This window comes from Rhodamnia argentea, chromosome 1 (assembly GCF_020921035.1).
Source record: "Rhodamnia argentea isolate NSW1041297 chromosome 1, ASM2092103v1, whole genome shotgun sequence".
NCBI lineage: Eukaryota > Viridiplantae > Streptophyta > Magnoliopsida > Myrtales > Myrtaceae > Rhodamnia > Rhodamnia argentea.
Window position 1 is genome coordinate 1 of NC_063150.1, and position 125,020 is coordinate 125,020.

The 125,020-nt window shown below is 40.0% G+C and overlaps 10 protein-coding genes, 3 long non-coding RNA genes and 1 pseudogene across 25 annotated transcripts; 7 read left to right on the forward strand and 7 right to left on the reverse strand.

Moving 5' to 3' along the window:
- Positions 1-8,190: 8,190 nt before the first annotated feature.
- LOC115745299 (methionine aminopeptidase 2B-like) lies at positions 8,191-15,577 on the reverse strand. Its single transcript, XM_030680777.2, has 12 exons — positions 15,447-15,577; positions 15,065-15,190; positions 14,839-14,878; positions 14,651-14,758; positions 11,230-11,329; positions 10,940-11,085; positions 10,771-10,862; positions 10,550-10,644; positions 10,137-10,233; positions 8,932-9,075; positions 8,632-8,849; positions 8,191-8,492 (listed from the first exon to the last, which is right to left on the reverse strand). The coding sequence occupies exons 2-12, from the start codon at positions 15,177-15,179 to the stop codon at positions 8,382-8,384; spliced, it is 1,266 nt and encodes a 421-aa protein (XP_030536637.1). The 5' UTR covers positions 15,180-15,190; positions 15,447-15,577; the 3' UTR covers positions 8,191-8,381.
- On the forward strand, positions 9,067-9,416 carry LOC115745301. Its single transcript, XR_004015907.1, has 2 exons — positions 9,067-9,187; positions 9,223-9,416. It is a non-coding gene; the product is annotated as an uncharacterized LOC115745301 (long non-coding RNA).
- A 242-nt stretch (positions 15,578-15,819) lies between the features above and the next one.
- LOC115745292 lies at positions 15,820-42,351 on the forward strand. 3 transcript variants are annotated; one of them, XM_030680762.2, is made up of 17 exons: positions 15,820-15,966; positions 16,072-16,206; positions 16,296-16,382; positions 17,800-17,871; positions 18,611-18,812; positions 20,765-20,883; positions 21,598-21,978; positions 22,072-22,206; positions 22,785-22,922; positions 23,067-23,222; positions 23,394-23,633; positions 23,784-23,950; positions 24,240-24,354; positions 24,488-24,568; positions 25,002-25,038; positions 25,070-25,122; positions 26,890-27,017. In XM_030680762.2, the coding sequence occupies exons 1-16, from the start codon at positions 15,832-15,834 to the stop codon at positions 25,099-25,101; spliced, it is 2,232 nt and encodes a 743-aa protein (XP_030536622.1). In that variant the 5' UTR covers positions 15,820-15,831; the 3' UTR covers positions 25,102-25,122; positions 26,890-27,017. The 3 variants fall into 3 exon arrangements, 2 of the variants coding, with proteins under 2 accessions (XP_030536622.1, XP_048134963.1); XM_048279006.1 differs by lacking the exons at positions 25,002-25,038; positions 25,070-25,122 and adding an exon at positions 42,339-42,351 and having other exon boundaries at positions 26,889-27,151; XR_007198445.1 differs by lacking the exons at positions 25,002-25,038; positions 25,070-25,122; positions 26,890-27,017 and having other exon boundaries at positions 23,784-23,921.
- Positions 42,352-46,342: 3,991 nt separating this feature from the next.
- Positions 46,343-60,368, reverse strand: LOC115745298 (serine/threonine-protein kinase rio2). Of its 6 annotated transcripts, none has more exons than XR_004015906.2 (15): positions 60,212-60,368; positions 59,250-59,342; positions 59,090-59,136; positions 58,936-59,006; positions 58,706-58,819; positions 58,386-58,561; positions 58,206-58,294; positions 56,260-56,377; positions 55,944-56,017; positions 55,806-55,853; positions 54,773-54,941; positions 53,014-53,124; positions 52,541-52,642; positions 51,734-51,993; positions 46,343-46,393 (listed from the first exon to the last, which is right to left on the reverse strand). XR_004015906.2 is itself a non-coding variant. In XM_030680772.2 (15 exons), the coding sequence occupies exons 3-15, from the start codon at positions 59,331-59,333 to the stop codon at positions 51,811-51,813; spliced, it is 1,386 nt and encodes a 461-aa protein (XP_030536632.1). In that variant the 5' UTR covers positions 59,334-59,342; positions 59,538-59,687; positions 60,212-60,345; the 3' UTR covers positions 51,523-51,810. The 6 variants fall into 6 exon arrangements, 5 of the variants coding, with proteins under 5 accessions (XP_030536632.1, XP_030536633.1, XP_048127256.1 ...); XM_030680772.2 differs by lacking the exon at positions 46,343-46,393 and adding an exon at positions 59,538-59,687 and having other exon boundaries at positions 51,523-51,993; positions 60,212-60,345; XM_030680773.2 differs by lacking the exon at positions 46,343-46,393 and adding an exon at positions 59,538-59,611 and having other exon boundaries at positions 51,523-51,993; positions 60,212-60,249.
- Positions 47,177-51,216, forward strand: LOC115745296 (MLO-like protein 1). The gene is made up of 14 exons (XM_030680768.2): positions 47,177-47,436; positions 47,533-47,590; positions 47,675-47,895; positions 48,358-48,474; positions 48,586-48,646; positions 48,764-48,858; positions 49,249-49,323; positions 49,428-49,516; positions 49,652-49,701; positions 50,081-50,121; positions 50,233-50,442; positions 50,521-50,588; positions 50,678-50,738; positions 50,848-51,216. Exons 1-14 carry the CDS (start codon positions 47,308-47,310, stop codon positions 51,085-51,087), a joined length of 1,515 nt encoding a protein of 504 aa, XP_030536628.1. The 5' UTR covers positions 47,177-47,307; the 3' UTR covers positions 51,088-51,216.
- LOC125312668 lies at positions 53,186-54,168 on the forward strand. The gene is made up of 2 exons (XR_007196755.1): positions 53,186-53,423; positions 53,943-54,168. It is a non-coding gene; the product is annotated as an uncharacterized LOC125312668 (long non-coding RNA).
- A 2,232-nt stretch (positions 60,369-62,600) lies between the features above and the next one.
- On the forward strand, positions 62,601-69,618 carry LOC115745290 (chaperone protein ClpD, chloroplastic). 2 transcript variants are annotated; one of them, XM_030680756.2, is made up of 12 exons: positions 62,601-63,648; positions 63,871-64,046; positions 64,143-64,372; positions 64,480-64,588; positions 64,672-64,802; positions 65,538-65,639; positions 65,722-66,003; positions 66,077-66,168; positions 66,272-66,566; positions 68,355-68,588; positions 68,754-68,984; positions 69,161-69,618. In XM_030680756.2, the coding sequence occupies exons 1-12, from the start codon at positions 62,933-62,935 to the stop codon at positions 69,470-69,472; spliced, it is 2,910 nt and encodes a 969-aa protein (XP_030536616.2). In that variant the 5' UTR covers positions 62,601-62,932; the 3' UTR covers positions 69,473-69,618. The 2 variants fall into 2 exon arrangements, with proteins under 2 accessions (XP_030536616.2, XP_030536618.2); XM_030680758.2 differs by having other exon boundaries at positions 66,080-66,168.
- Positions 69,619-71,307: 1,689 nt separating this feature from the next.
- On the forward strand, positions 71,308-77,460 carry LOC115745294 (protein FRIGIDA). Its single transcript, XM_030680766.2, has 3 exons — positions 71,308-72,217; positions 76,109-76,281; positions 76,385-77,460. The coding sequence occupies exons 1-3, from the start codon at positions 71,389-71,391 to the stop codon at positions 77,213-77,215; spliced, it is 1,833 nt and encodes a 610-aa protein (XP_030536626.1). The 5' UTR covers positions 71,308-71,388; the 3' UTR covers positions 77,216-77,460.
- On the reverse strand, positions 76,326-90,744 carry LOC115745293 (RAP domain-containing protein, chloroplastic). 3 transcript variants are annotated; one of them, XM_048270961.1, is made up of 4 exons: positions 88,687-90,744; positions 88,519-88,601; positions 88,088-88,193; positions 76,326-76,336 (listed from the first exon to the last, which is right to left on the reverse strand). In XM_048270961.1, exons 1-3 carry the CDS (start codon positions 90,512-90,514, stop codon positions 88,122-88,124), a joined length of 1,983 nt encoding a protein of 660 aa, XP_048126918.1. In that variant the 5' UTR covers positions 90,515-90,744; the 3' UTR covers positions 76,326-76,336; positions 88,088-88,121. The 3 variants fall into 3 exon arrangements, with proteins under 3 accessions (XP_048126918.1, XP_030536624.1, XP_030536623.1); XM_030680764.2 differs by lacking the exon at positions 76,326-76,336 and adding an exon at positions 87,160-87,746 and having other exon boundaries at positions 88,687-90,719; XM_030680763.2 differs by lacking the exon at positions 76,326-76,336 and adding an exon at positions 87,160-87,760 and having other exon boundaries at positions 88,687-90,719.
- On the reverse strand, positions 82,998-86,077 carry LOC115745300. Of its 3 annotated transcripts, none has more exons than XM_030680779.2 (3): positions 85,851-86,077; positions 83,838-84,782; positions 82,998-83,377 (listed from the first exon to the last, which is right to left on the reverse strand). In XM_030680779.2, exons 2-3 carry the CDS (start codon positions 84,774-84,776, stop codon positions 83,372-83,374), a joined length of 945 nt encoding a protein of 314 aa, XP_030536639.1. In that variant the 5' UTR covers positions 84,777-84,782; positions 85,851-86,077; the 3' UTR covers positions 82,998-83,371. The 3 variants fall into 3 exon arrangements, with proteins under 3 accessions (XP_030536639.1, XP_030536638.1, XP_030536641.1); XM_030680778.2 differs by having other exon boundaries at positions 83,838-84,778; positions 85,851-86,076; XM_030680781.2 differs by lacking the exon at positions 85,851-86,077 and having other exon boundaries at positions 83,838-84,794.
- LOC125312667 lies at positions 87,160-95,003 on the reverse strand. Its single transcript, XR_007196745.1, has 3 exons — positions 94,993-95,003; positions 88,070-88,072; positions 87,160-87,505 (listed from the first exon to the last, which is right to left on the reverse strand). It is a non-coding gene; the product is annotated as an uncharacterized LOC125312667 (long non-coding RNA).
- Positions 95,004-96,921: 1,918 nt separating this feature from the next.
- Positions 96,922-102,662, forward strand: LOC115745297 (la-related protein 6B). The gene is made up of 11 exons (XM_030680769.2): positions 96,922-97,187; positions 97,218-97,565; positions 98,627-98,708; positions 98,935-99,029; positions 99,143-99,214; positions 99,543-99,622; positions 99,728-99,827; positions 100,400-100,447; positions 100,532-100,600; positions 101,354-101,503; positions 102,056-102,662. Exons 1-11 carry the CDS (start codon positions 96,990-96,992, stop codon positions 102,305-102,307), a joined length of 1,494 nt encoding a protein of 497 aa, XP_030536629.1. The 5' UTR covers positions 96,922-96,989; the 3' UTR covers positions 102,308-102,662.
- Positions 102,663-103,377: 715 nt separating this feature from the next.
- On the reverse strand, positions 103,378-107,740 carry LOC115745295 (ankyrin repeat-containing protein At5g02620). Its single transcript, XM_030680767.2, has 3 exons — positions 107,004-107,740; positions 105,653-106,062; positions 103,378-104,491 (listed from the first exon to the last, which is right to left on the reverse strand). Exons 1-3 carry the CDS (start codon positions 107,455-107,457, stop codon positions 103,637-103,639), a joined length of 1,719 nt encoding a protein of 572 aa, XP_030536627.1. The 5' UTR covers positions 107,458-107,740; the 3' UTR covers positions 103,378-103,636.
- Positions 107,741-113,355: 5,615 nt separating this feature from the next.
- LOC115745257 lies at positions 113,356-115,073 on the reverse strand (annotated as a pseudogene).
- Positions 115,074-125,020: the final 9,947 nt, after the last annotated feature.

Sequence of the window (125,020 nt, forward strand, 5' to 3'; positions counted from 1 at the left end):
TTAGGAAACAAGGTATAAAATGGAAGATCACATCGCAAAACAGAAGAAGGCCTACGACTAATGAGATAGCATGCAGGACAACAATAGACTAAATAGTTTTGGGGATCTTCATCTCAAACAACATGGACCTGGTAACTTCCAATGAATGCCTATTCTTCCTTTTAGCTACATCAATGGCTTGCAACTCAATTATTCCGAAATTGCGGTTTGATTTTCAAAGAAATAAAAAAAAAGTGTTGGGATAGCAGATTTTTGTCAAAAAATAAATAAAAATATTTTTGAAGTGTTTTCGACGGGAAGAGAATAGTTTTATGTATATAATTATCCATGCGGTTAGAGTAAGTGCTTCTTCAATAGCAGGCCTTGGTTGCCTTTCCATAGCGCGCCTTGTTAGCCTCTTGTTTACTCGCGTGTTTCCATCCTATTATGTCTCTTTGTTTCTGCTGAAACAAGCAAGAAATGTACTTAGTTTTCGCAAGAAAAATAAATTCTTCAACTAAAAAATAAGTAAGTTAAAGTATAATAATAATAATAATAATAACTAATTTGTATGATAGCCGTAATGAATAGACAAACCTCATATGACATATTATCAATATCTAATCTCATGTCTCTGTGTTGATCATAGAAGTTCATCTTGTTAAGAAATAAATTGGTTTCCAGACCAATTAATTGCTGCAAGAGGCCAAAGAAAGAGAGTATATCACAGCCGTGAAACAACTAGAATCCGACAAAATATCATAATAACAAAAACGAAAAATGGTAGTTTGCAATTTTTGATCGAATTTTGACCAGATATAACTTTTTTGGACAACATCTCGTTGACCCGATTTTTGTATTAATGGAAAGCTCACGACTCGATTATTCCAAAAATGCAGTTCGATTTTTTTAAAAAAAAGTGTTGGGATCGCAGATTTTCGTTAAAAATGAAGTAAAATTCCTTTTGAAGTGTTTTGGGCAGGAAGAGAGTAATTTCATGTATGCAATTATCCGTGCGCTAGAGTAAAAGCTTCCTTAATAGCGAGCCTTCGTAGATTTTCAATAGTGAGTCTTGTTAGCCTTTTCATTTACTCTTGTCTTTTCATCTTATTATCTCTTCTTTGTTTCTGCTGCAATAAGCAATAAATGTACTTAGTTTCTGCAAGAGAAAAAATCCCTCATATATATAACAATAAGAAAGTTGAACAACAACAACAAATTATTATTATTATTATTATTAAGGATTAATACCACGAAAAATCTCAAATTGATACACTAGTGACAAATTTATCCCAAATTATTTTTTTAATCACGAAAAATCTCAAACTAGTACATCTTTAACAAATTTACCCCGAAATATTTTTTGGACCATCAAAAACTCTAAATTGGTACATCCGTGATAAATTTACCCTAAATTAAATTTTTTCACCCCGTAAATTCTCAAATCGATATACCTATGATAAATTTACCCTTCATTAAATTGAGTTAATATCATGAAAAATTCAAATTGATACACTTGTGACAAACAGAACGTAAAAACCTCAAACCGTTACACCCGTGAACCTGTCATGTGCCACCACCTCAACAATTTGACGGTTAGATTTAAAGAAAACTAACGGATAGTAAATTTATTATAGATATACTAGTTTGGGGTAAATTTATCACAAGTGTATGAGTTTGAAATTTTTTATGGTCAAAAAAATTGTTTAGGGTAAATTTGTCACGTGTGTACCAGTTTTTGGATTTTTCATGGTATTAGCCCTAATAATAATAAACTGATTTGTAACATAACCGTAATGCATAGACAAACCACATATGACATAATATCAGTATCCAATCTCATATCTCTGTGTTGATCATAAAAGTTCATCCTGTTAAGAAATAAATTGGTTTCTAGAGCAATTAATTGCTGCAAGAGGGCAAAGAAAGAAAGCGAGCATATCATAGTCGCGAAACAACTAGAATTCATCAAAACATCATAATAACGAAAAAAAAATGGTAGGATAATGCGAGTCTTAGGTAGACAGCTACCTTTACTTTAATTTCCTGCAAATTAAAGTGAAATTTTTTTAAATATGATATTCATGTACGTTTCTACACATATTCGATTATTCCAAAAATTCAGTTTGATTTTCAAACAAAAAAGTGTCGGGATCGCATATTTTCGTTAAAAATGAAGTAAAAGTCTTTTTGAAGTGTTTTGGGCAGGAAGGGAGTGTTTCTCCAATAGCAAGCCTTGGTAGCCCTTCAATAGCGAGCCTTGTTAGCCTTTTATTTACTCGTGTGTTTTCATCTTATTATCTCTTCTTTGTTTATGCTACAATAACCAAGAAATGTACTTAGTTTTCACAAGAAAAAAGTAAATTCTTTAAATAAAATAATAAGGAAGTTAAAGTATGTGATAATACTAATAATAACAATAATGATGATGACGATGATGATGCGCTCTAGCTAGTAGGCCACGTCACTCTCCTCTCTCTCTCTCTCGGTGGTTTTTGCGATAGGCGGGAGAACCTTTCTATTTCCTATACAACACCCATTTCTACTTCTTCAACACCTTCTCTCCCTTCTTCTTCCCAACACCACATCCCATTTCGCTCTCCCTCTGTCTCTTTTCCCCCAAGCGACGTCCCATCTCTCTCTCTCTCTCTCTCTCTCTCTCTCTCTCTCTCTCTCTTCGCATCATCATAGTGAGATTCTCTCTGTTGCTCTACTCCACTCGGCTTGCATGCCTCTTTTCGCCAGGTCAATTGAGTTTGATCATTCATGACTCGATGGAGGAAGAAAATATTAAATGTCAATTTCTGTCTTTTGTTTGACAAGCTTGTTTTCCTTTTGTTGCAGCAATTTCAAGGGAGGATCGGCCAGAAGCAGAAGTCACTGAAGAGAAGGAAGTAGAAGTCGCTAAAGAGGATTGTTGACACCTAAATTTTGACTAACATTTTAGTCATTATTTGCATAGAAAGTTAGAACTAATTTTAGTTCTTGCTAAAAATAATCAAATCATTTTTCATATTTATTTTTAGCATTCATACATTGCCTTGAAATTCATTTGGACCAGAAGTGCAAGAATGAGCTTAAATGAACAGGCAATTTTGACCGGAACCCATCACAATTTTGGCTACGGAGGAGGGGTGGGCCGAAATTCTCAAGGCTATTTTAGCTTATTTTGAGTTTAATTCAGCCCATTTTAATATTTAATTTGAGAAAAAGATTAATTTAAATGCATATTTAATTAGAAAAAGCCTAATCGGTCCTACCCAGGCCACAACGGAGAAGATTCTTTTTTTAGAGAGTGCACTTGTTCTCTAGGATCATAAGGCAAGAAGCTTTGCTGATCCACGTTCGTCAGATTCTTCACCACGTCTTAGCCAAAGGATGTACTCTCCAAGATGGTCTCTCTGAGTCCATCAATCGGGTGGAGACCTTATCCTATTATTCAGACATTTTTAGAGTTTAGTTCTACCATGGCAGATCGCGTCCCACCTTTAGACCTTCAAACAAATAGGAATCCTTTCGGATAAACCAGCACCCCTTCCCTCCCGCGAAATTCCCTGAATGGTTGTTGTCTATATTCCCCCATGGCTGGGGAAGAAAGGCTTGTTAAATGCTCACTTGGCTCAGAGTTGTCGAAATCAAAATTTGACTAACCGATTGAAGAGTTTGTTCTTCCTTACCTCCTTTAGCCCGGAGCAAAGCATAAATCAAACTCTCCAAATGGCCAGGTGTTGTGGACAATCCATCGAATTATGGGTAATCAATCCCTCGGGGTGGCAAGCACTCAAGATCCACTTGTCAATATATTAATCATCCGGTCTTTCATCATCCGTCGGCAGGTAATAAGATGTTAATAAATTACGGTCGGCAATTCCTCTTCCTCTTCTACTTGGATTGGTAAAGACAACAACCTCTTCTTTTCTTACGTAGACTAGACTTCGTCTATTCCTATCCCTAAATAGGTTCTCCTTTGCATGATTAGGCAGATTCGATCACAGCAGATGTAGGTAGTACTATATCTTCGGGATCTTCGGGCATTGTTACATCTAACGATGCCCTTGGTTGATATGGAAGACTTGATCACAACTTTTATGTATTTGATACAAACAACCCTCTAGGGTCACAGGTCGCTATGTAATTTCTCAATATCTTTCCGGGATCGAGACTCTGTTGATCGGATAGGAGAAGAACTAGGTTCTATAGTAGATTAGAGAGATGGAAATGAGGGTTTACCTAATATGGCATCCGGGAGATCGGATTGTGTAACGGGGTCTCAAATCAAGTAGATGTTTAAGCAGCGGCGGTTTATACTCTTTCAAATGGGAAAGGATATGTTGTTTAACCGAAAGCAGCCTGGGTAACCTACCCCTCTATCGCGACCTAAAAATTAATTTAAGTTAATGTATTATTAGATTAATTAAATGAATTAACTAACCTAATACGGATTCTCCCAAGCCCTACCAATTTGCAACTTAGGTTTGATTTTTAATTTAAGAGTCACCACTAATCTTTTTTGGTACGTAGATTAGATACGTAAATAAAGTACGGGAGAATACTTTATTTTCTGCTAACCGGAGATTTAGGGTTCAGGGATTTGATTATGTTAATTTTTCATTAACACCCTTTCGGTACCAAATTTCATGAAAACGCCTTTTCCCGATTGATGATTTGTGATTTTTTATTTCTTTTTTTTTTAATTTTCGAATTTTCCATTTTTTCGAATTTTTTAATTGAAACAAATGAATTTGAACAAAATTAAACAAAAATGCCCATAATATACCTTTAAATCCGATTTTTCGATAAATTTTCTCATTCTCAAACATCCGGGCCGTAGCGAGATTTTGTCCACTACATCCTCGAAAATTCGAGTCGGTATGCGGATAAATATATAGAAATACAACGTCCCTTCTTGCCAAATGGCAGAATACGAATTTGTATATTTAAATCACCATCCCATCCCATAAGATCATGGGCGTGGTGTGTGATTTAATTTTTCGACGGGACTAGGCGCCGGGGATCATACATTATAGGCAATTTTGTTTAAAGATGTGCAAATATTTATTGAATTTTCAAAAATCCTTAGGGGATTACGGAATTTTCAAGGAGAAAGCCTCTTATTCACAAAGGATTTCATATCTTTTAAAATAGAAAAGATTATCTCTTGAGATTTTAGAGGAATTTTCAGATAATTTCCCTAGATTTTTAAAGATATATTTGAAATTTTCAATCGAGATGCAATCTTATCCAAAATATTCAGATTTTCGAAAAAATTTCAGATTCGACCTTCCTTGAGATAATTAGAATATTTCGAACAATATGCATAATATCTTCAAGATAAGACTAAATCATCAAATATATCAAAATGCATCAAAGATGTGCCCATTACTCTCAAGGTAGATCGAGATTCCAACCATTTGAAGATTATCCATAAGATACGCCGAATATTTTTTCCCTAAAGAATCCAAAAATATGCTCAAGATTTACGCAAATCTTAAAGAAATTCTTGCTCAAAATATGCGCAATTCCGAAAATCATGAGACAATATCAGATATTTCCTTTAAAACATTATCTTGCCTTATCTGTCAAATCTCAATGTACTTTTTTGGATGAACAGCATTATCTCATGGAAATTTCAAAAGAGTAGGATCAATTCCAATTTAATCTGTGAACATATCAGATTTGATCGAGATCGCTCCAAATAGGCAACTCACTCACGAATTTCAAAAAAATACGCATAACATCTCATCGATTATCTTGCCCAAGTATAAAGTTATCTAGTCAATTTGGCCAAAGCAACTTCAAATGAGTAAATTCATGATAATCTGAGCATCAATCCAAGACCCACGAAAATTCACGTGACCACCAACAAATATGTGTGTTTATCTCAAAAATCACAAAGGAAACATGAAGAAAGTTTAAACATGCTTGGTTTCTAATGGGGAATTAGACAAAAGCTAAATTTCTCAGCAAAAAGATTTTTTTTAGCACCAAAACCTAACACCAAGCTGAGCAAACAACATTGATAACAATAACATGATAGTATTCAAAATTAGAACCATCGTTACCTGATTCGTCAAATTGTGCGTCTCCGAAGCAAAGATCAACTCACGGATAGGGAGTTCGATGACGAACAGGGGCTGAATTCGCAATTAATCAACCCTGAACAGTGAGTGTTTTGCACGAGAAGGTGTGGTTGATGGCTCCAAACAACAAGCCAAAAAACTGCACTAATTAGTTAGCAAAAGATGTCCAAAACAGGTTGTTTTGGACTGAGAACACCTCTAGACAGCAGCACGAGCTTTGCACGAGTAACCCTTCAAGAGTACCCTCAAACAGTGACCAAATTCGCTTAAATAGCCACTCGACGTACGGGTGGCCAGTGGCTTTGAACAAGCTGGATAGTGAGGATGTCAGAAACTCTTATTAGATATCGATCATCGGATTGAAAATTCTAACTTTTGAGAAGTCCTATTTCTTAAAAATAGCTAGAATTTTCGTCCAAATGAGGACTCCCACAAGTTGGACCAAAATCCTAGGCTTTTGTGGGCTCATTTTATCATTCCGGACCCAATTAGACATTAACTAATCAAATGGATAATTAATTTATGCCTTTTTGCAATTTTAAGAGCTCAAACGGGCTGTTTTAAGTCCAAAATTATGATGAAAAATTCTGCGTCCCCTCCGGGCCTCATTCGAAATTTTCAAACTAGTCTGGTCCAACCGCCTATCAAATTAAGCTCAATTGACTCGACATCCGACCCTAAATGCCATAACATGCTTTTGATTGACAGAAAATAAATGTGCTATGCATGATAAAATTATTTTTGTGAGAACCATTACTAATTCTCATTTTTATGAAATGATATATGAAAATTAAAATTTAGGTGTCAACGCCCTCTCAAGCGGGGAATAATGGCTACATTTTCGAGCCGGACAATAGGGCTTAAGCAGATGTGCTCGCCGGACCATGGCGGGGCTCGACCTCGCCGTCCCCGCCTCGCCCAAAGACAGCGAGGTCGGCCCTTGCCATGGCCGGGCAAGGCTCGGCCTCTCCGACTATGCCTCGGGCCGATTGCTGGATAATGGCAACCGTTTGGAGGTGGGGGCAAAAAAAAAAATAACATAAAAATTATTTAAAAAATATTAAAATATTCAATCGCCGGCCGGCCGGCGTCCACGTCAGCCCGAGCAAGCCAAAACTCGTCGGATGGACTGAAATAGCACAATTGTAAAAAGTTTAGAGTTGAATCAGCAAAAAAAAAGGTTTAGGACTGAATTGTCGGACTAATGCTCATGAGCTTAGAGAAGTAAGAAGATAAGTCGCTCCCTTTCATATATAAATGCATGACATGGATTTCAATAATGAGCTGGACTTTCGCATTCATACAAAATAACCGTCCCTTTCGTTTAAGAAAATCTTCGCCAAGCAAGCAAGAATTGCCAATTAAGTTTCAAGTGAGGACATGTACATATGATGTAATGAAATTCAAGAGCGAAGCAATAGTTGCAACTAACCTGTCGAAGTTAGTTGTGGTTTATTGCATTCTTGTACAATAGTCCCATTTGTGATGTTATTATAGTGTCGTTGGCGTTCACAATAAGGTCAAGGTTTAACTAATGCAACTTAGGATCCATTTATTTGAAAGAAAACTATTCCCAGCAATTGTTTTCTGACTTTCTTATGTTTGAATGATGAAAATCATTTTCCATAGATTAAAAAAAAAAAATTCCCTTATGTGAAGAAGAAATCACTTTCCCTAACTTTCATGGAAAATATTTTTCTTCATTTTGAAATTTTCAATAAAATAAATGCTCCCCATTCATATGGATATCTATCTGACTTTGTTTAGAGGCTTATTTATTCATTAAGTTCATTAGATTTTGCGTTTGCAAGTATACCAAAACCGGAGAATTTTAGCGAGTAAATTGCAGCCCCAGTTCTGAAGGCTTCCACCTCAAGTTTCAGAAAATGCTAAGAACAAGGTCGAACATGTTTATCCCCCGTAACAAGCCAAGGATGTCAAATAAAAGTATTATATTATCTACGTAAAGAGACGTCAGCTCAGTTATTCGAATGGTATAAAATTATAGGCAAACACTTTTCACCCCCATTGTAAATTATTAAAGCAAGTTGGGGTCTGCGCAACGTGCTTCTAAGCAAAATTTCCACCACTCCTACCTCGCGAAATGTCTCAAAAGTTCAGCAGAACCGACTCTGAAGCAACTCCAAAAGCAAAATCGTCATTTATGTCTTGAACCATTTCGCATCTTTTTCAGACGAGATATGCAGGAAACAAACATAAATTCCAACACCCAAAAGTCAAAAGAAAATGCCCACCGGTATCTTGCTAACATGTAATTCTTTTTATCTTCTTGGTATTCACTGACATGTTACATACAGAAAATCAATAGTCATCGCCTCTGGATATGACCTCCTTGCAAGTTGGCCGGAGGAGAATGGTATGCTCAAACTGAGAAACATAGCTTCCCTTCGCGTCACAAAGAGGTGGATAAGGCTGCATGTGAACAAAATACCAAATTCATATACCAGAGCATCACCTTGTATAGCCAAAGCGCATGTAAGAAGTTGGCCCAATGGCATGTCATGTAAAACTAGAAAAAAAAAAAAAAAAAAAGGAAATAAATCAATTTCACCTGCACAATTCCAGCATCACATAAGTTCTTCAATGCCATGAGATATTTGGTCTCACCCAACCGCTCTAGATAACGTCTACAAAATGCTAAGGTGGAGAAGTTCTTATTAATTGTTGCTAACAGTTGCTTTGCTCTGGGCAACCTCAACGGTATGTGGCCAACATCAAAATTTTTCATGTAGTGGCTGCACTCTAAGTCTTCTCTTACATATCCCTTTCCTGCAAAAAAGAACAAAGTTACCTCCAACAGGACATCGACACTACGTCATAATAATCCAACATGAGACGCAAATGCAATTACCTGTGGAACCAAAAGTTTCAATTGCAAAAAATTCGCCCTCTTCCATCTTTGTCTGCTCACCTCCCTTCACAATGGGTACAGATTTTCCAGCATGGATTTGATAGGGCCCGATGCTATGTCCGTTTAAGTTTCGGATGCTCTTAACTGCAACAAGGCGTACAATAATCCAAACATTAGGAAAGTATTTGTAGCCAAGTATATAACACAAGCCTAGCCAAGTATACAACTCAAGTCTTCAAATAAAATAAAATAAAAAGTTGAAAAAAAAAAAAGAGAGAGAGAGAGAGAGAGAACAACTAGGAAAGTACTTGTGCAAATGCCAAGGCAAGAAGTTAGATCAAAATAAAAAAAATACAGAGCATGCAAAAGCCTCGACAAAAATACTCTTAGTGATGAGACGTCATGGTAACTATGAAGACTGACTTATTAAGAACGTCTAGAAAGTCTATAAAAGTGACTTGAAAATGAACAAACATAGTACAGAATAAAAAGAAAGGTAGAATGAAGCATCAACGATATAACAAATCGTATAGATGATCAAGAAAGTCTACACTTCAGTCAGTTTTGGGAATTGAAGGTCCATTGAGATTTCATCCATGGCATTAAGAGAATTCAATGAAGTGCAGACTTCAACAATTGGAAATGCATTTAGCAGTGTCATTCGACTAGTTTAATATTTTCAGTGTCATAGCAAGCAACTTGGCAATGATCCCACTATATTCAACTTTAACCTTGATTGCAATCGTTTGAGTATTCCCAACACACATGAGTACAAGTTAATCAATTAACTGTGTAAATTAATGCCTAAGAATCCCTTAAGGGACATGACACCAGTAATGCTAAGAAAAGTGTAGCTGTAATTAACCTAGCAAAGTAAACCACTTTTTCACTTTTAAGTTCTCCTAATTAATGTCTGCCATCACATTCATATATAATGCAACAGCCAAAGCAATAGGAGCATTAGAGCTTTAGGGATTCTCGATATATCAAAAGAAACACACACTGCTAAACCTAAATGAACCAAAAAAGAAGAGTTAAGAGGATAAACCATCATAAGCACCATAGAAGATCAACGAATAATCGAGTTAACATTACAAACTTCAACTCCTCCTTATATACTAATGAGCCAACCAAATTAATACAAATCATTAGTGGGAATAGAAGAACTGCATTTAACAAGGCAACTACCTGAATAAAAGAGGTACCTTGGAAAGTCTTTCCATTTATTTCAACTTCGTATGACTCCATGACCTCTTGGATTGCAGCACCAACGTCACACAGGCGAACGTCTATTCCAGATTCCTACAAAACCTTAGGTTATGATTGACATGTCTAGATCTCAAAGAGAGATGATGAATCCATCTCATGCAATGAAATTCTACCAGATGCTCCCCATGGATTAGGTAGCAAAAATGCTACAATAAATATAATCCTTTGAACACAGCCAGGTACAAACAATGATCCCCATCACACTCTCACACTCCTTTCAAGAGCTGAGCAAAGCGAGTCTATAAGAAAATAGATCTATGGTGAATCAACAAAAGCTAGATGGAACCATGAAATAAATCATGAATTCAATTCATTTCAATGAGATTTTGGTCCAGGAAGTATGAAGTACCTTAATACCAGCATTCGTTGCTTCCCGTGAGGCTTCAAGCAGAGGATCAAACATGGGATTAAAGGCCACCGTAAATGCACAGTCAACTATAAGCCCTGAAAATGGAGTAGAATTTTGAGATAAGATCACTAGGCAAAGTACTGAGACAAATCATGCAAAGATAATTAAAATCCAAGCTGCAAGCAAAAGAGTTTTTCACTAAAGAAACTCAGTAATATTACCATCTATATGAGTCCCAAAGTCCAACTTCATCACATCATCATACTGAAGCACAGTCTTATCTCCTGTATTTGGAGTCCAGTGGGCAGCCACCCTAGAAAAGAGAAGGGTGAAAAAGCAGATCCATCCAAGCAAATCAAGTAAAGTTGAACACCAAAGCCAACACTTTACCAATTCAAAGAGCATCCTGTAGGGAAAGCAATCCCTGCTTGCAAGCCATTTTCGGATATTAGCTTACGAACCGTGTTCTCTAAGGTCTCACATAAGTCAGTCATCAGCATTCCGGGTTTCAAAATTTCCCTGATGTACTTCCTAACCTGCTTAGAAAGAAATCAAGCCAAAGTCAAGAATTAATAAGAAAGCTCATAGTGAAAAGTGGTGGATGTGTTTTGCCCTTTAACCATACAGTCTCGTATGCATTTTGTGCAGCAATATGAGGATAAGTAGATGCAGACTGCAACCTGTCGATGAACCTCTGCTGCTCGTCGAACTGAATTATACATTGGTTTCTGAAGGCGCTCCAATTCCCTCTTCTCTTCAGATGTCACCCTCCATAAATTACTAGAAATGGATTGAAATTTCATAACATAAGATCTTAGAAGTTAGCGATACCTAGAAAAGATACATGATTAAGCTAGAGGAAAGACTAGCATGATTTTTTTCTTTATGTGTGTGTGTCTGTCCATTTGTGTTTTTCCACACAACCAAAAATTAGAAATGTAAAAAGAGCTTCCAATGGTGACTTGTAGCTCTTGTGTTAGGATTATATGAATAAGTAAAATGGCTTTATACATGCTATATCTTGTCCATACTTGACTTCCTCATGAAAATAACCAAGAAAGAAATTTAGATCACATCAAAAGATAAAGCTAAAAGCCCAACCACAGTGAAAACTTGAGGGCAAAAAGAAATAATGTTGCACAGTGAAAATATAGAAAGATCAGAAACGATGGCATAGGTTGTTCTCTATATTATATGATGAGTTAAACTTGAGGGCCAAAAGAAGTACTGTTGCACAGTGAAAATATAGAAAATATAGAAAGATTAGACCACAATATATATATGTAAAGACCAGAAACGATAGCATAGATTACTCTCTACATTGTCTCCCATCAACACATCATCATAGAATAGTGTAGTAAGTTTATAAGCGTGAATGCTATAGATTAAGCTATGCAATAATTATAGACTTCAGGCCCATAGGGAATAGTTCCAGAAGCTAGCAATTCATGTTCCCATGTCATCACCATTGTTTGAGCCCACCACGACACATTAACCGTATCACATTTTTAGAACCCCCTTTCGCCACATTTATCAACGAGCAAGGAGCGACACAACATGCTCTGCATAACAAGTTTGACAAATGATTTTTAATTTAAAGTATTAAAGCATGCGTAATAGTAACACCTAATAATAATTTCTATTTGATTAAAAATGTTCCATTAAGCATGTTTTATTAGGTTAAAGGGTCAACCCAACACGACACACTCACCTTTGCAATTAAAAAGTTGACTATGATAGAGATACAATTAAGTTCACTATGCATAGGACCATGTACATAAGTTGTCTCAAGAATTGGCAACCCTAATTTTTCCTACTTGAAATGCTCTCCAACATATTTGTTTGATGCTGTTGTGCAACAGGGTCCTCAATCAGCCAAAGATGATGTGAACTGACAAACAACCACGGAAGGGAAAGGTAAACCCAAAACTCCGCAAACGCTTGTGGGCTCTACACTAGAATGCTCTCCACAAAGACAAGTTAAAATTTAAACTATGGTTTTGAGGTCAAAGAATTGAACAATCAAGAAGTCCTTCATCAGGAAAAGGAAAAGGGTAACAAAGGCAAACTCAGTTGCCTGATGGTCGAGGTTTTGAAAAAAAACAAAAGGCAGGCTTTAGTAGACTAAAAATGACAAACTAAGAATCTCTAAAACTCAAATCCTTTACTTGATATATTGAGCGGAACTGTGTAACAGTATACAGAATGTTACTTGATGATGATGGTCTAAAAATACCCATCCATATTCAAAGACTACAAAAGCTGAGAGGGTTGTGTAGCCACAGGGGTCTAACTATGAGAAATAACCCTGCATAGGAGATGAATGCATCCAAAAGACACCTTTGAGCATCTATAATAGAGAAGGAGCTTAAAAGGCTATCTTGATTAAGAAAAAAAAAGTTTTACATTAGCTCCTGAATAACGCCATGTTATCCCTTCGAATATAGGAAAGAAGAACAAACATAAAATCATCATTTTAGCGAGCCCTAAAACTACATAAAAAAAAATGTCCCTTTCCCCGTGCAAAGATATAAGAAATGGACCAAAAAATATTATGTAGGAGGACAAGTCCCACAACAAAGAATAAATATTTAGGCTTCACACTCAAAGCTTCCTAAGCATCACACCTAGGGTTTCTTAAGCATCGCCTGAGAGAAGAATGGCATCACACAATCCCAAAGCAAATACTTGCAAATTTCACATAATCATCAACTCTGCTTATAGAAAGAAAACGACATTATTTACAAACTCTCTAAAGTTTCACTCCTAGTTGAAATAGGAAACCTCTAAGCGAGAAACATAATGTCCTACTTAGACTAAAGGGGAATCCTGATAAAAATCAAACGTAAAAGACATAATACTGATCTATGAGAAACCTAAACCGTTAGGATTCTTATTTCATCTGTGAAGTCCATCGTCATCGAAGCTCAGTATATATGTTAATTTTTAAACAAACATCATCTTGTATGATGTATTGGCCACATCATTCTCCTCCGGTTGAAGAAAACTCGTCCTCGAGTTTTGAAGTATTGAACGATTCAACTCACCAGCCTCATCTACATCACGATAAGTCTTGTCCCTCGAGCTCAAATTTGTTTAATTAGGGCATGTTCTGAGAAAAGCTCCAGATCAAACTGCTTTGTGATAATAAAACTAGGACGATATCACGAAATCAACATGTTCAATTATGTTTGTTTGATCTTCAGAACCACCTTGAACTGAATCTTGCTTGTTTGACCAACATGCACCCTCACTGAACAATGACAAGCAACATGACTGAAATTTCCACACCGCAAGCCCTAATTATCAAGCCATCCAACTTGCTTGATCCGTTTATATTTCTGATATCCGTTGCCCAATCAACAACGTGATGTCATTCAAGATTTTCCTTCTTAAGTTTGAACTCTTCTAACCTCTAGTACTTTCATCTTGTGGAGGGACTCGATCGAAAGTTTCCCCCACTGGTTGCACTGCTAGGGCAACAAACAACTCCTCCAGCTCCGATGTCGACTCACCAACCTCGGAATTCAACTGAAATTAGTCACTATTCTGGGAGGAAAGTGTAAAAACATACCCTTTGATACCAAAATTGATGTAGGACAACAAGTTCCACATCAAAGAATAAATCTTTCAGCTTCACAGCCAAAGCTTCCTACGCATCACATCTATAGTTTCTGAAGCATCACACCTAAGAGGAGAATCGCATAGCACAATCCCAAAGTATAGTTGTGGTCCAGGTATCAGTTTGAGCAGCACGCCCCAGACTTTGCTATTGGGTCACCTCCACCAACCTACTTCAGTTGGAAGTTCCATTTTGAGACTCTAGTTTCTAATGATAGAAAAATCTCCTCCAACAATAGAAGGGAGAGAACAAAGTAAAGAAAGATTTCCGATTGACAATACAAAGTTCTTGTGGAACCTCACCTAGTATCGATTGTAAGTTTAAGGAATCTCCTAGACATGCCTAATGCTGTTACAACAAGTAATTAACAGAAAGATTCTTGCCACAAGAAGGGCAGGAGGGAAACATTATAATAGTCCCTCCTACCAATAGACTCCACTACAATTACAGATAAAAGACACGATAATTCAAGTACTTACTCATCCTTGAACTGCTGAATTTCACCCTCTGGAAACTCCCCAGATGGAAAAAGTTCAGCAACAGGAATTGAGGGTGGATTAGTCTGCTCGGGCAATTCTTTCTTTTTCCTAAGAGCCAAACAGCACATGTTAAATTTTTCGAACTGCACTCATTGAGAGGGGATTGGAGAAGATGGAAAGAGTATTACTTGCTTTTGTTCTTTCTCTTTTTCTTCTTGGCGACCTCTCCTGAGTAAAAATCGAACCAAATTAAGTAACGATCAATACAGACCCCAAGAAAAAAAAAAAAAAAACTAATCCAGATGCAGCAGGCGGGCAAAGCCCACCAATCCAATCAGTACAAATAGAGAAAAGCAGCCAAAGTGGTGTCCGGAGAGTAGGGTTTTGGAAGGGCAAGAAAAGAGAGTGGAGGACCATTATCCTTTCCATTGTGGGCATCAGTGTGCAGCGCGGCAAGGCGGTCAGTAGCCTCCACTACGCCATTTTCTTCGGCAGGAACCGCTTCCACGGGCACGTTCGCTTCCTCCATGGACAAATGGCCTGGAAATCGCAGAGACCGGAAGGACCCATAAGTACTTAAAAATGGTCTCAGCAATGTCGATCACATTGAAGGCCAGGGGTTCAACAGTAAACAATGAGGATTAGCAAATCCCCTTGCTATCTTCTCTCAAAAAAGCACGATCGAAGTTCGTCTGCCACATTAGAAAGTTCGCCAAAACCCTAGATAGATAGATAGATAGATAGATAGATAGATAGGAAGCGATTTGGACAAGAGCGTATGGGAGAAGATGATGACCTTCGAATCCGTTTCTGAATTCCGGTGTTTGAATCTCTCTCTCTCTCTCTCGTGTTGTACCCGCAACTGCTCGCCTTCAGCGCCGACCTCCTCAACCCAAATATATATAAATGAAATACCAGGCGAGGCGAGGCAAGGCAAGCCTTTTTCCTCCGCTCCGACAAACTTTTACTTCTTTCGTTATGTAAATAGTGATAATATCTTTTTCCTTTTTCATCATTTTTAAAATCGAACACAAAATAAATAAATAAGAAGAGTATTGATTTAAAAAGGGACAAAAGAAAAAAGGAAAAAAAACTAAGATCGGTTCCGTCAATTTCATTTCCATTCCGCACAGGTTGTGGGGCTCCTGACAGTGCGGAGGCCGAAGAGGCGGAGTGTGGTGATGGAGAAGCTGAAGTCGATGGTGCCCGACACTCTCAAGGCGGTGGTGGCTGCACGTTCAAGCAGCGCTGATGACATCCTCTCCTCCTCCTCTTCTCTTCTCCACTTCTTTCTTGCCCTGCCCGACTTTCACCTGGTTCTTTCCTTTTCCCTCTCAATCAAAAGTAGCTGGGATGAGATGACATGATTCCATATGCTTTGGCCCATTCTTTTAGCCGAGTATGATTGGGGTTGTTGTCAGATGATGAGAGACTTGGTGGATCCTGAGAGGTGTGTCTGTAGTAAGAACAAGGATGCTGCATTGGATGCAAAGCAAAAGGGCTATCACTGCTTTTCCAGTGCAGACTTCTCCGGGGCCTTAACCTTCTATTCCCAAGTAACGTTAAGCTCGATGTTACTTTGGCGTGTCTTTGTGCTTTCCTTGCTATGCCACTTCACTTTCGCTTCCCTCCTCCTTATCAATAGGCGCTCATCGTTGCTCCCTTTGATGCTCGCGACAAGGACAAAAATCTGGTCTCCGTTTTATACTTGAATCGCGCAGTCGTGTTATATGTAAGTTTTTTTTTTTTTTTTTGTCCTGCACACCCTCATTTTATGCTTCTTCTAAATATTATATTGCTTCTGGCAGTTTCTTTGTTCTGAAACCCACATCATTTACTTTTGCGGCTTCTCGTGAGTTTCGTGTGTTGTATTTGCCCCCTGACATTATGTGTTTCCGTAACAATGACAAAAATCTGCTAATACATCGGACTGTTGTCTTTCTAGCTGAATTGGCCAATGATTTAAATGTACTTGCTTGGGAATTCAAAATTCAAAGGGAGGAATAGAATTGAAGTAAAAGAAGAAAAGTGAAGGGGTGGGATCAGGAACCCAAATTTCAATTTTTGGCAAATTTACCACTTGGGTCTTGGACAAGGCTCTCTTAGAGAAATAAATAAGCAAGCAAGTTGACAGAGCATACATGTCTACTAACAGCAGATATATCCACACCCATAAGAAGTTGTTCATCAAGTTCTCCTGTCTAGTTTCAGCCTTTCTCCTATGCCTGATTTTCTCTTGAAGGGAGAATGATTTAGTAGCATGTAGTTAGGCGAACGGTTTCGATTACCTAGTGAAGAAAAGGGGGAGTAGCCTTTGTTGTGATGGGCCTATTTAGCTTTTCCACTTACTACAAAAATTTAAAGGATTGAGACATCAATAGAACAAATGGAAAGCAAATAGTTACTTGTTGGAAAAAAAAAAGGATGATAGCGAACAAATACGCCCGCCGGACGCCATAATTTGTGAGGCCTCATGAGAACGAAAGATGAGAAGGATTTATATGATAGCATTTGATAGGAGAAGTTTTATGGAGGATGCTGTCATGCTGATTTGGACTGATGGGCTTGATTATGTGGACACTGTTGTTGGTTAAAATGGATTGGAGTATATCATCCTATCTCATCCAGTTACTTAATGTGTTTGTTAATAACTGAATTTGTGATTTGATCAATTCAATATTTTTTAAATTTGTCTTCGAGAAGATTGTGATAAATTATCGTTCAGGTTATATTGGTATTGTATCAGATCAATTATAGTCCTGCTTGACCAAGCTAGTTTTGAAAATGGTTATTATTTGTTTTATTAAATTATTATTCTGCTCAACCAGTTGGAAAAGAGATTTGGTTCATCCAAACGCAAGTTTTCAAGCCATGTACATTTTTTTCCCAACCAGGTTACACCAAAGAAAATCTCTTGATTTTGTATGGATCTTGGTCATTGTCTTTTGGATTTGTGGTGAGACAATGTGGCTGATGTTGGACTTTGTTCTTGGCCCTTAAAGCTCAATTCCAAACTTCTTTCTTCTTGTCTATGTTGCAAGTGTCAATTCTGATGAAAAAGCATGGAACTTTTGCCGTAACCTTGTTTTGATTGGTTCTTTGTTGCTCTTTGGTAGATCTTATCTCATTGCTACATCCTCTTTTCACAGAAACTTGGTTTTATAACAGAGTGTCTTCGAGACTGTAACAGGGCACTTCAAATTTCCCCAGGATATGCGAAGGTATGAAGCTATGACTCCAATTGCAATGTCTCTCTATTGTTAAAACGGTGATTGGAATTTGCTTCATAGCTTATGCACGTGGCATATTTTTCGTATTGCACTTCTGATGTCATCTATGGCGAGTGCCGTCTTTGCCAGAACCAAGCTGGTGACAACACCTCTCCTTATCCCAAGTGGGGCTGAGGTTCATGCAGCCATTGCTGGTGGTTGCTTGGATGGCGACATCCCTACACAAGCACACACTCTCAGCATAGTCAATTGTGTTACTGCAAAGGCACTTCTTTGTAAAATCATATAAAGTGGAATAGTTGATTGCACCAAACGCAGTTTGAAGACCAAGCTGCACAAATGGCACAAGTTAGAGGAAAAAAACGAACTGTCCCTTCATGGTAAATGAAGTTCTCTTTCTTTTGGTCAGAAAATAGCAGCAGTTTCACTTAAACAAACTATGGCTTGATTTGACTTTTGAACTTTGTTTGATTTTACATGAGCTGGAGATGAGTCGAGCTCAAGTACGTGGATTTTCTCTTGATTGAAGCTCTAATTCAAAAAGACGCCGGTTTGAGATCAAACCTTGCTTTAAGCATTGACTTATTTAATTCAACTTAATTTCAGTTGCTGAACTTGCCAACAAAAATTTTCAGGGGACGCAGACCATTGTTGCACTTTCTTCTTTCTTTCTATGGTCTGATTAGCTTGCCATACTTGGTTCTCTGCAAAAGCTTAATGTCTGCTGCAGGCATGGTATTGGAGAGGTAAGACCAATGCTTCTTCAGAAAATTACAAAGATGCAACTGCAGACTTTCATGTAGCCCATTTGATGGAGACATCATTGGGTGGCAAGAGACAGATTGAATGTGAGATGAAGATACTTCAGGTCCAGTTCACCAGGACATCTGGTTCATCAACTCAACATGATGAGAACACCTTCAGGATTTCAGGTGTTAGATTCTTCTTCGTTGTCTATGCATAATATAATCTGGTGGTGAACATTCTTGTTGCTGCCTTTCTCATGGGATTTGTTTTTGCAGCTGCTTGAATGATGTCAGAGTCCCTTGTTTATCTTCTGCTGTTTCTTAAAGATGTTTTAACATTTACGTTAATATAGCAAAACTACTGCTATATGTGCTAACGATTTACCACCTGAAAACTTTGTCTGATGGAGATTTAAAGAGAAATGTGACAATCTATATTAGGATGGAAAAAAAGAAGGAAAGAGAGGGAGGATTTGGTCATACTGTGTTTTGAGTGTTAATCAGAGCAAGGAAATGGTCTCACGACCATAATGCTCTTCTATGTTTTCAGAACAGGGAAAAAAAAAGGGAGAAGGTTACACTTTGGGAAATAATGAAATATGTATTACCAGCACCCCCTTCCCTAGAAATCCATCCTATTCATATGGATTAGGAGGGATTTAAAGAACCACATATTTGCTACTAAGGCAAAAGACATTTACCTCTTCTCCCTTAGTCCTTCTAAACAAGATACTACGTTGAAGCTTTCTCGTTCTTCCTGATCTTTTGAACCAAACAAGCTGAATTATGGGATCCAGCTGATGATGTTGGGAAGTTTTTTTTTTTAATGAGTTCATTTTCATCTCTTGCCACATATATCACATCTCTGGAAGGCTTCTACAGTTTTTAACAGCTTTCATCTTTTATGCAATCAGCATGTTTATTCCTTTATTTGGTATTAAGGCCGCAGCAAAATCCGAAGCCTATCAAAGAGAGAAATTCTAGAATTTCATCAGCCGACTGTGCACAGAGGTGGCATAAGTTGGCCCAACTGGTGAAGTCTGTCTGACTAGGAATGAAGTCAATTCATACTTGTTTTGGCCTTTTTTTTTTTTTTTTTTTTTTTAATAGCTGATATTTCAAATTCTCAAAACCCTAAGTGATTGATCCATATTGTATGGACTTGAGGCCAACCTTGGTCAATGCAAACTCAAGGTGCCCTTACCAAAACTTAAGTGCTGAACCTACAAACTGACGAAATCCTAGAAAACCAAAGCTGAAGGAAACCATTATACTATGCATATTCAAATTTTGTGATTGGTTATACAAAATCTTCTTTAAACAAGGACACATAATAGTCCATAGTTCTTTAAGACTTCCATCAAGTGTTACGTTAAATATGTTCAGGAAATGTGAATAAAAAATCTAGAAATTTCATATATTCATGAATGGAATTATAGGAAAATGTGGGACCACCACCAATTGGTCTAAAAGTTTAAGCTATTGAATGAAGGCAAAGGAATGCTCTAATATTATTTATGCTGGGATTTGACCTAGGCTTAAAGCTTGACCTATTAGTTAGAAATTGGGTGGCAATAAGGAGTTTGGCGAGGATAGACCCAATTGCTCTTCCTCTCATGCCATGTAGATAAATTGTTTTGCAAATTAATCTAGAAGAAGAAGCCATGAGATGAAGACGTGATTCAATATTTAAATGCCTACCGGAAGCAAATTCTTCCATTTGATTACATTAATCATCTCTTCACTTAGGATACATAAAGTTGATCTTACCGGTCTTTGTCTCCAAATGACTTAAATTTGGCCAGACTACTCGTATCTGTTCTACAGTTCCTTCATTACATATGAGGGAGGATGAGTGAAAAGTCCAATGAGAAATTTTGGTGGACGTTTGTCCTTATTTTGGGATATAAAGTTTTAGTTGGGGTTTTGGAGGGGAATGTTTTCCTCAGGGAATATGTGAAGTACGTTTCTGACCGCTAGATTACTTGATGATGGGATACTTTATTTGGTTTGCATGATCATCTACAATGTTTGCTACTATCCATTCTTTTCCTGGATGCTGAGAACCTTGTTTGCTGGTGATGTGTAAGTAATGCCTATTTCTCAAATCATTCTCCTTGTACTTGTTCCTTTGATAGATGATCCACTCGAGGTTAAAGTGAAGTCCATTGTGATGCCTCATAAAGGTAGGGGGATGGCTTCAGTTGGTGAAATTCCTCCATCTTATTTGGTTCACAATGAGGAACCTTATGCTGCGGTACGGATTTTTATCCTAGTTTGTCTCTGGTCCATCTCTACTTTCACACGTTGAGTCCTAACATGCCAAGTGCGACAGAAATTTTTTAATTCTCTGTTGACTCATGGAATGGAATATGCACATCCGTGTTAGGCATAAATTTACTTGTGAAATATCAGCAACTGACTAGCCTTTCAGACTGCCGAGTACTGGTAAAGATGACATGCCACGTACCTTTAGCTTGTGGCACACCATGACAAATTGCATTCCATGTACCATCATTGAAAGCAGCTCTGCATTAGCTTACGACATCAATTCTTTATTTTATGAGCTGGACTACTTAAAGCCCTTGTAGTGAACTACCTAGTAAGCCAGCTAGAATCCTTCCATGTTAAATGCTGTTGGCATGACTTAGCTGCCTTCCTCATTAAGAATTATCTTGTGGTGAAAAGTATTAACTTGCTGATTTCCTTTAGTCTTATGAGGATGTGTTAAGGTTGTGACAGAACCACACGTAAAAGGTTTATGGCTTCTAAAATTTGAATTGTGTGATTACCAAAAAAATTTATCGCACCTGTCTAATCTGAGTGATTCCCTACAGGGACTCTTGACCAGATTATATCAGTAATTATCTGAGGCAGGTCAATGTTTTTTTTTTTTTGGTAAGTTGAGGCAGGTCAATGTTAATCATCTGCTAAACACATTTTATTATGAGGGTGCTCCCCTGCTATGCAGGTCATATTGAAGAATTGTCGAGACAGGTACTGTCACTATTGCTTCAATGAATTACCATTGGATGTGGTACCCTGCTCTTTCTGTGCAATACCACGGTACTGCTCTGAGCATTGCCAGCTAAAAGCAGGAGGACATCGATCAAGACACAACATAGAAGATGTTGGCCTTCATGTAGAAGTTCCTACAGAGATTGAAAATCATATCAGAGAGGTTACTTCTGAAACTGGGGAGGAGAAAATTCTCGAGCACTTTCCAGAACACAGACATGAATGCCAGGATGCAAACTGGCCAGCTGTATTGCCGCATGAGGTAGTTTTAGCTGGTCGAATGGTAGTGAAGTCCCTGGTGCAAAGAAGAGACCTGGCGGAGATAAAAGCTTTGGTAATTTATGACAGTGATTAAATTATATAGTTCCTGAACCTTTTTAAATTTTCACAAGCTACGTGAGCATCTCATGGATCTTTTTAATTGCAGGATCTTTCTTATAGATACACTGAATTGGCGGTGGAGGTTAAACTGGAACTGTGTATATACGCAATTGTATTACTTGTTTGTCTTCAACACTCTCTCAGCCTTGACCTTCCAGTAAATCCTTATTTTGTGTATCAGGTCTCTCTCTCTCTCTCTCTCTCTCTCTCGATTGATCGAGAGGTGAACACAGGCATTTGTATCCATGCAATCATAAGTGCACATAGACATTGGGATGCATGGGCTCATGTTGGGACGCACTCTCACATGAGAAAGATGAATATTCCTGCTGTTTTCCCTTCGTCACTCCTGCAACTATGTCCTTCAAGCTGCAGTTGAGGATTTTACTTCCATACATATAGTTCCTATAGTTGTTTCTCATTATTGGTCAGGAAACAATGATCTTATAGTTGCTATCATTTTGGTTGGTAGCCACATATCATATTTTTGGGTGTCTTTCCAACTTGTTCAGGCACTTGAGAAGGATTTGCTGTTGCAAATTTAAGAAGTGCATTTTTCTGCCATAAAATGCTTCTTCTTTTTTAACTTATTACTTCAAATGGCAAGAATTTGTTATTCTTATCACCATTTTTCTTAATCTTCTGATAGCTATTATTATGAGTTTTGTTATCCTTTATGGACAAGATAAAGATCATGAGGTTGTTCAAATTTACCTTTATCTGGTGTCTAATGCTTCGCACCCATTCTTGTCGATGCAGATTATCATCATTATGTGTCAAATAAGGCTTAATTCTATGGCTATCATCCGGATGAAATCCAGCGATCCCAATGCTCCACAAGATCCTAATAGAAAATTCTCATCCGATGAAGGTGCTTCAGCTACTACAATAGAACAGGTCCTTCTACTGTTCTTTTTTTGGCTATTTAGAAATATATCTACCCTTATCATATATATCCAAGCAGAATTGTCACTTTTCCTCTAACAAAGGAAAATAAGTCTTTCTAGTCTCATTTGATCCGCTTTGGTAATTATTATGTAGGTCAGCGTTGGTCAAGCTATTTACGCCGTTGGCAGTTTGTTCAACCATTCTTGTCGTCCAAACATTCATGCATATTTTCTTGCTCGTACTCTCTACATCCGAACAACGGAACTGGTGGAAGCAGGTTGTTCCCTGGAGTTGTCTTATGGTCCACAGGTAATATGATCCTTGATCACCAGGTTCTTTCTTTTAATTAATCAATCATGCTGAGTTGCTAAACTTCAGTGCAGAAATCTATGGGGAAGACCTATGATAATAACAATGTATGTAACTTGCTGTTCACAATTGTCCAGTTTATTAATTGTATTGATGATTCACTGTTTGCAGGTTGGGCAACAGAACTGTCGAGACCGCCTTAAATTTCTGGAAGAGAAGTATTATTTTCAATGTCAGTGCAGAAGCTGTTCTGTTGTGAATCTCTCTGATCTTGTTCTGAGTGCTTTTCATTGTGTTCATCCTCATTGCTCTGGCATAGTTTTGGATACATTTGACATAAAATCTGAATATGAAAAACTTAAGCAGTCAAGACATGCTGGGGACTTTTATAGCTTGGAGCCTTATGTACAGGTATCAAAAATAATTCTCAGCTAGGACACATGCTAATCTCTTTTATAGGCTTTTCTGTTTGAAAAAACAGCATCAAAAAACTACTCATGAAGAAATTGCTGGCTGAGGAATCTTTTCTTGTTCCCATGGTGGCTACCTAAATTTTAATAGGTAGAGAAGCTTGGTGGTCTCTATGTTGGTGAAATGGATCACAATGCCCTGGCGAAAATTTATAGCTCCCTTCGTGCAAGTGGAGGATATTGCTTGAAGTGTGGGTCCCGGTGTGACCTCGAATCTTCTCGCCTGTTGGTGAGTGAAGCTTTGGGAAATATTGAAAGGTAATTTTGTGTATTTCCAAGAAGGTTTTGCCTTGTTATGGACAAGGGCTTAGTGTGGAGTGGTTACTGCAAGGTAGGAGGTTATCTCCTGATGAATTTGAGTAAAATTTGAGGTGAAGATTTTGCATTGTTGGGTGCATAGAAAAGAGCATTAAAAGTCAATCTGCAAATTTAATTTTTTTGTTTTGTTAAAGTTCTTTTCTACCTAGTATTAGGGTTTCAAATCGTGGTCTTCTCCATGCATGCACCGCCTATTATTTCATCTGTAAGAGCTTTCACTTCTTGACAGGTTGCAGCATGGAATAGTTAGAAAAGAACTGTCTAGTTCTTTACTTTCTGATGCTTCAGAATCTCTTGACCAGCTGAGAAGAATGTTGCATGCATATAACAAAAGCATTGCAGAAGTAAGTTCCTCCACTTCACCATTTCCCTATCATGTTTTTCTTGAGCGATTGTCTGATCTTATTTTGTGAACAGAAAGCATTAACATGTCGTGTTTTGAAGGGTAAAAAGTTTCATGTAAATCTACATTCGCAGGCAGAGGATAGTGTTGCACAAGCATTTTGCTTCATTGGAGAGCTGCAGTGTGCGATTGAGCACTGCAAATCATCAATTCAGGTAAAAATATGTGGGTGTGGGCGCTTAGATTCTTTACTTCAACTATCGTATTTCTTGTTTGAGTTTGCATAAATAGCCTTAACTTGAGACTTGGTGCTGAGAGTCGACGAGAGGCAGGATGAGAAGCTTGATGATCTTAAACAAATGTGTTGGATGTTATTGCATCCAATTTGTGAACCATATGCACTTGAATCTTGGGCTTTTAATGTCCTAGTTAAAAGGCATTACTAACATTTTGACAGCAGAAATACTAGTGATACCCCTGATTTCTAAGATCTACAATGATTTTCCATCAGTGCTGTATTGGCTTATCACCTGCAGTTTGTTTCACCTGCCTACTCATGCTTGATACTAAACACTGGTCAAATGTGAAGTGTAGATGATTCAAACAAAATCCATTATTTGCCGTTAGTGGATTTTCCTATTCATACAGGAGGATGTTCTAGGTCGAGAGATTTATCAGTTCACTTTGTACAGTGTCAACATCTGCATATGTTTGCCATAGCCATGTTTGCACAAGTCTTAACAATTAGGAGACTATTCTTTTCGTGAGGGGATAGTCAAGTTTGAGAGATCATGACCTGACTTGCCACAATATTAGACTGTTCTTGTGAGCTTTTAAGAATCAATTCTATAGTTGGTTTTTCATCTTCTTAATTTTCCCTTTTCCAGCTTTCCTTATGACGTTTGCTTTTCTGGCCTAGTAAAGATATTGATGACAAAAGGTGGTAGGGACATATAGTCCTTTCTGCGACTAAGATACCTGAATATTAAGTGAATATGCCGTGTGGAAAAGGCAATGTTTGGCACCATCATATTTAGCATGTAAGAGAGTATGAATTCCTGTACTGGGGATTTTATTTCCCAGGAATGTGAGAACTACAATTGGAATGAATAATGATAAGTATTACTTTTTGTTTCCTCTGCTTGTATGGAGGTTGCCCATTCTCTTGATAAGCATTGTTATAGTGGGCTGAGAGGAATCTAGGTTAACTAGATCACGGATCGCTTAGGTACGTAGAACGCATCGTGACGCTGGAGGTCACTCATCAAATATGTGATACGGTAGATATAGGCTTCTTTAGGTTGCTTTTAAAATCAGGCATGACTATTTACTTATTGCATTGAACTTCAGTCTAAAAATTATATTTCATGATTGGTTTCAACTTGCGGTTATCTTTTTCTGCTTAGATGACCTTGTTGGACATGTTTCTCTGTCAGTCGATCCCAACAAGTAAAAACAAGTTCTCTTCTGTTTTATACAAAACACAAAATTTCCTTGACATTCCTTACCAAAAAAAAAAAATTCCTTGACATTGCTCATGGAACGGCTTGGCATCCGCTTCTGCATTTTTGGTATGCATAACCTTTTTGCCAGAATCAGTGTTGGATCTTAATGGTGGAACTGTACTTCATAATACAAGCAGATAATAAGATTCAGAAATGAATTATCTGGGCCTAGTTTACTCATTCACGTTTCCCTGCCATTCATGAGGATCTAAAACTTGCATGATAAACAGCCTAACCTTTAATTTATGAAATTTTGTGAGATGGATTAGATTCTGTAGAGTAATTCATCTTATCAGTCAAAGCCAAGCAAGGTGTGAGAGGTTTCTTGCATAAATGTTTATTGTAGATAAAGCAGGTTATGAGGAGTTAGGTGTTTTGTGTTAATGAGGCTTTGTATCAACTGCCAGAGAGTTGTTTTTGGCATTTGGATTTGGAAATGAAGAGAAATACTAGTTTTTGCCAGACTGTTAGACAATGACAGTTAAATGGTGTTTCTCTGTGATCAAGGTCCTGTACAGCTCCAAATTGGGTGAAAACGTGTCATAGAAAATGAGCATCATAATATACATTTTAGAAAGTTATTGATTCTCATTGTCAACTTTTTCTAAATCGAAGTTGGCATGGCACCTAGGTATGTAGTTTGATATGTTTGTATGGATATTTATGGATATGCCTATGTCATGGATATTTGACCATGAGGATGTGAGATTTAATAGTCACTGAAGCATAGAGACATTTGCAAACTTTGTCATGAGCATTTTGAGAAATCTCAGAACTTGGAAGGCATGCGGCGCTGCTAGGGGAAAAATGGATTGGCATCAACACTCCTCTATCTGTCCTTCTACATGAATGTTTTTTCAGTCTCAGCTAACGTTACATTATTAAGAAACTTCATGATTCTAATGTGATGTTGAGTTATTTCAGGATGATTGATATGTCTCTAAATGTGGCTTGCTTTTGATGTGGAGACAGTGAAAGCCTCTAAAAATTTCGTAAAGATTTTTACTCACAGTGGTGTATTTATATGTAGATTCTGGAAAAGCTTTATAGTCCTGATCATGCTGTCATTGGATATGAGCTGGTGAAGCTCTTCTCCATTCAGCTATCATTGGGTGATGTTGCTGCTGGAGAGACCTTGAATCGACTGGGTGTAATCTTTGAGCATCACTATGGTTCGCATGCAGAGGTTGTATTTCCATATCTTAAATCATTCAAGAGGGAAGCAAGAAAATTGTGTGAGGTGGAAGACTCTTGAAGGTGCCAAGTATGGCAGTTCTCAACTCGATTTGAAGGGTTTTCTTTGCTCTCTCTAGAAAAGTGATATTCCTATGTTTTTCACATTTGTTAATGAGATTTAGTGCATTGGTGGCATTGGTGGATGGTGTGCATATTTTTGTAGGACTGCTGGCAATGACCAATTTCCAAGGACCAGCCTACAAGAGATTAGAGTAGAAGCTCGCTTTGTTTGCAAAAATGACAAACATGTACCCTTCTGTCCTGTTGCGGTTGAAAGGCCCGACTTTTGGGGACCAGTTCAAGCCACTTGAGGAGAGTAAGGGCCTGCATGGTAACCATTCTCATTCTATGATTCTCATTCTGATCCGGAAAAACCGATTCTGGTTCAAATGAATTTTTTGATTCTATTCTTGAATGAGTTTTAGAGAATCAGAACGTGTTTGATAACTGCACAAAATTTATGTTTCAAAAAAATGATTCTTTCCTCTAATTTTCATTTAAGTCAAATAACTATGCAGTTAATTTATAAAATTTTATCCTAAATTAAAGACTAATTTTCAATGCACACTCAAATAATTTAAAATACATTATTTTTTAGTATGTCATGAATGAAATACAAATTTTAATGCATGATGTTTGAAGTTCTTTAAATGTTGTGCTTTCTAAATACATAAAAATATCTTGTGACGCACGACTACCAGTATGCATGTTGGATGCCCTCATCCTCTGCAATATTCTTTGTAGAAGAGTGAAATCTATGAAATTTATGAAATTTAGGCCCAACTTTATGAAAATAAGGTCAAACTAGCATAATCTAAGCTTTTTCTATTTTTTAGGATTTTCTATTTTTTTTTTTTTTTTTTTAATTTTTATTTTATTTTATTTTATTTTATTTTATTTTATTTTTATTAGGTAGGGGGAAAAATGACGAGAAAATTATAAGGAAAAAATGAGAGATATGAGACTTTATTCTGTTTGCTATTTTCAAAAGTCATTCTTTTTCCGGAAGCAACTTTTTTTTGCTTCTGGATTTTACTTTAAAACCGATTCTGATTCTCCAAATCGATTTCGGAAAAACGAATCGAATCGAATTATTTACGTTACCAAACAGCATTCTCATTTTTTACTGTTGCGGGATGAGAATCGGAGAATGAGAATGGTTACCATGCAGACCCTAAGGGTGCGTTTTTGGCGATGATTTCGATCCTCTCATTTTCGTTCCCGAAACAAAAAGGATCAGAAACATGTTTGGTAATGAAAAAAAAAATGATTTTGATTCTGGTCCCGGGAACACTTTTGGACCACTTTTCAGAAGCAAAAAAAAAATGATTACGGTGTTTTGGAATACTTTTGGGGATCACTTTTTTGCACGATATACTTATGACTTATCCCTCGTACTTATAATTAAATTTTTAATATAAAATGGTATTATTTATAAAAAAAAAAAGTCCACGTGGATTTTCAACTTTACATAAATTAAAATAAATTAAAATTCAATTTTAAAAATTGCTAAAAACTAATTTCTTTAAATTAAAAATTTAATAAATGGGGGAAATAAAAAATATTTAGATTTTTAATTTAATAATTTAAAAATAATTTTAAAAAAATAAAAGATTGAAAAAAGCTAAAATTTTGAAAAAAAAAATCTCGTCACCAGATTCTTCCCCTCCCCTTCTTTTTTTTAAAATTAGTTTTTTTTTGTAAAATTTTAAGCCTATTTTTAAATTCAATTTATATTTATATTGATATTTAAAAAATTAGTTTTATAAAATTTTTAAATCTAATTTTTTTTATATATTATGGGACCTCTAATACGCATGTTTTTTTTTTGAATTTTTATATTTTTTATTCTAATTAAGTTTGTATTTTTTTATTTCCTATTATGTTTTTTCAACTTTTATCTTTTTTTTTATTAAAGACTGGACCCAACCCTCCTCATCGCAAACTAAATATCCATTTTTTCTCCATTTTTCAAGCCGCACAAAAAATTTGTCGAGTCGAGTGAAAAAAAAAATCAATGTAGTTGAGTTGCGGGTCTTGTAAGCTTGTACGATGTGTAATTACAAGAGTGCAAAACTATAGGCGGTTGCACAATGAGGAACTTTTCTTTCATTTTTTTTTTTTTGTAATCAATCTAAAAGTCACAAGAAATAATAGCAAACAAATGATTTAGACAAATTCTATAAATGTAATACAAATTACTTTTCAAACAATATAAACGATTGCATACTCATGACAAATCGACAAACGAATTGGGAACGGAAATTTTGTTGCTGTTTTTTTTTTTTTTTTTGCTCCATAATCACTATTTGATTATTTTCCCTATTCTTTGCCATCAAATGTGATTATATAATTATTTGATTTAAATGATAAATTGGGAACGGAAATTTTGTGCAGCTACCAAACGCGTTTCTATTTCGGGAACAAAAATTTTAAACGATTACCAAACGCATTCTAATTCTCAAAAAATCATCCAGGGAACGGATCAAAAAAAGTGATTTTGATCGGAATCATTTTTTGAGAACAGAATCATCGCCAAATGCACCTCTGCAACGGCGGTACTCGAAGTTATGGGAACTCATTTGGAGAAGAGTTGCTAGTTCTGATCCTTTTTCTTCCTGGTAGACAAGATAGGAGGCGACTCGAAATCTAGAACCTTGATATTCAAATAGAGAGGTCCAAATTCTTTAGATACATAATATGCTAAGTTGCCTACTTTTGCATGTGTTGTGTGGGTTACATTCTTGCAGATGAGCTGCTTTATCAAAGGAGCTGTCAATCATTTATTTTTCCACAGGGTTGCTTACCAATTACTTGAACAAAAGCCGAAAACATGATGAGCTTGATTAGTCCGAGAAGCCAAGGGATATGGTCCTTGTTTGGCCATAATTGGTTGTTTAAAGCATGTTTGTGCCATATTTTAAAATGTTGGATATGAAACCTAGTCTCGGATGCACATCTAAATGGTTAGACCGAATGCCTTATGTCAAAAGTGATTGATCTTCATGCTGCCATCGGTTGACATGTTAAGCATGCTTGTGTATGGTAAGCTAAAATGGAATCCTTAAGTTTTCCGGTCCGGATTTGAGTTACAGGATAATTTGTTACCATATCCGGGTTTTTGGGGACGTCCTTTGGACCTAACAAAGTCATATACATCCGGATAAAACGCTGGATAAAACGCTGGATAAAAAAATCCGGGGTTGGGTTGGGATAAACCTGGATTGGGTAAGAATTTTTTTTTTTAAAACAAAAACTTAACAAAGGTGGAATAGATCGTAAGCATCTATAGCAAACAGATCCAACCGGACCGAAGTTTTGCATCACTCGGGTCTTTGAGATGCCCTCGATGATTCCAAAGAAAGTTCTCTTGCTCATCTTCTTTTGTTGAACTAATGGAAGCAATGCTTCCACCACCTCAAACATTGGTGGCTAGAACCGTGGCTCCGCTTGTAGCACGTCATTGACAGCATTGCGCGGAACAAGCGATCGAACAATAAATAGACAGAACAAGAAAATAAATCGGACACCGGATGTACGTGGTTCGGTCGTAGAGACCTACGTCCACGGGGAGAGCAGCAACGAATTCCACTATAGAACGAGCGATACACGGAGATTACGGAACCACATTCGAGTAACTCAAACACTCTCGGTGTTTTCCAGCCCCAATTACATTCAAGAACACACACAGTGTTTAGCCCCCAATTCCTAATGAAATAATCTCTCAATCTCGCAAAGGAATTAACACAAATCTAACCTCAAGATTTAATCGGCTTCGACACTTAAATTCTTGATGTAATTTCGCAGAATAAACCCCACGAGCAAGCACTCGACAAACGGCGCTTCAAGAAGTCCCTCTTCATTGAATCGACAATCGGCGCTAATTGCAAAACTCATGCAAGAAAGCCACGCCCCAAAAAGTATCTTGCCACAAATATATATCCAATATATTCAACTTGACCGGTCCAAGAAGAAAAGCTCAACACTTTTTTTCTTTTAATTTCCTTTCCTTAATTAACAATGCAGGAAATCTTCGACTACCGAACATGGAATATATCTCCATGAGTTGACTTAATCTGGACGAAGCCAAGTCCATGTTGGACTCTCCAATTTTGTCGTTTTCTTGCCAACTTCACACGGAACCGATTTCCATAAATTTCAAATAAGGAGATCACGTCTTCAAGATATGCTCAAATATCCTTCTCCTTCGGTTGACCGAGTCCAATTGGGATTTTCTATTTCTTGAGCAAAGACACCAACGCAAATCAACTTTAATTCGTAAGTTGATTACGTATATATTTTCCTTTGCTCGATTTCGGATGTCCGCAAATATTCAATTCGGAATATTTACAATCTCGCTTCGGGCTCAAAACTCGAGACATATTTTAACAATCTCCACCTTGGCTCGATGTTTAAGCCAAGTCACAATCGTTTCGCTAGTATCCGAACATCATCTACTACTCTCCCAACAGCCCCAATGGGCTCAACCGCCACAGACATCATCCAAGTCCAAGTCGCGCTTGAACTTTGCCATAACCGTGGACCTCATCGGAATACCAACTCCATATTCACCTTTAACTGCTCCACAAGGACTTTTCGATACAAGCTCCTTGACCACAGATAAAGCAAAACCTTTATTGCATCCATATCCGTCGGGAGATCGAATACGTACCTTGTCAATATCAGCAGTTACAGCAACCATTGGCTCTACGGGCTCCACCTCACTACAAGCACCATCTGTGTCGATTACTACGCTAGTTTCCGCTACCTCAAGAGTTTCTGGTTGCAACTCCACCTCAAGCCGAACACCGTTCGGATCCATATTTATCTTGCCACAAACACTTCTAGCCCGAAGTACTGGAGACTCTTCAAAGGTAACTTTTCTACTGCGAACAGGTGAATTTATATTTAAGCACCACAATCGATAACCCTGCTCACCTCGTGCATAGCCATGGAATATGCACATTGCCCTCACATCGAGCTTACCATCACTCACTCGATAATAACATGGGCAACCAAACATTCTAAAAGTAAAATAATCAGCAACGTTATCTGACCACACTTCTTCGGGAGTCCGATATCCGATCGCGATCGATGGAGATCTGTTCACCGGATAGCTCGCCACACCAAGCACATTCGCTAGAATTTTCCTAGCCATACCAGCACTAGAGATCATTTTATGGGTCATCCCCGGTAATGTTCTGCTCATCAATTCCGCAAACTGTTGTGGTCTACCGGCACTAGTGCGGTGTTTCACTATGCCCTTCATCATGCAGAATTTATTTACCAGCTTCAAGCAAGACTCCATGCTACTGTCGGTTCGCACATGCTTGATCGACTTAGCAGTCTCCATCTCGATCAAAGCTCTCGACCGCGTGTTCCCGATAACAAGATCAAACTTGTGCACCGGCACAGACACCCGTGTCTTCCTTGAGCGGTCGTTAGACTCTCGAACAAATGTCGACGTCTCCGGAGCGAAACCCGTCAATGTCTCACCTTGAAGTTCATACAGGCCACCATGCTTGATTCCTTTCATTATCACCAGAGCACCTCGAACAATCTTCAGAACTCCACCTTGTGAAGAATACCTGCATCCAATTGAATCTAGGGCATCCAAGGAAATTAAGTTCTTTTTCAATTCTGGAACGTGTCTTACTCCGGTCAACGTCCTCACAATACCATCATGCATCCCGATTTTAACCTCACCAACACCCACAATATCGCATTCAGCATTGTTCCACAACCGCACTTTACTACTATCCGTGCACCGATAAGTAGCAAACCAGTTTCTGTTTGGTGTAGCATGAAAAGAACAACCAGAATCCATAATCCATCCGTCAAATGACGAATTCTCGATGAGAGACAAGACCCTATCGACACCATTAGAATCATCAGTTATAGCTGCAACATCATCTGTAGATTCAACTCTAATTCCCTTACCCATTTCGTTTTTCAGCTTAAAACAATTCCTTCTAAGATGCTCTCTCTTGCCACGGTTCCAACAAACAAGATCGCCGGTCCTAGATTGATTGCGTCTATTTGAGTTCATACTACTTCTACTACCATGAGTATCGGTTCTTCCTATATTTTCACCTACTAAAGCAGTAGATATATATTCGCGGGACTCTCTTCTACGGATGTCCTCACTTAAAATCAAATCTCAAATACCATCAAACGTCAAACTCATTGACCCGGAGGAATTACTAACAGCAGTAAAAGTAGTATTCCGGCTATCGGGCAATGAGGATAATAGAATCAAAGCACATACCTCATCTTCAAAGTCAATATCAACCGAACTCAATTGACTAACGATCACATTGAATTCATTGATATGATTAGCAACAGACGCACATTCGCTCATCTTCAAATTAAACAAACGTCACATCAAATAGACCTTATTGATCGCAGAGGGCTTCTCGTACATATCCGATAGGGCTTTCATCAAACCCGCAGTTGTCTTCTCTTTGACGATGTTAAACGCGACGTTACGAGCCAACGTCGGCCGAATAACACCCGGCGCTCGTCTATCCAGCAATTCCCAATCAGCCTGCTTCATCGTCTCTGGTTTCTCCTCGGATAGAGACAAGTGCAGCTTCATCTGATATAGATAGTCTTCAATCTACATCTTCCAGAAACCAAAGTCATTCCCCTCAAATCTGTCGATTTTCACTTTTACTTCTTCCGTCGCCATCGATTCGCTTCAACTCGACAAGCCTGGCTCTGATATCAATTGTCACGCGGAACAAGCGATCGAACAATAAAATAGACAGAACAAGAAAATAAATCGGACACCGGATGTACGTGGTTCGGTCGTAGAGACCTACGTGCACGGGGAGAGCATAAACGAATTCCACTATAGAACGAGCGATCCATGGAGATTACGGACCAAACTCGAGTAACTCAAACACTCACAGTGTTTCCCAAGCCCCAATTACAATCAAGAACGCATACAGTGTTTAGCCTCAAATTCCTAACGTAATAATCTCGCAATCTCGCAAAGGAATTTAAACAAATCTTAGACTCACAAGATTTAATTGGCTTGACACTCCAATACTTGATGTAATTCCATGGAATAACCCCCACGAGCAAGCACTCGACAAACGGTGCTTCAAGAAGTCCTTTCATTAACAACAACGCCTCACCTTTTGAGCACTCTCGGCAGACTTCTCCCTTCGTCAACGATGTTGCTTCCTTTTTATTTATATAAAAGTGAGTCCCACGGAAACAAAGCAAATAATAGCTTGCAGATGCCGACTCCAAGGTGAAAAAGGTATCATTCAAGATTTGAATCTCTTGGTCAATGGTCATACTTATCCTTTTAGATATTCCTTGGCAGAATTCGATTAGGATACGTTTCTTGCTTTCCTAACCAATATTCGGTCTTCTCCATGTCAATGATCCAAAGTCCATATATTGACTTTCCTAATTGACACACATTCGGAAACCGAAACCAATACAATCTGCAGCATTGTTTTGTATCGGGTTTCGTTCACGGGCTAAAACTCGAGACATATTATAACAGACACAATGATCCAAATCGTCGTGAACAAAAACAGGACTCCACCATGGGGTTGTAATCCTCACGGAGGCACCGAACGTCTCAACGGAAGAGGGAAAGATGGTGATGAAGAGCCTGTAAATCTTCGATATCACGAACAATCCGGATCTCGATCAATCTAAGGCAACGCAAGGACAATTTTGGTGGCCGCTTGAAATTTCCCACCCATTCTCTCTATCACGGTCTCGGATTTACCAATCTGTGTCACCACCGCACAACAATGTTGGTCGTAACCGTTTTAGATCGTTGCCATTGTGAAGGCGGTGGCCACAAATTCCTACACCTAGGGTCTTTCCTTAGCATTCATTTAATTGAATTTTTTAAGTTGTAATTGTATGATTTAATTGAATAATTTTTCATTGATAATCTTATCTTGAAGTGTATCAAACACTTGATAGGATTAAATATGTCCACCTTTAATATCCAAAGGATTTGGTATCCCACTTTATCTCATCCTATCCCAATTAAAGTCAACGACCAAACCTAACTCAAGAGTAAGCTATAAGGATCCCTTTATAGCCCCTACATCAACCCTCAACAAAGTGTAACATATTCTTTGACCAAACAACCAAAAAAAAAAAAAAAGTGTCACATATTCTAAATTGCAAAAAAAACAAAGATGTTCAATCCTAAAAATCCAAACAACCTCTAACGAAACTAATAAGCCTTCCCCAACATAACCCATAAGCCATTATTTTCCGTAAAACAAACGAAACTCAAAAAAATTTGTAAGTCCATCATATACGCATACTCAATCACTAATCACGCAAATGTTGCAGAGGGAGAGGGAGAGAGAAATCCAATCACGGGAAAAAGTGATGAGAACTTTGAGGGGGAAAAGGCGAAATCGAAATGAAGTGAAAAGGTCGTCAGAATGGAGAAGCTATTTTTATAGAGGGAGGGAGGGAGGGAGGGAGGGAGTAGTGGATTCCGGGGTTAAAATAAGACATTCCGTTCAAGAGAGAGCAAACTTGATCATATATATCATGTCAACACAATGAATTACATTACGGGAGCTCATCACATAATGTCTTGTTGAACCAATCCCGCTTGTTTGATGGTAAGTAAAGCAGTAGCTGAGTTCCATTTTCACCATGCAATATAATTAATCACATCAAATCAGGCTGTCACGCAAGAAATAGAAGAGCTTGTCAATGGCTGATCATTACCATATGAAGAACAATATATCATCAAAAAGGCTGTCTCGAACCAAATTTTACCTTCCATAAATTCTTACATTTCATGTGGACTGGATGGCTTCCCCTACACAAATCGTAATTCCACACACCAAAAAAAAAAAAAAAAAAAACCAAATGAATGTGTGTGTATGTGTGTCTCTAATTTCAAAGTCCACACACAAACAAGTTGCTTGATAGAATAAAAAAGAAACAAAATGCTGATAAATAATCAACCTAATCGTTCATGTCATAAAAATCAACTGGACTGGTCAGTTTGGTAGATCAAACAAGATCTCCTTAGATTTTCTTGATGGATCTTGATAAAGTACATCCACACACTCAATTCCGTGGTGGACACAAACATCAAACGATTCATCCGACTTTTTTTTTTTAATTGCTCCTACCTATTGTAAATTTCACTCCCGCTGCGAGATCAAGTACTATCCTGACGCATTGTGTTCATTTGATGATATGTGATTGTGCTAATCCGATGCTTGTCCTTTCACGATTGGCCACCCAAAAAAAAAAAAACTGTTAATAACCAGTAAAAACGAGTTCGTAAGGTCAATTTGGACTCAATAAGCTGGTGCCCAGGCCCTAGTCCCAAAGGCCGGGCCCCGGTCCATCGAGCTTGCTCAGAACCTAGTGCCCACGCTTGGATCTCCCAAGCCTAAAACCGAGTCCATCAAGGCCGAGGCCCAGGACACCGCTGCCCATGCCATGGTCAATTGAGATCGGGCTCAGGCGGTGCATATGCCTGGGCCAAGCTCGAGTTAATTTGGACACAATAAGCTAGCGCCCAAGCCCTCGTCCACAATGGCCGAGCCCAGGTTCATTGAAGCTTGGCCGGGAACTTAGTGCCCATGCTTGGATCTCTCGAGCCTAGGCCCGAGTCCATCAAGGCTGAGGTTCTGGACATCGCTGCGCATGCCCCGGTCAATCAAGGCCAAGCCTAGGAGCCCAATACCCATGCCCGGGTCCCTAGGCTCGAGACCCTAGTGCTAGTGCCCGAATCTTCTATGCCCGAGCCCGAGTCCATCAACGCCGAACGCGGGACTTCGATGCCAATGCCCAAGTCCCAAGCCCAACCTTGATGGGCTCGAGCCTAGTGGCCAAGGACCCGGGCTTGTTCTTTGAGGACCTGGGCAATGGCACTTGTCCTCGGAGTCAGGCTAGCCTCGATGGACTAGGGCTCCAAATTGCAGGCATCTGAGTTCGAGCATTGAGGGCCCAAGTCGCCAAGATCCTACGCTCGACCTTTGTGGACCTAGGCTCAGGTGCGAGGGATCCAAGTAACGCAATCGAGGCACCAAGAAGTCATGCACAGGTACTAGGTTCTTGGTTTCGGATTTTGTAAATGCAAGATCGATGCATGGGCTCTTTGCTTGGAACCCAAGTAGCCTTGCTCGGGTTGGGATCCATTGAGGCTAGACCCGTGATCTTGGTGTGCGTGCTTGGTTCCCTGATTGCCCGCACGCAAGTCACTAGAGTTTGAATAGTGTATGTATATCTAGAAAAATCTTTCCTTTTAAAACAACAAAAATATTTTCTGGTATTTTTTTTCATATTTCAGCAAAACGTCAGAAAAAATTGTCTGTTTTCTGAAAAATGACAATATAGAAAATATTTTCAAAAAATGTAATATTTTCCAGCATATACGCATACGGAGCCACAAATTACACAAATGCTGCAGAGGGAGATGGAGAGGGAATTTTTTTTTTTTTTTTTAAGAGGGGAGGGGGAGGAAGTAGTGGTGGCCGAAATAGGACATTCCGACCAGGATGTGGCCGGGCGGAGCAAAGCTGAACCAGCTTTCGAGATCCATGCAGTCTACTATCCACCGCGTTTTCGGTTGATTAAGTGAGGACAAGAGATGGAGAGAAGGCTAAGAGAGGTAAGAGAGTCGAGCCTGAGTAATTAACCTATATATCCCACTTCACAGCTCAAATTGCAGGTGATGGGACTTCTTGGGTGTCTTTAGATCCCAGCCCCGGATTTTGAGTTTATATGTCGGGAAATGAGGCCTCCATGCTTTTGAAACTTATGCTGGTTCTCTGCCTGAATGTTGCAAAAACTTTGCTTCTCACCATCTCAGCGATGATGAATTGTATCCATATTTGTCTTGTTTTGCTTAATTTGATGTACAAGAGTGCAGAGTGCTGGCTGTAGTATCATTTGAGCTGTTAATGTTCATATGAAGTCTTCATTTGCTGATCATAAGGTGTTATTTGCAGTATTCACTTGAAATTGCATCACCTTCTCATGAGTTCATAAGAGTTCCATGGTACTCATTTCCATGTTCCTTCTTAGCCCTACTTGTTTGTTGCCCATGGAAGTGGAATGCATGTCCTCTGGTGCTCCTGGTTTTGCGAATTTACTGTTTCACATCCTGATCTGCAAATTCCTTCCAAACTTCCTTGATCTATTTTTCAGCCTTAAACGGAAGATTATCTTCAACACTCAGTGGTGATTTTGCGTCATTTAGGAAGAGACTCCATCAGTAGCCAAAAAAGAAAATGTATCCAAATCAAATAAAGTGAACATTTCCTCTTGAGGCTCGAGGTCCATTTAGAGATCAAAGGAAATTTCACTCACACAAAAAGAAAACGGTAACACCAGTTAGCCCATCATCAGTAGTCTCTTTGGGCAAATTAAAATCCATAGTAAGTTCCATAGACAAGTTCGTATATTCATAGTAAGTTCTCTTATCTGATAGTACAAAAGCATGAAAAAGGATAACCACCCATGAAAGTTCCTTTGCAAGATTAATTGCAGAAAAAACAACGGAGATAGGTACTGATGATAGATGCAAAGCTGTTTATGTGAAACTTATATGCCATCAACACACATCATGAATTTCCCGTAAATTTTTTAAGGGTTTGTCACCAAGTTTATTTCTTTCCACTTCTCTCACAAGCACACATTAATATGGACAATTCACCCTGGTAGTCACACTGTTTCCATCGAAGGTGAAGTGGTTCTTGCAAATACTAAGAAACATCATCCCTAGGTTTCCCATAAGATGAAAATTTACAATGGTGAAAGCACTTATCTCCGAAACAAACCAGATTTTCACACTTTCTATGCAAGACCTGACGAAACATTAACACTAGCCGTGAGGAAATGGAAAGTATTCAAATCAAAGAGCAACCTTCTGGATTGAACTCATTCTATATCAACAAGTAGATAGGCCAACATAGAACTGTTGAAGTTTGTTTATAAAACAAACAAAACAAAAACTTGCCTTTCTAATCCCACATAGGATAGAAAGAAAAATGTAAATCTATTTATTAGTTAGAAGGCCGTTATAGTTTTTCAAAATAAAGAAATTGGCAAGTGAACTAGGTCCCACTATGCAGATGCGCGATTATTAACGCACTTTTCAACAATTATTTTTATATTTTATTTTTCGAAATAGTAATAATAATTAACTATTGAACCCGAAACAGTGCGACTGTTCACGTAGGAGTTAAAGTTAAGTTCCATTTTATTATTATTGTTTAATTTCAAAAAAAAATTGGCAAAATTTAATTTCAAATTTTATACAATGAAGAGTTATAATTTTTCGGATGCAACAGTTTTCAGACAATGAAAGGTTGCGTCTAAAGATGGCCACGGGCCGATTTTGACCCGGAACCGGCCCATTGACCGGGCTCACTGGTTAAGGCTCGCTAAGGTTCGGAATCGGCCCGGAACCTTCAGTTTCGAACTGGGCAATTAGCCATTAGGCTTAGGCCCAACGGCTTTTAAGCCTTAAAAAAATGGGGGAAAGAGTCGTTGGGCTCTTTCCCCCGCAGCCCATCTAACTGTTGCAAGCCTTAACAAAAAATAGTATGGCTCTTTCCCCCGCGGCCCATCTGATCGTTGCAACCCCCTCCCCTTCCTTTTTTGTTTTTTTTTTCCCAATTTATTAAAACTATCATAAATCTTTATAAATACCCATCTCTCCCTTTCATTTTTTCTCACAAATTTTCTCAATTCTTTTAATCCGCTCAATTCTCTCAATCCAGGCTCAATTCTCTCGGTTTTTCGAATCCGCTTTCTGCTCGATTCTCTCAAGAAAAATGGCAAGTGGAAGCAGATCCGGAGACAAGGGAAAGAGCGCAATGCCAATGGGGGATTCCGATTATCCACATAAATATGATCCTCGTGAGTTTGCATATTGGGTAGACGATGATGATAATATCAACGTTATTCCCAACATCGAAGAAATATCAATAACAAATGAGCCAGAATGGGAGGGTACATTCAACATATGGGAACACTTCATCAAGGAACATTTAGGCGAAAACAAGTATTAGGTAAAATGTAAATATTGTGGGGTTACATACAAATTTACAGTTGGAGGCAGGTATGAAACATTTCAACGGCATCTAAGGTAGAAACATCCAACGAAAATGAAATCGATACCAGCCAACAACAAATTTTCGGGTATATCAATTCTAGCACTTATTCTTTATTTCGTTACAATGAAAAAGTTTATAAAGAAGAATTAGCTAGACTTGCTGCCACCGAACGTTTATCATTTAATTTTGGTGAAAATTTTGATTTTAATCATTTTATAAACACTGCATGTACTCCGCAAGCACGACCTGTTCCGAGGAACACACTCAAATGCCAACTTATTGGGCTTTATAAAAAAGAAAAACAAGAGTTGAAAAACCTTTTTATGAATTTTCATGGACGTGTGCATATAAGTTGTGACATTTGAAGTGATCATTGGCAAACTCATTCTTATATGGGTATCACATGTTATTGAATAGGTGACGATTGGAACATTAAAAAATGAGGTATTGCATTTCAAGTTTTTGATGATAGGCATACGGCCAATAATATGTATAGAGTAATTAGGTAAGTTTTATAAGAATATGATTTGATTAATAAAATTTTTTCGGTTGATTTTGATAATGATGCGACGGATACCGCTTCCATTCCCGATTTAGAAAGGATTTGTAAACCCGCTTTTGGTGGACAATTTTTTCACATTAGATGTGCTTGCCATATTTTAAATTTATATGTACAAGATAATTTACGAATTTTTTATGCTTTCCCGAACCCAATAAAGAGAACAGTTCAATTTTTATGGAAACATCCCCAAATTATGAAAGAATGGGGCAAATTTTGTAAAGCACATAAAAAAAAGCCAAAAAGATTTTCAAAAGATGTTCCGACTTTTTGGAATTCTACTACGAGTTGCTTGATCAATCTTTTGTATATAAAGATTTATTATGTACGTTTATTTCGAAAAATGTTTCTGAAATTAATTTATTCCCACAAGAGTGGGATATTTGCCAAAATTTTTAGTTTTTTTAAAAGTTTTAACGATGCAACTTATACTTTATCCGGTGTTTATTATCCTACTATGCATTTATTTTTAATAGAGTGTATGAATATTGCTGGTGTTTTTGAAGAATATGAAAAAGATGATCATTTAGCTCCAATTATTATAATAATGTGAACAAAATGGCTGCATTATTATATCAAAATTCCTCTTATTTATGTGGTTGCTTTTATTTTCGATCAACATGCCAAATTAGATGGTTTAGGTGATCATTTGACTACGTATTATGAATGTTTTCATTTGAATGAAGTGGTAGATGTTAGAGCTATACAAGCAACGGTTAAACAAACAATAGTAGAATTGTATAATGAATGTTGTAATAGATATAATCTAGTAGGTGATAGTGGATCTTCCCAACATAGTGATGTGCAAAGGGAGGACCTATGTAGAATTAGTAGAGAGCACAAAATGCTAATGAGTAGACAAAAAAGATAAAAGTGAGCAGCATGTAATATTTTTGAAATAGATATCTATTTAACCATTTCTTTCTTTTGAGTTTGATGTTTCCGAAGGCGGTACAAATTTCAACATTTTAGAGTAGTGGAAGCGATATTCAACCAAAGTCTCAATCCCGACTCTCATCGCAAGATAGGTTTTAGCAACTCCTTGTTCAACAATTGCGGTTAAACAAGGAATTAGTGCTGGAGGCAATATTTTGGACGATCGACGTTCAAGATTACATCCAGATTTGGTGGAAGCTTAAGCTTGTATCGATGATTGGACAAAGGCTAAACATCGATAACAAGAGATGAATTGCAACAATGAAGCTGATTTCTTCGATGGTGATGGAGATACCACCGCCATGGGTACCGGAATGGGTAGCGACAATTGAGGTAAATTGAGATTATCAAAAGTAAAAGAACTATATGAGCTTCAATTCTTCTATCCCCAATAAGATTTAAAGGTACTTAATGATAATTCATTAAGTTCAAACCCCTTCCTCCTCTCATTTTTCCCCCCAAATTTGATTACAATGTACAACTTGATTACAATTTATATTTGAGAATTTATTATTTCATACTTTCATAATTTATTTTTTTTTATTTCGTAATTCATTATTTTAAATTAAATTTAAAATCGGCGGAATCGAAACCAGCCCTTAAACGGGCCCGGAACCACCGGTTCAAAATCGGAACCTCCCCTTAAGGTTCCGGTTCCGGTTCAAAGGTGACCATGAACCGAAACCGCCGATTCATGAACCGTGGCCACCACTAGCTGCATATGTTCGAATTAGCAATTTTGAACACGAATAGGTGTGTTCGAATTGTGATTTTTCAGACAATAACGATTGTGTCCAAACGGCGGTTTTCACACACGAACGACCATGTCCAAATTGCGACTTTTCGGAGATGAATAAGTGCGTTCGTATGGAAAGTTCGGACACCAAGATGTGTGTTATATTAGTATTATATAATGGACAATTCTATTCATTTTTAAAAGTTACTTTCATTTTTTTCGTTTTCCTTCAAAAGAGAGACAATTATCTTTTAATGTTTCGCAGAGAGTTTTAGGAGATTTACTGGAATTGCTATCCAGTATTCTCATCGTGATTTTATTGTATCTTGAAGGTAATTTGCCATAAACCTATAGCAATTTCGTGGAGCAAATTGATCCGAAAAGAGAGTGATTACATACCTCAAAGTCCAACTACATTGTTACTTCATTTTTTTTTTCCATATTTTTCTAACAAGAACCACAATCTACATCCATTTTAAAAGGCAAAAAAAGGGAAATATCTTTCAGGGAAAGGACTTTTTCCCTACTTCTTATCTACTTTGAATCTAAAAAGGAAAACAAGCAAAGGGCAGACGCAACACTAACTTGCATTCAAAAGAAATTGGAACTCTATCCTCCTTATAGTTGGAAACAAAATAAAAGAAAAGCAAAGCAAGCAAAGGGAAACTAAATACAATGACATTGAGGATGCGTCTCCTTTCGCTTTAACTTTTTAACCGTCCTTGGACTCCTTACCTTTGCACTTCAATCAATGTGCTCATGTGATTTGCTTCAAATACAACATGATTCTCTAAACTATAAATGTAGAGTGTGAAGCAACTCATATGGACAAGTAGAGGATTTAATGCGTAGGCATATTCACATAAAAAACTTAGAATAGACAAAAATGATTTCCATCCCGACATCTTCCATGAATTCTCGCCGTTTTTCTTAAATATTATACTTTAACTTGCTTCTCCTAAACCTCCATAAACCACCAGATGACTAATATTGTGACAGCTTAAATTTTCGCCTGTTGGAATGTTAAACGGATTAGTTAATTCGGACTTAGCCTAAAGGTGGTTATGAACTGTGGATTTTAATTAGTTGCGCAATGGGTTATTGGACTTTAGCTTGTCAACGGGCGTAACAATGTTAATTCGTTAGAAATTTTGGAGTGACGATTATTTTGGATCACAAAGGAATTAATCGCATCGGACTCGGTTCAGGATTGAACCGCGTGACCCCCTAAATCGACCTACTCTTTTTTCCCCTATATATAGTCTCTCTCTCCTCCCCCTCTCATTTCTCACCTCCCTCTCTCTCATGAACAGATCTTCGCTTTGCATAGAATTAAACCACATGCTCCACCGCTTGCGCAACCCCGCCCCCCCCAAACCAAACATTCCTCTCTCTTCTTCCTATCTTTCTTTGTCGTGGTCGCTTGAGCCCTCTTGCTCTCGAACTAGAGCCGGCGACTTCTTGGCCCGCCAATGGTGAATCCTCGAGGTTTCAAGCTTTTGCTCAGCCCCACTTGATACCTGTTCCTCCCTCTTCCCAGTTCGGTGCTGGTCGCGAGTGCAAGGAGGAGAAGAACTCGGTTTGAGCTCGTTTAGTTGATGATTCGAGCTCCGTTTTCTTCGTATGCATTCCCAAAGCAAGTACTATCTCTATCCCAACTATTAGCCTATCCGATAGCTGTTTATTTTGGGTGATTTGTCCTGTTTTGGAATGGGTTAGATGTGGGGAAGTTCTATTTGCATGGAAGGGAAATCACTTTCGTTTGAACGATTCGTCGCTAGAATTAGCTTCCTCGAGTCGTGGGTAGCTTGAATTCGTGGATTGATCGCCTTGAATGTAATTGAACGGGTGGAATTTTAGGAGTGGAATCATACATGGAATTGGCCGTGGATTATTAGGAGTGTTCCTTGGAACTGGTGGCTCCGGTGCTGAAGCTAGTGGCTAAATCCTGACCCCTTAGCTCTGGGTAGTGAGGATCTGAGGACTGATCGTTAAGATTATCACTGGAACGGAGTGGATTGAACATGGGAGTTTGGGTAAGGACGGTTGGGACGAGAGTCCTAAGGGAATTGTGCACTTTGGAGACCTTCGATAGTTGATTCTAACGGGATTTTGACTAACCATAGACTTTACTCGTGTGCTTCATTGTGGTTTCATCATTGCCTACTGGATTTCGCTTAAATGAATGGTGAATAGGATAGTTTAGTTTTTTTGGTTAGATATTTTACTTGTTGAGTTTCGGCTCATTCCCTCGTTGTTACTCTCTTTCCAGTTACTAGGTACTAGCTGCTACAGCCTATAGGTGATAAAGGTGAAGTTGGAGCTCGAAGATGGTGCTAATCTAATACTCGGGTGTAGAGATTTTCCATTGATTTTCCTCCCAATGTATTTCTTGTCATGTTTTAAAAAGATGTAAGTCAGCCCTTTTTTGATATAAAAGTAATTATTTTGTACAATTTGCTGAATGATCTTACTGCATGCTATACAAGTTAGGAAACCCTATGAATAAGGTCATACCCTATCAACGTGCTTGCCATTTCCTCTTTATGCATGCACTTGTGTATTTTGTATGGCCGCTGCATGCTATAAATTGGATCATCTACATCAGTCCAAGCTGCTTCTTTATCTGCGCTGAAATCAATAGGATAATTTTTTATTAGTCTGTTTGATCTTGAGACAAAAGGGACTTGGAAAGACAAAACATACCGTCTTTGTCTAAATTATCAACCTGAAATTAGAAGTAAATCACTTACTAAATCACTTAAAATTTTGAGAGGCGGTGATTGGCCAAACCAAGAAAAATGGTGAAAAGAAAATATTGCAATCTAGCATAAAAATAGATCAATGACAAAATGTGCAACCCCCAATTTGGTCAGACAATAGAAAGTACATACACTAGTAAACGGCTCGAGAGATTTTTCGTGAAGTCCAACCGTGGTGGTCGCTTTCTTCTCTCTGTAATGGATTACCAAGTTCAATTCGTGCAACTTCCTATAAAAAGTTTAGGCAATCATTTTCTATAAAAGAAGCTACTTACGTGTAATTGGATCAGCTCTTTCCTAACAAAAATTGGACAACGGAGACAAGCGTATGTCCATTAGAAAGGTTCTAAATTGCGGTCAAAAACTACAAGTTGAGAAATTGTGCAGATGCTATATGTCGAGAATTGTTTTCGATGACAGTTTCCAGTAGTACCTCAAGCCGTTGCCACAAATACAGATTGACTCAAAGTTTAACAAATTTAAGTTTACTTACAAGGAAAAAATGTAGCAAGTGAATTAGCAAAGCAAAAATAAAGTATGATGACAGTGAAATATGTTGTTTTCTTTAGTGGAGTGAATAGGTATTTGAGAAGGCCAAAAAATTCAAGGCAAAACAAAGCTACAAAAGAGCCTGTTCCCAGGTGCAATTGAAGGACCAATTATTCTTTTACACTAGGACCAAGAACTACAGCTCAGCAGCAAACATAAATACAGAAACTTGAAATATCTTGGTAGTCCTAATTCTTTGTGAATGCTCTGAGTCCTATGATGGAATGCACTTGGCAGATCAAATGAAGAGCCTAACTCTCACCCGTTCCGTTCTCATTTTATCGATATCTCTATAATTCAGACTCACTAGCGTTTTGAATGGAGGGACGTCCTTCTATGATGTGAAAGCTAGCTTTTACATGTCATTATGGGTTTCAAATTTAGGGTTACCAGGCTTTGAATCAGTTTTCGTGATCATAGCTTCTCCTTCATTTCCCTGAGGAACGAAAAATTTGTCAATAATTAGGACACTTTAGGCCCGAAATGGATTTAGGCTCTTATTTAAAGCAAACTCCGTTTTGAGCCTTTATTTGGAATTTGCCCAAAAAAATTACAATGGTAGACACAAATTTGTCAATAGTGGAGTCGCAGACTGTTTCTTCTCCATCTGTGTTTTTTCTCTCTCTTCCTCCTGTTACATATAATTTTTCTTCCTCCTTATCCTTCCATTTTCCTCTCATGGGTGGTTCCTCAAGGTCTATTATCCAACATTGACTGTATAGCTAATCAAGAATTTCTTATATTGGCCTTCTACATACACCCGCTAGATGTGAGACCTATATCATCTAACGACTCGTGTGGAGTAGCTCAAGGGAAATTGAGAATACTTCAAAATGCCGGCTTGTATAGAAACAACATTTGTCAAACTTGGGTGCCGTAATTGAAGATTTTTCTTTGTACCCCCCATGATTACCAAAGGAAAGTCATGATGCATGAGCTGCCAAATTAGATAGACAATGAATGGGGATGAGAAAACTCTTTCGCGGATGGCCGCAGAATGAGATGGCATGAACCGGACAACGAATATAAAAGTCCCCACTCGTCCTTCGTTTTGTTTTTTTTTTTTTTTTTGGGGGGGGTTGGTGTCCGGTCGAATGACTCCCCCTGCTTGAAAAGGTTGAAAAACATTGGTTGTGTAATCCGTCAAGACGGTTGCTCAATTTAATATCCGATATTATTCTGTCGACCGTTCAAGGAAGCAGAAGGTTCCACTCCACTGGAGATATCTTGTCATGAGAAACCAACAATACGAACCAAGAATGTGAAAGTGAAGACAATAACATATGACTGGTTGTGCATTGTATACGCGGTTTTAAGCATAGTATTTTAGTACAATATATACGCTGCATCGCTTTACTTAATAGTGCTCCGAAGACTTTCGTGAGACAAGGACAGATCAAAGTCACCTTTCCCGACCCGCTCCACCGCTCCAAAATCAAAATCTAATCCCATAATTGCTTGAAGCAATTCGCTTCTGCTCTCTTTTCTTCCTCAGGACTCTCTGGTGGTGTCAGCGGTGGACATGAATCGATAGTTAGTGGCAGAGATAGATATCAGAACAGACGAGAGAGACAGAGACAGAGACAGAGATGGCGGGTGGCGGTGGCGGAGAGGAGACGAATTTGGAGTACACACCGACGTGGGTGGTGGCGGTGGTGTGCAGTGTGATAGTTGCTGTATCCCTTGCTGTTGAGCGCCTCCTTCACTACACTGGCAAGGCATGCGCTCAATCATTTTCCAGTTACGAGTGGTTGCTTTTGCTGATCACTCCCTTTGATTTGATTTTCGATGACTCTTATTGCTCTGGCACACAGTATCTGAAGAAAAAGAAACAGATGCCTCTCTTTGAAGCCTTGCTAAAGATCAAAGAAGGTTTGTTATGTTTATACGGAAGGGGCACTGGCTAGCTAGTCTTGCTATAAACTGTGGATGATAGTTGCGTTTGTGATGGTGCAGAGTTGATGCTTCTGGGGTTTATATCACTACTCCTCACAGTTTGCCAAAGTAGGATTAACACGATTTGTATATCCCAGCACTCGTCTGGCAAGTGGCTTCCCTGCAAAAAAGAAGATGATACTAGTACTACTACTAACCACTTCCAGACCTCCTTCACTTCTGGGAATACACGCCGACTTCTCGCCGAAGCCTCTGCCACCACTGATCACTGTTCTAAAGAGGTCTTCTCGTACTCCTGATGTCAATTTTGTTGCTTCTTCTCTACCGGGTCCTGTCTCTTCCCATCAGACTACCATAGTAGAATGACATTATATCTTGTGTCTAGCTTAGCTTCACTCCTGTAGCCATGTTCAGGATCAGGACCATCCGAGATCCATAATTCCAAATTATGATCAGGCTCAAGCCACTAGTTGTACCTGAACCGGACTCCAATGTTTGAAAAAAGCCGCACAACTTGCTGGTTCTTCTCTGCATTCTGCAAGTGTTCTAAACCGTTTGAAGTTCAAAATTCATGAGAAATGTGGAAGTGCTGCCTTAATTGCATTATCTAGAACAAACATCAATAATAGTGTTGAGCATCACGGACAAGATTTTGCCAACACAATTGTCAACTCCCTCTATCATTACCATGCCAGAACTCATTGGAGGAATTCTAACCATTGTGCCTTTAATTGACATTGCAGGGGAAGGTCCCATTGTTATCTGCCACAGCACTCCACCATCTACATATCTTTATCTTTGTGCTAGCCATCGTGCACGTGACGATGTGCGCACTCACAATTCTGTTTGCCGGCATAAAGGTGTCATACCCATTTATCATTGCTCCTATCAATCTTTGAGAAATTTTGGCCCCATATGGCTATGCCTCCTCCAACTGGGTCTTTCATCACCTTTCCTTGTAATTTCTGTAGATACGCCAGTGGAAGAACTGGGAGGATGCCATACAAAAGAAAGAATATGATTCGGTAGAGGGTAATGTTTTGATGACTGAGTTCGCTTACAGTGATATGGAATGCATCACTTATTTCATCTTCTACCTGTCATTTCCTTTGCCTAATCTTTTTCTCACTGTTGTTTTTTTAAATGTAGTTCTGCGAACAAAGTTTACACAAGTCCAAGATCATGCTTTTATCAGGGGTCGCTTTTTGGGTATCGGTAAAAACTTAACCTTTCTTGGTTGGTTGGTAAGTCATGAACCCTTATAGGCTAGTGCTTGCTCGTTTATGGATGAGTTAGCATTTGATACAAGCAGTAGCAACATGAGCTGTATAGTTTCCTCAAAGACAAAACACAAATAACCGAATGCTTTTTGACATTTTAAAGCATCTTTTAGCAAAATATGTCAGGGAAGTTTCTCTCATATAATAACTGTCTTTCTTGAATTGCAATTGCATGGGGTAGTCCCAGTAATCCCCATGAATGAGAATGTCTGCATTACCTTTACACGAGGGATGATTGTGCTCCACTTCCATTATAACACCCTATTTATTGAGTAGATTGACAATTACGAAGTCCTGGGTCATTCATTAGTAAACCTCTAACTTATCTGTGACTTTCATCATGTACTCTCACAGCAATCATTCTTCAAGCAATTTTATGCTTCTGTGACCAAGGATGATTATACAACAATGCGCCTCGGTTTTATAATGGTAAGCAGATTGGTCTTGACTTATCCGTTTTACTTGATGTATCTTTGTTAATTCTAGGCTATTTGTTTTCCATACTTTATGTTGATTTAGAGCCATCATTTAAGACTCACTGCAGGGGAAATCCGAAATTTAACTTTCATAAGTATATGATCCGCGCTCTTGAAGCTGATTTTAAGAAAGTTGTTGGAATAAGGTAACATGCGGACTTTTATTTACTTTTATCTGTCTCTATTTCCTCGGGAACATTTGGTTTTACATTTCTGTTGGTTCCACAAACTGTTAAAGCATCACTCCAGTTGATACTTATTATCTCCTTCTATAATTGCAGTTGGTACCTTTGGATATTTGTGGTGGTGTTCTTATTGCTCAATGTTCATGGTGAGAAACCAAATTAATCAAACATCCATCATGAACACAAGGGGGTTTACTTTTCATTACTGTAGTTTCTACCTCAGAAACATAGCCGAAGACAAATTTAGGCATGGTTTTGGCACGGTGATTCCTGTCCTCATATTGAGATGGAATTTGCACGGAGCTCAATGGTCCTTCCCAGAGAAACACCTGGGCATTTTGCTATGTCATGGACCTTATAACAGCTTTCTTGATGCATCTGAGTATGTCAGTCAAGAGCTGTCAATATCAAGTTACCCGCAATATAATTCCCATCAAAACCCCTAAAGTAACTCTTGAAGGTCAATCCTAATCCCAGAAAAGGGATTTAACTGTAACTGATGAGGGGTTGCAATCAATTGTGCAGGCTGGCATTCGTACTTCTGGATATCGTTCGTTCCCTTTTTGGTGAGTAGAACCGTGTCCTGACATTGTGCGTGCTTAAGCCATATTGTACATCTCTTGAGAAATGAGTCATACTGGGTTTGAGATTATGGATTCTTCTATTTCCTTTTCTAGCTCTTATTCGCTGTTGGAACAAAGCTGGAGCACGTGATAAATCAACTAGCGCAAGAGGTGGCGGAGAAGCATGTAGCCGTGGAAGGGGACTTGGTGGTCCAACCTTCTGATGATCATTTCTGGTTTCATAGACCTCGCCTTGTCCTGCTGCTCATTCACATAATCCTCTTCCAAAATGCTTTTGAGCTCGCGTTCTTCTTCTTCATCTGGGTAAGCGGAGAAATATAGCTGAATTGCCAAAAGAAAATAAGAGCATAGGAGTACTTACTGGAAAGAAAAACCTGGCAGGTTCAATATAGTTTTGACTCATGCATAATGGGACAAGTCGGTTTCATAATCCCCAGACTTGTGATAGGGTAAAAGCCTTCTTCCTTCTGCTCATATGCTGATTTCTCCTTATCAGAATCACATGATGTATCTGAATGGCTACGTGCAATGTTGTCAGGGTGTTGGTTCAATTCATGTGCAGCTACAGCACCTTGCCACTCTATGCTATAGTTACCCAGGTGACCAATCTTTAGGCACATCGTTCTCACGTGGTTCTTGACTATTTTACTGCAACATGATATTGAAACTGACGGCATGCTTCTTGCGTTTGCACTTTGGTCGTTGAAGATGGGAAGCACATTCAAGAGGGCTATATTTGAGGAACACATACACGAGGGGCTCGCCGGCTGGGCCAAGCATGCAAAAACAAACAAGATTGTGAGAATGGCGGCGACTGGAACAGGATCGACCACCCACCCAGTGGACCCCAAAGAGACTTCCCAGTCCCATGACGAGCCAACAAAAGAAGCTGACATCCAACATGTGCCTTCAATCCAGGGACCTAAAGAGATGCAGCAACCCATCTGAAACATTCCCTTCCAATTTCTACGTCTCATCAGCTTTGGACTTCTTAAATTAGAAACTCGGCCCGCTGTAGATTATATTACATAACCAGACACCAATCAATAGTCAATAAAGATTACCCTTCGGGCTCATCATGTCTGAGATTTCCCATTCTGCCAGGGTGTTCGCCATATTTAGACTAAAACTCAAAATCCGACTTCCAGGCAATGAGCCAACGGTAAGCTGTGCAATTTTTTCGGTGTCGATCAACTATATCATGTAATAGGTTGCTTTATGTACTAAGACATTAAACTCAGAAAAAATAAAAACTAGCTGACATATTTCTTTATTCAGAAAAATAGAATACAAATAAAAAAGGAGATAAAAGATCAATATATCTTGATTCAATACTTCAGACAACTCCAGCCCAAGACTATTTTGGCTGCCATAGGGGAGCTGAACAACCAACACGTTTTGCTAACATTACCACTAAAAAGGGTTTCAATAACAAATAGTAGCGCATAACTCAACAACCATTACCCATTAAATTAAACTTTCCTCATTAATCAAGAAAGCGGTTGGAGACAACAGCTCAGACATAAGCATCGTGAAGGTAACTGACTATTATACATATTCTGCAGCAAAACAGCCACCTATATACCTCCGATACAGCGAAATATGCTATCATACAAAGTCCTAAACTCACTTTCCTCAGCCCCAAAATGCTGCTGCATTCTTCCTTGTGCACTACCAGGAGCTTAATTGCTTTTGAATTTTGGAATTGTGAGATGACCTTCCACCTTTGTCCTTGTACGAATTTCTAGAAGCAAGAGTCTTCCCTCCTCTATGTACAGCAGCAATTGCTCGCCGTCTCTGCTTGTTCAGGCGCTTTACCAACTCAGCGTCATTCCCATTCTCTTCACTTTCATCCTGCACCGAGTGGAAAAGAAACTCTCATTACTGAAGTCAACAAGAAAGAGCAATAATTGATGACCATGAAAAAACTTCTCAGGAAAAATAACTCGCTTTTCTGACAAACACATACGAAAAAGCAGCAAACACAACAATTAGAACACACAATGCCAGTTCAATATCTCCTCCCAAAAACAGTCAATAGCTACCCAATTACTCAAAGTTAAAATTGCATGTATTTTCTTGACATAAATTTTGGGAAGCAAATTTCCGAATAATTATTTTTTCTATGTGCAAAAAAAATTATTGCTCAACCCGATTCGGAGCTGCTAAATTCAAAGACCTCAAGCCCAAAACTATCAAAATGAGCCTGAGCATTATAGAAGACAACAAAGGCAGATCGAACTTTGAGATATCTGCAAGCAAGAATGTCTTCAATGTGATTCATATTACTCGACCTTCATGATTATGTTGGATTTTTAAGAGTGCTGTCATGCACCATCCAAGACGACACAGCTAGTGAGCGAAAACCAGACCTAATGCCTATTCACTACAAATATTTTACCTCATTGTAGTGTACCTCACCACAAGGTTCGCTGAGTTGTCCTTCACAGCTCTGTCTGTTTTCTTCATTTTTCTCCTCATCACCTTTTATAAGGTGCACTTGCTGGTCATACAAATAGCAAGATTAGGATATAATACTGAGTGAGCCAGGCTTTAAAATAAATTTTAAGATGGATCTCAGCTGACTTGCCAGAAAGTTAATACTGCATCCTCCAGTTAACTATCCAGGATACAAACCGGGAAATTCTCATACACGAATATATAAAACATGACTTCATCTTATCAGCTGAAAAGTCACTCAAGTGCTCCAATAGTCTATTAATAGATCTGCTCAGTTTTTGAAAGTAAAGCACAGCGAACAACATTGCTCCCAGTAAAAAGTGGAAATCTCATGTCCTGATGTTATAGGTTTCACAAAGTTTTAGCAAATATCGATTTTCGGGCCTATCACAGCTACTGTTCCGAGACAAGTACCTGATCCAGCAGATGCAAAGAGTCAACATCTCTCACGATAGTTTCATCCATTCCAGCACTATTTTCTTCCTCATCAGAACATATATCGTTGTCCTTCCCTTCTTCAACAAACTATATCGAAGGAAACCAGTAAGAGATGGTAAATATCACATCATGGACAACGCACACTTGCAATATTCAATCAACAATAAACTAGGATGACCTTTCGATTAATGTTTCAACTAGCTGCACTAATTTCTCTAGGGCAAGATGTAATTGGTTCCAGAAAAATTGTTTATTCTACTTTCATTTTCATTTCAGTATGCAGCAGCTTCAAAAACACATTTGGAAACACACAGGAAATTATTTTCCAACAAAAACAATGGACATCATGTTTGAATCAGAAAACGTAGTTTAAAGCTGAAAATGACGTTCTATGTTACACGGACACGCCCCCAAAGACAAATTTCCCGTGTCGGACACGCCGGGACACGCTTCCAACATCAATTCACAAAAATTTTACACTTCAAAATCATCATCTGCCCAAGTCCCCATGAGCCTTTGGCCCATGGACACGCTAGGCATTCCTAATGGCCCATCAAACCAAGATGGGTTGCTTTCTGCAACTGAGCTCCCATTTATAAGAGGCTTTCCCTTCCTTTCTCTATTACATTGCCAATGTGGGACAAGGAACTAGACATGTGCACAGACAGACATAGTTCTTGGCCATGAAACTATAAAAAAAAAAGTGTCCCAGCTACATATTTCATACTAGGGCTTTTTTTAATTATTTATTTATTTGTGACTTCAGCAAAATAATAATTTATAACGTATATATAAAAATATATATTTAATATAAAACGTGTCGTGTCGGAATTTTCTGTTTTTTTATAAACGTGTCGGCGTGTCGTGTCGTGTCATGTCCGGTGTCCCGTGTCGGTGCAACATAGATGACGTTTTGGTGTTTCCAGTATTTATTCATTCTAACGAAACCCAGATCTTCGGAAGGAAAAAGAAAATTCCATTTTACAACTTTAATGAAGTAAAAGCATATACATCCCCTTAAGAGAATTTTCCTTTCCAATCACATGTTTCTGAGAAAACAGAAAATGGAAAGTAAAATACTAGTCATAGTACTTCCACTTCCACACAAGGACCAAACATGCAAAGCCAGGAAACAGAATGCTGGAAATTGGCAAGATATTATTTTGGCTTTCAGATGCAAAACCGTGAAGTCAATCATGAGAAAAGAAGCAGACAGAAGCCAAGAACTACAAAGAATAAAATTGGTGGAGGGAATAAGACGAGAGAGTTGAAGAGGATAGAATATTTTTCAAGAGACTTTTACAGTTGCATGCCCAAAGCTTTTACCACCTAGACACTAACCTACATTGGGCCTTGAAAATAGAAAAGACAAGCAGATTAGCATATCTTTAATTAGTGTGTCAGGCTTATTGGTGTTGATTTAGATTGATAGGCCAAGCATTTGAAGATCTAAACAAAATCAATCAAAAATGTTAGAAAGTTTTGCATCAGGGTAAGAAACATGGTGCAGGTTGAATTCCCCAATGACAGGAACTAGACTTATGTTATCCAGTTACAAATCCCCAGATGGAAGACTAAATGGGCACGCCCCTAAGTGGTCCAATCATGAACCAGAATAGTCAATTATGGTAAGCCACTAGGTCTAACACCATATTAAGCCGTTGGATAACACAGTATCTACGATTTGCAAACCATCCACCCCTAAAAGTGAGTCATAAAAGATTATATAATATACCTTGTCCATATCATCTTGCTCTTTTCTAGTAAACCCACTAGCAGCAAGTTCTTTGTCCAGAAAACCAACAGATTTGCTTATTGAAGAAAGACAAGGTCTACTGCTCCCTTCCGAATCTTCCTCTGAATTATCAGGATTATCAATCTGCTCTTCAAGAGAGAGATTAAACCTGGTGGTAGGTTGTCACAAAGAAAACTGATGCATGATTGTTCGGAACAACTGAAAACGTGTCATAAAATGCACCAGCTCACCCATAATAACAAAAAGCGTCTATAGAGCCATACAAGTTTGAAAGCGCGAACATCAAGTTATCCAAATAACATAATACCAGACGAAAGAATTTTCACAAGACCAAACCTATGTCTCATTCATATGAACAATGTTCAATTCAGACAACCCGTTTTATTGTGAACCCTTTGGTTCAGAAGTATTGTGCCCAACAGCAAAATAAAAAAGAGAGCATAAGTAATCCAAGGACATTCTCATCAAGAGGAAAGAGCGATGAACGCGAGGATAAAATTTCCATCAATAGGAAAAGAAGTGGACACACAAATAGTGCATATTGTATTGGGAACATTTGTAGGTAACTTGCCTCCTAGTATGGCAAAATATTTACTTCACTCCAATGATACATTTCATTTTTCAACAATAGAGGAAGAGACAGAATGCCAGAGCCTTTGAAGACAAGAAATCAACTTTCTTTCCCAATAAAAGACTCCGACAAAAACGGCTTACTTTTTCATCAAAGCACTTGAAAGTAGTGGATTTTCTTAGGTTTCACAAAACTAATTTCCTCAGTGAGTATTACAGTATATAGTCAACATACTTCCATCACAAACCTAGGAAAATGGACGGAGCGATGGCAAACAAAATGAAGAATGCTAACCCATTCATCAGTCAAGATTGCAGAAAGTACCTAAAGATGACCCATAAATAAAAGTACCTAAGGATGGCCCATAAATAGGTCATCATCTTGTATTTTTGCATCATCTAAAAGGTCAAAAAGTAAAACCACTTTCACAATTGGACGCACCTCTTACTGAAGAATTTATATATACAATCAACATCGCGATCAAAGTACCTGAAAAACAGAGTAGAAATTTAGCAATAAAAACAAGAGCGACTAATATGTAATTTGTACTGAGCAGTTGAAGCTTGCAATATCACTTACATCTGTGCATTGCGATGCGATACCGAAACCATTTGAGGAAAATCAATCATGGTAACTTTCTCCTCCTCATCAATCTAATAATATGGTAGAAAATAATGTAAATTGTTGAGAAGATTGAACTGCGGTTATTAGAGGTGTTAATAACTCATAAGCATGAAGCCAAAGAAATACAAAACAGATCTATTATACCATTATGGAGAACGTTCCTATAACAGTTTTGTGTATTAGCATGTGCAAGTCTGTGTCATGGCATCCTTTTGGGTGGTTGTGTATCCCCTAGCAACTCTAGCAATGATAATTAAGCACTAGAAGTTACCATGATATTAAATTCATTGAAATCACAGTGAATGAGGCCATGTTCTGCCAGGCGAACAAGGAGACCTAAAATCCTCTCAAAAACCGCCTCTGGGCTTTGCAATTCGCGTACCTGCACACTGCAGAAGAAATATATTATATTATTGATAGCACCAACCTAGACAGGAGTCGCGTAACAAAGGGGTGGGGTTGGGAGTGGGAAGAGTGGGGGATCTTCTCTATTTTCCAGATAACTCAAGAAAAAATCTCAAGTCACAGAAATAGAGGAAATCAGAGAAACCATCTGCTCCTGTTCTCCGGTTAAAAAAGGGCCTCTACACAAATTATACTCGTTCACGGAGCTTGACTCAGATTTTCCAATCCCTAGAGCCTGACACTAGCAACTGTGGCCATAAAAAAATTCCAATCCGTGTCGCATTTAACAAAATAGAACTATAATTTTCTTTTGCATCTGTGATGGGGTGGCATTCAATTTCCTGCTCCATAAGTTCTAGCTGCTTAAATTATAAATTTTGGGGACATCCAAAGGGAGCAGCTTGGCCCTAAGACTTGCTACCAAATAATATTACAGATAGCTCCAGATTCATTCAAGTAAGTGAGAAGCCTCAGAATTATCACAAAATGTTCAGGATGCTGTGGAGAACAATAATTAGGAAACAAAGGTTTCTTAGAAGCTCATCACAAAAGAATTTCTCAACAGCCAATGCACAATCTCTAGAAGGAAGTGATGACACGTAGGTTTCCCATGTGTCATAAAGAGGCAGAATTAAATAATGAGGTAGCCTCTCCTTATTCTTCCAGAATTTTCTCACAGATACAAAATTTCATGGTTGACTGCCCAAATGATCTTGAATTTCAAAAAAAGAATTTGGTAGGAAAGTCCTCTACTCTTCACCCAAGGGAAATGGTCGAAATCATTTGTTAAATACAACAAAAGGGGCCTGGACATGCTAATGAGAGAGCAAAATAGCACTCTCTGCAAACATGAAATTGCTTTTGAATTTCAAAAATCTTAGATAGTCTTCACAGAAGCATGGCCAACTTATAATATTTGAAGTTCTACAAATCCTGATGATATCAAACTTAAATAAATTCTGGAAGCAGGTGCAATGCCTCCGAACTGTTACAGAATAAAAGTATTGTCCCGGAAAGGTAAAAAATAAAAACTTGCATGAGGATATCTCAAAAGTTCAAATGCAAGAAGATATGTAGCAAGAAAACCAGGGTGAAAACTGTGAGCTCAGTTGTTTCTCCTAAAACACTAAAAATGCTTTCTTTTTTTTAAAGACAGCACCATTCCATCGTTATCTGAATGTTTCCTGGTCCAACTTTGAAGGACGAAGCCTCAACATATAAATATGATTCAAAGGAGATATATTAACAGTCGGATCATCAGAAGTGCAGATTATGTTTTGATGTGACTGAATGATATGCACATTCACAGCATCCTCCAACTGAAAACAAATCGAAGCTGAATGATATGACCAAATTCAGTGTTGTTCGGTTCCTGCAATTGCCTAAGCTCATTGTCTTCTTGTTCCTTTCCCCACTTTATGGTCCACCCGTATTGTTTGTATGTGACGAAATAGGTCATTATGTCTCTTTGCAGTTGACAAGTCAAAACATATTTGAAGAGTCACTTGAACTTCTTCATTGACTAACTTCGTACAGAAAAAGTTGCTCCTTTGGAGCTGTAAACTATAATTTCTCGAGGTTAATTATGTCCAAAAATTTTACTGAAAAACAGGACATCTGAACCTGACTTAATCGTGTCCAAATAATATCCAAAGAAATTTCTTGGTAATGAGAATCCAGTAAAAAGGTGAAACCAGATCTAAATTGAGGAATAGAACACTGAAGAATCACATATGAAAGAGTAACTATATCCATAAGTGATCCCTTCCCAAGTACAATGCATAAAAAAACGTAAACAATAGGGGTTCTTACAGTGGATATCCGTGAATGAGTGACATAACCACACAATGCCTATTACAGTCCACAGCATTAGGGACTGGAAAACCATGCTCTTCCAAGGCCTACAAAGTGAAGCAACTCCATCACAGTTCAGTGCTTATCATCAATATCGAAAGGAAGAGCTAATGAATGTTGAGAAAAGCAAGGATATACCTTCATAAACGCAAATTCTTTAAGTGCAGCAAGTCTTGACAAATAGAGCCAATTATAACTTCTTCGATGCCTCAAGTAATCACGCTTGGATTTAACAGCCCTAAAAGAAGTTCTACCGAGTCTGTGTAACTTCATAACAAGGATGGAACCATCCTCATTGGCAACCTCAAAGATATCTTGCAACAACATAAACCATCATTGCAAATTATTAGGATCTCATTCTCATCATACATAACCTAAAGTAGTACAAGTCCTAGTGATCAAAATTCCGTAAAGCAGAATCTGAAACACGAAGGCAAAGACGTTGAAAACAATGTTACCAGACTCCTTTCCGACCCCAATTTGACGGCCAACAGCTGTAAAAACTCCACGATTAACCAGGGTCTTGATCGCAAGAAAATCGTAACCAAGGTAGGTGAGCCGAAACCCATCATCTATGTCCAGCAAAGAAGAGAAATTAGAAAAAAAAGGGAATGAGAGAGAGAGAGAGAGAGAGAGAGAGAGAGAGAGAGAGAGAGAGAGTATGAAGAGTTCTTATATGGCTACTTACATTTGGAAGAGTCATGGTGTACCAATTTGTGCTTAAGCAAGTTCTTCAAAACTTTGTATGTACCACCATGCCTAAGAAAAATGTTGGAAGTTGAAATGCCATGATAGAGAAAAACAATATTGGCAACAACGATAAAAGAGATTGGAGAGCATACTTGAGAGAAGCAATACGGTCCACAAGCTCGGAAGGGACAATTTCATGCTGAAAACAAACAATGTATAGATCGGTGACATGTAATGGAATGATCAACTTATAATGAATAGGTAAAGAAGTATAAACCCGCAAAAGTGAGGTCCATCATTCTCAATACTAACATTTCTCATTCCCATCTCAACAGCAGTGAGAACTCTAAAGTCATCTTTGGACAGATATCTCAAAGCATCCACGTCCAGCTTCATTGCTGCCTTCTACATATGAAAATTAATAACAATCAAATCGACACATTAGCAGTAGATCGAGTTGCTAGAGAAATGACTATAGGATCTATGGAGGGAATTGAAACTGCATCTTAATGATGAATTCTTTTCAAGAACCGCAACAAGTTGGAGAATATCAAGGAAGAAGAAATATTGCGGAACCCCATTAATGGGGTCTTTATCTACCGAATTCTACTAAACTCATGTAGCCAAAGTTGGCAAGATCTCCTTTGTATTCCGCATACAAAGATCGCGTAGAACTGGATCACAAAAAAGTTAAATCTTGAAGACAGTTTACTTTTCTTTGACAGCATATAGTTTACAACAGAACATCACCTGTCATAAAACTGCAATTAGACTGCTTCTTAACACCCTCTAAAAAAAAAAAAAATTGATTCGCTAGCTAAGGATTGCTCTATCATGAAATCAACACTACGAGAATCTATGTTTGAGGGAGAACGAGTTTCGGGCGATGAACAAACAAAGGGAAGTAGAGCATTGAGGAGAATTATATTATGCCCAAACTCAGGCGGATGTTCATCAGTACGGTATAACCATATAGACTCAAAAGCAATGGTCACCGATCGCTGAGCCGGAAAAAAAAAATTGCTTAAACAGACATATAAGGACAAAAGCAATAAAGTAGTGGAAACAAACGGCAAAATCGTGAATCGCCTCCTTCCTTACAGGCCACCGGCGCCACACCAAACAATCCACAGTCCACGAAGAAAACCAAAAGGACAACGAAGAAAAACACAAAATCCCGAAGTTCAGCAGCCCAAACTCCAATTTATGAACAAAATCTCTAGAAATAAAAACATAAAAGAAAGAGCGTGATAGAGAGAGAATCGGAAACTAACAGGCGACGGGAGAGGGTGGAGGCACTGAGTTGAGGGGGTGGTGATAGGGGAGTTGCGCAGGCAGAGAGAGAGAGAGAGAGAGAGAGAGAGGATATATTTAGGTTCGGCCGCCTCGGCGTGTTAGAAACTCAAGACTCTGGGCGTCGAGAGCGGGCGTGAGGGAAGAGAGGCGGGAGCGAGGGAAGGAGAGAGCGGGCGGAAGCGAAGTAGGACAGAGCCAAAAAGAGAAGAGGGGCGAAAAAGAACGGAGCGTTTATAGGGTTTTCATAGGGGTAAAAATGGAAGTGCGCTTGATTAAGTGAGGGTAAAATGGGAAATTTGGACAATTTTCATTAAGTCCTCTTTTCTTTTCTGCGTTTCAGAATGTTCTCTACCATGTCTAAATTGACTCACGCCGCAACGAACGCCGTGACCCCGTCGACAGATTTCATTCCACTAAGTCTATTTCATTCTTAACAACTCTAAGGTGCTGCATGATAACACTTCTTTTTTTGGATTTCTCTGCCGGAAGTCAATCCGGCAGGGAAATCCGTTTGGTAAAAACTTTGCCGAAGTAGAAATCCGTTTGGTAAAAAAATTGACTTCCGGCAAGATTTTTAACTTCCGGCAAGATTTTTAACTTCCGGCAAGATTTTTGGCCAACTTTGAGAAGCAATTTTTTTTACTTCTCTACCTTAGAATTACTTCTTTGATCACGCCAACCACCGCCGGCCGCCGGTGCCATTGCCGCCGCCGCCGCCGTCGCCGGCCGCCGCCGGTCGCCGCCGCGGTCGCCCGCCGCCGGTCGCCGGCCGCCGCCGGTCGTCGCGCCGGCCGCCGCCGCCCGCCCGGTCGAAGTAAAAATTTGTTTCGGTTATCAAACGCATTTCTCTATCGAAATCAACTTATGAAGTAGAAATAGAAAAAACTACTTTTGCTAAAAAGCAGAAGCTAAAAAATTCACTTCTTGCCGTAATGACTTTCGGAACAGAGAAGTGTTATCATGCAGAGCCTCTGTCTCCCTCTCCTTGCTCACACCAAACTTCTCGTCATAACTATGGCCTCTCCTAAACACTTCTCCTTTTTGCTAAACCAAACATTCTCATCCTTCCCACACGTTCTACCGTGCATAAACCGAGTTACGCCTCAACAAATCAAAAGTATCTCTTTCTCGCTCTGATGTTTTATTTACTTTACGCTTATTTCCGGGCATGCAATAACAGTAAAATGAAAAAGTCGACAAGGTAACGTCCTACGGGCTTATAAGCATCATATTATATCATTCCCCATCCAGACCGGCGATTGATGCTATCTCACGAGTCGATATATACAAAGCCGATTCTTATTGATTGATAATGGTATACATGCATATGGATGGCTTCAAAAAATGACTTTCTCGTGGAAATTTGCATCTCGTCGCCTTGCATTATGCTCATCATGTGCTCTAATGCGGTTGCCGAGCAGGATGATGCCCTTGCGTAAGTATCGGAAGCACTTTCTAATTTGTCGTACTTGATGATTTTCATGCATGATTTTAGTTCACAATCTTCATGTTGGAAACATATATGAAGAAAATATAGAAGTGGAGAGCGCAAAGCCCATCTTCAATTAAAACATAAGGAGAAATTGATTACGGATTTTTTTTTTTTTAATATGCAGGATTTACAGGAGAGAGCTAGGAGCATCTGGTCGGCTACCAGGGACATGTATGGTTGGTACAAGGTGTGGAACAAAGCAAAGAAGACATAGGTGACAATGACCGTGGCGGATACGGAGAAGTGCCAGCAACATTCACTTGAGCATTGCTGCCGGGTGTACAATCTTTACCTTATCTGTCTCCAATGCTGTGCCAGCACACGCCCCGAAGGCTCAAGGCTCTCGTTCTCGCCTTCTCCTCTGTCTCCGCTACCGATGCCATCCTCATCTCCCATGGATGTTTATCACTTTCTTCATGGAACCAGCCCATTCTCCTCCTTGCTTTAAGCCTATAATAATACATATATGATCCTGAATATGTTATTAAGTGAACCTATTTCCTCTTTTGCTCAACAGGCTATGCTCTCCGAAGCAGTACCAGTAATGGAACAAGTGACGAGCTTCACTTCGCTTTCATCAGTTGGCCTTGCCACAGCGGTGGGTATCTTAAACAGGGCTGATCATTGATCAATATGATTTGAGCTCGCATGCTTGAAGTAAGGCTGTTTGTTTCCTGTCATGATCTCATGCAAGATCGGGCCTTCATTCGACATCCAGTCGGACGCTTTAGACTTTGTTTCATACAACGTTCTTTTTTTTTTGTCAGAATTTTTAGACCCACTTTTGATATTCGAAACTTTCCTTAAAAAATATCTCCGATGTCTGCCGGGTGGGAGTTGACTCGGGTTAAGTAAGTCCAAAAGGCAGAAATGGCACGAGGGAAAGGAGGAGGAGGAGACGGAGAAGGAGAAGCGTGGGGGATTTGCATTCTGCACCTTGACGTGTTTCCTTGGCTTTCCTCCTCTGCTTATTGATTGAACTCTGTACTCTCCGTTTCTGTGTTCAATTCTTTACTTGCTCCTCTCTCGTCCGCCTCCTCCTCCGCCCTTCCTTCTCTCCCCACCAATTCATTCTTTTAAAGGAATAATCTGGTTAAGGGAGCAGGAACAGCGAAGCATCGCAAGTCTCCCCCAACAACAACAATAATAATACCGCCTCAAATTCATCAAGAAGGAAGATACAGTTGACCCATTTCTTCCCCCTCCCATGGTGATGGAGGTGTCCACCTCGTCTTCCTCTCCCCTCTCCATCCACTCGCCCTTCGCCTCCGCCTCTCCCTGTCGCCGGAGCAGGATGCCTCCGATCCGATTGCCCGTTTCCAGCTTCTGGGCTTCTTCCGTGCAGCACCATTGCTCGATTGGGGCCGCCAAAACTCTATCTTCCCCGGTGCGGATCGCGACGAAGAAGAAGAAGCACCGGTTCCTTCATATAACGGCGGTGTTCGAGAGGTTCACGGAGAGGGCCATCAAGGCCATCGTCTTCTCTCAGCGAGAAGCCAAGTCCATGGGCAAGCCCATGGTCTTCACCCAGCACCTCTTGCTCGGCCTCATCGCCGAGGATCACGTCCGCCACCATCGCAATCACCCTTCAGCTCCTGGCTTTCTCGGCTCCGCCATCACCCTCGACGATACCCGCGCGGCCGTCCTCGACATCTGGCACAATCATCATCAGAACGATGATGTGATTGACAATGATGTTGTCGCCGACAAACCCCAAAACGGCAGAGGCGGCAGCGGCGGCAGCAGCAGCAGCAGCAACTCTTCATCCCCTGCTCACATCCCCTTCTCAATCAGCACCAAGCGCGTGTTCGAGGCTGCGGTCGAGTACTCGCGGACGATGGGCCACAACTTTATCGCCCCCGAGCACATCGCCATTGGACTATTCACTGTTGACGATGGCAGCGCCTCCCGTGTTCTCAAGAGGTCCTCCTCTCCCTCTCCTGAGTTGTTGACTCTCTGGTCGTTCTATTTTTCTCTGAATTTGCATTACGGTCGATCGTCCCAGCTAGAGCATGGTGCAATGTGTTATAGCCGGAGGGTACTGACATGGTAGTGTAGATGCAGTATTTGATTATGCAAAGAACAATGGGCTTCTGATGCAACGCATTATGTTGTTGAGGGCTTTTGTGATACTTTCATTTGCAGATTGGGAGCAAACCTTAATGATTTGGCTGATGCGGCAGTGTCAAGACTTCAAGGGGAGCTCGCAAAAGACGGCAGAGTCCCATCTTCTGCTTCTACTGCTGGAGCTTCTAAGGTTATGCCTAACAAGCCCTCTTCTGGAAAGGCTTCTGCCCTTAAATCCGCTGACAAAAACAGAGGTACCATACTCTTTTGCTTATGTTCTCTGTATATCGGCAAATCAATGACTTAGGCTGCTTAGCTTAAAAAAAAAAAATCTGGTTGCTCTTTGCCAGAGAAAAGTGCTCTTGCTCAATTCTGCGTGGACCTCACTGTTCGAGCTAGCAAGGGACTCATTGATCCTGTGATTGGCCGCAATGCTGAAGTTAAGAGAATCCTTCAGATACTTTGTCGGAGAACCAAGAACAACCCTATCCTTCTTGGCGAAGCTGGGGTTGGGAAAACAGCCATTGCTGAAGGCTTAGCAATTAAGATTGCTGATGCAGATGTTCCGCCTTTTCTTCTGGTGCGTGTCTGCTTACAAGCATGATCACATGTAACTATCAACTCTTTGAGAACATTTTTAGACTAACTTATTTATGTCAAGTTTGATGAGGTCTCTCGTTTGAACAGAACAAACGCATAATGTCCTTAGATATAGGTTTATTGATTGCCGGTGCAAAGGAGAGGGGCGAGTTGGAGGCTCGTATCACTGCTTTACTGAAAGAAACTTTGAAATCAGGTGAATGAAGTTATGAGCAAGCTATCTTTAGTTGAGCAACTAATCCTTTTGGTGTCTCATAGTTCTGAAATTGCCACCTGCAGGAAACATCATCCTTTTCATAGACGAGGTCCACACAATAATTGGATCTGGCACTGTTGGTAAAGGAAATAAGGGATCTGGTCTCGACATTGCCAACCTATTGAAACCCTCACTTGGAAGGGGTGATTTACAGGTAATGCTTTCCTGTGTGAACCGTGTCCGCCATAAACTCCTTACATACCCATGTTGAATTTGGGACAATAGCTTATCCGTCTGTTGTTAACTAAGTCTTTACACCAGAAAGTTAAAAACTCTTCGGATGGATTTTACATTGTTCCCTGTTGCCAATCTCATGAGATGAAATCAGCTACCCTTTATTTGCAGTCTAATCAATGAATTAGTACTAAGCCCAATGGTTAGATTCGGGTTGATCCTAGCAAATTATTTGTAGAATACGTTGGCATTCTCCTTAGTAGCCTATCTTTTGTTATGGCCTTAGTCAATATATAGCTGAGTGATCTTTACAAGACACGGGTGAATTTGAAATGAAACTTCCTGAAACATTTCCTATTAATACAATTGTAGGATTTATGCTAACCAATGGAGTAGATAAAGATGAAACAGTAAATAGATGAGCCCCAAGTCAAGTAAGATTTTTGCCATCTAAAAGCACACTTTTGAGAGTATGAAGATTGAAGCCACTCTCCCTATCATCTCACCCAAATTCCAACTTGAGTATATCTATATACTTTGATTCCATGTCAATTAGAACGAAGGCAGTCTGCTGCTTTTTGCTTGCAATTGACCCGTTATTGGGTCTTAGTTTGCATTGTGGTGTGTGCTTTAGGTGCAGTAGCTTTAAAACCAAGTTTTGTGTATTAAGTACCCTTTAGTTTGCCAATTGAAGATGCCTTTTTTTTTTCGACAGTGCATTGCATCAACAACTATGGACGAATACAGGATGCATTTTGAACAAGATAAAGCATTGGCAAGGCGATTCCAACCTGTACTTGTTAATGAGCCAAGCCAGGTTTCCATCTAACAGAAGTTTACTTCACGAAGCCGACAATTGTGTTTAGGATGTTATTTGACTTGTTGAGATAAATTCATAGGAGGATGCAGTTAGGATTCTGTTGGGTTTACGCAATAAATATGAAGCCCACCACAAATGCATATTTACTTTGGAAGCAATAAATGCTGCTGTGCAACTCTCAGCAAGATACATTCCTGACCGATACCTCCCTGACAAAGCTATAGATCTCATTGACGAGGCTGGGAGTAGGGCTCATATCCAAGCCTTCAAAAGGAAAAAAGAACAACAGACATGCATACTCTCCAAGTCACCCGATGATTACTGGCAAGAAATTCGTACTGTTCAGGCTATGCATGAAGTGGTAAGGGCACTGCTTCTGTATCTATCCAGCTTCTTCATCAGTTCATGGCTCTTATTTCATTAGGTAAGATTAGCAGGTGCAGGGGAGCAGAATGAAGGTTGAAAATGGCTCTTCAAATATGGATGATTCAGACTATGCTTTGCCTTCAACGTCGAATGATAATGAGTACGATTTCCGTACCTAATATTTACATAAATAGCAATTGCAATGTGCCCATCCCATACTGAACTTGATGTTCATTGACAATTTCCAAGGTAATCTTTTGCAGGCCTACACTGGTCGGACCTGATGATATAGCAGCTGTTGCATCGCTCTGGTCAGGAATCCCGGTTCAGAAGCTCACTGCTGATGAAAGATTGCTATTGGTGGGTCTTGATGAGCAGCTCAGAAAGCGGGTTGTCGGTCAAGATGAGGCTGTTTCTGCCATCTCTCGAGCTATTAAGAGATCCAGGGTTGGTTTGAAGGATCCAGACCGACCTATTGCTGCAATGCTTTTTTGTGGCCCCACAGGAGTTGGGAAGACTGAATTAACGAAAGCTCTGGCTGCATGCTACTTTGGATCGGTAAGTTGATGCATTAGTTTCTATGAGAACCTCTCTTGTTAATATCTAATGGGAAACATAAATCTAATCTTTTCGGCCTTTTCCTTGGAGAAGCTTCATCATGATGTAAGATAAGTGCTTTTAATGTCCTAAAACTTGAAATGAAAAAGCAATTGAGTCCTAAAACTTTCAATTTGTGCACTAAAACTTAGCCAAAAAGTGCAATCAAATACTTCTATTAGTTCTGTCCAATTTGAGTGACAAAAAAAGCCGATGTTGCTTTTTTAAATATTTTTTGGGCCATGTGGCACTGATTGGACCAAGTGGGCCCCATGTGCAAAGAAAAGGGAAAAATAAAAAAAGGAAAAAAAGAAAAAGGTAAAAGCACTGCAGATGAGTTAAATGTAATGGGCGACAGTGCTGCCCCACATTCACCAGCGACCCTTGCTAGCCACAGGTGACAGCCAGTGGCCCTTGCTCCGGGGGTGGCGAGCGGTGGCACCACCACTGTGTGAGAGCATGTGCAAGCCCATGCCTGCTTGCGGCGATGGTCGCTGGCCATCCGAGGAACATGGGGCAGTGGCGCCACCGCATTCAAGCAACACCGACAAGGGCCATTGTTGCAACCTCTCGTTCTGATTTGTTTTTGTGGGTTTTTTTTGGTTTTTTATTTTTTAGGATATTGTGATGACGTGGCACCCACTTGGCGCCAAATTAGCGTTACGTGGCCTTGAAAAGTATTTTAGAAAGCCACGTTAGCATTTTCCATCACTCAAATTAGACGGACTACTTGATTGCACTTTTCAAGCTAAGTGTAGGAACCTAATTGCATTTTTGTTAGAAGTTTTAGGAAGTTCATTGCAATTATCCCAGCTTCGTTTTTTCATGAAGATCCCCTGTAGATATTCGTGATATACCACAGGTGGAGGAAAAGTCTTGTCTCTTTCGGGCCTGCATAATTTGAAGAAGTGTTATGAGACATGGAAAAATAGGATTGTACGAAACTTCCCTTCTTAGCACCACCGTTGTTCAGTTAGGGCCAAAGTTAAATGGACATTTCGTGTGACTTTGAAGTATCCCTATCAGGGCAGTATGCCAAAATACTGACCTTCACCTGTCCAAATCAGTTATATTTTGTCTTGATTATGCTTACCCAGTTTCTGGTGTGAATCCTTTCCCATCAGGTGCCTAATTCCACAGAATTGAGTATAGGCATAATCGGTAATTACGCAATTCTTTAGTACTTACTAGTCTCTCATTTTTTCTTAGTGCAGTGAAATTTTACAAACTGGCCGAAATAAAAAGTAAAAGTGTCATGATATTTAAACCACTATTGCACTCGTGGTCAGGAATGATACGCTATACAGTGGCTATAAGCCTCAAACGTGTAGGATAGGGGATCTTTACTTAAGCTAGTGATTTTTTCTTTCCATTAATTTAGCTTATCAGTCTACCAATGCCTTGAACAATCCACTGGTAGTGAGATGGTTCCTGGCTGATGACCTTGATCTATATATCGATTAGTGTGAACATATGTTGTCGATAATTACATTCCTGCTACACACTATTAGCAAATCGCCCTTGTTGTATGTAGTGATTGCTGTTATGGTAAGTATATCTTCCGGGTGTCACAGGGTTCGGAAAAATGGAGGAATGATATGTTCCTTCTGTTGAGAGGCTGAAGAGCCTTTCTTTTAAGTATTCATATGTTGAAGAGTGTGTTTAACTTCTATTTCCGACTCAGCTCATGATGGTTGATGAGGTTTCACTTGATATATCCACTTCTTGCCTTTTTGTCTATTATATCAGGAAGCAGCTGTGCTGAGATTGGACATGAGTGAGTATATGGAGCGGCATACTGTGAGCAAATTGATTGGATCACCTCCAGGTTATGTAGGATATGGAGAGGGTGGTACTCTTACAGAAGCTATCAGAAGAAAGCCTTTCACAGTAGTGCTGCTCGATGAGATAGAAAAAGCACATCCTGATATATTCAATATCCTTCTGCAATTGTTTGAGGACGGACACCTCACAGATTCTGAGGTTAGTGCTTGCTAACTATTTGTTCGTTGTAGATGACATTTGAGATTTATGAACTTCTGGACTTCAGATTGGGACTGAATAGTGCAATAATTCTTACAGTGAGGGTATAAAGTTAAATGAGCAACAAGTTTCTTTCCTAACAAATTATCTTCTTGTGATTCACAGGGACGAAGAGTTTCATTTAAGAATGCATTAATTGTAATGACGTCAAATGTGGGTTCTAGTACAATTGCAAAAGGTGGGCGCACTATCGGTTTTTTGAGTCCGGAAAATGAGTCAACATCATACTCTGGATTGAAAGCACTGGTGATGGAAGAACTGAAAGCATATTTCAGGCCAGAGTTACTCAACAGGATGGATGAAGTGGTTGTGTTCCGTGCCCTCGAGAAGAGTCAGGTTAGATGTTTAACCTTTACATTTGCCAGTCTCACTGTTCCTCCAATAGCATTCTATGCTCATCGAACGTTTGCTGATGTCTCAACATATTTCAAAAGAATATGTTAGGTTTCTTGCAACGTAAAATCTACTTCGTACCGCACTTAAATGAATCCATTTCATTGCCTCTCTTCCAGATGCTCGAAATTTTGAACATAATGTTGCGAGACGTGAGAAAGCGGCTGATGTCGATGGGTATTGGGTTGGAAGTGTCTGAATCAATCATGGACCTCGTATGCCAACAGGGGTATGACCAAGTTTATGGTGCGAGGCCCCTTAGGAGAGCGGTAACCCAGTTGATTGAAAACCTATTGAGCGAGGCTATCCTATCTGGAGGTTACAAGCCAGGTGACACAGCCGTGATCGACGTGGACTCTTCTGGAAATCCGTTTGTCACAAATGCATCGCATAGGAGTATCCATTTGTCCGACAAAACATCCCCGTTTTAAATGAATCGTTACATGATAAAGTGTCTAATACCATTTTTTTTTTTTTGGTAAAATTACTGTGTATACTGTATATGAGCAATTCTTCAACTGTATATTTGATAGCAGGGACAATTCACATTCTTTGAAATAAGTGGATCTTTTGAGGACGCATTGCATAGACTCTGGGTTTGTGTTTTCCATGAGCCATGTCTTAATATAATTAGCAAAGCAGCTAAGGTGAGATCGGTTGCCCATCATCATCATCATCATCCGCTTATCCATATAACTCTGCAGAAAACTGGTGATTGCTACTTTTGCCACGGTGAAGTTAAGTTGATGAGTAGCCAAAAGAAGAAGAAGAAGAAGAAGAAACGAAAGGCCCACACAATTTGCTCCAAACATAACGTTCTGATAAAAGGCACGTACTTGTATATGCCCATGGAACAACTTCGCCTAATGTAATGTCCCAAGTTTTAAGGTGGAAATGGAATGGTGAAGTTGGTCAGGCACCGCCTGACCATTTATATTTGAGACCACTTGATGGCCACGAGAGTGAGAGACAGAAAAACAATTTCATCTAAACGGCCTCCACTAATACGTGATATAATTAAAACCACGCATTTCTATTTATTGCGGATATTGTGCTAAATAACAAAAAAAAAATTAACAATTTATAATAGAATGGTGAAGTAAATCCCATAAAAGTAAATGAAAATTTCAAAGAAGGATCCGAAATGTCCTCATTTTTTTCAAATAAGAGTCCGAATAGGCCTGGAATGCCCTTATTATTTCAAAAAAAGCTTTGACCAAATGCATTTTCATCATTTACTTTTATTTTTATTTATTTTTCATTTTTTTTTTTTTTGCCCTTCCTTCTTGCCTGTGGCCCACCATCAATCACCGGTGAGGGTTGCCTCGCCTAGGTGAAGCCACCCTTGCGGGTGGCTCTCGTTGATGATGGAGTATTCCTTGAAGATGTTGGTAATGCAAAAGAGTTACCGATCTCCAAAGTTACCGGCAAGCTCCTCGTTGTCGATGTACAAGCCGGTGTCGATTCCGAGACTACTTATAGACTACATATCAATTGGGAGCTGTTCTAGATGATTTCCTTTAATGTTTGTTGATCTTCCAAGGTGTCTATAGAGCTACCCAAGGAGATGAACGAATTCGAGTTTAATGGGTCTTAAACGTGTTGTAGTTCTCCAAATTCAAGTCTCTAGGTGGTTAATGCATTTTCTAGTTTCTAGGATTTTATTACTTCTCTAGCTTCTATGTCTTTAATTGCTTAGTCTCTTTCCCATGAATAAAGACAGGCTAGATGGATTTCACAAATTATTATCTTTGTTCTGTTTTGCTCTTTTCCCTTAGGCGAATTTCTACGGGTGTCAAGTGTTTTATCCATTGAAGTTCTCATTTGTGTTACCTCATACTTTTCGGCACTCTCTTTCGTTGTTAGTCGGCGGCCTCACATAGATCTAGTGTGGGCGAGGCTAGTCGGGAAAGCCTTCAGCTTGCCTAGGCAAGACCGCCCTTGAGGTCGGTGAGAAGGAAAGGCAAAAAAAAAGAAAAAAGGAAAAAAAAATCAAACAAATTAAATGACGAAAATATTTTTTGGTTAGACCTTTATTTGAAATAATAAGAGGTATTTTATATTTTATTTGAAATAAAGTCTATCTTAGCTATTTATTTAAGAAAACAAGGATACTTTGAATTCTTGTTTGGAAATTTTCTCAAGTAATATGAGCCTCGCATCGAGATGTGTGATCAATAATACTCTCTCTCTCTCTCTCTCTCTATTCACCAGGAAAACGAGCCGGGGACTATTGAGGATGAGATGCCAAGCGAATCGACATGCATAAAATCTCGAAAACCAGAAGAAAGTTCCAATTTTAGGGTTTCAGTTCCAGTCAGTCACCGTGTGTGTGAATTCCCGTATAATGCAGCCCAAAGAGGATTCGGATTCGGTGGTGATGCAGTCGGTGGCCCAGTTGTGCACCCTCTCCTCCGCCATCGACACCTTCCGCCGCCGCTTGCACGACCTCGACGATCACCTCCGTTCCATCCACCTCGCCATCGATTCCCGCACTCTCCTCCTCCAATCCAATTCCCAACCCCAAACCCCAACCCCCGCCCCCGCCCCAGCCCCAGCCCCACTCGATCAATCGAAATCCCCGCCTCAAATTTTGCGTGAGATTGCCAAATCGGCACCTGAATTGCCGGCGAGCGCCGCCCAGTCCGAGCTCGAGAAGCTATGCCACACCATGTGCGGCCGCGGCCTCCGCCGCTACCTTGCCGCCCACTTGTCCGATGTCGACGGCCTCCGTCGGCAAGTCCCTCCTGCCCTCAAGAATTGCGCTCCCGACGTGCCCAAGCTCGTCTACGATTGCGTCGGAGGGTTCTATCTCCAGGGTAGCAAGGCCTTCACCCACGACTCCCCCATGATCTCCGCACGCCACGCCGCCATCCTCGTCCTTGAATTCTTCCTCCTCTCCGATTCTCTGGGCGTGCAGCAGGATCCCGCTGCTCTCTCGGTCAAGCAAGAGGCTGAGTCGTCCGCCATCGCGTGGAGGAAGAGGCTGATTGTCGAGGGTGGGGTATCCAGAGCCGGCGAGAGTGATGCTCGCGGCTTGCTCCTTTTCATTGCTTCCTTCGGCATTCCTAGCGTTTTTAAGAGTGAAGATGTTGCGCATTTGCTCCGGCTCAGCAATTGGAAGGAAATCGGCAATGCGCTTCTGCGTTCCCCATTCCTACGCTCTCGCATTCCTGGTACTTTTTTGTGCTTGCTCTGTTTCACTCATTGGTGCTTTCTCTATTTTAACAACTGGGTGCAATAGTTCGACTTGTCTGTTCTAGGATTAGTACCCCTAGTTCAATCTGTGTTTTTCACTACAGAAGAAGAGATTCACGACCAGTCATTAATGGAATTCGTTGTCGGCTAGAGAATTCCTCACTTCTTTCTCTGTTGGATAAAAAGTGATTTCTTTTTGTACTTTATAGTAACAACTGGGGAAGCAACAAAGGTCTTGAGAACGCTACCTACTGAAGCTGTAGTTGGGCACAAAAGTGGCAAAACTGAGGCAAACCACATGGGGAACTGTGATTTAACCAAATTTAAGTAAAAAAATCAACACAAGAGAAAAAACCCCATCTTGAAGTGATGTCTGAAAAGAGAGGAAGTGGGTTTTGATGAGACTGTGGCTTTAGACCTCCCTCCTTAAGATGTTTAATTATTATTAGTCTAGATACAACAAAATAATTCTATTTGATCGTATATGATAAAATGCACAGTCATTCCAGTGGACAATATGCACTTGTTATACAACCACCCCTTAAAGGAAGGGCCGAAATGCACTCCTTCATACACTTCAGGAGTCCAGTGATTAGAAGAGAATTTTTCTTAGATTCGAATCCATAGTTGATGATAGTTGGACACACCATTGACTTATGGATCTTTATAAGACCTGGCCTGATATTATTAAGGGAAAAAGCCACCAAAAATCCTAAACTATGCCCGTTGTGACACATTTACCCCAAACTTTTCTTTGTGACTCAAAAAATCCTAAACTTGTATGCGTGTGACACATTTACCCCAAACTTGTGCTTGTGTGACACATTTACCCCAAACTTTTTGTTGTGACACTAAAAACTCCAAACTTATATTCGTGCGACACATTTACCTCAAAATTTTGAGGTAAATGTGTCACACGAATATAAGTTTAGGATTTTTTATGTTACAAAAAAATATTTTGGGGTAAATATGTCACACGGGTATAAATTTAGGGTTTTCAATGTTACAAGAAAAAATTTGGGGTAAATGTGTCACATGAGTAAAAGTTTGGGATTTTTGGTGTCACAAAAAAAAGTTTAGGGTAAATGTGTCACAGTTGGCATAGTTCAGGGTTTTTGGTGGTTTTTTCCCTATTATTAATCATGCTAAGTTTCATTCTGCTTCTCCAGAAGCCCGATCAACTCGACTCTTTTCCCTATCTTCGGGCCTCTCACTTCATTTCGTAAAGGATTCCTCCATAATGACCATGACACCCAGATTTGAACCGAGGAAAAAGGATTTGCAGGTTTTGACGAGATTAACACTTTAGACCTCCTTCCTTAAGATTCAGTGCAAACAGCTTTCCAAATTAGTCTGTCAAGAAGCGTAATCTAGTCTATGCCCATGAGAGAGAGAGAGAGAGAGATCCTTTCAAATAATGAAGAGACCAAATCATATTTCAGTAACTTTACCAAAAAAAAAAAAAAATCATATTTCAGTAAGGAGTTCCAGGTCAGAAATATCAAGGGCTTTAAAAGTGGGAGTGAATCATGTAGATGTGGATATTTCTGTAATTTCAGGGTGAAGACCGCGATAGAATCTCTGAATTTCTTTTTTTTTTTTATAAGTTAAGAGAGATTTTCTGAGGCACCAAGGGGGTGCCGATTCATTTAGAAAAAGAGCTCAAAGCCAAAAAGGACTCATCTACAAGACAACGGATCAACAATATCTCTCTCTCCTCTTGGGCATCGACTAGATTATGCTTCTTGATAGAATAATTCGGGAAGCTGTTTGCGCTGAGAGAGCGAGAGACAGAGAGAGTGTTCCTTGCTGGATGGGCAAAGCTGTGAAACTGAATGTGGGTAACCTTTCAAATCATGGAAAGACCAAATCACATTTCAGTTGAAAGGGGTTCTAGGTCAGACGGATCAAGGGCTCTAATAGTGGGAGTGAATCATGTAGATGAGGATATTTCTGTAATTCAGGGTGAAGACCGAGAGTGAATCTCTCCATTTCTTATTTTTTTGACAAATGAAGAGACCTTCACTGAGGCACCAACGGCGTGTCTACCCATTTACAAGAGAGCCTCAAACCCAAAACGATCTCAAAGCCATAAAGGACTCATTTACAAGACAACGAATCAACAATGTCGATCAAAGCATAATGCAAATTATACCTTGTCCATTGTCTTATTTACCAGAGGCACGGTCATTTCTGGAAGTGTATATATGTAGATTACCCCCTTAAACACTGATCGAAAGAAATTTTTTCTTTGGAAACGCTGTAGTGGTCCTCCGACTGCTATATGTCCCCGCTCATTCTTTGCTCTCCTCCGTTTTCGTGACCTTGATGGTGTTTCTTTCTACCAAAAGGGGAAAAACAGGAATATGTGTAGCCACTAAAATTATGGCAATTGAAACAGGCAAGAAAAATCTACCATACAAATTACCATTGGAAATGGCATGTGTTATGCATATCCTCGAACTTTGGAGTTGATTATCTTGAGCCTTCTGGTAGCAAGAATCACTTATTGTTATCTCTTAATCTTAAAGGTTTATCCCAATTCTTTGTTGAATTCGCCCATGGTAAATTTGTAAATATTTTTTTGTGACCACTTTCTTCTGGTTTAATCTCAGCCTATTTATGTCATGTTTGTTGTTGGATGCCCTTATTGGAAGTATTTTCGGTAATGCTGGCTAACCTTGAATCAAGCAATGGACCGTCCAACAGATTTTTGTTGATTTGGAAGAACCTTGATGAGAATGATATAAAAAGATGGAAACGATGGATTTCCTTGACGTAAACCTTCCCGAAATAGAATGACGTTGCAGAAAATCTAATGGTAGAGTCAGATACATCCAGCATTGCCTAATCTACCCTAGACGCATTCAGCCTAACAGATATAGGAAGAAATGCCAGTCACAATTTTTTATATCCTATCTGTATGTAAAACCTGGAATGCCTGCTTTTGGTAAGTTATGCATACATATTTTGGCCACAAGTCTGTCTACCAAAACTGAGGGTTTCTGGGAAACGTTCACCTGACCCAGCAACTTTAATCGGATGGCCAATATTTCAGTAATTAGCTTGCTTAAGCCTCCAGCTAGACTAATGGTTCTATCGGCTGTATGTTGGTTGGCCAACCAGTTTTGGAATGCAGCATAATTCAAGCTTGATGAAAGTTGTGTCATTGATTGGATCAATCAGAAATAAGTATTGCATTTTCTTTAAAATCACTCTGCCAAGCCTTATAGAAGGTTATTTAAAAGCTTTTATGAGCAGTGGCTTGGCTCCGTGACAGCATAGTGTTTTCTCTTACTGTCAAATGAATTTTAATAATTGTCACTGGGTTACATTTTCCCTTTGCACTAACAAGGGGAACCAATGCCTAAAAGGAGGAGTTTGGGAGTTGGAGCTCATCTAAATGGCACAATCTACAAGATCTGCATAGTCATTCGACTCCATTAATACCTGTCCACTCTAGCCTCATTGAATATGGTCGCTCTGCTATCAATGATTGATTGTGATATTCATCGAATCTTTGTGAATGGTGCACTTGTGAATGTAATGAGGTGTTGATTTGGTTAGAAAAATATATGATCAATGACATGGAGAATGACAGTTAAAAAGGGATAGTTAGTTAGTTTTGAAGCAAATGAGTTCCCAAGTGAAAGAAAAATGTTACCTCCAAAATTTCAATTGTCTAATAAGTCAAAGATTTTTTTTTTTATTTGGTCGAATATTAGTCAAAGATTGAAATTTGAAAGTTTATGATCATTGTTGCCATATCCGTCCTTATCATGGATTGCCAACACTTGAAGAAATAAATTGGAGACTCACACTGTCCTAGCTCGTTGAAAGCATCTCATGATCTTCTTAATGGGTTGCAGATGTCTTAGAGGAAATGATGAAGATCGGGATGAGCATTGAAGCTGTTGATGTCTCTGTTGGTTTCGGTGTAGAGGGTAATTTGCCCCCTCGGACAATTCTGACATCATTTTTAAGGGAAGCTAAAGAAAGATGCGACAACAGTAAAAAAGCACATAGTTCACCTATGGCTATGGTGGGTTTTCAATTCTGTTCTTTGCGCCTTTGATGGATATTTGTTGAGGATCTTGCTTCATTTCGGTTGTTCACTGATGCTTCAATATTATAATATTTTGCAGAAGGCAGTGACCCAAAAGCAATTGACTGCTCTAAAATCTACATTGAAATGTTTGGAAGATCATAATTGGGATGCTGCAGAAGTACTTCCCGGATGGCAGTTAAAGGAAATGATAGTGAAGTTGGAGAAAGATGCTGCTGACATTGATAAGAAGATGAAGGAGAAGGTAGTTTCAAAGAGAAGGATTGATGTTGTGGAACCCTCGAGAACATTTAAGAGTCATGAGGCTAAACGCTCGAAGTTCTCGCCTCAAGTGGCACCCCACTTTTCTCACCCATTGTTGGGTTTCCAAGAGCAAAAGGACAATAGTCGTATACTTGGTAGGAGCTTGTATGATGATGGTTCACGACCAATAGTTTCTTTTGACAATGGACTCTCCCGGCATGGTAGGAGTTATCCTGCTGCATCATTGTTATCTCTTGGATCTGGTGGAGGGTCTATGCCGGAAACCTCCTTGAAATCCCCAATGCAGAGTGCAAATGCCTTGCATTCTGCTGGAGTTGGAGGTAGGATCTCTGCTGGAATCAGCATGATGGCTGCAGGTGAATCTGCTGCTTTCCGTGGAGATAGATTGGCTGACAGGATTGGACTTGTAGGAAATAGTAACGATGCTTCAATTGGACAATATGTGATTAGGGATGCCGCATATCGGGACCAGCTAGAGCAAAGAAACCTTGGGAGGTATACATCTCCGGGAACTGGTCGCTATGACCCCTCATTAGAAGGTTTCAAAGGCCTGCCAAAATTTTCGTCCAGCAATGCCATTGATCATGGTTCAAACTTTGATCTATATGGTTTTGCTGATACCATAATGGAGCGGAGTCGTACATAAGCAGCATTTCTCACTATTCACCAGGGAGGCAGGTCCTGTCTTTCCCGTCCTGACTGCTCACAAGGTTCATCATTGTGCTGAGCGAATCCAGATTGCTTAATTGTAGGTCTTCGTCTTTCATGTTCAGGGATCAATGTGCTTTTGAGGCAATGGGCAGTGGCTTTGATACCGATCATAATCTTGTCCAGGACTTTGCACTTGCTTTATTAGGAAAACCATTGCTATCTGTTAGTGGGCATACTCGAGATATTGGGACATTAAGTCATCCTTGGTGTCAAAGCCAAACTTTCCAGGCGGATAGACGGGGAAAGGAAACTCAATCAAAGGGACTTTTTAAGCTACAGTAGGTGGTAGGATGGTTGAGAAATAACTGGAGCTGAACTCCTGTTTTGCAATGAAAGTCACTTCGTGAGGAAATCGAGGCTCTGAAGTCTGAAGATGCAAATTCATTTGGGCTCTTAATTGTCATTTACTGCAGGGTAGCAATCCTGACTTGGCTCATGCAGCTCCTGCTGGCATACTTACATTTTTGGGTGGGACTCACATGAATGCATAGGTGTGTGCCTTGCTGCTTCAGCGTTGGTGTCTGTTGTGTTACGCAGGAGATTTATCACCATGAGCTCTCCCTTTCTCTTGTTACCTTACTGCCATGTCTGCTTTCAAATTTGTATATAGCGATTTGAACTTTGTGGAAGGCTGAAAAAGTGAGGAATCTTTTATGATGGTGAAAATTCGTATGACTTATTAATGACGATCCTTTTGCCGGGGATCGAACCTTAGACCTTAGTTATGTTAAAGCAGAGCTCTTTCAAGTGATACGGTTCTACCCCCTGTGGACAAAAAGTTTTCACAAGCTTCATTAATCATCATTTTTGTGCTGATTTATTATAACTATCTATCCTTTACCTAACCGACGTATTGTTCGTGATTAATATAACTATCCGTACTTTGAGATTAGTGTTGCTTGTGAAGAAATTCTTTCTTTTGGACGGTGCTTACATCATAAGATTTACGGATCCTTAGGTATGCATGCGAGCTCAAGCAAGAGAACCGCGTTTTCCTTTCCCATCAGGAAAGCACAATTGTTATAGCTTATGAAACAACCGTATAAATACTGTTATGTAGTATGATGGGCACTAGTACATTAACTAGAGCTGAAAATTGATGGTAGATTGAATGAAAGTATTTTTGCCTCAAGTTCCCTTCCTCTTTTAACAATTCAAAAATCAAAGTAAAGCAAATGAAAAAAGCATGACGAATTCAAATTGGACTTAGCTATACGTGTAGGTCAAATCTCTAATGTTCGATGGCATGAAAGCTAATATCATGAGCACAGTTAGGATGGCAATGGGGAGAAACAGCAACAGGGAAGGCGGGGGAGGCAACGGCGGAAGAATGAGCGGTAGTATCAGCAGAATTGCCGTCAGGCACGTGAGCAAGAGCATCCATTCCAAGCTGAAATGTGTCGTCGCTCGCGAAAATGTCCTACATTCTATCGAGAAGGAACTACTACTGCTGTGGTCGGTTTTTTTCCTTCCAGGAATTGAAGTAGATGTCCTCCTTTCTCTCGTGTCCATGAACCGTTGGAGTTGCTGGCTGATGGCTATGCTTTTCAATACTTTCGCATTTGGGTTAGCAAGTTCGACACTCATCAAGCTTCCGAGGCCTCCCCAAACCGCTCGATCTGACCAAAACTAAATCCAAATGAAACCAAAATTTCGGTCAGCAAATTACAATTTTTACATGGAAAGGGATCTTCATCGGCCATATAACCGATAGACCCAAATGAAACTTGAAGATGCACCCAGATTACGAACTTCACGTGGGATGAGAAGTCTGGTTGAATGGCTCGATCCTACTCTAGTTATTCAGTCAACTTCTTCCTTGTGATGATGATGATGGAGATCACAAAAAGAATTTGCTTCCCTTGACTTCGCCTCATGCAATACAAAGCATTTACAAAGATTAAAATGTAAAGCTTATGCTGCCATTCCAAGGAGTTAATAGAGAGCCCTATTTGTTGCCAGAAACCATCCGACATTGAGCTCATGAAGTTCAAGAACAAATACTATACATATGCAGCTGGTTGGGGGTAGCAGGGATCCATGGAAACAGGATAAAATTCCTTTCCTTTTTGGTTTCTTTCTTTTTTGGGGCCAAGGAACATCACAACGGATCAGACACCAACGTGCGGTCGAACTATCAATGGAGGTGCAAAGAAGAGGAAAAGAGTGTCAGTAGCAGATACCTTGTCTGGCATGAAACGAAGAATCAGTTGCAAGTTTTCTGAGAAACCCCCTCTCGAAATCCCCTCCCTGTGTCCTTGTACCAAGAGAACGAGACCAATGCCAGTGAATTTAAGGAGGACGGTTCCTGCAAAAGTTAGTCATTTGTAAGATGTGGCTTCACACTTTGGGAAAAAATAGTTGAGTAGAGAGAGAGAGAGAGAGAGAGAGAGAGAGCAGGTGAATGCATTGCATTTTCAAAGTTTGAGAAGACAAAAGGGCTGTTTTGCACAAAACAGCGGCTCTAGTGCGATTGTCATGTCTCTGTCCCCAACGTTCTTCTCCCCTGGACTCTCTCTCTCTCTCTCTCTCTCTCTCTCTCTCTCTAAACAAAGGCAAAAAGCAAAGCCTAGGACTGACCCAATCTCATTCAATGTATGTTCATATGGTATTGTGTATGCATTTGCATGTTCATTAAGCGGTGAGTAGAAGTCAAACCCACGAGCTGCTGCTGCTGCCGCTTCAGGTTCAGGCTGATGTGCGGGAGCACAACATGTAGTAAATACTAACCTGTAGTAAATACTAACTTTCTAAATGTTAAAGTATTGTCATACATCACTTCACAAACGGATCCTTTGCATTCGCTTGACAATAACTTTTGAGTTAGATTTTCTAACACTAAGGAAGCAATTTATCCTTTCACAAATTACCCATTAGCTAAATTAGCAGCTGGAGTAAATTCCATATAAACGTCCAAACCGAATTGGCCATCTTGTCCATTGTTTGATTTTCTGTCGGTTGCTTTAATGTGTTCAGGATGTAAGACGATACAAAGTTTTGCCTCTGGCTGTGGCTGTAATCACAATGCATCATCTCCCATGGAAACGATTGGATTTCAAATCTGCAAATGGCAAAAGAATCTTATCAACTTGTACGAAAACCGCTTGTAGCTTTCTTTACCAGGTTACAAAACAACAAGGAGGCGGTAGGGAAAAAAAAGGAATGCTTTGCCTAAATTGGTAAAATGTCTAGTCTCTCTTCTGGTCAAAGATTGAAACCCTAATCCACCCTAAATCCTCGGTGGACATCTTCCGTTCCACATGAAATCAGGCGGGCCCTCCAAAACTCAATTTTCTCCATCGTGTTATGATAAGGTGAGATGGGATGGGAATGACAATGAGCATGCGCCATGTTGGATCTCGTTCCACCCGAAGCACCTTCACATGTTTTAAGTCCACCACCTCCATTATTTTTTGTTCGTTTTTGGTCCCTTTAATATTGCTTTGTCTTCTTCCCTTTATCGCAACTAAGATGTCAATTTGGTCGTTTAAATCTCTTGATTCGTATGACTTTTCTTATAGCAGCCGGCTGCTCTTCATCAAAATGCCGGTTCAGTCACAAGGACCCAAAATGGTTTCGAGAAACAGTTGAGATTTATAACAAGAGAACTGCAATAGACGAATTCTTGATCCACAATATCGCAGCCTTACATTATGACAGTTCAGGAGCTACCGTTTGATTCTTGCATAGGGAAAAAAGTATCAAAAAAGTCTTAAACCTATTGTATTACCTTTCAAGTGAACTAATTTAGTCATAAACATTCCTTGCATGGTATCAATCCAGTCCATCTGACCAATTTAGATCGAAAATCACCGACATGGATGATATCCGTCCTACGTGATACGGTCGGCACTAACGTGGGCATTTTTATAATTTTTAATAGTTTTTTTATTTTTTATTTTTACCTTTTCCTTTTTCGTTTAATCGGGGGCCACGGCCATAGGCCATGGCCGGCAAGGGCTGGCCTCTCCCTCGCCCGAATGTGGCCCTGTAAGGCCGATCCTCGCCTATGGCCAACCAACTACCGTAGAAAAGAAAAGGAAAATAATAAAAAAGGAAAAATTCAAAAAAAATTACAATTTTCTTTTAAATAGCCACATCAGCGCCGGCCGTGTCATTGGTTAATAACTGAATTTGTACAAATGCAATTGCTTTAGGACTTTTTTCGTACTTTTCCCTCTTATATCGAAGCACGCATACTGTTTTTCTGACCTTTGCAAACATTGAGAGGGCAAGAAGTGTACGTAACGGGGGAGGGGTCATCAGTCATCCCTGTTGAACATGTACACTTCATCAAGTGCTCAACCAAACTAGAAAATCAAGTGGTGGATTTAAGAAACAAGATTTAGTCACATCTGCTGTCTCCTCAGCATTGTTGCTACACAAGTGGAGATTCAAAATCATCTTATCTTGAGAGAAACAACGGCCAAACGAATGTGTTTCAGAAACCCGTCCTCTCCACCCACAGAAATTTTTCGCAAGGCTTCTCGGCCTCAGCTAGGCTTTCAAATGTTCGCTCTGCTGAGCTTCTTGATCTACAAGAGCATTTCCCGAACAAAACACTACAAGCGATGTTGGAGAATTGAAATTAACGTGTGCTTGTTCGTTATTCGATTACGCTATTCTACAAACTCGTGGGTTGTAATCTACTTCAATGACAAGGGTTGTTGAATTTACTTCCTCCTCATTTGGACAGCCTCACGTGTAGTGCTCATAATAAGTACGATACTCATGCAGCATGTTTCATGGGAATTTGCCCTTTTTAGGGCTATCACTTGACAGTTGACTACATGCAACAGAGCCGGCAGCTGTATAAATCATCATCACTTTCATGGACAGGCAGACTGGTTCTGGGAGAGTCGGCAGCAAACTCCATCTATATCTCAAATGCACAGAACGGTTGCTAAATGCTGTGGAGTCCATTGAATATTGATATCAGACATAAGCTACTGTGGAGGGGTCGAGATGATGCCACTTCCCTGTAAAACCCAATGGAATTGCACCCACCCTCTCCGGAATTGTGGCTATTTCAAGCTCGGGAGGGAGAGCGCACGCTTTGAAACTGCAGCGGAACTTCCTACTTCGCTATGGAAATATTGCCAACTGTAGCAGTGCTTAAAAAAATCGAGTGATTCAAACAAAAATGGCGAAGCTTACCATGTCAGAAATGTCGGTAAACCTTAGATTCTGTTCTTTCTGTGTGAGAGGGCAAGAACCGTAATGTTGGAAGGCGACAGCTAATGTTGGAGAGCTACACAGAACTAGCCATGCCCTATCCTTTTGCTGCCCATCGTACTGAACTGTAAATCAATCAATCTAGCTCGCTCAGTCTTTCAGGTCCTAACAAAACATATTTTCATGTGATTTGTCACTATTGTTTAATAAAGTGACACAACCATCGACATCGAGAAACGAGGTCAGGAGTTTCCACAAAATCTCTACCTTCTGAGAACATGAATGTAAAACATACGATGCACATAGGAACTGATTAAAAGATTTCCGTTCCACAAGACCTACCTAAAGGGTCACAAGATAGATACTTTTCACATTTCAGTCGAGATAAGTAGCAAGACCAAAGAGTCTAGATGCCCTGGTTTCCAGAATTGTTTCGGCTATGAGAGTATGCACTCTTGACAAATTCCGCAGAAACCAACAGCCACAAGCATCTCCATCAGATCAATAAGATCACCTGAAACCAATAAAGCCATCACTCCTTATATAGCAAATACTATTACATTCATTAGCATCTAAAACAGATACGGCAACGGTGACTCATAGCCCCCTCTCATTCGCCCAATGCAGTCTGACAAACGGAATCATCTGGTCATTGAGTCCACACACCCTCATAGAGGTTCTTAATAATACATGCCATTGCTGTCTTGACACCAACTGTTGCAGTGGCTATGCAAGAAAAAACAGTGCCACCGTGCAGCATATGTCGGAACTTACATACATAAGCAAATTTATAAGCTGATATAACAAGTACATTTTCCAAGACCAGAAGCTGACAGCTCAAGTAGAAAATGGCCACATAATCTCTCCTCCAAGTAGAACTCTGCCAGGCAAAATAATTATCTTCCTGAGAACATCTTCAATCCTGCAACAGTAGCAAGTTCCATTAAGAGTTGTCCACAAGAAGCTACTTCAGAAGCTCAGCAACAAATGCTCTGACATGGAGGGATAAAGATAAGACTAAACTTGTGCAGAACCACTACTACACACAATCTACTTTGCCAGCAAAATACTCATTCATGCCTCAGATGGAGTTTCTCTGTTTGCAAGAGTACAATTCCAGAGGAAGAACTTAAAGGTTGAGGTGCTCAAAGCTCAGTTTTCTGGAAGAATTGAAAAGGATAAAAATAGGACATTAAATTGTTTCCCAGCAAATTAAGAAAGAGAATGAGAATTTCTGGGTGTGATGAGAAGTGGTATAAGTAGCAGAAACATAGAAGCTCAGTGCCATTGGAGAAAGATGTTATATCAATATTCAATCTCTGCTTTACGTTAAGGGTGTACAAAATGAATGCGCTCCAAATCAAAGGCAACAGATTAACTACCTCCTCCTCATCGTCGTCCTTATCGTTCTTTTTTAGGCGGGTAGTTCCCCCTTCCTTGCTGATGGGCAATTTCATAGCTCCAAAAGGTGTGTCGACATTAATATTTCCTTTCATGGTGTAACCTGTGCCTCTCCCCCTTATCATATCCCACAATGCAGAGCCAAAATCTTTTGGTCTGAAGGTTATGGGAATCAGAAGTTTACTGATTCCGTTTTTTTCGATTTTAGTAGATTGAGAGAGTTCCGCACCTCCAATGCTCACATCGGCCAACCAAATCTCATAATCAAGGTCATTAAGTCCCATGTCGAAGTCATTCTTGTTTTCCAACTTTAAATGAAGAACTGCAACAGTTTCCTCAACTGAGAATTTCTCAAAATGTATTTTCTCGACATCAATGTCAGGCTTGTAAGGAATGGGGATTTCTCCAGTTTTCTCGAGTGGCAAAGTTAACCTTCCAAAGACCGGCACATCAATGATGAGGTCAACCTTAACCTTGTAGGGAATGATGCTTCCGGGCTTGATGTCATCATATGTGCCCTTTATGTCATCATATATCAAGGTAACTGGAATTTTGACCGTTTCCTCTCCATGTGCACGGATAGTTCCAGCATCAGGGATTAGTCCAGAAATCAGCTTTCTTCCATCGCTCTCAATCAAATAGTTTATGTCAACAAGAGGTATTGGAACTGGATTCGGATTCTTGATCAGAACATCAACAACTATTTCTGCCTTCTCAAGATTAATACAGGGAATGCGAATCCCAGTGACGTCTGCAGTTGGCTTGCCAAATCCAACAGCTCCCTCGATCTTTTCGCCAATGTCTTGAATAAAACCCTTGACCTTCCCCATGAACCCGCCCTTACCTTCATCTTTCTCGTCTTTCTTCGCTTTCTCCTTCGCATCCCTATCCACTATTTCAGGTTGGTCGGAAGATGCCATGCCTTACTTCAAGCAGTTCACACAGAATGTGAACGAAGTTATGAGAAAATTAAAAATCTAGTCAGGAATCAACAAAGATCGCATGAAACAGAAAATAGATAATAAGCTATGAGAAAACTAATTCTTTAAAAAAAAAAAAAGAGCGCCTCACACAAATCACAACGAAAGACTTAGGATAAACCGTGACAGGGTACAATCAACTATCATAAGAAAACAATTTAACTAAGAAGAAATGCAAATTTAATGCAAATGCCACATGAATGATCACTTCGGGTGAGGCAACGTTTTGCTGAATCAAGGGAGAAAATACTAATTGGGGAGTTAAAACCCTTGAACTTCAACTGTACCCCCAATGAGACTACAAAGAGAAGTAGGCAAAATAGAAAATCCAAACTCTGACTTGCCAATAGACATATCTACTCTGCTGATTGGCGAAACTATAAGAAAGCAATTACAACTGCGGCACAGTCGTGTACAATCCCCTTTCCCAAGTCAAATACTATCTCAAGAAGTCCCGAGATCCGCAAGTTGACATGAATACCAGGATAGCAGCAGCAGAGCACCAAAGTTTGGAAATGAAGAAGTCGGGATTTATGACGAGCAACACAATTAAATGGGCAGCAGAATAGGGGGGACGGTTAGGACAAGAAATGTGTAATGTGATGGTGTACTTCGGACCTCAAGATCCCATAAACAACTAAACTGAGTAGAAAGAAGATACAGTGCAGATCACGCATGAATCCATTCAAAATGACAAATGCCGTGAGCAAGTCACTAGATTCACTTCAAAGTTTCGCACAGAATCCGGTTGCATCAGCAACTCATATGAATCAAGTGATCAACCGACAACGAGTGAGTTGATACACTCGATGAGTGGTCCGAAGCCCTTAATGGGATAAGATCTAAACAGCAGAACATGACCGGGCTTGAGAAATCGAACGAGTTCAACTGTGAAGCAGATCTGGATGCAGAGCAGTGAGATGACGCGAAAAACAGAGCAAGATCACGACGGCAGACATGGGATGAAGGCAGAGCAGAGTCATGGGACCGACGGGGGAACAGACAAGTACGTACCTTGAAGTCAAAGATCTCGCAAACAGCAGGAGAAATTGGGGTTGCAGGATCTGAAACGAGCGACCAAGGCGTGCAGTGACTTTGGGTTTCGGATTGTTGTTATTGTTTCATACAGAGAGGAGAGAGTTCGCGAAGAAGGAAAGAAAAGGACAAAGATGGCAGATTAAGGTGATAAATCTGCTGCTGTAATAAATGTCACGCCATTTGCGGAGTTGCCGACCAGACCACTCACTCTCTCCACACGGACAAGACGCGCACACATGGCCCCATTTAGAATGGCTAGTCTGTCGTGCTTATTGTCCTTGAAATAGAGCGCGAAAATCACGCAAAAGATTCCCTTACCCTTTGCGTCAATCCGCAACATGATTAATGAAGTTTCAATCTATTCAATACGCTCGTTGAATTTTAATTTAGTATGTAATACGATTCTTAAATTTTTTACTTTATCCAATATGATTCCTAAACTTTTTAAATATATTTAATTTAACTTACAGATTACACGATAATGTTTAATATTATTCTTGATCTTGAATTAATAAAAGGAAAACATTAAAAAAATCTTGATATAATTCAAAAGTGAAAGGTTCACAAATGCTGAAGAACATATATCAAAAGTCTTAGGACCACGATGAACAATTAAAGTTTCGGGATAACATTATATCTTTGGCTAAAGTTTAGAAATCGCATTGCATAAATTAAAAGTGCAGAAACTACATTATATATTGAGTCCAAATTTAAGGACCATTTATGTCATTATTTCAAATAAAACTTAGCTACATTGGCATTTCTTGTTCTTTAGCATTCGGGGATTTAACTTTGGGCTCCCGGAGATCATTCAGCCTGATCCCATACGCAAGAGCTTAAAGTCTCTCTTTCAGTACTTTGGTTGCAGCTGAGCTCATTCACTCTCCCACGGCACGCACACCCTCTGTGGCCATTTCGTCAGCCTGAAATGCTCAGTCGTCCAGATAGACGGTAACGCATATTTGACATTGTTTATCTGGACAGAACCTTGGTCTATTCTAGATGACGGCTCGGGGGAGACAGTTACATTGGCCTGCAGAGAGAAATATAATCTTCCAACACGGTATTGTCTTCTGCCAACCAACACCAGAAAAGTCAATAGTTAGCCCTCTCAGTATTATTCATGATCAGTCCAGTAAGTTCCCAGTTATAAGAAGTCCACCCCCATAAAAAATCAATACAAAATGCAAGCTGGGTGTCTGCTTATCAACTGGTAAAGCGGCCCCGCAAGAACGATGCAACATTTGCAGCATAGTTCGCAGGCTGACAGCAAAGCCAATACATATACAAAGATAAAAAACTCCCAGCAAAACAAATGTTCAGATGCTAATATAAACTGATGCCTTCAACAATATTAAGTTCTGAACGATGAACTGAAAATGCCCAGCTACTCTATTCTTCAGGTAAACCACTGCTATTAAAAGGACATTTCTTTGGGCTCAGCCCGCCGATGCCTTATCTGTCCCTCAAGCATAACATATCCCATTAGGCAACCTATGCAGATGGTAGGACATCAGCCAGTTATCGATACAGCACTCAGACATGTACAGGTGAAACTGAAACTATTTATCTGATCTCAGGACTACCTTGTCTACTACTGACGTAGGATGTGAAGATAGCATTTCACATCTCTGCTGAAAATAAGGAGAGTCGGATGGAAGACAATAGGTCAACATATCCTGTTATTGTCATAAACATGTGATGTCTGTTCTTCTTAAGATAGGCAGTTCGTTCTTGCTTGTTGACAGGATTGCTTCAAATTGCATAACTGGTCCCTCTCCCCCTAATCATGTCTCGTGGAGCAGAGCCAAAATCTTTTGGCTGAATGTCAAGGCAATAATGATGCTCCTGATACCTTTTCTTCAGACAGCTCTGCACATCCAATGCTCACATTAGCTAACCAAGCCTCATAAGTCAGAACCAAGGGCATTGAACGCTAAAATAATTGTCATTCCTCGATTCAAGCTTTCATAGCAGAATCACAAAAGTTTACTCCCATATAGAGCCTTCCAACAGGTTCATTCGTTAACGGTTCAAGAAGGCAGGGAAGGGATGCTGAGAAATTGATTCTCAACAACTCAAACTATGAATAATTCAGATGTAGACTACATCTCTTGTCAAATACATACACCCAAAGAGGTTAAGTTTTCGAGTATAGAAAGTTAAATCCAGGACTTAATTAGACACTGCAGCACGAACTTCTAACAAAATACCTTGACAGCGACGCCTACACAGCGTGATTTCAGCTCAATGTATATGATCTTCAAGAAGTCCTCTCAGGAAGTCTAGCTGCTCGAAATCACCCCGAAGTTCCTCCCACTACAGGTAACAACAAAGAAAACCATTTTGCAATATCAGCTCCTGAGATATAAATAGAGAAATCGACCAATACAGTCCAGTCTTGTAATGAAATAGGATTTCTAGAAACACTATGGTATCTTCCAGATAGCATGGAAAAGGAATGGCAACATTTTGCAAGAATGTTGTTATCAAATGTCTAGACCACTACAAATTTGGATATTTTTAACAAGACTCACCATTGTTTCCAGGATTTCTAAGTCACTTTTCCAAGGATTTCCATTATTTATTAGTGAAAATAAATGTCTGATGTTCCACTACCATTCGGAAAATCAGTGAGACAAACCTCTTGATAAGACAACGAAACAAGATTCCAACCAGCTGCAGCAATATACCGGCGCTTAAGCATTGTATGTCCCAAGGGCACTCCTGCATGACATAGTAGCACTACTCAAGCGAAGAAATTGACCCGAGATCCAAAAAGAAGATGTTTCAATTTGTTGAGGAGTCTCACCGCTATTTCTTGAGAAATGGGTTGGTCCATCAATCTCCAGTGCTACTTTCTTATCAACCAACACAGCATCCAATGTGTATCCATCAATGACATATTCTCTAACCCAATCAAGGCCAGTGCTTACCAGGAGACGTGCAACTTCTTTCTGAAATGACGAGGTAACTTTCTGATTAAACCTTTTAGTTTTTCCTGCTCGACCAACTTTCTCCTCGAGATCACCAGGAAGGAACAAACAAAGATGTGGGTACTCCAGCCTTAAGCACTGATTCACAAGGTGAACCTGAGAAGCAAACATGATATCTTCCCTGAATTGTTCTGACATTCTCTGCTCCTCGAAGTAGCCCAAAGTTTTCCAAATGTGGGAAAAGAATATACGATCCAGCTGTCCAAGAACTGCATAGGACCAAGCTATGTTACCCAGCTGATCTCTACTTAGGTTCAGATTAGGAGACTCCAGCATTCCATCTAGCTCAAGATCCGATACGCCTCCCTTGCCGATAATTTCATTATTCTTACCGACTTCTTCGCGAGAGCAGCACTTCAATTGGTTGGCATTCCTAAAGACATTGTCCAGAGATTCCAGCAAAGGATCAGCAGGTTCATTCAAAGAAGCAAAGGCCCACAGCAGCTGAGCAAGCTCCTGCCCCTGAAAAGTGTGAATAATACCGGATGCTCTCTTAGACAATTCTGGAAAGAGATCAGGAGCAGAATGTCGCATCGAAGCAAAAGCGCCAGCAATATTTGCTACATTCTGAGAATTGAAGTCCCCCACCTTGGCCAAGGCCACCTCTGCTATCCTATCCATTTCTGAAATGTAAAGCAATTCCCCTCCAATTTTAGATAATGCCCACAAAATATTTGATATACCTTGAGCCGAGCATTCTGGTAAGGCCATCATTGCAAGACCCACAAGCATCGACATCTCCCGCTGCCGGGCGAAGGCTAACCTGCGGTTGCTCATCATTGAGACTTTCTCCATATTCTTGGCGATTCTATGTAGTGCAGTAGCAAGGTTCAAGGGGGACAGAGGGGAAGGGCTCAAGCCTTTCCCGACCGCCATGATCATCTCAGCGGTGATCTCAAGAACTTCTTCAGCAGTCTGTGCTTCTACGATTTCTCTGTTCAAGTTAACTTCTTTCCTGCGGTCCGACGATGCTTCCGAGAATTGAGATAGCCTCTGGACAAACTGTGCCATTGTTTTCCCCTTCTTCTCCTGGAACATCCCACCGGCCATTGTACTCACGGTCTTCCTCAAGTCATCAATGCCATCATTTTCCAGATCCCCGATGTCTTCCAATTCCACATCCGAGTCCCATTCTCCATCGCGGTCAATCACGTCCTCTTTATTGGTTTTCGACTTATTCCGGAGCTTCTCACTGCTGTTTCTCTTCTTCTTCTTCTTCTTCTTAATGGAAACCAAATCTTCCATAGTACGAGAAAGTCCCCGAGCCTCAATCCCCTTAAGAGCAATCTTTCTAGCCCTCGCACACCACTCCATTGTATCAGTGTCCCGCAAAAGCTTAGACTCGTCCTGTTTCTTCCTCTTTTTAGGGGATTGAAAGCCCAAAGGGTCAATCTCACCAAGAAATTCCAGTTCCCAGTCGTCTTTAACATCAGTGGAGGTAGCAATACTATCCTTATCATCTCTACTCACGCTCAAACACGAGCAGTTTCTTGAAAGGGGACCGGTCTCGGGTTTCTGGTGCAGAACCCGACTTCTCAAGTTCAAATTCGAGAAGGGTAGAGCAAGAAATGATTTTGTTGGGCTAAAAGTGAAGGGTCTTGACAACAGCTGGTGAGGGAGGGTGGGGTTACATAACCCCTCCATTACCTTAAGCTTCTGCGAATGCGAAAGAGGAAGAACGAGGAACTTACGGAAAAGGAAAAGATCGGTCCAATTCTCAACCGCAGAAAACGAGGTTGAGACCAGCAGCAATGAAGAAGAAGGAGGAGGCTCCGAAAGCAAGCTAGCAAGCAGCCCAGCTCTTCACTTCGAGAACGATGATGAAACCAGGGATGAGGTTGAGGTGGCAATGGCATGCTCCAATTAACAAGACACAGTATAAGTATAGCATAGCGAGCTTGCAATTTGTAAATTGTAAAATTCACCCCTTCTATCATTTTATATTTTGTATTTTCAGAGAATAATCTTTTTGCATTTTAGCATTGACCCAAATTATTCGGGCCCCAGGCCCATTGATTCAGTTGGGCCGAACCCAAATTTGTAGAGCACTGGCATAGAGTGTTGATTTTGTTGAATTTCAAGGATTAAAACTCGAGCTTCGACGCCAAAAAAAAAAAAAAGGATCAAAATTCGAGCTTAAACATCTTAATTCCATACCCTATGGATTGCCATGTAAAACTGACATGACCAAATTTTTTTTTTAAATCTCATATTCAAAAAATGACTCGGCAATTTAGAGGTGAGCATGGTTCCAGGATAGAACTTGGAACTTGAAACAGGGAACTGGACCGATGAAGAACCTATTCAATTTTAGAATCCATGATATGTGAGTACTGAGTAGGTTTGAAGTTCTAAAAATTGAAAAACTTATTCTGACGAGTAGGTTTCGGGTTCTAATAAGTTTTCACGTTTTTTCTTGGTATATGCTTTCGCACTATCCCGTGGTATTTCATGGCGTCCAATGATGAGTATGTAATCGGGAAAATCTAGTATGAGCTTCCATTTTCTCCAATATTTATGACTAAAACTATTACTTTATTAATGTTTCATATTTAATAGTGTGTTTAAATATCGGTAGTGGTTAGTGTTCATTAAAAGTAATGATTCATCGCAATAGCGAAACATGAAATGACCCCGGAACCTATGACAAAGTAAGTTTCAAGTTCTTAGTGGAATGCATACGGAATTTGAAATCGTTCACCCCTCGACATGGGCGGCTAATCAAAGCACTTTATTGACTAATGATGACTTTAAGGAACAACACGGTCCAAATTATCAAGATCAAGTTAACAAGAGAACAAAGCAGTCCCATAAAACATGTCGAAATTGAGAGATCCAATAGAAACAGTGAATTGTACGTGGGGGTGACCAACACGGACTTTAATTTTGACATACTAATTAAAATTAAGTATACATTTGAGGGATAAAAAACTAACAAGTAGATCATTAAGTTTACATGTATATATATATATATAAAGATAAGAAAAATCGGTCCAGGCCGGGCGATTTGGTTTCCCTTGAAATCGAGAACGGGACCGAAAATCACCTATTTCAATTATATGAAACTAGGAACTTAATTAGTGCCCCAAAAGTTGGACCTTCATCCAATTTGGACGATTCTCGATTCAATCGGTCCGATTGTCTTCCTTGCCCCAAATATAATCAAATGAGAATATTAAACAAAAAAGGCCCACGGTCTTCCAAATCAAACAAACCTACATCCATTGCTCCCACCAATAAGAACAGCCGGGGCAAGGAGGGAGAGAGGGTATATTCTTAGACACTGGAGAGAATATGCTTCTTCCCCATCAAAGGTAGAGAATCCATCCCTTCATTCTCTCTTCTTGCTGTTTTTGCGCCCCCTATCGTATCCTCCATGGAAGCTCAGAGCTCAAGGAGCGGTGGGGATCTTGGGTCCAGTCCCGCGTTGCAGAGCATGGAGATGTTTTGTTGATGGCCATCTAATCCCTCATCTCGATACGTAATTAACCGAGGAACGGTCGGTCTGGGATTGGGATTAGATGACCATCAGCGAACACTTCCGTGGGGGCACTTCCTCTGCACCATTCAGCTTCTCCTCCCTCGGCACCCGGCGAGACTTCTCCCTGGGTCAGTTTTGCCTTGCGCTCGCGTTGATTCTCCTTTCGATTTTCTCTCTTCTCTTCCTTCTCTCTCGCTTTCTTCGGTGACATGTAGAGAGTTTTACGGAGGAGTGAGTGAGTGAGTGAGCGAATCATTTAACAAACACTTTTTTTTTTTTTTCTGACTACTACACCATGGGATGCGTGATGCGTCCTTCCCCTTTGGATTTTGGGTGCAACGAGTCTGCTAATGACTGTTCGAAATCTGGCATCTTCTCTTTAAGTTTGCACATTGTTTTTGAATGGACTGTAATAAGATCACACATGGTTACACGAATCATTGATGAATTCGTTCAGCAAAACCATGATGTTCTCCTGTTCAGTAGGCCAAGATGAAAACCATGTCCTGTAGTGTCACCCCAAACTTGTACCAACGTGATAATGCACTTGATCTGATGGCGCACCGCAAAGAGCCCTTCCTTTGGGCAAGAGACGTGGGTGGATAAAGCTAAACAGGAGCCTCATAACTGCAAGTTGAAATGCCCATGGTTGAGTTCCATACACGAACAAAAATGTGTGTCTCCTCGTGAAATGCATTCACCATTTTTCGAGAGTTGAGCTCGTGTCCACTCTTCTGAATCCAACACTTTACTTTTGAACTATCTGTTCATAAGTCCTTGGGGTGGGAAAATTTTTCATTCGAGTTTGGGAATTTCTAAATAGATTTGTGTGGTCACACGACAAAAGTGATTTATTTTTACGCTCGATTCAAATTAGCATTTTTCTTAATTAATCGTTCATTACTTTATGGGTCTTATTCATCCTAAAAATAATTAGGTAAAAGTCCAAGGCATTTGCTCTTTCCTGAAATCTACAGTCAATTTTACTAGTTTAAGGTATGCTCAAGCTCAGTTCCAACATTGGAAGGATGAGAATTGAAACGAATTTTAGAGAGGAAGAGGGAGGAGTGACCATCCTAACGGTTTTGGACAAGTGAGTTGCTCTAGGCGAGTTGCGTGAGGCCCCTAGCCAGTTAGGATAGATGGAGATCCACCATCTCTCTAGTTAGTCCGATGTATTGTCACGGAATGACATCTCGTGGACGCCTCATTTTTGCTAAATCCCCTCAATCATCCCTTGAACTTTCCCCTACACTCTCTCCATTCCAAATGAGCCATGGAGAAGCCGCCGAACCCGGTGGTCGAGGCAAGTGAAAAAGAAAGGAAACAAAAGACAGAGAGGATGATGATAAGAATGGTGGGTGGAACAACACGGAGAAGGGAAAGCACTGATGACAGCAGTTGGTGGGTCGCATGATAGGTGGCGGTGGCGGTGGCGGTGGTGGTGGCTAGGCTCGAGCGCAGCAATGGCGGGGTAGGCGTGGCAGTCGTACATGAGGCGGCTGAAGGGAGGAGGAGGAGGAGGAGGAGGAGGAGGAGGAGAGAGAGAGAGAAAAGAGATTTCTCAATGTGCTAGGATTCGTTACTGACCCAATTGGTAGGATCAGCCAAAGGGGAAAATGTTTGGGAGACAATAAGCAGCAGTAAGAAGCCAAATCTAGAGGCTTCCACTTCCAAAGTGAATCGCTGAATAAATGAGTGGAACGGCTGTTATGTAACCCATTACTTTATACCACGACAACCGAATGAAGCCAAATTAATGCTGGGCAATTCAATTTGTGTCCCAAGGACGGTGACCACAGATAAAGCTGCCGCATATGTTGACATGCGACAACGTATTACAAGAAAAAAAAAATTCTAAATAAAAGATTCGAAGTGTCCTCATTTTTTCAAGTATGAATTTAAAATGGACATTATTTCAAATAAGAACATGAAATGCTCATATTATCTTTAAAAAGGTCATGAACGAAGGGCATTTTCGTTCTTTATCTTTTTTTTCTATTTTTCTCTTTTCCTTTCCTTTTCTTTTTCTTTTTTCCTTTTTCCTTTTTCCTCTTCCCTCCCCAACAATCATCAACCTAAGTAGAGGGCCGCCCTTGCCGGCGTCGGGTATGGGGGCAAGGGTCGACCATGCTCGACACCTAGCCTTGCCAACCCGGGCGAGGGCGATCCCTATTTGGCCTTGTGAGGGCAGCTCTCGCTTTAGTCCTACGACCTCCACCGCCATCGACAAGGCTCGGCGATGGCCGAGGAGGGAAGAGGGACAAAAGGAAAAAAAAAAAAGAAGTAAATGACAATAATACCCTTCATTAGGTCATTCTTTAAAATAATGAGACACATTGCCCTTATTTAAGAAAATGAGAGAATTTCATGTCCTTATTTGGAATTTCTTATTTTATAAGAAGGCTAAACACCTTCATCAAAGTGTAGTAGACTCTAAACTCCACAGCAGCTCCTGTGATCCCTAACAAGCCAAATTCATGTGAAATGTCACCCATAATACAAGGACACTCAGGACCTGTTTGTCCTACTAAACAAACCAGAGGCCATCACTGCATGAACAAAAATTCTTTACCCTCAGACATCAAGTGGGCTTCACTTGAAGAAGACGGTAGACTAGTCCATATCTATCGTGCGAAACCTCCAGTCACGCAAGAGGAGAACGTCCTTTGTTGTTGGCTCCTAAACCGGACGAGCTTTTGCATTGAACTATGATGGTGTCTACGAAAAACGCCATCATCATCCTTATTCTTTCCCTCACATTCATCCAAGGAAGCCGGAGAGCCCCCACACGACTCGAGCTTACGGTGGCCACCGTTTCTCTCCTTAACGCGATACTGAGGCGTCATATAGACATGACGAGGACTGTCTCCAAGGACGACGACATCGGGATTGAAGCCGGGTTGGTCGCGAGTCTGCGCCACGGCTCCTGACGAGAGACACCTGTAGCGTCTCCGACTGTTGCTTCGCTTGATCGCCTTGCACACCATGGGGATCAGACCCTCCATTTCAGTTAAGGTGCGAGGGGTCTCCGAGAGAATGAAAGAGTGGCAGTGCCTTCATTTTGTACACGAGGCCCTTGAACAGTCAAAGAACGGGGAAGGTGTGGGCTCAATGGGTTCGGTAACTCTGCTTGCGTGGGCACCAAAATGGGCAAAACTCTATACGTTTCGCCCACCGTCCCGATTAAACAAGTCGGAAACATGCTGAGTCTAACACGGCAGTTGGACAATCGTTTTGACTTTCAAATGAAGAGGGTGAGATTTTGATTGATGACCGGGCCATCCAACCAAAAACCTTGGCCACATCTCAAAATAATCGACAGACGCTATGATTCCACTGTCACATGTGCGTAATTTTGTTGCATATGTTGACCCTTAATTTTGCTCATAGAAACAACTTTTGTATATCCCAATTTGACATCCCAGTACAATGGAAAAAGGGAATTAGATATAACAAGAAGTGTAAGCTGCTCAGCCCTAATTGACTTTTGTTGCGACATTATCGTAATCGAAGCAAGCACGCGAGACCAAAATAAACACAGTTAATCAAATGCAGGCTCAATCTGAGGAAGCAAAGCCTTTTTCTACGGGCCTTAACAGCCCAATTCTCGCAACCTTAGTTAACATTCTCTACTGAGGAGGTTCCAGTACCTCTTCTTCGCGTGGGCTGAGGCTTCAGTGATTAAGTGCATTGATCTCCCATCTGACTTGATTTGCTGCTCTGGCCATCTCCCGACCTGCTTTTAACTCCTGCTTCAGTTCGACTCTACCTTCAAAGTAAAACTAGGATTTCGACGATTGGGATGACCCTCACCGATTGAGCAAACCCATCAATCAAATTGTCAATTTGGCCCTAAGCTTTTTCATCTTCTGTCAATTCAGCCTATCTAATCAATTTTAATTAGAAATCGCTGATATGCACGTCGAATGTCTTACGTGGCACGATATGAACGACCATTTTTTTATTTTATTTTTTTATTTTTTTTTGTATATCTCAACAGTAATGTGGTGTTCAAGCCAATCTTTGTGTATCTAGATGGCTCCAACATGCCGAAAGATTTTAAAGACGCGCTCTCTTCAAATTGGCCTCCTACATTGAAAGTGTTTTTTTTTTTTTCCTGCAAGACTTGAATCCAACAAGACTGACGATAGAGCGGGAAGCTGGGAATGTCTAGGCAGCGGGTGCAACAGATAAATTTTTCCGAGGCATAAGAAGAACGCAAAAGAGTGAAGTGCAAAGCGATGCAGTGAAGTTGGTCAAAAGGTGTGTGTATTGAATCACCAGGGGAGACTGGACTGATGTTCAAGAATGGAACCATGGGCATGCGAGGACCCCACATCAGTCTCCACAATCCAATCACCGTCCATCCACCCCCTGAAATCCTTCCTCCCCCTCAACACTTTCTCTCTCTTCTGCGCGCGTGGGTATTTGTAGAGAGAGAGAGAGACCCAAAAATCAGAGTGAGCTCGTTGCAGGGCAGCTCCTGCGCCTGTATCTATTTATCTATCTGTCTGTCTATCTGCGGCCGCCACTCTCCACACTCCCATCCTCATCGGAGGAAGAACGAAAGACGACAGCTTCTCTCTCTCTCCATCGGGGTCGCTCGAATCCAATCGAACCCACCCCACCCTCAATATGGCTCAGGAGTCTCCCTCCGAAACCCTAGATTACCCCGATCCTCAACCTCACTCTCCCACTTCTTCCTCCTCCGATCCCTCTCTCTCCCGCAGCGGATCCTTCAGCCGCCTCAACGCCCGCGCTCCCGAGTTCGTCCCCACCCCCCGCGCCTCCTCCCCTCGCCCCGATCTCCACCCTCCCCCTCCCCCTCCTCCCCAGCCCCAGCCCCAGCCCCAGCACCAGCACCAGCACCGCCTCTCCATCCCCCCTCCCCACCACGTCTATCCCCCCAGCCCCAACTCTCCCTTCCACTTGCTCCCGATGCAGAACCATTTCCCCCATCCCCAGTATCACCCCCATCACCACCACCAGCAGCCTCCGCCTCCGCCTCCTCATCCTCACAATCAGTACTACGGTGCAGATCAAGACTCGGTCGTGCACAAGGGACGCGCCGATCATCCCCCTAATCCCAACCACAATCTTCACCAGCATCAGCCCAAGCACAAGCACAAGCAAGCTCCGGCTGAGCAGGATCAGGGCGCCCCCTCCAAAAACGGCATCTCCGATGAAGCCGTGCAGAAGGTTCTTAATCAGGTACTGCTTCGATCGCCGCTTCTCAGTGCCTCTTTCTCGTTTCACATTGCGTCCTCTTCTTCCTGCTGCCCCTAATTTCTCATCTGCTTTGCGCTCCAAGTTCGAGTAATCTTTACTTACCTGCCATCACCACCGTTTCCATGCTTCGAGTAATGCTCTGAAAATTCTTCAATCACGAGTCTTTATGATGTGTAACTGTCACTTTGATTAAACAATCTCTGATTAACTCCTTTTCGTCAGGCCCAATCAAGTTGAAACCTCGACCTACTTGTGCTCTTGGCCAAATTTGTCAATCAATGGCTTAGATATTCACTTGTGATATTGAAAATTCACTTGAACCCGATTGATTAGGTGCATTTTTCATCTCTATTTCCTTCACCGGTGAATAATATTCCTCTGCTCATGAAAATCTAATTTGTGTCCGGTCAGGTTGGACCTAAGTTTTCAATAGTAAGTAGGTCTGCAGCTAAATGGGATATGAATAGGCAGTCTTTGTACAATAAGTATAACCTTGCTAATAAGTAGATGCTCCTTCAACCATATCGCTTAATTGTTTGGGAAGTGTTTCTGTTTGTGCCTTTTTGTTTATGAATTATGGTAATTGGCCCTTACAGCATCCATCGCTATAGCTTATACCTTGCTGACCGTTCCCCGTGAATCTCATGGGTTTGACTGCATGTAGCGGGTCATGTGGATTGCTTCGTTTTATTTAGCTATGTTCACTTGATTCGAGGAGTGTGTCGTTCCATGAATGTTTTCACATAGAAGCAAAAGTTTCGTTTCGTAGTTGTCCTCTATCACATCTTTTGTCTGTCCTTCTGGATACTTCCTGTGTATGGAGGCTGTACTTAAGTTGTAAGTTCTGACGACTTTTAGGGGCTTCACTTTTTCATGCCCCATTGCATGCAGTTCAGACTGTTGTTTTAGGAGAATTGGATTTTGGTTTCAGTCCTTGCACACATCACTTCTTCTCCCAAATCAAACGTGTGATTCTTTAGGATCTCAAACTGTTTTGGGAATTTACCTTCATTGCCCTAATGCTTTAAAAGCTTCTGATGTAGGTTGAGTATTACTTCAGTGATATAAACTTGGCTACGACTGACCACCTGATGAGGTTCATCAGCAAAGATCCTGAAGGATATGGTAAGATCTGTAGATTTTGGTTCAATGGCCATATTCTTATATTATATGCAAGTCCCTTACTCTAATTCTTTGACGTTTGAGTGCCATAAGTCATTCTTCTGAGCTTTGTATATGGTTGCTTAGCTTCTTTGTAGAGTATTTAGTGTTGAAGGGGATAATTATTTCTAGAGTCTTATTTTCTGGCTGAAGTGATGTGGAACTGATATCTTCTTCTGTCTCTCTATAGTACCAATATCCGTTGTTGCTTCCTTCAAGAAGATCAAAGCCCTCATCACTAGCAATGCCCAGCTTTCTTCTGTTTTGCAGAACTCGTCAAAACTCGTGAGTTTCCGTTGTTATTTCATGATCTACTGAAGCACTTCATTTTTTCTTCTGATCTTATTTCTCATTATCCGCTTCTAACTTAATTGTTGGCGACTTGCTGTATTATTCAGGTAGTTAGTGAAGATGGGAAGAAAGTTAAACGGCGGTATCCTTTGACTGACTCAGACATGGAGGAGCTGCAAGTACGTTTACTTTTGTGGTTCTCCTCATCTTTACTCTTTTTCCTATTTGAGCATGGGCCAGTAACTGGAGATTTTGTTAATTCGCTCGCTCTCTCTCTCTCTCTCTCTCTCTGGTTGGGTGATGGAGAGGTGGAGTGGATTAAAGTTTTTGTTCCGCTCAATTGGATTTACAAGATAATTGGTATACGGTCCCTTCTTTTTTTTCCTAATGTTCAGTACTTATCGCGGATGAAACCATTGCGTCTCTTGTTGATTGCTTCCTTTTATCAAGTGATCTGATAGGCCATAATTTTTCAATCATTCTTATTTACTCTATTTGAAAATGCAGTCACGAGTTGTCATTGCAGAAAACCTACCAGAGGATCATTGCCACCAGAACCTCATGAAACTTTTCTCTGCAGTTGGAAGGTAGCAAAATCTTTTTATAGCAAATTGGGGCTGCAAAATGATTTTTCTTTTAATGAAGTGTCCATCTTCATAATACTATAGTTTGATTGAGCCATATTTTTTTAGTGTGAAGGCAATTCGTACCTGTCCGCCTCAAGCTTCCAATGGTGTAGCCTCTTCAGCACCCAGATCAGGAAAGGCTGATGGCATGCATTATACTAACAAGGTATTCACACTTTCTCTTAGGAGATGGATGAGGATTTTCGAACCTTTTATCATTGTCTTGATTTTTTCCTCGTGTTTAACTCTAATCACTGTTGTGTAGGCCCTCTATTTGGTTGCGTGAGACTCTATAGTAACTTCATGCATTGTTTCGTTTTTTTTTTTTCCTATTATATAGTTTAGAATCATGGATTGATGAAGTGTCTGGTGGCCTTTCTCTCTGTTCATTTGTATTGGTAATCAACAAAGTTAACCATCTGCAGTTTATTGCATTAAATTTTGACTAAGCATAATCGATTTCTTTTATAGTCAAGTGTGCTCATGAAAGTTTAGGGCCTGTTTATTTGGACTAAAGTAAAATCAGGAGGTACTTTTTTTTTTATTTTTAAATTTTCGGCCAAAATTAAAGATATTATTCAAACTTCAAACTATAATGAAAAATTACATGTGAGTCTATGTGTTATCATTTAAGTGTTATGAAAGTTGAAGTGCTTTAGCCGTGATTTTTAGATTAAGCAAAAAGTAAAAGTCAATCCAGATTGGTCAATAATATCTGACATTGTATATTTTCTGCAGTTGCATGCTTTTGTGGAATATGAATCCATTGATGTAGCCGATAAAGCAGTGAGTACTTCCTCTATCGATAAGATGCATCATAATGTATAATGTTCTCATCATAATTAAAATGTACATGTCCTATTATTGCAGGTTGAAGAGCTAAATGATGAGGGGAACTGGAGAAGTGGCCTAAGGGTCCGTTTAATGCATAGACGCGGGGTATCTTTTCCTCTTTTTCTTCTTTAGTTGCATGAAAGCACTAGTCTACAAATTTAAGTAAATCTGTGGTAAAAAAATAGGTAGACGTTGCAAAAATGATCACATTTCAAATGCCACCAGTCCCTTTTTTGGCTGAATAAATGGCATGACAATGTCCATGATGTGAGAAAAAGAAAAAAAATCATGCATAGAAAATGCTGATAAAAACTGACATTGTCCATTTAGGAATCGGGGCTCTGTTCATCCTTTTTTTTGGCTGAATAAATGCCACTTGCCGCTTGCCTGGTTTTGATACAGAGAAACAAAAAAACATTGAATACAAATGACTGGTAAAACTGACATCTTCCAGTAAGATTTCCAACGTCAGTTCATCCTGTTTTTGATGGGATAGATGCCACTTTCATGTTCACAGTCTGTGGTGCAAATAAAAAATTGAAGAATATGACTGTTAAAGGATTAAAATTTTAATGCAAGATCAGTGTTAGTTCAATGTTGATGGAATGGCAGATTTTCTATAGTTCTTTTAGTTCAAAGCCTCGAATGTGTGTTCAACATCACTTCTCATTCTATGCATGGTAATTTCTGCTGCAGTCTTGCTGAATGCTGGATGACAAAACTGGGGACCTTCATTTTGTGTTACATGCATGCCTTTAAGCTTTCAAGAAAATTTGATTGAAGATTTATTTGGCTTTGGCTTTAACGCACTCTGCTAAACTATGATAATTCATCTTTGTTGGTTTTTCCTGTTCCTAGTCAAAACCCTCTCAAGCACGGGGAAAGAAGGGACATGATGGAGAAGAACCCTGGGAAGAAGAAGATGCTTCTATATCCGAGCAACAACCATCTGAGAAACAACTTGAAGAGTCTTTTGAGCAATCTGATGCTCAGTTCCAGGGGAATATGGTGAGTGTTGACTCAATCTTTGTCAGTGTGACACTGCTGCAATGATTATTGATCTTCATTCAATGTAGAAATAGTTTTTTTTTTTTTTTGGACGGATCGTAGAAATAGTTGAATTGCTGTGATTTAGGCCTTTTTATTCCCAAAATGAGTTTTACGGGGCTATGGGATTTCTTTATGGGAATACTGTTAGGTGAATGAGTAGATCTACTTCTGATGAAAAGAAAAAAATATTGAATAGGTAGGACCCATCCCTTGTTATGGGAGGTGTCTTATGTATATGGTTCATGGTTTGTTTTGGAGAAACTTTAGAACCAAATTATTTGTAGTTTCAAATTTTTTAAAGCACAAAAAAAAAAGGCTTATAAAGGTAATTTAAGATCAGATAGAATGTTTTCACCATGGTTATATGGTCAGTTTGGTTTAAATTGTCTATCTCAAACTAAAACGATGTGAAAGTTAAAACGCAAATTTGGAGCTTCAGTTGACTTCTGTGTGGGAGCACTTTTTCTGGTTGAGGATCAGTTTGAAAACTCGGATGCTGTGATAATGCAGGGGGAGGAGAATGCCACCGATAAAGAGGGTGGGCAAAGGAGAGGGCGGGGCCGTGGCCGGGGAAGAGGACGTGGAAGAGGTCAATACCATCAGAATAATCGGGGAAATCATTTGGGGGCACCTTCTATGAACAATCTTGCTGGTAACGAGACTGCGACTGTGGCTAAGCAGCCTCCGGGACCTCGCATGCCAGATGGAACGAGAGGATTCACGATGGGTCGTGGGAAGTCAGTCTCAGTTAGTACTACATGACTACGTTACACGATTGAATTTTCAACTGGGATTCACCAAATTGCAATATTAGAGGGATCAGTAGTCGTCGTCGTCGTCTTGTGTGTGGTGTTTGAGGGCTATCAATACATGTGAGCTCACGCCAGGGGGTAGTTACTAAGGATATGTTCTACTACAAAGCTTCTCTCATATTTTTGGAGACGATGTACCGGTCCAGAACTACTTTATATTCCTTTTCTCGGGTTTTTATCATGTAGAAAGGAAAATACATAAGCAAAAAAAAAAAAAAAAAAAAAAAAGGGAGAAGTGAAAAGGAGAAAAACAGTCCATGGAACTTTACATAGCAATATAATGGTTTGCGGAATGGTGTACCTGATATTCGTTGTCCTTCTCTCCTTACGTTGTAACCGATGAATTGGGCTCTTTTTATCCTCTCTGCGAAGATTCCGGACTATCTTATAAACCGAAAAAGAAATCATGGGAAAGTAGAGGTTGGAAGTGTGAGACGAGGGACTATTTTCAATCGAGGAAAGGGAAATAAATGAAAGAAGAGTCAAACCGAGAGTATGCTGACTTCTTCAAGCCATTGCTCTCGGGCAACAGATATGTGCGACCTAATTTGATTAGTTATGAAGAATCATCTCCACTAGGCACTTGTTAAAAGAGTTGGATTGAGAAGAGAACACACCTCCCCAAAAGTTACCAATGATTTCCAGCTTGAATTCCTACAAGCCTCGACTTGAATTAGAAGAAAGAAAAGTCCAGGCTCTTAAAACTTTTGAGCTTGAAGCTCGACCCGGATTTCTCGAGAAAATTGCTACTTGTATTTGTATTTGTTTGTGGGTCGGAGGGCAATGTCTGTCCCATGAGTTAAAGTTTGTTCCCATGATTTCGTTTGTCATCAATAAGTGACCCTTAATTTCGAAGTTGGGAAAGAGGATATAATTGCTGTCCAGTTGCACGTACTCGCCCACACAGCTCTAATGAGCCTGCTTTACATGGTCCGTCTTACACAACCTCCTCTGCGATGGTTCAGATGTTGCTCTAATGAAGGCAACAGTACATAGCACTGCACGTACAGAGCCAGCTTCAAATGAATTGACTCCAATTTAGTCTCAGTTTCATGCCGTTGCCTCACCAAACAAATATTTCTTTCGCCTGGTGTCTCCCCGTCATCTCGCAATCGCCTTGGCAGTTTCCTATTATCATCATCATCATCATCATACAGTAGTAGACTTAACTTGCACTGCAGCGTACATTATCCTCGCATGATTTATCCATACACCATATGCATCTATTTAATATCCATGTCTAATACGATAGGCCACTCCATGCACTGAATTGTCGACCTCACAGCGCATACATCCTCTTGTTCCCACTGTTGAGTATGTCAGGTTCAGAAGCCACGGACATGGAGTAAGAGCGGCTCTCTGCCCTCCTTATGTTCCTCAGCTTTTTCTCCTCTAATCTATACATAATGGCACAGTAGCACATGGACCCAATTGTTGTAAGCATAATAGAGCTCCCGATCAAGGTCGCGCACACAGCAAGCCACCTGTGTCTTGAACCCACTACAACGTAAGTGAGGGAGATGAATGCAATGGAGATGAAAAGACATGCGAGCCACATGAGCTTGTTAATCACAAACACGAGCTGCCGCTTTGCTTTCTCCTCGATCACCACCACCGATGTTTGAACCACGACAACAGCCAGGGAGATAAATAAGGCTAAGCTGTCGGAGATAAAGAAGATAATGAAAGGTGCCTTTCTGGCGATGTGGGCTTCACCAACTGAGGAACCTTTGGTTTTTTCCTGGATGTACTGACCTGGTACAGTGAATATAGCAGCAAAGGCTACGGTAGCAATTAGAACAGCAACCACAGTGGCCGAGTTAATGGCATTGTTGAGGCCACTAATATGAAGTTTCTTCAGCCTTTTTGCTATCTTCTGGACCTTAGCACCGGTTTGACGTGTCTGCTGGAGTTGAGATTGGACGTCATGTTTAATGTCACTAACTGTCTGCTTAAGTTGCTTCGCAGCACTCGGAGGTTTTCCATAGTCTTTGGAATGGGAGGCACCCGCTTCTGTTAGCACAGAGACGAGTTCTGGAGTTCCAAATTTCTCTGCGATATCAAGTGGGGTCTCCCCAGCCTTGTTGATTGGATTTAGGTTGATGCCTTCGACTGATAGTAAGCACCGCACGATCTGTGAGCATTAAACACGGATATGACAATATTTAGCATGAAGCAAGGAATATCCACAATCACTATCTTATTAAAACTGAATCTACTTTCATGGTAATATGTAAGCGCACTTCTGTTCTTTGTCAGAATGATTCATGCGCTGAATTTATTTATGCATTACTCAACATACTGTATTTTTGCAGGTAGGCTCGAACGCAAATGGTTGTCAAAGCCAACAGGAATACATCATACTAGATAGACAACTAAGAAAACCCAGAATGCAGAATTACTCTCGCAAATAGGAAGGATTCAGATGCGAAAAAAAAAAAAAAATCCTATCAGTCAAATTCACGTGATTGTAAGAAAACAAGTATAGTACCATTTCAAAAACAAATGGGAACTCCCTCTCCCATCCCCGATCCATGAATTATATAAGTCAAGGGAGACCCAAATTGAAATGACTAAAATCAGGGAAAATTCAATACTTTGCAGACCACTTTGCGAAAATTATTTTGGACAATAATAAAGAATTAACTGTTTCTTTTTACCTAGAATTGAATATCATCCTTCACATGGACAAATGGCAGGGGTTTAGAGACTTCTGCTGTGTGTGTCTGCTTTCTACAGTTATTGGCAGTGATGGAACAATCAGACTTTTTTTGGCCATATGAAGTTTCAACACATAATTTACATAGTAATTGTAGTGTCACTACAGGTTCTCCTGATTTAGACACATATTGGAAGTTCGATTGCATTATAATGACATCTTCACCACTGGTGCACAGAATTTGCAAATCCTAATCGCAAGATATCCAATTCTCAAGGATTGGGTCAATGCAATCTAAAACACATGTACAATCGCATTAATCTAATCACAGAGTTGCTCAATGTAAGCAGGCAAAAAATTTGCATCTGTAGTCACAACAACTTCAAGAAGAAATTGCCTAAAAAATTATTTTGTTTGGCAGTGTGAGCATTGACCAGGTCCTGATACGGCAGGTATTTTGGGTGGTTTTTGGATATGAAAAGCTCTTTTGTGGGGGTGGGGGGTGAAGCATTTTATAGCTGAGTTGCAGGGCTATCCCAGTGAAAGTGCGCATATATCACAAAGGAACATTTTTTGACAGTTATGAACTAAATCATTTTGTAAGATATTAAAAAAAATGCTATATACAGTACAAACCTGTATGCGACCCTTCCTCGTGGCAATGTGCAGTGGTGTATTCCCTTTATTATCCTCCGAACTCAAAACCGAGGGATCGGGTTTTATCAAGTCAAGGACAATCTCCTCATTTTGCCCTTTCACGGCCATGTGCAGCGCAGTTTGGCCTTTTTTATCCGTCCTAAAGCCACTGCTTGGGTCCTTGTTTAACAGGGACCTCACCACTTCCATGTGACCCATCCTAGCAGCAGTGTGCAGCACACTTTTACCATTGTTTCGAGCAATTTTGATGAGGTTTGAGTCTGTTTCTAATAGGAGATTCACCACATCAGTGTGACCCTGAGCGGCGGCTGTGTGTAAGGCAGTTGTGCAAGAAGCGTCTGTTGTCATTGCCAAGTTGGGAAATACACGCAACAGTTCCTTCAACACCTCTGCAAGAAAGTATCGTTTGGTCAGGAAGGTTATAGTCTAGAACAAGTTACCAAATCCAATGGTAAAATCCAATTAAGTTAGACAAGTATAGTCAGGCATGTGGCGAAACAACAGGTAGAAAAAGATAGTTACAAGAGGATTTTATCATTGCATAAACTCAGACGAAGATGAAATGATAGAAATGTTGACCAGATGACTGCTCAGCACTTACACACAGGCATTACACTCCTCAAAGGGAGTAGCACATCTCACTACCCAGTAGCAAAAAGAGAACTCAAATGTTGAATCAACTAAATGAGATAGAGATGACTACATGGACAGACAGAAAAGGGAATTTTTCAAGCGTTTCTTAAGAACGGGATACGAGTAATAATCACTGACTGGCAAAACAAGAGGGCCAACCAAGCTCCCTCTTTTTCAAAGATGGGAAGTAAGTAAGTGAGCATACATCTAGGCATATTCAACCTCGAATGGAGCAGCAGTTAGAGGACAAAATGGACCAGAAACAGATGAAAATTGAGCTCTGAGAGTTGACGGGTCAGATTATTTACAGCTCAAATAACCGTGCATGAGAAGGATTGAGGTACATTTCTAATTGGTGAAATCAGGAAAAAGCTACATGCTTGACAAGGAACTGCAGAAAAAAATTGGCAAACTGTTACTTGGGCAACCAAAGAATTACTCGGGCCTAGGGGGATGCTCCAAAAATTTGCTGATAAAGTGTGAGTTTGCTAATAGAAAGGAATAATGATCAGGGTTTCCTCCAGCTCTGTCACTGTGTATATTTTAGGTTAAAGATCAGATGAATTACAGAGCAAAAATTCCTTTTGTGTCATGTTTTCAGTTTCATTCTTGAGCTTTAGACACATCCCTTGAGAAAGTATGAAATCGATTGTTCAATTGAGAGAACAGTAAAAGATGGTATGAAACAAAGGGATACCCAAATGGCCCTGCCTCGCAGCAATATGGAAAGGATCATATCCATTCCTGGCCGCAATTGATGCGCTCCCAAGATCAGAATGCTTCAATATCTCGGCCACCACCGAGACGTGCCCGTTCTCCGCCGCGGTGTAAAGCGGAGTCTCGCTCTCCAGGTTCAGCTTCGACAGCAAGCTTTTGGATTCATTTGCAGAGCAATTATGAAGAATCTCCCTCACTCTACTCGAATTGCCAGCTCGAGCCGTCAAATGGAGAGGGGAATCGCCACGCTTGCCGGGCGACTCCTTGGGCTTCTTCTTGTCGGAGGAGATGAAGCTGAGCTGTCTCTCCATGGCTATCCGGAAGCTCTTCTGCTTCTCCATCAACCCTCTGCCGAAGCTCTTCTGCTTTTCCATTTCAATCCCTCTACTCTCTCTCTCTTTCTCTTTCTCCCTGGAATTCTCCGGCTTCTCCATCTTCAACACGACTCACTGAACAGCAAAAACAACTAGAAACAGAAAAAAGACGAATGGTAGGAAGCTGGGAACCGCCAAATGCTCTGCGTCTCTCTAAATCTCCATCAAACCATACCCACTTTTTTTCCCCTACAGTGATCACATCCAAAATGCTAACTTGTCCAATTCTCAGATTAAAGACAGAAACTTTAATCTGCTTCACCAGATAACAGAGACACCAATCAGGCGAATGAGGTGGCTTGATGAGATCAAGAGCTCACGCACACCCAGGCAGGAGAGAGAGAGAGAGAGAGAGAGAGAGAGAGTGGGCACCCCAAGAAAAGGGAATCTAATGTTCCGTATTGGGAGCTGATTTCACAATGTAATTACAGTGGACTCGTACTAACTCAGGAAATGCTTTCAAGGTTGTTGCTGATTTTACAGAAAAAAAAAACAGTAGAGAGAGAGAGAGGCCGAGGCATCTGGATTCGTGGGTTAAGAATTTCTCAATTGTCAGGCCACAGGAGGAAAGAGAGAGAATGGTGACAAGGGATCGAACATCCACCGTTCATATCTCATTGCTTTACGCAACAGTAATCCCCAACTCCATCATAGCAGAGAGAGAGAGAGAGAGAGAGAGAGAGAGAGAGAGAGAGAATGTCTTTTTCTGCTTTTGTTTCCACTTTCGTCTGTGACGCTTTTTTGCGGTAATTTAGTGCTACAAGCTGCGCATTCGTTGCTCTTTATTGCATGCGGTTTACCATCCATAGACAAAGGACAGGGCATTCGAGAATTTGGTGAACTACTTGCAATTGCAATGATTCCATCGACAATACAAGGACGGTATTAGCCACCTAAAGTTGTCCCATGCTTTCCTTGGAACTAAGACATAATTCCATTTTTGTCCTCTAAATTACACAAATTGTGCTATAAGGTCCTATAACTTACAATCTACCATTATGTAGGACCGTCAAATGAGTAAATCCGATCGAATTTGAATCGAGTCGAATTAGAATTGGTCCGATTCAAATTGATCCATTTATATGTAATATTTATTTGATGATTTATACTCGACTCGATCCATACATAATCCAACAATTGACTAAAGTACGTTCGTGTGTAATCCAAGCTAAGAAAATACATATTCGACTAGTTAACATGCTTTAAGCTCTTCTTATGTATATGTTATTAGGGTAAAATCCCCCTTTCAACTCCGAAATGCTGAATAATAGGCTTTCAATATTGCATGGAGTTTTCAATGTCCTTTATTGTGGGAAAATTGTCCAAAAATCCTTAAATCTATTAAATCTATTGCACGTTTGCCAATTCAATCATAAACCATTTTATTTTGTCAATTGAGTCTATCTAACTAATTTTGACCCGAAATCACTAACGTGGACGCCAACCTTTCTACATGGCACAATTGTTGCTAATGTGCACTATTTTTAATAATATGTTAATATTTTTTTAAAATTTTATATTTTATTCTTTTTTTCCTTTATTCTTTTATTTCTTTTCTCAATGGCTGGCGAGGGGTAGGCAATCCTTTTCTAGCAGTCGGCAAGGGGCCAACAACCCTCGCTAGCCGCTAATAAAAGAACATAAAAAACAAAAGAAAAAAAAAGCAACTAATACAAAACATTAAAAAAATATTAAAAATTATCCACACTAGCACTATTCGTGCCACTTAGAACGGTCAACATCCACATTAACGATTTTTCATCCAAAATTCGCCGAATGAACTCAATTGGGCAAATGCAAAAATGTTTAGGATTAAATTGACAATTTTAAAAGATTTAGGACTAAATTGGTAAAAGTGCAATAGGTTTAGGATTTTTTGGATAATTTCTCCATTCACAATGAAGAAGAAAAAGCTAGTATTTGGTGGTGGATTTATGAAATTACAACAATGAATAACGTGAAGGAGTTGAAATTATTATTAAATGGAATGTAAGTTATTGAAGAATATGATGTTTGTTGACCACGAATTAGTAATGAGAAGAACTAAGATTAGAATATTACACAAAAATAACAATAGCAAATGCAACCAATGAGACATATACTTCAATAACTAATAGACGATATTTGGAAAAATTACCAAAGAAGTTTTAAACCGACCGCAATTGTGCCAATTCATTCTTGAATCTTTTTTGTTTTTTTGGCCAATTGAGTCATAGACTGTTTACATTTATTTAATTTAGTCCATTTAGCTGGGATTATTTTTTATAATATCTTAATATTTTTTTAAAAAATTTTGAATTACTTTTTAATTTTTATTATAATTTATTTTTTTGTTAGGGCCGGCGGGAAGCTGTCGACCATTGGACGAGGGCTGCGAGGCTGCGGGCCCTTGTTGACTATTGGGCGAGGGCTTGCGGGCCCTCGCCTAGTAGCCGACGGCCCCTTGCCGACCCTAACAAATAAAAAAGGCAAGAAATAAAGTTATAAAAAATGTAATTAACCAATTAAAAATTCTAAATTATTATTCAAAATTGTCCACACTAGCACCGGCGATGCCACGTTAGCGTCGGCCTACCGAATAGACCGAATTGACACAAATGTAAAATGTTTATGACTTGATTGAAACAAATTTAGAACTGAATTGACATAATTATAATAGATTTAGGACTCTTTTTTGGTAATTTTCTCGACAAAACTTATCGGATTAATAAAAATAAAAAAATTAACAGGTGAAAAAAGAAGCTATCTTGATATTTTTAATGAGGGTGCTATCAGTCCCATCTTGAGAAGGCTTCTTTGAACTTGGAATAGTCTAAGGAGTCTACTATTTTTTCATAAAGGATGAAGAGAGAGTCATAGAGGCGGGTTGAATTTGGATAAACTTTGAATCCATTTAACGCCTATATGTTCTTGGGCTTTATCATTCAAAATCCAGCTATAGCTCAGCTCATCATATATGGGTGAAGAAATGAGTTTGTGATCCATTTTGATGGGTTGAAAACGTTACGGAGTCCTTTTATGATTGGAGATTAGAAATATCTATCAAATTTTTTTTTAATCTATCAAATTGATTAGTTAAACTATGCAAACAATATATGATGCATACAATACATATATTGAAATATTTTGAATATTTTGAAAGTTAGTAAGTAGAAGGAAATAAATGGAGTGATTTAATATTTAAAAGTCGCAATTTTCTAACAACATTTAGTAATTCATTTTGTTATGTGATCAGCAAATTTCCAAAACGTATAGGTGAAATCCACACTGCATAGCCTTCGATATGGAAATGTTTCCACTATTTTTTGTTCCGTCGATACGAATGAATGTGATGGAGAAAGAAAAGAGAAACTGCATGGGAGAGGGAGAAACGCGTCCAATTTGAGGGTCTACTACATTGGTTTTGCCGTTTAGGTAATAATATAATGTGCAGACAGATAGAAAGATCCGTCAACTTTAGTGGGAGATTATTTGAAGGCCCAGAAGGTTTCGATTTTCAAGTGGAGACAAACCAGAACAGGACCAAAAAACATAAAGAAAGAAGAAAAGGACAGCATGGTCATCGGATGCTGCCGACCCTCGTGTCCTAAAACTAGTGTTAGTGTCGTAGACGCCTTCGAGGGGATGCTGGTTGATCTATTCCCAGAAACGAGTGGAGGAGAATGGGAGGTCATCCAGGGGCGGAGGGCTCGTCTCTGTTCGCGATAAATATGAGTTATTAGGGACTGCAAGCGCCGTGGAAGTTGGGGCATTCTCTCCGAAGTGTGGCACGTGTTCATTCAACTTCGGCCATTTGTGCCTTTCATTGACGATGGTGCCAGAATTGGATATTTCTATTTAGAGCGGCTCGAAGACGCACGTTTGGAATATGACGAGGGAGGAAGGTCATGTGTCGTAAGAGTCGTCGTCACTTGTTGGTTGACGTCTGCCTAATTCTTCAGTTTTGACTTGTGGGGAAGGCTACGCACCATTCTGTGACCTCAATTCGTTCAAAGAGTAGACTGCAATCACACAGCCACGTAGTCTAGAAACCGTCTTACATCTGCTTTTTCCTCTTTCGACAAATCCAAATTATTCTCATATTCAAACCCCCCACAGTTAAGGCCCCTAGAACCACCGTCCGTTTGTAATTCTTGACCTGACCACCATCGACTCATCAAGAGTCACTTTGGCACGGTAGAGCGATCGTATCTAGCTTTGTGCCTATGGTTTCCGAATTCATTTGGCATCATAGTTTGCTTCTCTTAACATAAATACATGTTGGATGCATCACTAACACTTCATGCGCATGGTAAACAACGTTATTGCACTTGAATCTGTGGGACGGGGTGGGTTTTAAGACTCCGACATGCTCTAGATAAAGCAACCCCTAAGCATAAGTTGAGATTTTTAAGTTCAAAGTGGTGCTAAGTTAGCAAGTGCTTGATTGAAAAGACTAATAATCAACTCCCTTCGAGTCTTGACTTATCTGGGTCATGCACAAGATTTCAAATTGGCATCTTTCTCCCTGTCCGGACCAAACTGAAGACATGCTGCGATCTGATCTGATCTGATCTGATCTGATCGGACCGACGACCCTCTGGTCTCGTGTAACACGATAAAAAGAAAAAAAGGTGCTCATCAAAGTGAGAGTCGAAACGGCTGACTCCTACTTTGTACCCACTCAACCAAAAGGCAGCCATTTGTTTTTGACCAAGTCAAAGCTACGACTTGGGGCCCACACAAAGCAGACTGCGACCCCCGCGATTCAAAAGGGTGGACAAAGCTTACCTGTGAGCGACAGCAAATAGTAATGGTATCATTAGAACGAGCAAATCCCTCGCACGATGGGCAGTGGCATTAGTATGATCAGTGACCCGTGCAGGAATGGATCATGTTAGAACCCGTCGGATTAACTAGGACAAGGACGAAGAATGGATTTTAACTCAGTTCGTCATGACTAACTTGACATTAAGAGGATCGATTTGTTCTCCATCCATTGTACATCCGTTAGTCATGAGTAAAAATCAAAACAATGAGGCTTTGTTCGTTTCGCGATATATGATGTGTTTTCAGGAAAATAATAATATTTTTCGGTGTTAAAATGAAACTTGAAAATGACCTGAAAAATATTTTCCTTTGTTCGAAATGGAAAATAGGACTTGTTTTCCTCCACGGACTCCTTTCAATAATTTTTTTTTATTTTGTTCTCTTTTTTCTTTTCTTTTCTTTTCTTTTTTTCATATTTTGTATTTTTTCCCTTTTTTTGGCTAGTCACCGGGGCCGGCGACCAGCCATAGGAGAGCTTGAGCCTCACCACAGGTCGGTGAAGCCTCGCCTCACCTCACCTCGCCTCGTCAAATCTGGCAAGGTTGGGCCTTGCTCGAGGCCGGTGAGGTTGAGCTTGCCAACCTTGGCCATGGTCGGCGACCGGCTTAAGAAGAAGGGAGAAGAAAAAAGGAAAAAAAAGAGAAAAAATTAAAAAAAAATGGTGGAGGAAGGAAAGATGATGGAAAATGTTTTCGTCTTCTTTTTCTCAAAAAGAAGTGGAAAATATGTACGTTCGATCAGAAAATTGGAAAAATAATTTTCTGAAAATTGGTTTTCGCGAAAGGAACGGAACCCTAAGCACGAGGGTACATATGGTGTGATATGTATCATCTTCTATTCAAACTACTCAAATAGCGTTAAAGTTTCTCAAGTAAGCGGAATTCTGTTCAGATGTGAATTTAACCTACAAAGAGTCAAAGCAGGATAAAATAAAGTCAGAAGGGGGTGAAGCATACAGAGGATGAGGGAATGAATCAAGAAGAGAAAGCTTCTCCCTCCACTTCAATCACGTCACAAAAAAGGAAAAGGAGCGGTGGTGGAGTCAAAAAGTCAAATCATGGGGGACAGCACAAATAAGTGGAACCGCGTTGGTGTTGCACACCCACTTTTCGAGCCTTTGATTAGTAACGAGGTTAATCAACTCGAAGCCTATAAGCTAGCTGGGCATAAAGTTGATCCATCACAGACAAATCTCAGCCCACCAGGAGTCCGCAGCTGGTGCCCCGCTATGCTCTTGCGAGAAGAAGTGGCCGCCTTGTTCATGTAGGTGAGATTGATGTCTTGCAGCCTGATCCCCCGGCACAGAGTACTCGCGCTGCAGTCGAACGTCGCCGCGTTCTGGGTCGCCGATGCCCCCGTTATGTTCCTGTACATCACCTCACTCCAGAACTCTGCAATCGATCAGTGAACTAGCTCACTAAATTTGGTTCGTTGTGGTGGACTCCGAAGTTGAATGAATTGTGGGTTATACCTGGCGAGGACAGCCTTGGTTGTTGGGGCAATAGTTGTGGTCGATGACGATTGGGTTCTTCACGTTCTTCATGAGGATGTTTTGGAAGAGGACGTTCCTGACGAAGGAAGTGCTGGGCCTGGCCCATGACTTTATCCGGACCCCATTGTCGGATCCAGTGAAGACCGCATTCGTCAGGGTCGCGTTTTGGACTCCATCTTCAGTCGCATCCCTCCCCTCGGCTCCCAATGCTGCGCCACAACAATTTCATTTTGGAATTGGATCGAGCCATGCCCGAATAGTGCTATCCTTAAGGACTCAAGAATTGAGGCCTTTTCAAATATTAAGAGATGAGGTGAATAGATGGCGCACTGGTGAAGGGTGGTTAGTACCTAATGCCGTGGCCCGGGCTGCATTTGATGTTGGACATGTACAGATTGGTGGTGCCGGGTCCTATCGATATGCAGTCGTCTCCGCTCTGGAGGGTGCTCCCAGTGATGGTACCGTCCATGTTGGGACCCTGGTCTGGAGCGATCGCCTTCACGTTACGCGCCACGGCATTGCCTGGCTGTTGATCGACGTTAAAGCCTCTCAGCACGATGTCGTTGGCCCAGTTGAATGTTATCGACTGGATCAGTTTTTCATGCAATATCATTAGAAAGCATCCCCACAAGTAGGCTCACCACACATGCTGCGGAGAGAAGAAAGCACCCATCCCTTGTTAAAGATTTTGTCAAGTCATAAAACTATGAAACTTCTTTATGGTAGCCAGAACCCGAGTTTCATAAAACCACAATATCGTCATTTGATGTCACGGCAATGCCGAAAGCGGCAATATTGCACGGAGTGTAGTCAACAGAAAACTCTCATCATCATTTTTTGCTAACTAAATTATCAACTTAGCATATGCTATAGCTCAACTTGGATTAAACAATACATAGATATTAGGCCAAAGAATCTCAATTCTTAATCCATACACAATATTCGAACGCACCCTAGCGCCGGGAGGGCAACTCTGGTCGGAATTCTTGCAAGCCCAATAACCAGCACCCTTGGCATCCGGCGTCCCGCCTATCACCGTCAACTTGTTCACCTGTATGAACAATATCCAGTACCCAGAATTCCCCAACGTCCTGTAGTCTGATGGTGCTACCAATGTCCCATCTATCATCACCGTCACCCGGCTCTTGCACGGACCCGGGAACTCCACCTCCTTTAGTACAAACTGCCTTCTCGGCACGTAAACCGTCACTGCCTGAGCCGACCTGCACGTTGCCTTCCACGCCCTCAGGAACGCCTGCGTCGGGGCTGTGGCCCCGTCAGGCTTCGCCCCGTAGCTCACCACATTGTGGTCCGCTTCGGTTGGGCTAATCAAGATCAAGCATGTGAGCACAAGGAAGATGACTTGCTTAGCCATTTTCTTTTAGTTTTTCGAAAATGTAAGTTTGTCTTAAATTCGAGATCAATCGATCGATCAAGAGATAGTTGGTGCCATGATATATAGTGTGGTTTGGTTACTCGATCTTACTTGCTCATGCACTCAGTAATATAAAATATGCGGGTCTAAATGAATGATAAGGGAGTTAATTTAAGCTTGCACCGTTATCACGTACTAGTGCTTATACGGGTGATATGTACGGTGTGCATGTGAAGTGACAAGTGGTCATCTTCTTGGCCCAAATAAACAAAACGAGAATATCATTATGATTTATGAATGTTGTGGAGGTCAGAACTATAATGCACGCGACGATGAGCTGTCACATTATTATTATTATTATTAATATTATTAGTAGACTATTAGTTATTCATTAATTCAATTCGTCAACTCGAACGCAGCCAAGCAGAGGTCAGCCCACGAATTTAAAGCCGTTCCTTTTGTTTTTCATATTTCTGAAAGAATAATGAAACCTATAGAGAGAAAATGAACGAAAAACAATTCCATGCAATCAAACTGCTCGCACGTAGCAGAATCTGAATGAACATTGACCGGAAAAGATAGAAGCTATCATCTCTCTTCCTATTACACAGAACTTTAATTAGTGCTACTGTTAACTTTTGGTATCGATTATATCATTTCCAATATCAATCGAATGTCATTTAAGGAGTTTTATCTTTCTAAAACGATAAACATATTCGACTCCCAATAGGTTAGTTGCGGCGTGTTGTAACAGTATGCCTGTTTGGACATAAAATCTTCGAAAACCTCGGTCTCTTGAGTATGGATGGAGTTGCTTCCTAGAAATTACGGTCAGGTGGTGTCGTAGTTAAGGGATGCTATAATTGCAAATTACCTACGAATCATTGGTTCACAAAGCCTAAACACATCTCATCATTGCTATATATAAGTTCATAACGGACTAAGTGTACGGAACAATTGATTTTTGGTACGTTACTACAATCCCAAGTGAAACAGCATCATATTATCAGTGTGCTGAGGCCTAGGATGAGACGTGCAAAAATGCAAAATGCATGTGGTTGGGAACTTGGAACTAAAAGTCTTTGATATCTTTTGCTTTGAGAGCGAGCCACGTGCGACGTGGTGATGGCCCTGAGTACAAACAGCCGCTTGCTTTCTTTGGCGTTTCTTCCGCCTCATTGAACGTGCTTATTTGCTTTGAATCCCATCCAGCGAGAAACCCTAATGACTAAACTAAGCTATGTCGCCATGGAATCAACAAGTGACTTCCCTGTTGTAAGGTAAAAGGCATTCGAACAATGATGCCACCAATCGTCTTCTCTCAAAACTTAAGCATGCCATGTGGTGATATGCCAATGACATAGGTAACATGATATTTTAAATTATTACGATACAGACCAACAATGTGTCTAGAACATGCATCTTGTGCAATTTTAGCCATTCATGAATTCGTTTCATCTTGGCAAAATGAATAGTCCCGTGTGGATTGATTATCGGTCAAGAAAACTAGGGGTTGCTGCTACAAGGTATCCCTTTCCATATTTGTTTGGGGGTTAGACGTTGGGATGCACGTTGAGTGAGAAAAAAAAGTAACAAAGAGCAGATGATATTGATTTACAACAACGGAAAGCAAACGATTCATGGAACCTCACCTGACCGGACCCCACTTTGATTCGCAACCTTGCAATTGCTAATGATTAGGATGGGACGACTTGACCCTCCACCCAATTGATCCATCCGCATTTAGCAACTTCAGTTGCATCTTTCTAAATGAATGGAGACCACCCCCCAACCGTTTGGAGTCTCAATTCATGTGAGGAGATTGTCCTTTTGACTTTGATCAAACCCGATCCCTCGGTTTTGAGTCCCTAACTGTCGGAAAAAAATGTTTCTTTCTGATGTCTCAGTAGGCTAGCCCTGCAACTCTGTTAGAAAATAACGGTGTGTGACTGTGTTTATTTGAGCGAGAGTGCCTTTCGGGAATTAGTTTTTTCGGATGATTTGTCGAAAATGACTTAGCCAATGAAAAACACTTTTTTGTCAACAAAAAATTCATGCATAAAATTAGGAAAGTAAATTCCTAAATCTAACAAGGGTAAAAACATCTTCCGGAATTATTCCTCTCAAATTTTTAAATTTTAAATTTTATTTTTGTTCTTTATTCTTTTTTTTAATCTTTGCTTTCTTTTTCTTTTTCCTTCTCCCTTCGCCATCACCAGCCACGGACTCGGGCTAACGAGCTCGATGCTCGCCGGTGATTGGTTAGCTCGAGGCTTGAGCTCACCCGTGATTGCCGCTTGTCGATCGCAATGGAGGAAGAAAGAAAAAGAAAAAAAAGGAAAATAAAAAAATTATTTAGAGATGTGAACTTTTATTTTTGCATGCGATAAAGTCATGAAAAAGAAATTAATTTTCAAATGAGATCCAAGCACCAGAAAATATTTTCAGTCCCATATCACTAAACAAAGAAAAACTAACCATTTTCCTAAAAAAAATTTCCCGAAATTTTTTTTCTTTCAATATGAAGTTTTCTCCCAAACAAAGGCATACTAAATCAAGTTGCATTCCAGCATAAAGAGAGAAAAGAATCGTCTACAAGTTTTAATGAATGCATATGATTTAATTGTAACTTAAGATTTATCTATATAGAATAGTCCGTGTATTTTAGCCGGTCAACTTTAATTTTATTCGATCAATCTAATAATTCAGTTTCGTATTTGATTTTCATGCCAGCATTGCACATTTTCAAAACATCCATTATTGTTGTGCAAATTCAAACGAGATCGAGTGCTCCCTAAGACATTGTTACATGGAATATTACTCTTGCCTTGATCAGATGAAATAACTAACTGTTGATAAGAAGAAGCATTGAAAAAAAAGGTAAGCAATAACCTTCAATCAAGAGTGTGATCCGAAAGAGATAATTGGATCAATTTGAGGTGGCAAGTAGAATGCATGAATTGAATGCGTAGAGCAAGTCTCTAGACCTTTACATGATGGGACAAAGTGGGCCAGCTGCTTTTGTTCTGTTTTAGGCTGCTCAGTAAGCCCACTACTCTGTCCTTTGGCCCATTTCTCAAATGGGTGCTGGGAAAGTTAATTAAACGTCACCATTAGCCCACAGGAGGTATCGAAAATTTTGTGGCACCTCTTGCTAGCGATAAAACTTGTGTGGTACTTAGTTACCCCGACATGCAATAACGGTAGGGATAATATCGCGACAACTGATCTTGCTGTGGGTTGTAGTTGGAAGGTTAAGAATCCGTCCCACTTGACACGTGTCGCATTCTTAATAGCACGGAAGCAAAATGACATGGCGAGCCGAGAATGAACAGGGGGCTCTTAGCAGCTATACTTTATACTGACTTGGGGGTGGGCACATTTAGCTAATTAAAGGTTCTATTGATTAGGTTACTTAGATTTAAGCTTAAATTTCCATTGCATGGTGGGAGTGAAAGGACGAGGATCCCATGTTTTTGCGAGTAAAGGAAACGGCCACAGTGGGATTGTTGACTCCTAAGTGTCTTGCTTGTCTCCTTAGAATAAGCAATTGATCCCTTGAGATTGTGGTGTTTCCGTCCAATTTCTTGAACCCTACGTCATTTCTTTCGGCATGGATATAAACCCCCGTGACTAATGAAATTGCTTAGCTTGTTATATAGATAACGATTGTGATATATGTCGCACATGTGCATTTAATTGATAGCTCGTTGCACGTGAATCAAATCCTGAAAATGAGTATTTTGAGCAACCACACAAAATAATGGTCATATCTTCATTATGAATAATAGGGAAAATTATCCAAAAAATTCCAAACTTATTGTAATTGCGCCAATTAAGTGAGTCATAAACCTTTTGCATTTATGTCAATTTAGTCCATCCGGCTAATTTTAGCCATAATTCAGCGATGTACCGCAGCCGGTGCTAACGTGGTATAGCCAGTTTTGACGTGGGTAATTTTTAATAATATTTTTTAAAATATTTATTTATTAATCTATTTATCTATTTTTTCCTTCTACCTCCAGCCGGTAACCTAGTTTGGCTATCGGCCATAGGTGAGGGCAAATCTTCCTTGCCCCTGGTGAGGTGTGACCTTTCTGTTGCTAGGTGAGGTTGGCCTCGCCCTTGCCATTGGCCGGTGTGGGCCGGCTTCGCTAGAGGCAAGTGAGGTTAACCTCGTCGGCCCTCACCTTTGGCCTATCGCTGAGCTGGAGGTGGAAGGAAGAAGGAAAAAAAAAAAAAAAGAGAGAGAGAAAGAAAAGAAAAGCAAGGAAAAAGAAAAAGAAAATAAGAAATTCGAAAAACTGTTAAAATATTATTAAAAATCGTCCATGTTAGTGCCGGCCGCGCCACTCTAGCGATTTTTGGTCAAAATTGGTTGGATGGACTAAATTAACTCAAATGCAAAAGATTTAGGACTCAATTGACCAAAAAAAAAAAACTTGTAACTTAATTAACACAATTGTAGTAGATTTATGACTTTTTTGGTAATTTTTTCAGAATAATTTTTTTTTTATGTAGATGTAAATATTATAGAGAAGATGAAGTACAGTAGCTTAAGGGCATCCCCCAGCATTATAAGTAGAGCTAACAATTCAAAAAGATGGAGGTAGGAAGTCTCCACATAGTAGCCAAAACTACACTTGTGCAATCCGTGATTTGTTGTAGAACCAGGCCATAAGAAATGTTGAAAAAGAAGGCAGATTGTCATAGAACCAGCAAACTATTTTTCCAGAATAATAATACAAGGCATTGTCCATCCGATGTGAGATTAGGGATGTGACAAACTCCCCCGCCCAAGGAGATCGGCAAGAGTATTTTGAAAAAAGAAGGTAGTAATGTGATTATTATTGTCAATTGACAGACGTAACATGGTGTCTAATTGTATTAGTGAGGATGCAGATCGATAGTGACGAATCTCGAATTAAATTGGAGTGTAAAACGAACTTGCGCAGTATAACACGAGTCATTCACAAGCACAACAGTTTCATTCACGAGCACAATAGAAGTTATATTCACAAGAACAATAGTTTTTTTTTTTTCCTCCTTAAAATCAGACACACAATATCGCTACTATAAAATAACTCCCCCTGCCCATAACATTGAAATTGTGCGTGTTTTATGTCAACAAGATAATAGTTAATATGTCTAGATACATATATACAGACGAAATTATGATAGAGGATTATATTTAAGAATATATGAGCTACAGACACTAGAGGCAATTCTTATTTAGGTTTCCACACTCTGTCAAGTTAATTTCACAATTGAATAGGCCCCTTAGAGCATGCCTCCTCTAACCGGTCGGAATGATCAATTAGAGCGGAACCCGTTGATTATCTAGTAAATGATGTGGCCAATTCGAATGTCTTATCTTATTAAATAATACGTTTGGCTCACTCTAGCTAGTGAGTGATCAGCCGTTCCGTGATATGTTTGGGATAAAATCTAATTGATGAAAAGTCTCCAATCACAAAAATTATATGATTCCTTGGAATACTACATAAAATTCCATGGAGTTGGGTTAGCGAGTGATAAATGGACGTACTTGCATTAGATGCGCATCGTAGAATTTTAGTGTGTTCATAGGCATCGGGATTTTAAAATCGAAACTAGTTTTTGAAAAGTTCAAACGAAAAAAAGCAAATAAAAGTACATTTCAAAGAGATTACTACCGAAAGAAAAGGCTCATAGCACAAAAAAAGAAAAAAAAATAGCAAATAAAAGGAAAGTATAAAACCAAGAAAAGAAAATTACGATTTTGCGTTAGGGGTTTTTGATTTAGTGGGTAAGTGTCACTTGGTGTCATATTTACACACAAAGAAAACCTACCGATGAGGTGATGGGAGGAGGAAAGTTTGCTTCAACCCATCCTATTTTAAAAATAAGTTGCTAATTTGACAGTATGACAATCTTGTCATTATTTCTGACCTTTCGATGTTTCAATTAATGAGTGTTTTATACAAAATACGCAGTGATAGTGCATGGATTTATGGTAAAAAAATAACCAATAAAATTGTCGGACTATCGGGAAATCATTTTCCTTTTAAAAATAGAGGATATAAAGTGATAAATATGGAGAGAAATGTGAGGATAGTTATTGGGATTTTGCTCTTGAAATTAAAATATTCTCTTCTTAGTAATCTAGGTGCATGAGTCTAATAAGCCAGCTACTCTAAAGAAAACGAGCACAACAACTTGTTGCCATGGTCGATATGTTCTTGATGGGAGCTCCCTTATTATTGGGTCGATCTCAAGGTGGGTCCAAATCAATGATTTTAATTGGCTAAGGGAGGTCGTAAAATGTAATAGTACTTCCATTAAGCGTATGTTACGTTATCCTTATAGTAAAACTTGGGTGATATGGATCATAAGGAGTGTCTTAGGCTATTGGGTCAAATATGAAAACGGCCCTTACCTAATTATAAAGACCTATTGTATGCAAAAGTATGTTGATTTATTTTCAGCTACAAACCAAGAAATGTGATTTACATGACTGAAGATCCATTCCATTTGTTGGCAGAGAATCTTCAAATGGAACATTCACGTGCCTAACCTACATCCTAATAGCCTAGCCGAAATCAAATGGTCAAAACTCACATCACATTATATTATATTCATCACATGCCACTCTCTCTCTCACTCTCTCTCTCTAGCAACAGGATCTGCCCGAAACAAGGAATTCCTGAAACATGGCATCGTGCATTCATGTTCCAAGCTTCATAAAACCCGTAAAACTAAAACTCTCTTCCTCTTCTTCGGACTCGGGCGACATTGTTAGTTGTTGTCCAAAGATGCACAGGTTTTCCGTTAATAAATTGGACTTCATTACAACAATTTAAATCGCATAAGCAAGTAGGTGCTGCCGATGCCGCAACTATTTAGTATGCACAGTATGATGGTCCCGCATAATCCGTTAGGTGGCGATCGAACAACTTCAAAAAACAACGCCCAAAATCATTGTCGAATCTAACTTCTCCAACAGTTTAATGGACCCACTGTATTCATCGATTTGTCTACGATCTTACCATGTGAGCTCAGCAAGAATGTTGGGGGAGGATCTAAATTTTATTGCATTTGCCAAATTATAGAGCTCATCATCCCCTCTGACCTTTTCTTTCAATGATTACGAGACGAATCATTGAAATCCCAAACAAGACTTGCAAAGAGGAATGGCTCCTCTCATCCATAGACTGCCCTGCCCTTGTCTTAGGGTTGTGGTAGCGTGCTACAAATAGATTAATGATTAGGATTATAGAGAATGAGGAAATATTGAAAGGGTCATCACGATAAAGAGACGGGTTTATCACATGGGGTTGATGCCGATTGCAGCATAATCCAATGGCTCCAATGCGTGTTCTTGCACGTGACTCGACCCTAATTTCTTCTGTTTGATTCAAGTGTTGTGTAAAGATCAAGAATCAACCGGTGAGGAAGCCGCGATATTGCCACTCTCTTGCATTTCGACCATTTTCAAAAGAAGACTAATGATCACATCTCCGAGATCTCTTTTGAACAACAGCAAGTTAATCAAGTACATGAACTTGGGGAAAATTATGAAAAAAAAAGCCATAAACTTGTTGCACTTGTGTCAAATCAGTCATTGACCTTTTAGTTTGGTCAATTGAGTCTTAAATTTTTTGATAGTTTTCCATTATAGTCCATCCGGTGAGTTTTGGATGGAAATTTGCTAATGTGGACTTTGACTGCCCCACGTGGCTCGGCCGACATTGGCAATTTTCTTTTCTTTTCTTTCCTTCTTCCTCCGCCGGTCGTTGAGCCTTGGCGACGACCGGTGAGGGCCTCCCTTGCCGAATTTGGGGAAGCAGCCCTCGCTCGAGGTTGGTGGGGTCGCACCTCGCCAAATCCAGACTAGGTTGAGCCTCGCCGAACCAAATATTGCATATGAGTAGAAATATTCTACAACTTATACGTAAATATCCAATCAGCGGGAGCCGAATGTTGTTGAGGTACATTGCAATCTTTCCCTCATAATCAAGTCAATCACTTTCTCCAAAACTCAAAAAAAAAAAAAAATCGTCAAATATCTTATGAATTTGTTAGGGTTAGGGTTGGGGTTGGGGGGACCACATAACTGTTACAGTTAAAGTGACTCGATTCCTTCAACTAACCAAATAAAATTAAACGAACATATGTATGCCGAAATGATGCTGGCTTGCTTTATGGCTACATTATCGGCTGAGGTGAGATGGATTGAAGGACAAGTTGCCGTGCCCGTGGAATTCGGCCATGTGGAAGCATGAGAAGGTGAGAAACAAAATCACTCTTCCTTCGCGACCAATACAAGAAGAAGAGGTCGCGGAAACTCCCATTATAATATTCTCTGGAGTTGACAAGCTGTGGTTGCTCCACATGCATCGCCGTCTTCGACGAAAAATAAGCAGCTTGCGCACATCCATGGAACCCTCTTAACTCCTTATCTCATCGTGTTGACAACCCTATACAGGTTTGGAGTCCATGGAATTTGAGGTGTAAGAAGTGCTCGACATGTCACATAATTCAACTTAGAATAAGAACGCCAAGTGTTCTCGCATTCGCCCAAGCATCAAATGTTCTTCTTAGGCATCAATCTTGTCATTTGACAGAGCTTTTAGCCAAGAGTCTTTACTGCTTTTCTTTTCAATGATAGCGGTTCGGCTTCGGAGGTTCACTTTTTTTGTTGGGTATTTGACTTGAGTGTCAGTTACTGTTCAGGCGCTTCAATCACGCTTAGTTTCGGCTAAGCATCTAGGGTTATCAAGAGTTAGTCCAAGTAGGATGCAGCAAACGTGCAGAGGATGAAGCGATGCAAATGACAATTGTCGGAGTCAGTCAATGAATGGCATCGATGAATTTCAATCTGACCATAGGAAATTGGAAATTTGATGTAATGAAGGGAAAATTACCGCTGAAAAAGGAAATCTTGAAGCCAAATTACGGGAGAATTGATTAACAGTAAGGTTAGTGGGGGGGGCCACGCCTAGCGATATTTCCTCCGTTTTATCCTCCACCTGTCACGTCGCTCCCCACGTTCCTCCAAACCCTTCCCAATTTGCCAGGGACAGACCCCCTTTCTGCCCACGTATATTTTAATTAATTGACTGACCTTCAAGTCTGTTTATTTATTATCATTTGCGTTGATTTTCGGTTTGATTTCAGTTTGCCGTTAATTCTTCTCCTTTCGGAACGTGGGGGGACCAAAGGTCCGGGGCCATACGGACAAGCAAAACAACGTACTTTTATTTAATCTTTTCTTTCGTTTTCTCCCGATATCGAGTGCCCTTCCTTGGGCACGCAATCCTTAAGGACGTGTAGTTTATTCCAAGCAATTCGTCTTTGTCGAGGCTGGAATGCATGGCCATGTCCTTTTTGATGCACGGATCGGTGCCCGGTCTAAATTAACTTGACCAACAATTGGTAAACGGGTATTCGCTTTGGGGAAAACGTAACGTTCCCCCCAATCGACATATGTCAATTTATAACGAATCAATGGTACTATCTTCACGAATACCATCTTAAGTAATTTCGCGAGCTTAAAAGCACTTGCGAATCGAAGGCCCTTACCATTAACGGCGTAAGATGGAGATAAGATTGCACATATTCGAACTTAAAGTATGTAATCGAAGAATGATGAAGGAAATGAAACGGGCATGACACCCGGAAAACGGTGGGGTTTTTTGGTTGGGCGAGGCAATACGTTAAGGGTCTTCTTATTTCTTCGTTTCCCTTTGGAAAATATCAAATTGCTATGTTTTTTTCTATGACTATAACACTATACAAAACATTGGTATTCTCTTCCTTCAAAAGCAACCCACCATGGCCATGTGCCCCCTTTTCGTATAAAGAAAGTCACAAAATGAACCGCATAGGCCACATTTGCATTTTCCGAAGTCGTTCAACGTCAGGCATCAAAACCCATCCAAAATTCCAAACTGGGGTAGCCTTAT

Coding starts and splice junctions, on each gene's coding strand:
- LOC115745299 (XM_030680777.2), bottom strand. CDS start 15,179: ATGGAGGAAGCGAACGTGCCCGTGGAAGCGGTTCCTGCCGAAGAAAAT. Junction 11,330..14,650: donor ATTCAGCAGTTCAAGGATGA/GTAAGTACTTGA, acceptor ATCCATTTCTAG/TAATTTATGGAGGGTGACAT. Junction 9,076..10,136: donor AAATGGAAAGACTTTCCAAG/GTACCTCTTTTA, acceptor GCCTTGTTGCAG/TTAAGAGCATCCGAAACTTA.
- LOC115745292 (XM_048279006.1), top strand. CDS start 15,832: ATGGAGAAGCTGAAGTCGATGGTGCCCGACACTCTCAAGGCGGTGGTG. Junction 15,967..16,071: donor CCCTGCCCGACTTTCACCTG/GTTCTTTCCTTT, acceptor GGTTGTTGTCAG/ATGATGAGAGACTTGGTGGA. Junction 24,569..26,888: donor ACTGCAAATCATCAATTCAG/GTAAAAATATGT, acceptor ATTTATATGTAG/ATTCTGGAAAAGCTTTATAG.
- LOC115745296 (XM_030680768.2), top strand. CDS start 47,308: ATGGCGGGTGGCGGTGGCGGAGAGGAGACGAATTTGGAGTACACACCG. Junction 48,475..48,585: donor TTCTGTTTGCCGGCATAAAG/GTGTCATACCCA, acceptor TAATTTCTGTAG/ATACGCCAGTGGAAGAACTG. Junction 49,517..49,651: donor AAGAAAGTTGTTGGAATAAG/GTAACATGCGGA, acceptor CTATAATTGCAG/TTGGTACCTTTGGATATTTG.
- LOC115745298 (XM_030680771.2), bottom strand. CDS start 59,333: ATGAAGCTGGACGTGGATGCTTTGAGATATCTGTCCAAAGATGACTTT. Junction 56,378..58,205: donor CTCATTCACGGATATCCACT/GTAAGAACCCCT, acceptor TTTCTTCTGCAG/TGTGCAGGTACGCGAATTGC. Junction 55,854..55,943: donor TCGCATCGCAATGCACAGAT/GTAAGTGATATT, acceptor TCTGTTTTTCAG/GTACTTTGATCGCGATGTTG.
- LOC115745290 (XM_030680756.2), top strand. CDS start 62,933: ATGGTGATGGAGGTGTCCACCTCGTCTTCCTCTCCCCTCTCCATCCAC. Junction 64,803..65,537: donor TTGGAAGGGGTGATTTACAG/GTAATGCTTTCC, acceptor TTTTTTCGACAG/TGCATTGCATCAACAACTAT. Junction 65,640..65,721: donor TTGTTAATGAGCCAAGCCAG/GTTTCCATCTAA, acceptor ATAAATTCATAG/GAGGATGCAGTTAGGATTCT.
- LOC115745294 (XM_030680766.2), top strand. CDS start 71,389: ATGCAGCCCAAAGAGGATTCGGATTCGGTGGTGATGCAGTCGGTGGCC. Junction 72,218..76,108: donor CCTACGCTCTCGCATTCCTG/GTACTTTTTTGT, acceptor AATGGGTTGCAG/ATGTCTTAGAGGAAATGATG. Junction 76,282..76,384: donor ATAGTTCACCTATGGCTATG/GTGGGTTTTCAA, acceptor AATATTTTGCAG/AAGGCAGTGACCCAAAAGCA.
- LOC115745300 (XM_030680779.2), bottom strand. CDS start 84,776: ATGGCATCTTCCGACCAACCTGAAATAGTGGATAGGGATGCGAAGGAG.
- LOC115745293 (XM_048270961.1), bottom strand. CDS start 90,514: ATGGAGGGGTTATGTAACCCCACCCTCCCTCACCAGCTGTTGTCAAGA. Junction 88,602..88,686: donor CCATTTCTCAAGAAATAGCG/GTGAGACTCCTC, acceptor TATGTCATGCAG/GAGTGCCCTTGGGACATACA. Junction 88,194..88,518: donor TTTCGTTGTCTTATCAAGAG/GTTTGTCTCACT, acceptor TGTTACCTGTAG/TGGGAGGAACTTCGGGGTGA.
- LOC115745297 (XM_030680769.2), top strand. CDS start 96,990: ATGGCTCAGGAGTCTCCCTCCGAAACCCTAGATTACCCCGATCCTCAA. Junction 97,566..98,626: donor TGCAGAAGGTTCTTAATCAG/GTACTGCTTCGA, acceptor CTTCTGATGTAG/GTTGAGTATTACTTCAGTGA. Junction 99,030..99,142: donor TGCAGAACTCGTCAAAACTC/GTGAGTTTCCGT, acceptor TGTATTATTCAG/GTAGTTAGTGAAGATGGGAA.
- LOC115745295 (XM_030680767.2), bottom strand. CDS start 107,457: ATGGAGAAGCCGGAGAATTCCAGGGAGAAAGAGAAAGAGAGAGAGAGT. Junction 106,063..107,003: donor TGCGAGGCAGGGCCATTTGG/GTATCCCTTTGT, acceptor ACTTTCTTGCAG/AGGTGTTGAAGGAACTGTTG. Junction 104,492..105,652: donor CGAGGAAGGGTCGCATACAG/GTTTGTACTGTA, acceptor TAATGCTCACAG/ATCGTGCGGTGCTTACTATC.